The sequence below is a fragment of the Pantherophis guttatus genome, chromosome 3 (genome assembly GCF_059756535.1).
Source record: "Pantherophis guttatus breed Tessera chromosome 3, ASM5975653v1, whole genome shotgun sequence".
NCBI lineage: Eukaryota > Metazoa > Chordata > Lepidosauria > Squamata > Colubridae > Pantherophis > Pantherophis guttatus.
Window position 1 is genome coordinate 64,952,011 of NC_142065.1, and position 144,179 is coordinate 65,096,189.

Below are 144,179 nucleotides of genomic sequence, written 5' to 3' on the forward strand. Positions count from 1 at the left end.
AAGTCATGCATGCATGTGCCCACACCCATAATTCAATGCACCCCGCCCCCCATGCATGCGCACATGACCCCCCCACACTCCCCCCACTTTTGGCACACAATAGCATGGTAGGCCCGGTAGGCCCATTTTTTCACCCTCCCCAGGCTCCAGAGCCTTTCTAGGGGCCTGGGGAAGGCAAAAACAACCTTCCCCACCCCTCTGGAGGCCCTCCGGAGGCCGGAAAACAGCCGGTTTCCCGACCTCCAGCCCCACCGGAGCTGAGCTAGGGCAACACTCGCGTGCCCACCGATATGGTTTCACGTGCCACAGGTGGCACGCGTGCCATAGGTTCGCTATCACGGCTATAGTAGTTTCTTTCTGCTACAATATGAAAGCATTCTATTTTTTTTTTTCTCTTACTACCATAGTAGAAGCAACTGGCATTCTTCTTTTTGGAAGAGAAAGACAGGTCATAGAATTTCACTTTGTTCCCAAATTATTTGCTTTCCTCTTCTTCTGGCAAGGAGACCTATTGCTATTTGGAGCCCAGCACAACACTGCCTTCTGCTCAGGAAATGAGATTGGACTTGCCAGTCCATTAACTCTTCTTGCTCCACCAATATTGGTGACCCAGAATAAGCAATGGATATACACAGACTGCAGTCAAGGAGATTTTCACCTTTTTTCTTGCAAGATCCTGCATTCTGCTACACTTTATGCTGTGCATAAAATCTTCTCCATGGTGGAAATCTGGAACAGCTCATGAGAATACAGGATTCTGCCAACATCCTGGCTTACCAACGTGCCTTCAGTACAGAGTAAGTGCCAATGTTTTAGGGGGCATCAAGCCAAAGAAGGACTGAGTGAAATTGACCATGAGTGGCAAAGAAATTGGAAGGCAACCATTATTTGCTCCCTCCCCCATTTTACTTTCCATAATGATTTCAAATGAAAAGTAAGAGAAGATCCAAATTCTCCTTATATGTATGCCAATTGTATCCAACTATTCACAATGTCATAAGTAAGGCAAGATGGCTCAGTGGTTTAATAATGCTGGAGATGGTCTTTGATCCAGCGATTCAAGTCTGGGTGGGGTGAGCTCTGTCACTTTCCTCAGCTTCTGCCCACCTAGCAGTCTGTTATTTATATGCGAATAGATAAATAGGTACCATTTAGGTGGGAAAACGAGCTGGTGCTTCGTGTTGATGGTTAGAATCCTGCCAGTGCTGGACCTTCCCGGTTGTGATGCCTGTTTGAGTGGCAGCTTCGGTGGAAGGAAAGTGCCCCAGATACTGCTGCAGGATGGTGTTCATCCTTATTTCTGATGCATAGCTAGGTCATCTCCTGTCACACCTTGGAAAATATATGAGCATGAACTGAACAGGGCAAGCAGTGTTAGGCAGCCAAACTACTACTCTGTATTAGCACTGTAGTCTCCCGGCTAATGTAATATCACCATATTACATTAACAAATAAACAAACAAACAAATAAAATTAAGCAGGTTGTTTGAGCTCTAGAAGAATCATGACAGGAAAAACCATTATGCATCCTACCTGGTTCTGTTCTATGTGATGGCTCCCATATCCCATCCAGTTTTGTAATTTCTTTTTTAATAATAATTTTATTAAAGATTATAATTAAAACAGTTAAAAACTAATAAAAACTAAAAAGAGAGAAAGGAAAAAGAGAAATGGGAAAAAATAAGAATGTAGTACGGAAAAGATGTATTTGAAGAAGTTACTTCCTACCTTCATCACAAATGTACACAATTTTTGTAAATTTTTCACCTTTATGGATGAGAGATGGGATATGATCCCCATATCCCATCTATAAACAAATCCCTAAAGTCTTGTCATTCAGTCTTGGTCAGCAAAAGTCCATTAAGGATTCAGCAAAGATAATGTATCTATTTTAATCTTGATCAAATAAGCCAACTTTATATTCCTTCCTTCTATCTATAATAATATTGAACTTTTAATTCTTCCAAACAATGTCCTAGAACTTTTCATTTTTTCTTTGTTCCTTGTCACAAATTTTACCAAGCTTCTTTTGTAAATACAATATAGGAAAGTTATTAAGGGCACTCTTTTAGTTTATTATTTATATATCTATTTTAATTATTAAGGTATTAGCCGGATTCATTTGTATATCCAATTTATCATCTTTTTCCATGCTATTCTTATAGCCTGTCATTTTAAAATCCAAGTTGAGATGAATTTCAGTTTTGTCCAGTAAAACCTGTTCTTCCATAACATTTTTAAATAGTCGATCTATAGAGGCAGACCCCCTCAAAATTAACCTCTGAGTCCATTGTTCAAAAATATCCTTCAATATGTCGAGTTAAGGTATTTTGTTTCATTCTGTATGACCTTCAAAACCATGGTTCTCCAACAAGATTCATTATTTCAAAATCTGGAGCAGCAATTTGGGAGTATTTTGGTTCTTTCATAAACTGTTGTGTTACATGATTCTCACAGTTCTAGTGGTCATCCTTTCCCTCCTACATCAGTGCTGTGAACATTTACCAAATCTCTTATTTTTCTTTTCCTTCTTCTCTTTTCATTTCAGAAAGATATGTTGCCTTGTCCTTCCTGCTTGGAACAAATCACACAGGATCAGCTTTAAGAAGTTCTTGGTATCCAACTCCAAAGCAGTGATCCATAAAACCTAAAATTAAAGGATGCAGAACATGTGAGTGTTTTGTTTAAAGTGGCTGAGCTGAATTAAGTACTGAACTTCAAACATTCCAAGAAGACCACAGAACAGATTTTCCAACCAAAGCTTTCCACTTAGTTCCTGCCTTTGGACTTTATTTCCTGCCAATTTTCTCTAGCACTACAAAATACTTGTCCAGAATTTCATTGCTGTCCTGGATATAATGAAATAGCATAAGGGGGAAAAAAAACCCCTTTATTGTTTATGGTCACTCTCTTTCTAGTATTTAAGTAATAGGCATTGATCTTTCTTTGCTGTCCTTCCTGCCATATGCTCTGAGATTCGAAACTTCAAAAGTGCTTCCATTGATAGTGTTAGGACTCAAGTGGTGCAACTCATCAAGTCTTGAGGCTTCTTTCATAACTTTTCAGGACTCAAAACTGGGCCCAGAAATTACCCGAAAGACCAGCTGGATAAGAACACTAAAATATGATTCTAACATTTGGTTAGAATCAAATTATTTGACATTTATTTTATGATAAAGCAGGATACCTTTAATTAAATGTAACCTGATTAAATGTAACCTCATAAAAAAACCATCAGTAATTTATTTTAGTGTGTAAAGTATCTAATATTAATTAAATTTAAATCCCTTTTAAAATATAAATTGGGCTTCATTTTGGGTACATTAATCTTAGCTCAAATTCTCAATGAGCCAAGTCTTAAAGCCATTGATTTATATCTACTAAAATCAGTTAGCTGCATACTTTTTTGCATGTCTTACGTCAGTCTTGACTCCTGCTAATGGGTATGTCCATCAGTTTTCTAGTCAACATTTTTGGAAGTGATGTGCCATTGCCTTCTTCCTAGGGCTGAGAAAGTGATTAGCCCAAAATAAGGCAGGCCTTGAACTTAGGTTTTCTGTTCTTAGTCCAATGCCCTAACAATGCACCAAGAGAAATTCCTTGTGTGTTCAATCACACTTGGCCAATAAAGAATTCTATTCTATTCTATTCTATTCTATTCTATTCTATTCTATTCTATTCTATTCTATTCTATTCTATTCTATTCTATTCTAACCACTAGACTAATCTGCCTCTCTACATTAAGAAATATTTACTTCATCATATTTTGATATAGTTTGAGAAATATATATAAATCCATATATCTTACGGAGTCTATGCAAATTGTAAAGCGCAGTTTCTTAGTTAAAATTCCTGCAACATCATGCTAATCTGACAGATTGCTGGAGTTTTAGACCTATTTTGCCAAACCACAACAGTAATAGTTCCAGGCCCAAATTATCTACCTAACGTTCTGGTGAAGTGAAAAGCTTTCACACCCATGCATACCATCTGCTCTGAGGTTAGAGTCAACCAGTAGAGTGATTCCAAGTAATCTGGATTAAACCTAAATTGGTTTTCAAAAGCAATCCAAGCCCAGCATCAACTGAACATCAGGGATGTTAGAGAAATAAGAGCAATACAGAATCTGCGTATTGGTGACAAGACCTTCCAAATATCCAAATGACCTAATGTGAGTGGGTTGATATATTTATTAAGTAGGATAGGAGATAAGATGGAGTGATGTGGCAATGTAATACCACAGAGTGGAGCAACCAGCCTACTCTCTGAAAATGTTAATTCAAGAATTGAATCGACCCTTAACTCTAACAATCTGTTCCAGAAAGGCACTAAGGCTGGTGGAATCAATAGTGGACAAAACATTACATACAGAATCAGCAAGGTTGCATCCAAATACTGTTATCTTCTCTCTCAAAAGCGATAATTCCACCATAAGTAACCTAAAATCTAAGTAGAAGCCAATTGGTTCCCAAGAGAACCTAGATTTTGTCACTTATGGATTATGAAAGAATAACATTCCAAGATATGCCTTCCTTCCTCCTCTTTCATCTTAATTTATAATTGGTTTCTACTTGTTCTCAAAGTGGAAAACACTATTTAATAATAAATGCATCACAACCTGTAAGACAAGTTTCGAATTAGCTTTTGACTTGTTTTCCATTTCATTTACTATTTCTTTATTTAATATATTTGTTATTGCATTTATTCCACCCTTTCTCTTGAGAGTCCAAGGCTCTCATGTCAACCCATAATGAACCTTATGATATAAAATAAGCCGAGATCATCCATTGCACCTTGTGGTTTAGTGCAAATTTGAACCTGGATCTTTTCAGTGCAAATCCAACAACACATTACTGGCACACCATACTGACTTTAACATTACACTGGTAGTTGGTTTGAGCAAATGATGGTTTTAAAAAAAAGATTAAAAACCCCTTTTAAGTCAGTCAGTCAGAATAGAGCTGAAATGGACCTCGGAGGTCTTCTAGTCCAACCCTCTGCTCAAGCAGTTGATCCTATCACTTCAGGCAAGCAGGGGTGGGTTCTAAATTTTTTTACTACCGGTTCTGTGAGCGTGGCTTATTTTATGGGCATGGCTCGGTGGGAGTTAATGTGACTGGGTGGGCGTGGCCAACTTTTAAAAACTTTTTTTTAAAAAGCATTTTTTCTACAACCTTAAGAAGTTGCAGAAAAAAATGCTTTTAGAAGCCTCTGATGATCAGGCAACTCAGCTGGGATCGCCAGAGGCTTTTAAAGGCGTTTTTTTCCCTACAACCTCTTCGGCTGAAGAGGATGCAGAAAAAAATGCTTTTAGAAGCCTCTGGCGATCAGGCAATTCGGCTGGGATCGCCAGAGGCTTTTAAAGGCATTTTTTTCCCTTTTCCCAGTTGAAGAGGTTGTAGAAAAAATGCTTTTAAAAGTTTTTTTTTAAAAAAAAGCCTCTGATGAGGTAGGCGGGGTAAGTGAGTGGCGACCGGGCCAGGAACTGGTTCGGGGGTGTGGCCAGTCAATGTTATTACTGGTTCTCCGAACTGCTACAAATTTTTACTACTGGTTCTCGCGAACTGGTGTGAACCCACCACTGCAGGCAAGTGACTGTCCAGTCTGTTCTTAAAAACCTCCAGTGATAATCCAGTTAGTTTAACTAATGGGGATGAGTGTTGTTAGAAGTTATATAAGCTGAAATATGCCTAGCAGTGTTATGGGGATATTTTGTGTACCCTAGGAAGTCACTTATTAGTTTATCCTCTTTTATAGATGCCATTTAAAGGATCCCATTTAAAGCTGTGTAGATTTGAGCTATCCACATCAAATTTAGATGGGAACATTTAGGCCACTGAGTTCAACTCCTTGTTTAATATAGGAATTCAAAGGGAAGTATATTTCGGTCATGAATTACAAAGTTAAAATAGTGCCCTGCAAAAGAGCTCAGGAATAAGGCTTTGTTACCTGCACAAAGTTCTCAGCCCAGTTCCTGGTTGGACAACGCAAAAAGAAAAAAGAAAAAAGAAAAAAAGAAAAAAGAAAAGAAAAGAAAAGAAAGAAAAAAGAAAAAAAGATATCTGGTCCAGAAGCCGGAATCACTTGCTGCTCGTCATCTGTAAAACTGACGGACCTCAACTTTGACTGAGGGTCAAATATTTACTTAACGCAAGGGTGACTTTTAATCTCGGTGCCGAGTTTAACAACAAGTTGTAAGGTTCACAAAAATGCGATGTCTGTTGGAAGCATACAAAACGCTCCCAAGGACTTTCTGCAGAAGAGGCAGCTTTTTTCCTCCTTTGCTTCCAGGCATAATTTTCTACTCGTGTTCAGGCATAGAAATACGGGCATTTGTCTGATTGGGGAATTTAAAATAAATAAATAAATAAATAAAAACATCCCTGTAATACGACGCCAGGAAAAAAAAAAGAAAAGAAAAGAAGGGGGCAGAAACTTGAGGAAAAACTCCAATTAATGTTTAACAAGGTAGGATGGTCCGATGGGAAAACGGTGGCGTGATCCGGCACATCCCCGCCCCAAAGATTTAGAGGAGCACACGAACATCTGGGCCGGTGGGGAGGGAAAGCAAAAGCAAGCGGAGTTGCTGCGGGTGTGAGTGTGCGCACTCGCTCGGATGGTCACTTAGCGTTTGCTACTTCCGAGCGACGCGCAGCGCGAAGGGCAGTTTATAAACCCAAGTCGGTAGCGCGCAGTTCAGGTCCATAAAGAGGCGCGCCTCGAGGCCAAGGCGCCCTGGCTGTGCTGACGTCCTTTTTTCCCGGCTACTCTCTAGGCCGGCGTTGCGGGTTTCCCGCGCTCTAAGGCTCGCTTTTTTGCAAAGCGCGCCGCGATGGGCAGCCGCGGCTTTTGGCGCGCTTCGCGGTTGCTGCTGCTGCTGCTGCTCGTCGGCGCGCTCGTTTGGTCAGCTCCAGCGGCCGCCGCTCACTACGAGGCGGACGAAGGCGAAGACCTGATGCGCTCCTTGGCTTTCGAGGAGGAGAACCTGGCCGAATTCGCCAGGCACCGAAGCTCCCCGGCAGCTTTCTATCGGAGCAGTAAGGTGAGGCGGGTGGAGAGGCGAAAAGGCGGCGGCGAAGGGAAGGGGGACTGAGACGCGCCTGGAGCTCCCCACTTCGGGGCTGGGTCTCTTTCCCCTTTGCCGCTCCAGAGGCGAGTCGGAGGTTGCATGTTCCCGGTGCCCGGGTGAACTCCTGCTGACGGTTTGGAAAGAAGCGGTGCTGTTACCGGTTGCGATTGGTGTAGCGATGGCATCGCTCGCTCGCCTGCCCGGGAAAGGCAGCTTAAGCGCAGCGTTTGCTGCGGGCGGGCGCGAGTAGCCTCGATGGGCTGGTTTGGACCATAGTGTTATCCGCGGTTTACACCGTCAGGTAGCCGAGTCCAGACCTCGACGCCACAATCGTGACGGTGAAGCCAGTACAGGACGTTGCCTAAGGAGGAATTGCATCTGCCTGGTGCAACGACCTGATGGCCTCAGGCTGCCCCGTTATGACCGCTTCCCTCGGAATACGCCCAGTGAATGTACAGGGTCTTCTAGGGAGGCAGGCTGTAGGTGAAGTGGGTTAGCATTGTGGGATGGATTGTATGAATTTGACCTCCTTAAATGGCATAAAAGAAGAAAAAAGGGAAAGGAGATGTGGGGCAGTTGTTAATATTCCATATTAATATCCCCTCTGAAATCTCCTGATTCTGCTGATTTGGGATTTCTTTACGGTAGTGGCCAAAATTGTGGAAACCTTTTGGGAAAAGTATTTTCTAAAGCTAGCTAATAACACCACTTCCTTTTTGGAGTACTACCATAAAATTATATATCAATGAAAAGATAATTTAATCAAGAATGTAATGCAATAACTTTTATGAAGGAGTTGCTATTAGAATAGCAGTTACAGTATAAAGAAGAAAAGTGAAACACGTAGAAAAAATGAGATATACAAAAATTATCACCATAGAAAAAACGAGATACACAAAAATTATCACCATCTCAGTTAATAGTTGGGTAACCTTTAGCATGAATTACGGCTTTACAACGTCTTCTCATGGAGTGAACCAAGTCTTTTAGTTCTGCAGTTGTTATAATGTGAAACCAAGATTGAATGATTGCTCCTATTAACTGTGTTTTATTGGTGGGTTGCTTCTGATTAACAAGTTTCTTTAGTTGGCTCCATAGATTTTCAATTGGGTTAAGGTCTGGGCTATTCCCATATTCCCAGTGGAATATGATTCTCTTGAAACCCCCCCCCCCCCAAATAGTGGTGTTATTAGCCATCAAACCTCAAAAATACACTTTTCCCAAAAGGTTTCCACAATTTTGGCCACTACTATATGTACAGCTGTCAATTCCAAAAGAGATGTATTGGAAGCTCTGTTTCTTTGCCTTGAAACTCCCCACTATAAATGCAAGGTGGGCCTGGATTTATCTAGTCAAGAAACATTACTGTGGGCAATCTTTTACTACAGTCTGCTTAGTTTGCTCCAGAACAAGGATCTGGTGTTTTAAACAGCCTCCCAGGAAGGGTCATTAAGACAATACTAACAACAGTACCATGGCAGGTGTCCTCTGTCTATTTTTCCGTCTGTCTATTTTTCCGTCGGTTTGAACTTTGGGTTTCCTCATATGGACTTGGGGTTCTCCCTTGCCTGGGGCATTCTGCCATATTCAGACCTCTGATGGAAGGCATGATGAGAATTGAAGTGATGGGGTGGATGAGTCAGAAGGCACACACTCTTGTGGCCTGCCAGTGGCCAGCAGAGCTGGCAGCAGATTCGGACAGTGAGGAGGTTGGGGAGGAACGTGGGCCAGTCCTGGAGTCTGGGGAAGGTTCAGATGAGAGCTCTGCATCAGAGGCAGAGAGGGGGCCAGGGCCATTTGGTATTTAAGTGCTTCCTCCAGAGCCTACGGAATCTGACATCAGCAAGGCAGAAGAACAGTGTGAGCCTGTTCCCAGTGTGCGCATATGCAGAGCTGCCAGAATGCAAGAACAATTAAGAAAAAAAAGGGCGACTAGGGAGTAAGGCTTGGGGATGATTGGCCCCTCCCATAAGACATAAAAGAGGAGCAAAGGGACGTGAGCCTTTGCAGAAAGCAATTAGTTCATATAGTCAATTCAAGCTCTGAGAAACTTTGACTCTGTGCTCCGTTTGGCCTTGCAAAACTAATTGACAATTAGGTCTCTTGCAGCCTTTCAAGGGAGATAAAGTTGGGTGCTTATCAACATTACCCTGAAAGACTGTGTCAACTCAAGCACACATCTGTTGGAATCTTCACAGACTGTTTGTGAATCAATAAGGGCTGTGAATGGCCATAATTCACAGCTGTCTTAATAAAAGAGGTTTTTTGGGATTAAGATTGTGATTTATGCTTTCTCAGGAAGCCTAGGTCAGGACACACACTCTCTCCATTGCGATTTTACTAATCACTTATAATGGGCAGTAGGAATAACCTTGAGAAACAGGAGGAAAAGAAACACAATCCAGGTACTCTCAGACAAAAGAATCTGAGTTCAGAGCAGAAATATAATCTGAGTAAGCATCTCAGGCATGACCTTAGTTCTCATGAAGATAAAGGAAGAGGGAGATTCACATTCAAACTTACAGGATTCTGTTACTATAACCTTGTAATAAAGTAGTATTACCATTCATAACTCTGTTGTCCTTGTCTGATCTGCCTTGAAAGGCTTGCACTATGAGGGAAATGACAAGAAGGACTTGATGTAGACATGATGAAGGCCCTAAATTATGGGAAAATGTAGAAGTAACAGAACAAGGCTGTGCAATAAGGCAGAAATGCTATGAAGATGCACAACAAACCTATGATGGGATGGAGAAAGGCTCTGTCTGAATAGAAAGGTAGGAATACATTCAGAAACAAAATAATAATAATAATAATAATAACTTTATTGTCATTGTACGTGTATACACAGTATACCCATACAACGAAATTCACTTAACACCCAAAGACCAGGTCCAACACACATAACAATCCCCAAACACACTCCCACCCTCCACAATTCCTCACCCCTAAACCACCCAAACATCCACACAACAGACCAAGTAATTCTGTCCAACAGCTCACTGATGGTGGCCCTTTAGTTCCTTGTTGAGTCCAATTATAGCTCTGGGATAAAAACTATTCAGAAAACTATCTTAATTAATTAATCCATGAGGATCATGTATGCCATATACAGGAAGCTTAATTTGAAGACTTTCCGATATAAAATTATAATAAACTACTTTTTAAAAATCTGAAATTTTGAGAGGCTCCTTCAGACTTCCTGATCCCAAGTGTAGCTTATGCTTAAATCTAGCAATGCTGGGAGAGTGTGACACAAGATCATTTTATTTTTTCTATAAAAAAATTGCTTGGATATGTTGTAACTATAATTGGTGACTCACCAGTGATTTACAGCATCTTCTTAACCCCATTCAGCTCAATTCTGACATAGAAAAGGTGGGATGAGCATACTAATAAGTAGCAGGTGAAGAAATAATATAAACTATGTTGCCATTATGCTTAATGAAACAATAAAGCTCCCTTGGAGGGATTTTTAGAATAAAGCACAACAGTACTGTAATGTAATGTTCTGTGCAGCAAGAAAAACTTTCATTTTAGAAAATTGGCCAGACATCAATCATTTTGACTCTCTGTGACCTAAGGCAGCTCTCCCCAGTTGATGTGATGTGGTAATATTCCCATAACCTTTCCTTGCCGAGAATTGTGGGCAAGGGTTGGAGAGTGAGTAACTATTACTTCCTGGTGGTTTTCCAACAAGTGTATGCTTGTAGCATCCTGCTTAAAGAACCCAAAACTTCTGAAAAAGTCCCTGTGTTGTTTTAAGAATTCTTGGGCAATTCTTAATTAAAAAGGAACTCATGCGGGTTAAGCTGTTCGATCCAGGAAGTACAGTCATTTGAGCAGAGGAACAAGTATCAACCACACAGGATTATATTCGCTTGATTTGTCTTAAGGCACCTCTGAACCTTCCTTGTTTGGTTGGAATGTATTTATTCTGAATTATTTGATTCCTATGCACTGGTTGCACCAGGCAGGCAGAGAAGGGCTGTAAAATAACGATGTGTGATGGAGACTAAGTTGCTTAATTGCTGCAAGACACACCAAAGAAATTTTAGCTGATGCTTTACAGGGTCCTAGAGTTCTAGTTCACTATTGGATCAGGGATATTAACTGAAAAGGGCAGGCAAGCAAGTGACAATGGGGTTTCTAGACTCACAGGTATTTTATCTCTTTGAGATGGAGGGCATTTTCTCTTTTGCACCAAACAATGGCACAAATACACCTGGCAGTGACTTTTTTTCTGTCTTCATCTTGCCTCATGAGGCTTAAGCTGTCCTTTGTGATGGGGCATTAAAGTATTTTCCCCTTATTCCAACACTAAAGAAACCATAAAGTGTGCAAAATCTCCCAGATTATTCAAACATTATTTCAAAGGAAATTCAGGGGATTGTAGGGCCATTCTTGTTTTGGCTGTAAGAGAGTCATATTTTTAGGTGGGCTCCCTCTCTGTATCTGCCAGGTCTCTTGAGCTGAGTCCTGCCTTTGAGACCAGAATCAGTTTGAACAGCATCTAATCAACTGTCCTAGGGTGGAGTTGTGAGGTGAGGTGGAAGAGAGAGCTGTCTCTTTGATGCTCCCTGGCACAGTTGTTATTTGTTAGTTGTTGCTTGAACTGCTTTTAAGCATGACTTTAGAGCTCTTCTAGAATAGCATGTAACTCCTGTTTTGCTCCTTTTGAATAGAGATTCAGTGATCTTTTGCAAGAGCGCTAAGCTGGATCTAAAACTTTCCCAATTATCAGCTGATGGGCAAGTCTACATGAAAAACACTTGTACAAAAACAGAATGAGTTTTGATTGATGGCTACAGTCTAGTCAAGCCAGTCTAAAAGGTAAAGGTAAAGGTTCCCCTTCCACATATGTGCTAGTCGTTCCTGACTCTAGGGGGCGGTGCTCATCTCCATTTCAAAACTGAAGAACCAGCGCTGTCCAAAGATGTGGTCATGTGACCGACATGACTAAACGCCAAAGGCGCATGGAACGCTGTTACCTTCCCACCAAAGGTGGCCCCTATTTTTTTACTTGCATTTTTTACGTGCTTTCGAACTGATAGGTTGGCAGAAGCTAGGACAAGTAACAGGAGCTCACCCCGTTACGTGGCACTAGGGATTCCTAACTGCTGAACTGCCGACCTTTCGATTGACAAGCTCAGTGTCTTGGCCACTAAATCACCATGTCCCTCAAGCCAGTCTAGTCAAGAGTAAAAACCTATCTCTACCCCAGCTTCATCCAAGACTTGTCTCTTCAATTGACATAGGTAGAGTGATTTGAAAATTGCCAAATACTTGTTTCTTCTCCCATTAGCAGTGCCAAAGCAGTGTTGTTTGATTTCTCTCCCTTGAGTTTCTTCCAAGGTTTGCAACAACCCTATTTTCATAAACAAAACCAATTAAAGTATATAATTAGACTGAAGGAATGTTAAACCAGGATAGCAGTTGATGAATGTGTTATTTGAAGGCAATAAGAAATTGATGCATTCCTTAAATGAATTAGTAGAGAATTATACAATATCCAGGGCATAATTAGGGATAGTGTGGGATTTGAAATACTAATCTTGATTCAGCTACAGTTTTATGGATATGAAATCCCGTGTTTCTTCTTTACCAACCTTTGATAAAAATGAGTATGGAGTGCAATAGTGTTGATGAGTAAGATTACATTGCATAGAAATTCAGGAAAAGAAACAGTTTCTCTAGAACAGTGGCCCCCAACCTCTTGGGCACCAGGGACTGGTTCCTTGGAGAGAGGTTTTTCCGTGCACCGGGTGTGCATGTGGTTTCATGTGCTGCCTTTATCCCGCAGATGGGACTTCACTTGTTTGCGTGGCCTGGTTTCTGGCAGGCCACGGACCGGTGCTGGTCCACAGAGCGGGGGTTGGGACCCCTGCTCTAGAATGACTTTTTTGGCTATTTCATTCATTCAGGAGTGGAACTGACCCAGACCATGTAATTTAGCACCAGTAATTTTGTTCACAAACAGAGGTAGTAAACTGTCACTTTTCTTTATAAATTTCTAGTTATAACCGGCACAACTGAAGTGTACTTCAACTTCCATAATCCTTCCCGTAAAATGACCAACCAAGGGATTATGGGACTTAAAGGTCAATCGATTTGGAAGAGCATTTTTAAATCAATGCACCCCACTTGATTACTGCATTTTATCAAAAGAGATTTTTGTTTCACCCGAGCTTGATTTCCCCTCTGACCCTTCTCTTCTTCTTGTCTAAACCCAGGAGTCATGGCGCTTATCTGGACATTATATTGTGGTGCTCAAGGAAGAAACCCTTAAACCCCAAGCCCTACAAACTGTCAAGCATTTGCAAGCCAGAGCAGCCAAGCATGGCTACATGACCAAAATCCTACATATCTTTGAGGAGCTAATCCAGGGCTTCGTTGTCAAGATGAGCAGCGATGTGCTGCATATGGTAAGTTCAGTTCTAACTTGATTGTCCACATGCTAATATGCCAGTTAAGCATGAGAGTCTGCACATAAAAAACGGGTGGTGTACATAAACGTAATCCTCACTTAATGACTGGTCACTTAGTAACCATTTGAATTTATGACACTTTAAAAAAAATTATTTAAACCCAGATTTCAAGTTCCAAAGGAAACCCACTCTCTGCAGTCATGTGATTGTATTTTGGGTGCTAAGCAACTCCAAACAACACTTATGGCTATTTGCAATGGGATTTATGATTTTGTTAGCTGGAAACTGATATTGTGCTGCCCCGCTTTCCCCCCACTGCATGTATGGTAAGAGTTCTTTAGGTGTTTATTCAAACCCTTCAAACAGCTCCTTGAAAAGCAACCAACTCCAATGGACACACACAAAGTCCAGGAAAGCAGGCCAGGAGTCAAACATGCCAGGAGACAAGGCACAAGCACACGAGGCACATAACTGGACGTGCTGCTCCAACAACGCTCAAATCCTCAGGGCAGGGTTAAGTAGGCAACACCGGTGCAGCCCCTTCATGAGAGGCAAGGTTGTCTCCTTATGAGTAGTCTGGTTCACCGCGTTGACGCCTGTCTCCTCTTTGTTCTACGTGTCCCTGGACCCGGAGGAAGTGTGGACTGCACCTCCTCCTCATTGTTAAGGGGCAGCAGCTGCTTCCGGTCCTCACGTGGAGCCTCCTGGACAACTTGCTGCAGCTCGCCTCCTACAGCCTCAGCCTATAACTGGCCCAATGGACCCAGCTGAGGCTGCTCCATCAGGCAGACCTGATGGATGTTTGGCTCTACACTTTCCTCTGCAGACTCTCGCAGAAATCTCCTATTGTAGGCAATGGATTTGCTTAGCGACAGTGGTGTTCATTTTTAGGACTGCCATAAAAAGTGTCATAAGATCAGGTCAGCCATGTGTTGACCTGATTAATAACTGGCATGATTTATGACTAACTCCAGGCTCAATTATGGACATTCATTGAGGACTACCTATATACAGTGGGCAGGGCTTTGATCAAGCTATCATGGCAGCCATCTTGACTTTTATGACCATACCCTGCAGACACTCCTACTATCAACTATGTCATCCTAGTTATTAACACAACTGTCTCAATAGCAACTGAACCTATAAACAACAAACCTGGCAATATTCCCAGTAACCCATTTAGTGGGAATGTTTGCTATAAATTAAAAATATGTTACCTCTGTTATTTAATAAAAATAATATTATTCTACATGGGAGAAATATCTTTCTATTAGTTCCTGATTAGATTCCAAATCAGAATTTGTTCATCATTTGGGGTGGTCTAGTGCAAGTCTTCATTGCAAAGAATTCATTTTACTATATTTATAGAAGACTTCCATGTCTGTCTGTCTGTTTGTCTCTCTCTCTCTGTATCTGTCATCTATCTATGCACGTGTGTTTGTGTGCTTGTCGATGATTGCTGGCTTGAGATAATGTTGAATACATGTGGAAAGCATCACTATGGATGCATGTCATAAACAGGCTTTATTTATATTAAATTCATCCTCATCAATGAAAACAATCAACCTGTGCTAATCTTAACTAAAGATTCTCTTGAAGTGACTTCGAGTGATTATACAAACAAGCCCACATCATTTTCTTGGCAATAATAATTGTTATCTTCTTCCTAATCATGGTATTTCTTAGTAGTCTCCCATTCAAGTACTTACCATAAGTTAGTAAAGGTTGGCTAGGTGTTGCCACTTGCCATGGGAGATAACCACCTCTGAATTATTTTTATTTTCAGGAGTGACAAAATTCAGTATTTTATTCAGCAAAAAAATCAACATATTGCAGTTACTGAATATAGCATTCCAGCCGATTTAAAATCTTACTTGGAAGCGAGTTGTATTTTGGCAAATTGCTTAAGCTATGACTTTGCTTTAAGAACCAGAACACACTCTGAGTTGGGATTGTTGACATACTAATTTTAGAATTCTCAAAGACTGCCATGAGATTATTCTTATCTACTATCACACACAGGGCATGTAAACACATACTTTACACAGACAGTTCACTGAGAAAATTGGCTACAAATTTGCATGTCACCATCTTGAATGGTATAGTGTCCAGTCTGTTTCCTTATATTAGTAATTGATTTTTGATTATTTTCTTTGCATTTCTCGAAAGGGTTTTTTCCTATAGAAAAACATTGTAAAGTAGATATTTTTCAGGTTGTACACCTGTATGCTTTAGTAAATTGTTTTGTATAATGATAATGAGACTCATTTTCTGAATCTTCACAGACCCATGATGGATAAAAGAAAGATGTCAATAGTTACCATATCTTTGTGGTTTCAACCATGTTTGCAAAAATGGCAGTATATGTGTAAAATATGCTTTTATTTAAAGGTTAAAGGTAAAGGTTCCCCTCGCACATATGTGCTAGTCATTTCCAACTAGGGGGCGGTGCTCATCTCTGTTTCAAAGCCGAAGAGCCAGTGCTGTCTGAAGATGTCTCCGTGGTCATGTGGCTGGCATGACTAAATGCCAAAGGCGCACGGAACGCAGTTACCTTCCCACCAATGGTGGTCCCTATTTTTCTACTTACATTTTTTACGTGCTTTCGAACTGCTAGGTTGGCAGAAGCTGGGACAAGTAACGGAAGCTCACCCCGTTACACGGCACTAGGGATTCGAACTGTTGAACTGCCGACCTTTCGATCGACAAGCTTAGTGTCTTAGCCACTGAGCCACCGCGTCCCTCATTTAAAGGTTAGGGACAGGTAATCTGCATAGTTGACCTCTCTTTGGTTGTGGCAAATTTTGCTGGATTACCCTATCATGAGGCTGTATCCAGATTTGTTGAGAGGGCTTTTTTTAAAGAGTGACTTGCTTGCCTAATGATAGACATACTTCCACTCAGGCCACATAATTCCTGCCAGCATCCATATCCTGTGTAGCTACTTCGCAATCTCGGTTGTGAATCATTCCTGTTCCCATTTATTCCCACAGAAATGGGTAGGGGAGGCATTTTGCAAGACCTTTGCTCTTTGGTTTTTCAGCTTGAAAACCAGGGAGCTTTTTAAGCAATTGCTGATTCTGTGCAAACATTTCAAAAATTTCAGATAATGGTGCAAGACCCAGCAAGCAGGATGAGGAGGGGTGTTTGGTTAATGCTTCCCTGATGCCAAATGGGTGCCAGGTTGCTTAGTACACAAACGTGATCGGAAGACTTGTGCAACAGCACAATGGCCTAAAGTGGATGCACTCGTGTATCATTTGAGGATGGCCTTTCCTAACTTGGCCTCATTGGCTGGGAATTTTGAGAATTGAAATCCAGTCCACTCGGAGGCACCGTCTTGGGGAAAACCTTTTAAGTGAAATAAATGATTATTGGGGAAGGCATGTTTTTCTGAGATTTTCTATTCTTGGATGAAAGTCTCTTCAAAGCAAATTTCTCCACGTGGAGGTAATGATATAGATAGAGCAGTGATGGCTAACCTTTTTGCCATCACGTGCCAGGAGCGAGGGGTGGGTTGCGCGTGTGCGTGCCCACAACCATAATTCTATGCGCCCTGCCTCCGCGTATGTGTGTGCGACACCCCCCCCACTCCTGGCACCTGTTGGCACGGTAGGCCCGTTTTTTGCTCTCCCCAGCCTCCAGAGTCTTTCTAGGAGTCTGGGGAGGGCAAAAACGGCCTCCCCACCTCCCCGGTGGCCCTCTGGAGGCCAGAAACGGCCCGTTTGCCAACTTCCCGTGGGACCTGAGCTGAGCTTGCGTGCCCACCGATATGGCTAGGTGGTACGCATGCCATAGGTTCACCATCACGGGTATAGAGCCAAACCTTAACCTTTGGGATTACAACTCCCATCACTTGAAGCAGATATTTTCTCATTTTTTAAGATTTTTAAGATCTTCAAGGCGTTTAATTCAATGCAGAAAAGATGAGAAAGGGGAAAAGGGATGTTGGAAGTTAAGATTATGCAGAAAGGGAAAGGGAAGGGCCATTGGAGGTGTGTGGCCAATATTTTTAAACCAATCAATCTATAAAATAATAATTAAGTGACCCTCAGAGAGTGTTGTGGATCCTTTTGGGTAGATTACCTCTAAAACCAGACAAGAACCTGGACAAAACAATTTGACTACAAAAAAAATACTTCAAAATAAAAAATTTCTATAATACAAAGAATTTGGTGTTGTTTGTTTGTTTTATTCCCAGGAATTACTGGGAATATTCTACTTTTGCTGTATTCTAACTATCCATTCTACTCAATTTAGCATTCTACCCTCAATTTTTAGATTTTTTTTGCTTCTGCATTCTAAAGACAAAACATTGAAAATATTCTGTTCTTTACAGTGCACTATGCTTGTGGCCAGATACCTGTCTGCATGTTGTCTCTCTCTGTCTCTCTCTCTGTCTGTGTGTGTGTAAGTAACTAAGGTATATGGCCCTCCAGGGGGTCGGGGAGGCACATGACCCACATTGTGAACCTCCAGTATAGAGTATAAAACATAAAGCATATTTATAGGTATGTATTATATAGATTGGATCAGGGCTGGGCAACTATGACCCCTTTATCACCTGTGTACTTCAACTCCCAGAATTCCTGAGCCCGCATGGGTTGGGTGAATGAAGGCTCAATGCTCAGATTCGTCCTTTACATTCTTGTTTGGCTCTTGTAATGTCAAACAGTTTTACATGCTGGGTTGAAACATATATTGCAAAATGTGTAGCAAAATAACCTGCCATTTACTGGTACTGTATTTGCGATGGCTCTCCATAGAGTCAACCTATCTGGGACAAGCTGTTTTATAGTGTAGTAAAACAGATGCAAATATAAGATGCTTCTTTTGCATAATTTATGTAATTTTTGCAAAAAGAATACGGTGGCCCTGTTACCTGTGCTGCAATACTTTCCTCTGGTTCTTTTGTGCAGGCTTTGAAACTCCCACATGTGGATTACATAGAAGAGGACTCTTACGTGTTTGCTCAAAGCATTCCTTGGAATCTTGGCCGGATTGTCCCAGAACAGTACATGCTGAATGAGTATAATCCCCCCAGTAAGATACCCCTTTCATCTTTTCCACATTTTTTTCAGAAGCAGGCAGGGACCCTCTTATCAAAAGCAATGGACATTTATTCCAACAAAAATTGAAGGAATGGGATACAAATTCAAATTCTGTCATGGAACATGGGTCAAGTTGAGTTTATTCTTCATTAGGGATTACAGCACTACAGTAATCCTAATCCTCTTGTTTCTATCAGAGTAAATGAACAATAGGAGGTCCAAGAGAAGAGACAGTTGTTTCTGTTCAGAGGCAACTTCTGATGCTCTTCTAGTTCAAAGTCATTGATGCATTGGAGTCTCTTCCATGGTATATATTTAAGAAACACTTAAAAAAAGTAAACAAAAACCTTATTTGGAGCGAGAGTATTTCAGCCTAAACAGAATAGCACCTACATGAGACTGGAGACCTTCTGATTCTATTTTGGATATCTAAAAAGAGCTTTTGGAGGTTGGGTTGGGTTGGATTGGGAATATATTATGAGAAGACAGCAGGAAGACTCATCTGTTACTATTGCTATAGTTTTTATTAGGATTGCATTTTCCTTCCCTGTTCCTAATATTCATGGTTGGAGACAAACTCATTTTGATGTTAATGGGGATCTTACACCAATTGCCAGTAGAAGTGTGTTGGAGACAAGAGTCAAAATAATTCATGCTGTAGCCTCAGCCACACCTTCTCATTCCCAGCTATTTTTTTTTAAGATAAACTTCAGAATGACTTACTGTGTTGCAATTACTATGTCCATATATTCACAACAGTCCACAGTTCATCTTCTAGCACCCAGATTTTTAAGTCTGACTTTCTGACACAGAATCACAATATTTTACTCTTTTCCTTCCCTTGCTAAAGCACCAGAGAAGTTAAAATTAAGACCACCCTTGCAATGTTGTAATATTTGACTGAATAATTTGGAATTTATGGAATTTATTTGGAATTCATTATTATGGAATTTGCCATAATCAGGATTGATCTTCCTGAATATTCACAAACAAAATAAGGAATGCATTTTAACTATTTCAATAAGTATCGTGGACACATCCTTCTGGTATCATTGATTCTCTCTGTAGACGCTGGTGAACTGGTTGAGGTTTATCTGCTAGATACCGGTGTCCAGAGCACCCATCGAGAAATAGAAGGCAAAATATTTGTGACTGAGTTTGAGAATGTCCCTGAAGAAGATGGCACTCGCTTTCACCGCCAGGTAGATACTTTTCTTTCTGGGGATAAGAGATTCTGGAAATGGTAATTTCAGTACACTTGTGTCAGGCCCAAAACCAAGAATAACACATGGCAATTCTTCCAGGCTGAGTTCTTTATTGCTTCACATCTTTAGACAAAACCTTGCCAGACTGAGAACTCTACTATCTTGTCTTGCTTCTACAGTATAGTCTGAACTATTAGGGAAGGGCTGTCCTCACCCTCTTTCCCTCACACATAACATCTGGACCAGTGGTGAAATCCAATTTTTTTTACTATCGGTTCTGTAGCTGTGGCTTGATGGGCGTGGTGAGGCTTGGTGGGCGTGGCTTGGATACTGCAAAATCTCCATTCCCTCCCCACTCCAGGGGAAGGATACTGCAAAATCCCCATTCCTTCCTCACTCCTGGGGGAAAGATATTGCAAAATCTTCATTCCCACCCCACTCTGGGGCCAGCCAGAGGTGGTATTTGCCGGTTCTCCGAACTACTCAAAATTTCCGCTACTGGTTCTCCAGAACCTGCTGGATTTCACCCCTGATCTGGACTGAGTTACTTACTTCTTACTTTTCTGGAATGTCCCCCTCCCTCCTGGAGATCCCTCTCCTCACTATATTCCATCAGATTCTGGAACATCTAGTTTATAGGGGTTATGTGGTCACCTTTGATCACAACCAAAGTCAGTGGGGAAGCCAGATTCAATTAAGAACTGTGTCACTAACTTAATAAGAAAGAGTCTTGGTAGTACAGAGGTTTAAGGCACCCTGTTATTAAGCTTATTAAGACCAGCTGCCTGCAATTACTGCAGGGTTTGAATCTCGCCAAGGCTCAAGGTTGACTCAGCCTTCCATCCTTTCTAAGGTAGGTGAAATGAGGACCCAGTTTGTGGGGGCAATAAGCTGACTTTGTATAAATATACAAAAGGATGAAGGCTATTGCTGAGCACATTGTAAGCCGCCCTGAGTCTTCGGAGAAGGGCGGCATATAAATCAAATTAAAAAAAAAAATAACGAGTGATTCACTTAAACAACTGTGTAAAGAAACATTGTAAAATGGGACACAGCTCACTTAACAAATGTTTCACTTAATAACAAAAATCTTGGGCTCAGTTGTGACTGTAAGTTGAGGGCTACCTGTAGCTGTCTCTCTTCCTGCCCAAGACTTTGAAATCTTCTGTGGTTTGCCTCTTCTCTTTCTCCATCAAGAATGTAGAAGAGCTTGTTCCTCTTGGAGACTGACGCATTGGGTGAGAATGCCCAATTGATGAGTCTTAAAATCTTTTTCATGACTACCAATAATTAAAGCTCTGGTTTGCTTTTAATTTTTCAAATTGCACGTTGCCTTGAGCGCTATTTGGTGTATACATATTATTATTATTACTACATGCGTTTGGACTTGCAATAAGTGCAAAACTTTGTTGTTATGCTCCATGGAAGGCCAGTAAGTGTGACAGCCATGGGACCCACATGGCAGGTGTAGTGAATGGAAGAGATGCTGGAGTTGCCAAAGGGGCCAATGTCCGCAGTCTGCGGGTGCTCAACTGCCAAGGAAAAGGCACCGTAAGCGGCACACTGATTGGTGAGTAGCAAGTGCGGGTTCAATCATTTCTAAAACTAAATTCATTCTCTCATTTTTATATGGATTTGCAAGTTTGTCATAGGTTGTTATGAGCATTTCTCTCAATTTTATTTGCTATGTATTTTTGGAAAGAATGCTACACAATACGTTTCTAAATATTTTTCTTAATATACAGTTTGTCTGAATATTGGCTTAATATAAATGTATATATTTATATATTACATATATATATATATACACACACACCGTATTTTTTGGAGTATAAGACGCTCCGGACTATAAGACGCACTTACCTTTTTTGGTGAGGAAAACAAGAAAAAGAAATCTGCCTCTACCTCTCAGCAATTTTGCCTCATTGCAGCAAATAGCAAATAGCCTGCTTTACTTTCATTTTCGTTTTCAGCATAGCTTGATTAGCACAAGAAAAAAAAAATCTGCTCCCAGCAATTTACCTCCTTGCAGCAAGCAGCAGAGGCCCATGCAAAACAGCTGAGAGTAAAAGAGCTGAAAGTCGGGAGCCCGATCCAATCAACTTGTGCTAATTAGGCTGTGCTGAAGGTGAAACGAGCTGTTTCTTCTTGCTGCTTGCTGCAAGGAGGTAAACTGTTGGGAGGCAGAGGCCAAAGGGTGGGGACCAGTGGGTGGGCGGGGCTACATTCGGTGTATAATACACACCTAAATTTCCACCCCCTTTTAGGGAGGAAAAAGGTGCGTCTTATACTCCGAAAAATACGGTGTGTATGTATGTATGTGTGTATGTATGTGTGTTTGTGTGTATGTATATGTATATATATGTATGTTTTTGTTGTGACATCCTGAGTCCTGCGCTGCAACATCCTGGGTAGTTGGCTGTGTTATGGCATCCTGAGCTTTGATGTTGTAACATCCTGAGTTCTGTGATGTATTGTCTTGAGCAGATGGCTGTGATGCAACATCCCAGGCTTTGGTTTGGCTCCGAGTCTGAGGTCTTGTCATGTGCTCATGGCGTGTGTTAGTTTGCTTTGTGTGGGGATCGGGTGGGGGCGCAGCAGCTGGCGATGTCACCCCCACCCAATCCCTACACAAAGCAAACTAACACACACCATGAGCACATGACAAGACCTCAGACTCGGAGCCAAACCAAAGCCCGGGATATGGCATCACAGCCATCTGCTCAAGACAATATATCACAGAACTCAGGATGTTACAACATCAAAGCTCAGGATGTCACAACACAGCCAACTACCCAGGATGTTGCAGCGCAGAACTCAGGATGTCACAACAATAGAGCTCAGGATGCTACCACACAACTCATTACCCAGGTCGTTAAAACACAAAAGACTAATGGGCACACAGCTAGGACCTCGCCCACACAGGATGTTATGAAACAGCCGACTAATCTGCAAACATCAACTCCATCAACTAGTCAAGATGTAACAACACAGCCAACCAACCCGCCTATAGCAACAGAGTCAGCACTTCACACCTCCCCACCAGTATTTATAGAGAGAAATTTAGGCTGACATTTCCTCACTCCATATGATAGTTTATAGCTTTGGCCTATACAAAGGAAAAAACCTATGGTTATCCAGAGGGGGCCAGTATTGCGTTTCTTAAGAGGTGAAAATTACAGGCCAAAATATTATGTGAAATACTTTGTTTATTTATTGCAAACATTATAAATACTTTGACAGTATTTGGAAAAAGACCCCAAAAAGAAAGCAATGCAATCTACTTCTGTATTGTGTCCCTTTAAAAACTGCATGCATTTATCCATGTGGTCACTAGGGATCATGTTCAGTTAGAAAGGGTAATGCCTTTAATACTTTCGTTGAGACAAGCAAGGTTTTAAAACATTTTAAGATTTTGAGTTTATCAAAATTCTTTGCTGGGCATTGTGGTTAAAGGTCAGAGAAGGAAAAAGGGGAAAATACTTTGGACTGATATTAGAATTATTAAATTCTGAACACAATTGAGTCCAAAATTAAATTGTGCTTATTCTTTATATTTTCATAAATCAATGCATATGTCTGGTTAGGGTTTAAGATACAAAGAGTTCAATTTATTTTTACTGATTTAAAAGATGGAAAAATGAATTGTTTTCAGTTTTACACAGTTTCTTTGAGGCTTTCTGTTTTTCCCCTGCATCTCATTCCCAAAAAACACTTTTTAAAAAAAGCTAGAATGTTCTTCCTGTTTGTGTCTTTAAAATGTGGAGCTTCCATTGGATAAAAGAAATGCGATGGCGCTAATCCTTTGCCCTTTACCCTTTGCCCTATAGGACTAGAATTCATTGCAAAGACCCTGGCTGTCCAGCCCTACAGTCCCCTGGTTGTTTTGCTCCCCTTGGCTGGCGCCTATAGCCGCATCCTGAATGCCGCTTGTCGTTGGATGGTGCAGATGGGAGTAGTTATGATAGCTGCAGCAGGCAACTACAAAGACGATGCTTGTCTATACTCCCCAGCATCAGAACCAGAGGTAAGCGGACAACGAGGTTTTCCTTTCAGCCCCAAACCCATGGAAAAATGGCCCAGAAATGGTTTGTAATCCCTTTAACACACGGGTGGGCAACTGTGACAACTTTACGACTGTGGACTTCAACTCCCAGAATTCCTGAGCCAGGAATTCTGAGAGTTGAAGTCCACAGGTTATAAAGTTGCCATAGTTGCCCACCTCTGCTCTAATAAAACTCCAGCTCATCAAGATCTGCCAGTTACCTCACTGCCTGAAATGCAGTGTTTTTCAGTTGTCGCAATGATGTACCAACTCATTTAGAATATGGGAAATTGAGAAGCTTCACCCATGCCATCCTCTCAACTGTTCAGATGGTGTGGATCAAAACCTGTATGCTTGTGGAGTGCCAGAATGTCAGTAAAATACTGGCTTATCCAAGGTCTCCCACATAGCCCATTCTCTAGCTATCTAAATACCCTGATGGTGTGATTCTGTTGTGGGTTTGGTGGTGATACATGCAATTATGTTATATAGACACACAATAAAGAACAGAGCTAGCCTATTTGGTCCCACAGTCTCTTTTGAACTTTCTTTTAATGTGGTATGGTCGTTTTTTATTGACTGTTCCTCCAATATGCCATAAACCACAATATGTCAAAACCACAGGTCTTGATTTCATTGAGGGCTGCATCAGGGTTGTATTTGACCTCGGGGCTGGGGAGCTGGGGTGGGTGTGGCCAGCTTCACGTCACTTGTGTCGGGGGTGGCCTGAGTGTTCTGCCAGCGGAAACAGGCTCCCAAGCTCCATTTTCAGCCACAACGGCCTCTTGCAGCCCTCTGCCAGCAAAAATGGAGCTGGGGTGGGGTGGGGGGCTGCGTGCAGCTTTTCTAGGCCCCATTATCGGCTGCAATGGCCTCCTGCAGCCCTCTGCCTGAAATAATAATTGCACAATATTTTTGGTATTTCCGTGTAACATTTTCCTGTGTCACAAAACACCTCTGATCTTCTCAATCAAGAAAATCAATTACTTAGGAAAATTTGGAGGGAGGGTGTCTCTCAGTGGAGAAACAGGGACTAAAGAATCGTTTGCAAAGGATTTTAATTTTTTTAATTTATTGCATTGAATAGAGTTAGGCTAAATGGCCAGCAAACCTTCCTCTAAATATAGAGTGAGAATAATCTTCTATGTTGGAGCTAGAGGGAGCGGACAAGGAAGTCATCTTTGTGAATCCTCCTTCCTTCAACATTTCTTGAACAAAATGCTTTAAAAGACTTTGAGAAGCTACTGGAGCAGTATGAAGAATGACAAAAGGAAGAAGAACTGGTGAAGAACATCTTGTCATCGCTTTCCTCAAAAGTACTTCTCTGCTGGATCCAGACACAGAACAGGAGAAACTTGTTTGTTCATTGATCCACCTCTGATTTTGAGATTCTGTTTCTCCTGTTTGCTCCTGACTGACAAGATGCTGTCTTATCATAGGTTATTACAGTTGGAGCAACCAATGCCCAAGACCAGCCTGCATCTATGGGGACTTTGGGAACCAACTTTGGACGTTGCATAGACGTGTTTGCTCCTGGAGATGATATCATTGGTGCCTCTAGTGACTGCAGCACCTGCTTCACATCGCAGAGTGGGACATCCCAAGCAGCTGCCCATGTCGCAGGTAATATTGTAGGACAGAAATATGAAGAGTCCAGCAAGTTGCTTAGTTCTTGTTTATAATGAGGTTTTCTCAAGATAACTATCAATCATGCATGATTAAGTGACTTTGAGGCAAGCATGACAAGATTTTCAATAATGAAAAAAATAAGCCTTTAAGAAAAATCATTCCAAATATACTCTCAGATTTGTAAAATTCAAATCTATAAAACAGTGCATGGTGGTAATGTATTGATATCAGTGGGAAAAAACGGGCAGAAATTTTTTATTTGCATGTGGGATTAAGGAAGGGAAAATTGAAGTATTAAGCCTATCAGGTCTTGAAGACACTATTTTTAGTATTTAAATGAACAAAGGATGACACAGTGGTTTGTATCAGCTTGATACAGATCAGCTTTGTCGCTCCAGGGGCTACAAAAACAAAGCAACTAGCTTTGCAAAACCCACCAGTGGTACAAATTAAACTGGTACAATATGGACATTTTCATTGCATCTATGTTTTATGGCTCCAGTGGATTGCTTAAAGAAGTGGTAGACTTTTGACTGCATTTCCCCTTGTCTTGTTCTAGAAGAGGCAGCTAAATAATTTTGTGTGTATTCCATTATCAAGATAGGCAAGTTTAGTCCTTTTTAGATTTCACTGGTTTCCAGAAGACATGTTTAAATTTCTGATGAAACTGATTTATGAGAAACTGAATTGATATTTAGTATTTAGAGTAACTTTTAATTGAGTATGGAACAGGGACTTTTTGTTGATGGATAGGCTCCTTTCTCTCTGTAAATCTAATACCATATTCACTTTTCCAATCACATTCAGAAACAGGAAAGAAAATTATTTGACTGAAAGTTCCCAGTGTTTTAAATCAAACGGGCATTTATTTTTCCATTCATTTGCTTTAATCACGAAGCAGAAATGCAGGGGCAAAATGGGACAAAACCATGAAAACCAAAGACATTCACATATGTAACCTTTTAAGCCATTAAGATTGGTATAACTTTGAAGTACATGTTTACTGGGGCATTAATTCAGATTAGAATTTGAAGAGCATAGTTGGTTCATGTTTATATTATTCATTTGCACACACATATAGAAATCTTCCCTGATTCAGGCAGGAGGATTTGAGCATAATTTTCTTGAAGGGAAACTGCGAGAGAAAGTCTGCATTTGTATTAAGTTGCCTCAGATTTTCCAAGCAAATAATCAGTATCAATTGGACTTCCTGTTAAAAACCCATGCAAGCATAAAGCATTTTGATGTAATTATACAAATATAAAATGTAGAACTTCTCCAAAGCATCTGAAGGCAAGACAAGAAGCAATGGATGGAAACTAATTAAGGAGAGAAGGAACCTAGAATTAAGGATAAATTTCCTGATAGAACAATGAATCAGTGGAACAACTTGCTTCCAGAAGTTGTGAATGCTCCAACACTGGAAGTTTTTAAGAAGAGATTGGACAATCATTTCCTGCCAGGGTTTCCTGCCTGAGCAGGGTGTTGAATTAGAAGGCCTCCAAGGGCCCTTCCAACTCTGCTATTCTGTTCTGTTAAATACATAACCTAATCCATCTTCACGTGTGTTTTTGGAGGGATAAATACAGGGCTTGATTGTTTTCCTAGGTATTGCAGCCATGATCTTGAATGCCAATCCTGCCCTGTCCATCTCCGAGCTGAGGCAGAAACTGATCCACTTTTCTGTCAAAAACCTTATGAACGAGGCTTGGTTTCCAGAAGACCAGAGGCTGTTAACACCAAACAGAGTGGCTGGGCTTCCCTCCAAAATTTTAGCAGGTGAGAGTCTTGTTGATATTTTCTTCATGGGTGCAGGCCCGAACCATTTCAGATCCTGTATGTTCAAGCCAGTTGTGACTCCTAGCAACTCCCTAGACATGTCTATGAAGTTTTATTAGCAATATTTTTGGTGGTGGTTTGCATTGCTTCCTTGCAGGGGCTAAGGAAGAGTGACTGACCCCAAATTACCAAAATGTCTCATGCCTAAACAGGACTAGAACTCACGGTCTCCTGGTTCTAGCTTGGTGATTTTACCAAACTACACCAAACTAGCTATTTGAACTTCAACCAAATCATAACTGAATGTGAACTTTAAAATTGGAGTAATTTTTTTACTGTCTTGATCAAGCATACTCCTCAAGAAGCTGAAGACTATACCATGACTTTGAAGTGGCTTATAAAACTATTGCCCCAATGAATTTTTTTATAGCCAAATAAAGCTTATTTTTAGTGACTTCTAGTGACGGCTCGTTATTCTTATTCCACTAATCATGTGTCATAGCACCTTGTTCATGATTTGAAGTCTGCCAAAGAACTTGGATATGGTAAAGGTAATGTCTGTGTATGAGATATATTATTGGTTGTGTTTGGTCTGTTGTAAATTCTAAATTTAGATAATCCAATAAATGATACCATTGTTAACTTGTTCCAAATTTTTGCAATCTACATTTGCAGATCTCAGCATTTTTTCTGATTTCTTGTCTTCAAAGTTACAGCACCACGGAATTATTACATAAATAAAATAAAAATGATTCTTTACAAAGATACTAATGGGGTGTGCGTTATGTTCAAAGAGTTGATCAGTCTGAATTTTAAATACTTAATTTTTTTGCCCTGCGACTTTCAGTGATATCTGTAATTTTATGTTTCTAGCAATTCTTAATTGAAGGTGAATTTGTACTCTCAACCAAAATGCCAGTGATATCTTCCCAATTCAACTATGCCTTTTTTGTAATTAGCTTCAGCATCCAGTTATTATATGGTCAGTGGTTTCTTCCTTGGCACAACCAGCATTTACTATCTAAACTGATCTTTTCTACTTTTGTTTTGATAACATTTGTACTTAATGCTTGTTCTTGAGCAATAAAAAGCACTCCTAGAATACGCCCTTTTTAAAATACTTCACTCTTAAGCCATTTTCATGTTTTACTGTTGTCTAATTTTCCTTCAATATCTTTCAAGGAAGATATTGCTTTGCTTTTCCAATTTTCTAACCTCATTTCAAGCTGTTGCTTTTTATAGTCACTGAAATTCCATTTCCCCAAATAGCCTTTCTTTCTGAGATTAATTCAATAAAGCTTTGTTATTGTCTTGATGTAATCGTTAAGCTTTATTTTCGTTCTTTATTTTACCTTTAATCAGTGCTAGCCCACCAGTCTTTCTTGGGGGGTGGGCAATCTGTCAATAACAATATGAGAATATAGGACATTATTTATAGGCATCAATTTTCTGATTTGCTGGTCAAGATGAACAAGGTTCAAAATTCCTGTAATAGATCTAATTACTGATATTGCACATAAATTGTTTGATTCCACCAATTAGGTGAGATTTTAGGATTTTAACCATTTGTATTAATTTGAGTTTATAGTATTTTTCTCTTTGTTGTACAAACTATCTGATGTTTCCAAAATTTCCAGATATTTATAAACTTACTTAGGTGCTAGACCTTTGATGCTTGTTTTACGTAAGAGTTGAATACCTTGTAAGTTAATTAATTTACTTTCTTTACTGCAATGATCGCATATTTATTAAGTCCAAATTGTGTTGCACTATATATATTTGGCCCTACTCTTTCTCTTTAGAAAATCAACATATTAAGTGACATCTCTTTCACTAGTTTTTTAAACTATTAATCTTTTTTTATCTATTTTACTCTTAAATTGAATTAGCATTTGTAACTTAAGCAAATTGATAACCAAAATGTAAGCATATTTGCTAGATAGGCAGATAATCTAATCTAATCTAATCTAATCTAATCTAATCTAATCTAATCTAATCTAATCCCTCCAAATAGCCAATTTTGTTTTATCCATGAACTGCACTCAACTTTAATGTGGTTTGTTTAATATTGGCCTTAAGTGTTATGTGAACCCAACCTTTGCAATGTATAATTCTTGTTTTATGGCAAGAATGACTAATCTTTTCAACTTTTGCCATCAGTCCCTCCTTGGAGATCACTGGGGACATGTTTGTGGTATAGTGATGTCACCAGGTACACTAAACTATGAAACAGACACCAGGCAGTTGTAAGCTACTTTTATTACAACAGCTTTAGCAAAAGGATCTTGCAAATCTGCATGTGTGCCATCCTCCCTCCCTTTTCTCCCTTCATGAGAATGGCGGTGGGGTGAGAAACTCAAGTGTTTTCAAATTATTTCCTTGGCTTGGACTCAAGCTTCATTTATCTAATTGTTAGCTTGGCTGTGGATGTTCTCTATCTGTTCTCCAAAGCCATTCTCTCTACCTGCTCTACAAGATGAAGTGAAAACTTGACTCTCTTTAGTGTTTGGAAAATATAACCGGGAGAGGGGAGGAGTACTTAGCCCGCTAATTCCTGTCTTTATTTTGGGGTTTTCAAGGTTAAAATAATGCAAGCACAAACAAGACATTTTTCAAACTTCAGCACCTGGTTTATGGCCAATTGTGGCTTATTTAGTTAACTATGTGCATTAGCGCAATGTGTTTTCCAAAGATAGGATTTTTCCAAGTAGAACTACAGCCTGGAGCTAGTCCTAAACAAATGGGATTCTGCTATTCCTTAGTGGTGACCATTAGCCACTCTCTTTCAGAGGAACAACTGTACTGTCGCTCTGTGTGGTCTTCCTTGTCTGACTCAACCAGTGCAGCAACAGCTGTTGCCCGATGCAACAGCGATGAAGACATGTTCAGCTGCTCAAGTTTATCAAAGAATGGCAAGCGGCGAGGGGAGCACATTGAGGTAATGTTCAAAGGCAAGATGGTGTAGTTTGCTATTTGATTTTAATTAGTTGTATACGCAGATCTGCATCTGGGCCAGATACGGAAATCAGATTTGATGCCATTCTTGGTATCTTATTCTCACTTCTTTCCCTCCCCCAAATACTAGGATATTGGAGGCAAGAAGGAGTGTGTGGCTCACAACAGATTTCGAGGCCAAGGTGTCTATGCCATAGCCAGGTGTTGCATTTGGCCCAAGGCTGACTGCCAGGTTAATAGCCATTCACAGACCACAGAGGGCACAGCTATGAAAAGTGTTAGCTGCATCAAAGATAGCCATGTTTTGACAGGTATGCAATGACAGCTCTCTTGATAGTAACTAAACAAGCAACATTTTTGATGTAGATGTAGATATCATTATGTGTAAGTTGTAGCAAATAGGATCTGTGCTAAAATAGGTCTTCTATGCATAAGATACTAACGTCACATAAGATTGGGTGACTAATGGTATGTTACTAGAAGAGACCAGCTTTAGCAGCACAACAGAAGAAAAGAGATACAATTCCTGCTTCTCACCATTTTCTAGCATTTGCCATCTTAAGTGACTACCTAAAACTGTTGAATGATACAGCTGATCTGGATTCCATTTTGTTCTTGTGCTATAATGCCTGTCATTTCACATCTGGTCCACTGTGAAAATGTTAGGATATTCTTTGAGCACTTTGGAAAAAATTGTAAACCAAAGTTGGTAGCTCTATTTCCCCTTTCCTAAGGATTTTTTTTTTTTTGCATGTGAGAATACAAAGACTGAGGGAAGACTGCCATTTATTTTCTAATCTTGTGCACACACACAAAAAACCCAGTACTGTTAGCTAACAGTGATAGCCATGTATATACTTCAGGTGAATCTTTTACAAAATGCCACTGAACAAAATGCCCTAATATGATCTACACTGGCAGGCTGCAGCATCCATTCTCTGGCTGGAGATCTCAATGGCGGCATCAAAGCTGTACACCAGGCAGACAGTAGCCGGGCCCACTGTGTAGGCCAAGGAGAAGCAACAGTGCATGCTTCCTGCTGCCATGCACCCAGCCTTGAGTGCAGAGTTCAGGGACATCCTCCCTTGGAATACTCAACTAAGGTATGTGCATATCATTCTTGATGGCATCTCTCGGTCTAACTATGGTAACTTGGTTCCTAAGAAGTGCAAGCTCCCATGAATTGAAGAAGAAAATGATTCTGTGCAATCCCTTGCACGGCCACTGAGTAGGCAGGGAAAGGCTGTTACAGATTGTTCCATGAATTAATCAAATGGGTTGGGCTTCTGTAAAATGTTAGCTTCCGGCAGCCAAAATCAAAACTAATCAACATTAGCATTAATTAAAGTTAAGACTTGTGCACATGGAGTTTCTTGTTCCTTACCTGACCTGGTTTATGAGTTTTGTGGATTCTGTCACAGATTGTCCAACAAGGATTTGCTGTGATTCTGCTATAAAAGGAAGTTCTGCAGAGAAGGAACAACTACTGTGTTTTCCCGAAAATAAGACCCTGTCTTATATTTTTTTGAACCCCGAAACAAGCGCTTGGCCTTATTTTGGGGGAGGTCTTATTTTGGGGCGCATGGAGCAAGACGGGGCTCCTCTTGCTGTCTTGTCTGATTTCCAGTTCTGTCTTCCTAACCCTAACCAGAGGAAATGGTGGGAACCAGCTGCGCACATGTTTAAATATTTTTGGGGAGGGCTTATTTTCGGGGGAGGGCTTAGTGCATGCACTCAAAAGCCCGATTGGGCTTATTATCCGGGGAGGTCTTTCTTATTTTTGGGGAAACACGGTAATGCCTCATTCTTGTTCAATATGTAGGAAGTCATCTAATAGTCATAGCAGACAGTTTTGTTTCAGTTAACTGTTGCTTCACTTCTGAAAATTTCCTATGAAAAAATGTATTATTAAATTAGAAATGACAGATTCTCCGTGCAGCATTTTGTAGAGCTTCATTAGCAGGAGAGAGAGGAAAAAATACTTCTATGCTTCAGCAGCTCAGAATAATAATTTTCAAAAGGAAAAAAATCAACAGAGGAAGAAAAGTCAGTAAGACGTGAGAATTTTAGCAGTATGTTGATTAAAAGAATCTCCAATTCCTTTTTCTTAGGTGATGGAGACCTGTGATGATGGCTGGACTCTAACTGGATGTAATGCCCAGTCACATAGCTTCAACACTCTTGGGGCATATTCAATGGACAACACCTGTGTTGTAATCGGCCGACCAGGAAGCAAAGGAGCAACCGCAGTTGCCATCTGCTGCAGAAAGAGACTCTTAGAGGATGAGAAGCAAAGTTCCAGTAACAAATGACAATTCTACCTTTCTCCCCCTCCAGCTATCCAAAGGTCTCACAAATTTTGACAATTGCCATATAGGGTCACACTGGCAAACACGGTAGTCCCTAGAGCAGGACTCCAATACAGTTTGGGATTACTTGTGATAGCCTTAGCACAACTATTTCAGATACTGCAATTGTGCAAAACGTTGTCCCTCTAGCAACATTCCCATTGTTGTTATCAAGAGATGGGTGTCGTTGATGTCTCAGTAATATCAATTAAGCTACATTTGTAAAATATCTTTGATCAATCATTGTACATGATTGTTCAACAACTTTTTAGTTGCAATCAGTGACTTCCAGGCTTTTTAGAATATCTATTTTGTCAACCATCCATTAGTTCAATGCATTATGCTTATAGCTGCGTAGAAGGCTAGGGGAGGAGCAGGCAGAAGAATGAAGAAGGTAAAAGTTTGTGTAATTCTTTAGCTTGGTCACAACCTTTCATTGGTTGAACTATAACCAGAAACGTCCGTGTATATATGAGTGATGCTTAAAAGTGTAAAAGGTGAAAGTATGAATACTCTAAATCTGCCCAGGATAGCAGATTAATTGCAGAGCATACTAATTAACATTATATCCTCTTTAAAATATTTTTATATAGTAAGTTGTATGGTAATATTTTGCAGCAAACATAGGCAAACCATGGGCTGTATTAACCCTTCCTTCTAAAGGCCCCATGCAATAAATAGAGTATTCTTTGTAGTTAAACTGTTACATAACAATTTAACTGTTTAATGCTTTAAAAGGAAACAGGCATACCTGGGAAATATTGCCGGTTCCTTTCCAGATCAGCAAATATTGCAATAAAGTGAGTCACACAATTTTTTTTGGAGGGGGAGGGGGAGGGTTTCTGACTGCATATAAAAGTTATGTTTGCACTCTATGTGTATATTACTATGTCTAAAAAAACAGTGTACATACCTTAATGAAGGTTCTTTATTTGTTCGACGAAGGGTTGCCATAAGCCTTCAATTTACTAAAAAAATGCAGTATGTGCAAATTTGAATAAAGCAAAACAATAAAATAAGGTATGCCAGTATTCAAATACAATTTGATAAGAGTTGGGAAGCGTTTCTCCTGCTTCTGCTCACTTCTTGAAATTCTATGGTTGTTGCTGCTCTCAACTTGAAAGAGCCTGGTCATCTAGGGTCTAGATCAGGGGTGGTTGCATTGTGTGCTGGCCATGACCACCCCCGGTTTAGCAAAGGGGGAAAAAGTTGAGATATGTCACTTGACGTGTCGTCGTAAATTTGACAACCCTGATCTAGATTGTACACATTACTGTTTTCTGTCATCATTCTCCAATGCTATTATACAAAACTGCTTAACAATGGGTTGTAACCGGTCTGAAATAGGATTTTATCCTATTGTATACTTATACTAACTTTTGAGAAGCAGAAATTTCTCCTCTTTCATTTCACACAGGAAACAATTACTTTAATTGTATTACTTAACATATTAAAATTATTGTAAATGAACTGTGTTAGTTTCTGTAGCCATGAATGGAGGAAGCTCTGCAAAAATGCGAGCAGTTTTCTCTAAGGAGACTGGATCAATGTAGAGAATTACTAGTCTCCTAGATATCACTGAAGCATAACTCTCAGCTCCATCCTTTTATGATGAGGATTCTGAAAAATACTGGAACTGTAGCTGAAAAAAAATTATCATTGGGCCCCAGGAAAAGTACTGGATCAATGAAAAATAGTTTTATACAAACAAACCTGAAGCTTTTAAAAGCGCTGAAGATTTAGGACTCCTGCATGAGTGGCCTTAAGGCAACCATGAAACAAAGTACACGCTGAGTAACTCGCACCAAACAGTGTAGTTTCCTAACAAAATGTTTGGTAGCAACCATTTAAATTGGCTTTTTAAAGTAAGCTATTACTATCATCTAAATATCTTTCCCTCTTACCAAATGTTTAATTGCCTATGTAATTGAATCTTTAACCATGTGTATGTCAAATTACTAGGTAAAATTATTTTTAACTAAGGGACCATATACATATTTTCTTAAATGTAAGTTTAGTTCAAAGTAAATGTATATTGGAGCCTGTTGCATTTCTGCTTTAGAAAGGGCAAAAAACACCGAATCGTGAATAGAATAAACTGCATGTGATTCTTTATATGTTGTTTTGAAGTTAATACTCAAATTTATTATCTACTGTAATTGCTTGAGAAGGTTTCTTTGTGCTGTGGATTTTACATTTTTATCTGGAATATATTTATTCTGTTTTATATAACATTTTATAAAGCAATTTCTTTTTGAAATAAAGTTTCATACAATTTTAATGTGGCTGCATTTATGAAGCTGTACTTAAACCCCTCCTCTGCATTTTTCTACAATTATATTTAAGGAAAGAAGAAAGGAAAAAAAATCTAACTTTTATCACATCTTGGGTTTTTTCATTAAGTGATTCAAAGTCATATGTGATACCCATTATAAACTGTGTGGCAAAACAAAGAACTTTAGGAGATATATAAATTACCAGATTATATAGAAGATAGGTATGAAAAATATCCTTAAATACCCTCACATCTTTTAGTATAAAATAGCATACTGATATTGTTCTGGTGGCACAGTGATTAGAAGGCAGTATTGCAGGCTAATTCTGCCCATAGCCAGGACTTGGATTCTGATGAGCTCAAGGTTGATTCAGTCTTCCATCCTTCCGAGGTTGATAACATGAGGATCCAGATAGTTGAGGGCAATATGCTGACATAAACTGCTCAGAAGGTGCTGTAAAACACTGACACCTATGTGGAATTTGCAGCAGATATTTTCTCTTTGCACCCAGAGAAGAAAATCTACCTAGGATCAAACTCACAGCTTCCTAATTGTGAGGTGAGACCTAGACCTCTAGGCCACCACACTGCTGTTTTTTAACTTAATAATCAGGCATCTTTTTCTTTTTTTGGTGAGAGGGATAACCTTTATTCCATTGACCAGGATTTTTTTTCCCCTCAGAGAAACTGCCTCTCCTTTCCATTTTTCACTGCCTTGGGAACTAATTAAATACAATTGTACACAATGAGAAGAGACAACAGAATTGTAATTGCCCCAATCCTAGAGAATGTTATGTGTAAAATGCATTTTTCATCCAAAAGGACTAGCAGTAAAAGAGATAGCAACATAAAACGTGTGACAATTTGCATGGCAAATTAGTTTCTTTAAAAAAAAAAGTCTTCAGCCGATTGAAGTGATAACAGCTGGAAGCCAAATAATTGACCAAGTATTATATTTGAAACCATAGCCATTAACTCTCTACAAGCTAGGAGTGAAGCAGAAAACAGTTTGCCGTGGTTTTAGAAAGTATAGTGGTGAAACAGATCATCCTGTGATTCTGAAAAAAATGCCCTGCTTCAACTTGGGATGAGACCCCCTTTTCCATAGGAAACGATGCAAATTTAAATGATTTTGGACCGATGCTTTCCTCTTCAAATCAGCTCTCTAACTTACTTTCATTTAAATTAAACGGAAGATAGGGTGACACAGGATGGGATAGGAACAACATTTATTCTAAATTTTTAAACATTGTATTAAAATGTTTGAAGGCTTAATAAAATATCTGAGTTCTGCTAACTTCACTGAAAGTACTACCTTCAGAGAAGACATTCAGCTGAAAAGTCATTTTTAACAGTACTTCTCTGACTCACCCGTATGGCAGAGAATTTCAACCGGAAGATGTGCAGCTGTTTCCAGCAACAGTGAAATGACCTGTTATATTCACAACTAGTGCACAGCAGTGAAGTAATTTATGTGCCAGTTCAGTTTTTGTAACAGTAATAAAAGAAAAAAAAAAGAGGCACTTTTTGGCTGCTTGTGCCTTTGATTTGGCAAATTGTCCAGGCACTCTGAGCATTTCCCCCCAGTTCATGTGCATGGTATATTTTGTATAAATTAAGGCAAAAATCCTTGAACAAAAGCAAAAGGAAAAGCAAATGAAGAAAAAGCTGAAAAAAAACACCTGGGATTCAACATTGGTGTGGAAAAAAGTGTTGAGAGTAGTTTAAGAGATTAACTGCATTTCACGTGGTGAACAAAAGCTTACTCATATTAAGTTCAATTTGTTTCCAGTTATGAAAGAATTACATTTGTATTTCAAGTGCTGCCTAGCTAAGCAAAGCAGCTTGCAATCCTTTGCCTGTGTTAATTTTTTTAAAAAATTGAAATGTCCCTACTTTACCCAAGTAATCATGGAAAGCCAATTTCTACTTATTCAATTTAAAAGTATAAGCAAATGATTGCAGATCACATTATTAACACAACGGTTTATTCAATATGTCTCCAAGTAGTAGAAGGATGATTTAAGGAGGCAAACAGCAATAAAATTCTGTCTTAAAGTGCTTTTTTTGTTAAACTTACTCATCATTTTCTACAAAGTTCTACTGATGCCATAATTGTATTCTTGGAATAAACAAAGCTCTTTTATTGCTCTTACCCTTTAAGCACACAGCATCAGGAAAAAAGGTTACCGATTCCAGACTAACTTGTACCAAAACCATTCCATAAGGAATAATCATCCTTACATAAAAGGCTCTCTTAAAAACAACCCTTTATGTAAAGCACTATACAAATTACCTAGAGACATATTAAATACAAAAGTCCTTGTGTAAATTTATTCTTAACTAATATTTTACAATGCCAAGTGAAAATCACACATTTTTTACATAAATTTGAATATTCCTATTCAATATTTTAAAAAAAAAAGATTAAAAATTTGCCATTTATATGTAAAGGCAATCTGATTTTTTCTTCTGTATAAAAACCCAAGTCTTTTTTTTTTCTTTTTTTCTTTTGTTTTGCAGCATCACAGAAAAGCAAAAGTTTTACATTCACTCATTAAATTTTCACATAAAAGTTTCAATTACTTGATAACTGTTCTTAAATGGGTGGAATCTTGACAGGGTTTTGTTTTGTTTTGACTCATGCCTAAACTAGCATCTATAAGAACCATAGCAGATGTCGGGAGACTTTCATAGCCTAATGCTGGAACTTCTCAACTGAAGAATACTTTTAACTCATTACAAAGTACCTATTGATCTTTTGAAAGCATTTACTTCAGATTCCTCTAAAAGTGAAAACAAAAGGATTCCAGCCATATCACGAAAGTGCTGGGTATTCTCCACTTCAGAGGAGCTTTTCTCCTTCAGCTTGCAGCCATCAATTAAGTATCCACATCTTCAAGGTCACTTTTAGGTTCACCAATCATCATGGGAGATACTGAGCCCTTTTAAAAAATACAAAAGAATTAGAAAGGTTATGCTGTTGTTTAAACTGAACAAATAGTTATTGCTGGAAGGTATCATAAATGATGCCTTGTGCATCATTTAGCAACGGCCTTTTGGAAACCAGAAATTAACCCTACATTTTTCACGAAAAGAACAGATGGACTGAATGTGAAATATAGATAGTCCTCGGTTAATAACTGCCCTGTTTAGCAATTGTTCAACCTTATAGCACAATGGCTGCAGCGTCCCTGTGGTCATGGGATAGTGATTTGGGTGCCTGGCCACTGGCTTGCATTTACAATGGTCAGAGTGTTCTGTAGTCACATGATCACCTTTGCGACTTTCACAGCCATCTTCAGACCGACAAAGTTCATGAAGAAACCAGCACGAAGTCATTAAGCCTCCGGCATGTGCTTAACAACTATGGGCGATATGCTTAATGACCAAAGTGGAACTGATGTTGTAAATCAGGTATGGTCACATGAAGTTTCACTGAATGATCTTGACACATAGCAACAGGGTTGCCGGTTCCAATTGCAGTTGTTAAACGAGGACTACCTATATCAGACTAGGATAACACACCATGATTAGGAGCACTAAAACGGAAGTATGTATGGAATTTGCTATATTAAAAAGCAATGTCCCTCAACATATGGTACTTAAAACAAATTCATGGAAGACAAAGCTATCAATGGCTCCATGGCATGATGATTTTAGAACTTATCTAGAATCAGAGATAACTCTCTTTTAATATCGGTTGGTGGTGAAAATGAGCAGGAGAACGCAAATGTACACAAGTCTTCCTGTTACTGGGAACAGAAACTATATTTTCATATGTTGTTTAACAAACTAAATAGAGCTTTTATTTGAATATTTTAAGGTTTGAATTGTTAATTTCATCTAAGGAAATACTTTCAAAACTTTGACAACATCAAAGGTTAGTTTAGAAATAAATGCAATATAAATTAGATCAGCACTACCATGAACTATCAGAGGACAGATGAAATATAAATACAGTGTAATGTAATAATATAATCTTGCTATGACTCTATTGTGACATTTTACCTGCTACATAATGTTTGAATATTGCCCATGTTCACCATTTCCTTTAGCGCTGGCCTGCCACTGAAGGCAATAGGGCCTTAAAAACAAAGCACATCACATAAGCTATTATTAGGACTATGTGAAGCTTCAGATGAATGAATTAATTCAAAGTTTGATTTCAATCATCCCTTCAAACAGAATCTGTGCATTAATTGAAGGTATTACACTGAATCAAGATCCCTGGAACAGCTTCAGAGAAATTTGAGAATCGTTAAAGGTTGTGATTGACATCTTGTATTCTATTAGTATATGTTTAGTTTATTTGGAGAGGGAAACTGAAATTTGTTTTGTTTCTTCTTTTTGTTCTTGCAGAGTCCTCTTTTGTTTTCCTAAATTCATGAGGTTTTATCCTATTATTCCAGTTTGTGTCTGATGTACTTACAGTTCTCCAGTTTTTCGATCTTTTTATTTCTCCCTCCACTTCTACTGATTGTCGTTTTTGTTTCTGGCCAGAGACTATTCCTGTCTTGTGTTGGTTGAGGTGACTTAAGTCTTTTTTTATGAAGTGGGTGAGTAGATCTATAGAGGTATGTTTAGTATTATAACTATTGTATATATGCAAACTCTTTCTTTGTATTATAGTATATTACGGATGCAGTAGTGATCATATACACATTTCTCAGTCTCAACACATAATATGTAATTCCTATAAGAGGCTAATTTTTAGAAGTTGGAATAAGATATTTCCCATGTCGTCTTCTCTACGGTTCTTTGCTAGACGTTTGACAGGCTGCTTGATTTTGTCAATATGTCATATATTTCATTGATTAAACAAAACCACTTTATGTACCTGTTGTAGATGTCTGCCTCCATTCTCATTGGCTGGACTGGTCTCAGATCCATTACTGCTTCCTGATTGATCTTTTTCATTCAGCAAGGCTGTGGCATACGCTAGTGTGTCCTAAAAGAAGAATATGAGAATTAAAAGCTAAGGTACTGTGTTTAGATGCAATTGGAAGTCACCGGGGAAACAAAGATGTGTAGTAGTTGGAAATGAATTCAAATTACATACCCATCTTTCCTTTCAACCCAAAAATCAATAGAACTATTCCACTTATAATATTCCCACATAGTAGCCATAATATCTATTTATCACTATACATGTTCAGACAATGGTTTAGAGTATATGCTTCAAAAGCAAGAGCAAACCCAGCGCCTTTTTCCAGTCTTCTCTGAGTTTCCCTCCCCATCTCAAGAGACAGAGGTAAATGCTTTAATGATTCTTGTTAAAGAAGCAGCTGCTTTAAAATACTCTAAACTTTAAAAGTACTTTAAAGTACTAAAGTACTTGTCTCTTCCTGCCTTCTGAAACAGTTCCTTCAAATTATTTTCTATGCATGCATAACTCTAAAAATATCAAAATATAACTAGTATGCTAAATTCTATAAAGAACATAGCAAATATAGCAAAATTCTACATAGCAAAATCCTTTTGTTTCATCTGGGTATTTAAAAAAAAGCAACTGTCACTCTTAAAGTAAAAGCAACGAAAATGCAATAAACTTACAACCAGTTTTACTGACCTGTGCAGAAATAGTACGCTGAAAGGTTTTGGCAGTTGAGGTTTCATTGGATATATTACTTTGTGGAGCCCAGTAGTGTTCAGACATCTAGAAAAATGTGAAAACGTGAAAGCAACAATTAATGAAAACTGCACAGCAAATTGTTACTGGACTGAATTTCAAAAGGAAATCAGTTCCAAGAACAAAAATTTCCTGCTCCCTCTTCCTTACCATTGACTCATTGAAGGAACTTCTGAACCATGGTGAATAGGACTTACTGATTTACATTATACCTATATATATTTATTTTTGTAATAATAAGTATTACCTTTATTTGAAGCCACTGAACAGCCCAACTCCAATGATGAGAATTCTCCTTAAAGTAATCTTTAGCAGCAGGGCATCTTTAAGAAAGAGAAATTATGAAAATTATGTATCTGAAATATTAAAGGATTATGTTCCCTCTTTAAATTATTCCAATTTACAAGAGGTTCCCTTTCTGGTCATATAGAAATAATTCTTGACATCGACTTTGTAGCCAATACAAAGCAGGAAGGATAAAATATTTCAAAAGAATATTAGTAGTAGTTGTACTACACATGGTTATTTACAACCTTATTTTTTAGTAAAGGTGTCCTCTCTGTGAGCCTTCCTATGAGAATATTTTTCAACAATTCTTTTTAATGGTTTGTTAATATTGTCTCTTTCACCAATATTTCTATATGTTGGCTAGTCAGCAGCAGTCACTCTGGCAATGCTAATATTTTCACTGCCTTGATTACAGAGGAATGGGAGTGAAGTACTAGTCCCACGTTCCCATTGTGTTCTATGGCCAGAACACTCCAACCTTTGAATCTGGCTTTGAGTTTGATACAAAAGGTATTTAAAATGTCATCCACATCCTAGTATATTAAGAGCATATACCTGAAATGATTAGCACCTCTTCTTCACTTTTACTACATACTTACTTTTGAGCAAGCGTGACTAAGAATTTGACACACTGATAGCAACGACTACTGTCCACATGGTTACTGTGATGCATCAGAGCTGTTAAGAGAGGGTATGAAAACAATAATAATTTATAAAAGTAGTCACCATCTTGAGCAAACAGATTATAAACACAGTCTCAATGCTGATATGTCAAGCACAGTTTACAGCTCTTTTACACCTTCCATTTTACTTCAACTTATCTTTGTATGTCCACAGTTAAACTCCATTTCATGGTGCATTAACTGCTGCAGATCATGACATTTGCTATGATTTTACATTTAGATATCATGCCAAACCAAGCTGCTTTTTAATCAGCTTGGCAATGTCTGAATTTAGGCTATGGCTCATTATCTTTTACTCACAAAGGAACTCTTTTTACAGATTAATATACAGAAAAATAAGCTTTAGCAAGTAAATTGCAGATATTTTAAATCTGCAACACAGCCTGAATTTATAATCTTTTATTTCTCCAATATCATCTACTTAAGTTGCAGTACTCAAAATGCCCAAAAATACTGCATATGAATCAAGTTGCTATCATGAGAGAAATAGCTCTTAAGGAGTTTATTTACTTTATGCATAATTCATACTTATATGGATGCCCATCTCACAGAACATTCTTGAATTACCATATTTTTTGGAGTATATGACGCACCTTATTTTTGGGGGAGGAAAATAAGAAAAAAAAATTGAGAGGTTCTGTTTGGGAGGCTGCAAATGCAGCCTCCAAAAGGGTGGGGGCTGGTGGGTGGGCAGGGCTATATTCAGTGTATAAGACACATCCAAATTTTCACCCTCTTTTATGGAGGGAAAAGTGTGTCTTATACTCTGAAAAATATGGTATGTATATTATTTCTAAATTCTTCTTCTGAATACCCAAAAAAAAAAAAAATCTTCTATGAATACAGAGACTTGCAAAACATTTCTTCATTTCAAAGTGATTTCCCAAGTAATTAAACATCAGGAGTCTGGTGCACTTTTTCCAACTAACAAATGTTATTAAAATTTTATAAAATAATTAGAAAAGCTGCTGCCAGTCTTCTGTTTTTTACCCATCTCAAAGAATAGCATGGCTTTCCTCTTACAATGCCTACAACCAGAAGCACTCATATAACTAAAGTCTCGCAGTATTTGAAAATACCGTTATCTTGTTGGGATTCATTGCATGATTCTCTGAAACACAGTTACTAATTCTATGCAGTGGTACTAACCCAGCAATCCATTTTCAGTCTCAAATGCAAATTTGACCCGCTCTATTTGTAAAGGATCTTCAATAATCTGTGAAACAACAGAGAAGGTTAGACTAAGCTACACTGAATCTAAATCCAACATTTCAAGTCTACTTAAACAAGAGGTATGATCAAATAAAAAAGTTTATCACTTTTAATCAGTTACACTGAGGCAGGGGTGAAACGTAAAATTTGTTACTACTGATTCTGTGGGCATGGCTTGGTTGGGGGTGGGATAATGTGACTGGGTGGATGTGGCCAACTTTTTTTTTTTTTAACTTTTCAAAGCATTTTTTCTAATGCTTTGAAAAGCCTCTGCCGATCAGGCAACTCAGCTGGGATCGTCAGAGACTTTTCAAAGCATTTTTTAACCACCTCTTCGGCCAAGAGGTTGCAGAAAAAAATGCTCTGAAAAGCCTCTGATGATCCGAGCTGAACCGTGCGATCATCAGAGGCTTTTTTTTTTTACATTTAAAAGCATTTTTTCATCAGAAGAGGTTATAGAAAAAATGCTTTTAAAAGTAAAAATAAAAAAAGCCTCTGATGATCGTGCAGCTCAGCTGGGCATGGGGGGGGGAGGGGTGCAGGGATTTTTGCTACCGGTTCTCCGAACCACCCGCCGCCATTGCTACTGGATTGGGTGATCCGGTCCGAACTGGGAGCATTTTACCCCTGCACAGAGGCTTGTGGTGCACAGCTTCTACTGAAAGCAATTAGAATAGAATAGAAACTTAGCAGACATAGCAGAATGCTATGTCAAGCCAGATAATGAAAAATAGGCAAAATTTTAACATTAGTCACAGCTACATATCTACCAAAGTATAATTTAAAAGTCACTAAAACATATGGCATTTACAAATTAGGTCTAATATGTAGAGATATTAATTTTGGGGGGCATTTTTATGAATATTTTAAAGTGCTGAGAATAAAGTCAAAAGCTTTAGTACTAAGTTCAATAGCATACCCATTCAGTACCATTTCTAAGAACAACAGAGACAAGCTTGATATGAGGGAGATTTTATTTTTTATCTTACTACTTACCAATAACTCATGTAAGAGATGGAAAATATTCTTCAGCTCATGAGGTGGAGCTGTCTCCAGTTGATTCTGCAAGCGAAAAATATAAATTCAGGCAAGCAGAAGGTACACAGGTAAACTATTTATTTGTATTTTAGAAACATTCATTGTAAAAGATTGTACAATGTAAAAGGTTCATAAATATTTTTGTTAGAAAATAGTTAGAAAGTAATGCTGTACTTTTCAATAAGACTTTACAACTCATTTTGACAGAATTTTTTAGCTCATGGAATTTTTCCTGAAAAACATTTATGTGGGATACTAAAGGATAGATAATAAGAGTGGTTTATGCAAAATGGAAATTTTGAGAAAAAACATTTTCAAGCATACAAGTTATGGATATATACTGTATACTGGTGGAATATATGGGGAATAAGAAATCATAGACATTTTGTAACTCCTTAAAGTAATAGCATTGAAAACTAAAGTGTGTTTCAGTCCTTAAAATTCAGAAGGATCACACAATGGAAACCAAAATTTCCATTTGGTTTCAGATCATGGAAACCAAAATTCCAAAGCAGAATGCATATTCTTAAATCAGTGCTACAGGCGCTGGGTTTCAGTTCCAGAACAATTCATGTCTTGAAAATTTATTAAGAAAATTTACCTTGATGAAATGCAACATGGTAAGGGAAAAGTGCTCATTGCAAAAGCAGCAGTAGATCACCATCTCAATAAGGATCGAGAGTGATCCAGTTAGCTCCCTTAAAGCGTGCATCACCTTTGAGAAAAGAGCAGAGGATTATCATTATTATTTTAAAAAACAGTACACTGTATAAGTTGGTATGCATTACATACTTGCATTACATACTTATTTGGTATCTCTTCACTACTTGGGTTGTACAGTAGCATTGTAGTTGCAGTAACATAATTTCTAAACAGTGTTGCGAGATTGGATTCTAGACCAACGATTAAAGTCTTAGTTCTGTATTATATTTAACTCATCATAAAATAGATGTAAAATAGCTGCTTACCTCCATTAAATAAGGCTTCCCCTCAGATAGGAATATCAAAGCTTCCACTTCTTCATGAAGGGCCAAAAGTGGCCCTGAAGTAGTAATGCTAAGGGGTGAATGCAGGGCAAACAAACCAGGAGCTGTAAAAGAAGTACAAATATAAAACTACACTTGGTCCTGAAAAACAACTGATAATAAATAATAATTTAAAAATGATCAGGGGTGGCAAACATACTGCAGCTATAACATCTAGCTGAGGTCATCGAGAAAAATTGAGAAGACTTACCTACATTCCTCTGTGAGGAGACATCTGAATTCAAGACAAGCAATGCCACAGTATTATGGAGGAAGCCAAATTCCCGGGCTTGTGCGGAACTCCATCTGCGATTCTGTTTTGTTAAGTATATACCAAACATTGTATAAGCACTCATAGTTCATTTAATGTATCTTTTCATGCATAAAGGCATGAAGCCTGATTCAGCCAGACTGAATGGCAACAGCATGCTTTCAGAGTGATTTGATGAAAACGTTACCACAGCCAAAATAGGTAGATGTTGTTGTCTATTCAAGAAGAGCATAAGCTACACCATCCTGAACTTCCAAGTAGCTCCAAAAGAATGGGCAAGCTGGAGGGCAGATAGATTAGACTTTCTAGCACAGCCAGCATCTAAGCTATGTATTCCCTTAAACTGTCAATACCCGATTGAAAATCCCATTAATGAGCATACAGGGTACTTCAAGTAGTAGAAACTCAGAGTTATTCAATCTGAATCACATTTATCTGACAGTCCCATAATTGGCAGATACAGGTAATTTAGGCCAAACAGCTGTCATACTTTCCTACTTTAGGGGCTACTTCCAAATGAACAGAAGCTGTAATTGCAGGGGACGTTGCCCGTTCTTGGGGAAAAACAATATGATTGCATTTCTTGCAATCTTCCTGCATTCAAAAGCAGCAGTGATTGTGCCAAAGCCTGCAGAGTGAAGGGGTCTTCTCAAAGTCCCAACAATTAGGTTTACTACTAAGTTTCTGAACTAGACTAAAGCACATACTCTGCTCAGAGACTGAAATGTTATCCCTACGCTCATACCTGGTTATTCTGCCGGTTGGGACCAAGAAGGAAATTGATCATATGACTCAAGGCACTATGCCTGAGGAGGAGGTCACAGGCTCTTATACCCTGCTGTAGAAGACAGGAAAAACATAGGGTTATGTTCTAGAAAACATGGAGAAACCACAAAAACAAGTTAAATATTTGAAATATTTAATTATAATTGATCAAGCATTTACTCCGAAATGCTTCTTAAATCTTATGTGATTACATTCAACTACCGGTATATTGATCTACAGACTTTAAATGGCTCTGTGACACCAAACTACCTGGGCATTTTTACTTTGCTTTTTTCCTTTGGGTTTTTTTCCCCTATTAGCTCAATAATAAGATGTGATTGATCTGCTAAAACTATAACATAACAATTAAGAGGTAATTATAGTATAATATCTATAACTAAAATCTACTTAGTATACTGTTCTGTGAACTACTATGCAAAGAATAGCAAAGGGTGGCATTTGAAGCAGCATCAGCAGTACAAGATGAGGTTAATGACTATACATCTTCAGACTATTTAAAGTTCTTAGGCTTAGAAAGAAATCTGCTTCCTTTTCAACACCAACTGGAACTGGCCCTGCAGAAAGGAGGAGAACCATTGTAACATGGTACCTCCCACTCCAATCCCCTGAGCCATCCCAAAAGAATATCATGGTTTATAGTATAGAAAGCCTCAGAAAGATCAAGGAGGGCCAGGATGCACTACCCCTATCCCACCAGATGTCATCAACAACAAGCACAGCCAATGTTGTCTCAGTACTATAACTAGGCCTGAATCCTGATTGAAAAGACTCAAGATATTTCACTTCTGCAGGCTCCAATCTGGTTTGGTCTCAGCTTTCAGACTTGTCCTGGAGCCCATCCTCAGGGAACTTGAATTACCATCAGCTGATTTACCACTATCTTATCAAGTAATTAAGAGGGAGGGTTTGGCAGCACAAGGAAACAACAGCCAACAACTTAATAGCCAGCCTTCAACACCCCAATCAGTATCTAAAAAGTCACACACAACAGGCACCATATAAATACCACACAGAATAGCTCAAAGCACACATACTGCTAGAGAGAAGTTCCCTGAGAACGGGTTCCAACACGAGTCCAAAAGCTTGTAAGACTAAACCTCTGGTCCCACTGACTGAACCAGATTGGAGCCTGCATCTTGGGACACATATATTCGCCTTCATTCGTGATAATCCACTTCTTCCAGAGCCTTTTGGTGCTTCCTCAAAAACCTTTCCTAAGAGAACTATGAACTTCAGTTTACTTTTCTTATGGAATAGCAAGTTGAAACTATGACTTTGCATGCTATAGAGAGCTTCCACTTGGCAAAGGACAGATTTTTTTTCCTATGCGATACTGGAAATTTTTTGTAATATAGCTTCATTCTTTTATCTAATTACAGCAATCTGAAAAGTAGAATAGTTTTTTTTTTACCTTTTGTACAAAATTGTTGAACAAGAAGAAGTACTGGGCACAATTTTTACAGTTCTCGGGGACATCTTTGTCCAATAGACTCAGCAACACTTCTATTAGCTGATGCAAGCTTTTTAGCTGTCAAAAAAGTAAAAGTAAGAAGGCCCTTATTTGAAATTATCAATTTAATAATTCAAGCTTACAATGAATATAAAATATTACAGATGAAAGCAAAAAATATTTTTCCAAAGCTTGCAATAAAGCTGACACTTTCTTAAAGTCTTAAAAGTCAGACAGATTTGAAACAAGCTTTTAAAAGAATCATAGCAGATGTTTTCATAAAAAAAATCTGCTGAGTGTAAACATTATATTCATAACAATTAGAAATCATATGATTCTTGTCAACTAACAAATTTTAGAAATTTACTAATATGCAATGAATAAAAGAGCAGTGTGGTTTTTACATTACTGACCTTTTCTTGATGAAACAAGGCACTGTCTAAGGTTTTTTCAAGAATTGTGGCTACAGCAACTCTCACTTCTCTTACACTGCATTCCAGCAAAAATGTTCTGAAAAATACCCCATCATTGAGAAATGAAGCCAAGCTGAATTCTTTTATGCTCTTATTTAAATTATATTTGCTTTTTTATTTTCCTACTGGGAAACCTAATATTCACAGGTGTAGAGAGACTAGATAAGATAATTGCCTCTAGGGTTATCTACAAACCAAAGGTTATTGTGGGCCTGCTGATATCTCTGCACATTGTTTTTTCACAACTACATAAACAGGGGCTATATAAGTAGGGGAAGACTTGAACTGGAAAGAAGGATACAATATCATGGAATCTTATCAAACAGATTGACCAACTATGTTAGTACTTACTTAATAAGTTCTCGTCCTTCAGCTTCAACTAAATATTCAACTAACCACTGACAAGCATCAAAACTTTTAGAAACTAAAGCATCAATGGTTGCAATCCATTCTTCTGTATCAATCCTTAAAGGAAGCAAAGAGAGAAATATTGGTACGACCAGAAAAGAATGAGTGTATGTGTATTCTTCAGAAAAAAGAACTTTTCCAAAAAGTCACCTGAGTTTTTTCTTCGTTCGCAGATATGTTTGAAAGAGAAATTGGACTGCTAGTTGTAGACTCACTCTTGCCATAGATGGGTAATGCGTATGCTTCAACTTTGTCTAGATAGAGACATTAGGTTATATAAGACTGCATTTTAGTTTAGTTCCTTAAACATAATTCTTAGAACTATAAATTGTAAAAGCCACTTTTAACAAGAAACTGGAAAATAAAGGTTTCTTTCAGAGCTACCATTCAATGAAATAAATGGCTACTAAGTCAACCTCTTTCTCCCCATAACCAGTGACTTAAACTATTCATTACTAAACAGTACTTGAACTCTCTAATTCTTGCATTGGTTCACAAAAATATGATATTCAATAGCACCAAAAGCTATTATGGAATCCAGCAGGTCCAGGAATGGCACAATCTATTTGTTTAGCTCCTAATAAAAATTGACCAATATGAATCCCAATTAAATAAATATCTAGATAATCCATTTCCTCTAATATGCTTAACAGTTGATCCCCTCCATTCTCTCACCAATCATCCCTACAAAAGGAAGTATTTAGGATTGGGCAAGAATTATGCAGAATAACTAGAACCATGCAGCACGTCTTTCAAGCCTGTTGGCACAATCTTTGCAAAATATTGATAACCTATGAGATCTGGTGACCATAGCTCTCCAGATCTCTGAAGGAGCTTGGAAGAGCCTGCTGAGATAATTCTAGGAACTAGCCTGTCCATTTTGTTTGAGTTCACAGGTTAGCATATCCGATATAGCATGGACTTAATAACTGAAATATTAAATTCACTACTCACAGCATTTAATGAAGCTAATGACAGAACAAAACTAAAATAGTCACTGCAGTAGACATCCCTGTTCTTCATAAATTTCAGGTTTTCATCTCTCACCATCTGAAAAGCAACATTTAATAAATCAGTATCAAGGAATGTAAAAATATGATACTGTATGAGCAATAAAAATATTATGGTAGGAGTACAGGTTATTCAGAAGCTATATATACATATATTAGAAATCTCACTAAAAACTTTTTTATAGTGCTTCATACATGCCTAACAAGCATACCATTTCCTTTCACAATAAACTGGATTATGCAAGATACTAAAAAGGAATGTAAATAAGTCTATGCCTTCCTTCTTTTATCATATGCACCCACACTAACTTTTGTTTTATCCGTTCATACTTCTGACATATATTTTGGGCTTTTCAGTCCTAATTAAACTAGACCTTCATTTTCCTGCATGTAGTTCACTGGTTTCACTCCATTAAGATGTTTTGCAAGGGCAGAAAGTTATGGAATGGTACTGTTGGTGTAAACAAGATTTTGTTTATACTAAATAAAGCTTCTGATCTTAACTATTCTTTCAATTTTACTTCAGGTATTCTTTATGAGTAGCTACCAATATATATATATACTGGTCATTCTCCTTGTCTTCTACATCTTTTCCTTTCTTATTAACACAAGATTTTTGCTTTTGTTAAATGCTTGTGATGGTAAATGCTTTGGACTGCTAAAGGATTGTAGCAATGTCATTATAAACACGCATGGATTCTTCAAACAGCAGCTTAAAGCATGTGCTTTAAATTAACTGAAGCAAGCTAGTAAGATCAATTTTTGATAATGAGCAAAATGTAAATTTCCAGTATTATTAGTGGTTTGTTTCAGAACTGAAACTACTATATATTTATACTTCAGCAAATGAACATGAAAACCTAACTTTTTAACAACGTATCCAGCTGCTGTAATTATGGCTTACCTGATATATTCGAACTGGCATCTTCTCCACAAATAAGCCTTTTTTCTCTCCTTTTTTGACCAATTTAGTCAAAATGGACAGACGGTCACTACTAGGTCTGTGGGGTCGTGGAGATGATTGTGGTGAAATATCTGGAGAAGATGGAGCAGACCTGAAGAAAATATTACAAACATAATTGTCCATCAGTTTCCATACTTCAAGTTTAGCATTCATCCTGCATTGTACACCTGATTGCACAGCTTGTAAGGGAACTCAGTCCTGTCCTATATTAAATACGTATAGATTATACAACAATCCTCCATATCAGAGGAACTCTCACCTCTTTGCACATTTTTGTGAATTTGTGAGGTTTATCACTCCATAAATAAATCTGGTGATTCGTTTGAGGTTAGTATAGGACAAGAAATACATATTTTAAAAGGACAGAAATCTAAAGGAATGGATAAAAACACTGCATCGCTAACGTGGTCAACCACATTTACAGCCAAGGGAAAAACTGTTAATATAACTAAGTGTCACGGTCGGAATCACTAGCTGGCAGGAAGCCATCTGTCAAATTAAAATATTGCTGTGATTGGCTGAGGATTCTGATGGCTAGACCCATGGGTTTAGATAGCACTCAAAACTTGTTTGCTTCCTCACGAAGAAAAAAAAAACTATATAGATAAGGAGAAGTTTGAGTATTATAAATTAGGAAACCCTTTTCTTTTCTTCAGTATCTATTTTCAAACTTCTCTTGGCTTTCTCCATGCTCTAAACATGTTGCAACTTGTCCTGGGATTATGTGTAGTCAGACACAGGCTCAAGGATACCCTTCTAAATAGGTTTTGTCCTATATGGACATGATAACCTTAATTTTGGAGTCAGAAGTACTGAAATTCTGCACATGAATCAAATGCTGGAATTTAAGGATAAGGAAGCTTACAAGGTGAGATCCTCAGCTTCTTGGCGCACAACACTGACTCGACTTTTCTTTGGCAAGACTGGGGAGTTCTGTTCAGAGACTCGTTGATAGAAGAGCATGTAGGCATTCCAGTAGCGACGGCGAACATCAGGATATGGGTTTGCTGAAGAAGAAATGAAAGAGGGAAGGAAGGAAATATTCAGATTGGGAGATCTGGTTTCCTTAGTAAGAGTACACATTAAGTACATTTTCATGAAGTAGTTTCTCATGGTAATGATAATGGTGGCTGTAGTAAAAACACTCTAATAACTGTGTGTCCCATCTAGAGAGGACTAAACAGAAATCTGCCTTCCCCAGTTTATTCCTGAAGTCCCATTAATTTTGGCACAACCAACGCTAATGATGTATCGTACTTATTAAGATTTCTGGGGGTAGAAAGATAGCATAGCAGGTTACATTGCTCATCTGGCTATACAGTTTATTACATTTTTAACCCCTAATCAACTGCTATTTTTTTGTACTTATTTTTTTGTTATCTATTCGATAAAATGAATTTGTAACCTAATTAAAGTATATATAATAGCCACAGTTGTCAGTTTCAAGACTTGATTAAAGTTTTTTTCAAATGACTGTTCCTAATAAGGAGATTAAAATATGCTAAATATATTTGTAAGAGATAATTAAAATGTAGACTTATACTTACACTGATCATAAACCTTTGGTCTATACTCTCCTCCAAAACATTCATACTCCAAAGTTTCATCATTAAGATCAAATTCTTCAACAACAGTGTCATTAAATTTATACCATTTTCCTTTTCCACTTCCCCTGTGGTTATGGGGGGGGGGGGAAAGAGAGAGACTACATTAATTTTTGAACAGGGTGCTTTCAATGTTTCAGGTGATACATTAAAAGAAAACTTTACCATAACTTATATTTTAAATGCTATTTTTCTGGTTTTCAGTCCCATTCACTCCCTCATCATCAGATTTATTAAGTCTTTGTGGATTCTGAAGATTACTTTTATTGTTTGTTGCATTTCTGGGGTTTCTAGAAATCTAGTGGTATCTTCGAGGCTGTCAATAGCTCTTTTGTATAGCTATGTTACTTTGCATACATAACATTGGCACTCTGAAAAAGAGTGTTATATAATCTATCTTCTGTCAAGCCAAGTTTGCAAAACATAAATGTTTATGAACATACAAATATTCTAGTTTACCAACATACACTGAATTTCACACCTGTCTTTACATCTATAGCTTCATGAACAGCCCTAGGCAATCAGTTAATAGGAAAATATTAATCTAATCTGGTGGCATTAGTTCAGGGAGGATGTTTCTAATGCTTGGTGTGCTACATAAAAATTACTGCCAAAAAAGATTTATAATTCAACACCTGATGACCTCACTGCTTTTAATCTAGCAAATGACCATCTGACTACTATGCATGTGAACAGAGTTATTTCCAATTACCTCCTATCTTTTATAAAAGAATAGTAGTGGCCTGCATGGGCTTGACCGCTGTGCACAATTACACCAACCAGTTCATAGTTTTCTGAAGGAGCCACTTTCTTCTGTGGAGACCCTTTACATCCCTGATCTAGATTTCGTCCATTGTCACCAACTTCTGAAGAAGAATCTTGGCGAGCCATTCCTGAAACTGTATAGGGTTCCATATTCAGCATCCAAGGGAACTGTTTAAAATGAAACAGATTAAACTTAAACCTGAAGTAGGTTGCATGTTAATAAACATTCTTCAATTATGCAAAATGTATAAAACCAAGTTGAAGATAGAATAAAATAAATTACTTTATTGGTTGGAGAAATTCATACCATTTTCAGTTTCTCCAAACTCTGCCTAGCTTTTTCAAAATGACCCTTAGAGGCAAACTAAGAACTTTAATTTAAAAATAAAGCCACAACCAATTATTTTATATCTATAGAAAAAAGTTATTGCATTTTTTAAAATCATCATCACCACCACCACATATCTTTAGGCAGAAGGTTTTTTTAATCTTTAACATTACTAGTCCATGCACGTATTCTAATATAGACAGGATATGCGTATATTTGATATAGAAGAGATCATAAAAATAAAGACCATATTACCCCTAAATATGTAATTAGACAAATATAAACACGATAAGCTTACCTTGATCTGTTCATCATATTTTATGGAACGTCCACTTTCCCAGTCAAATCCAAATCTCATGAGGTGTATTACCAATACACTGGGTAGAGCTTTAATGCAGGTCCGTTTCACAGTAGTTCTCTTAAAAAATAAACCAAAGTTTCGGTGAAATATTTATTTTGGTCCACTGTTTGTCTATAGGAATTTTATTATTTTACCCATATAGATTTTAAATTTGTTCCACATTTGTGTTAATTTCCTTTCTTTTTGCAGCATTTTTAAAGAAATAGTTCTTAAATTCAATGAATCCGTTGAAGTCTACTGAAAATGTATAAATAAAATAATTATTTTCATCTGGCAGGAAACCAAAATTAATTCCCAAATATAAAAATAAAATGAAAAATCGAAGATTTTTAGTAATCATGGCAAGAAAGTTAAAAGTGTTGATTTCTACAAATTTTCAGTGATTAGAAATATATATATAAATACAGGATTGAAAACAAAGGACATAAACAGGAAGCTATAGGTTGGAAATGGTCTTATGACAATGTTTCATATTCTTTTTCAGCCTGAAAATCAAAAGGAAATCTTAAAGATTCACTACTATTCAAGGTAATTGTAAGGAAAAAAAATAAGGGACCTCTCTACGCATGTCATCTTAACCCTGAAGAAAAGTTGAATAAAGATTTTATTTTTTAGATAAGGTAGAAGTATTACCTTTTCTTTACATTTTTCACAGTAGTATGCATTACTTCCTTCCAGGATCTCTCCTCTAACAAACTGATCCAGTGAAATTTCTAGACTTTGACATGAAGTGACCCCTAAATTGAGAGCTACAAAGGCTTCCTCTCGTTCATACCTACAATATAAAACAAAAAAAGAATATTAAGACATTTAAACAAAAACAAAGCATTCACAATTGTATCCTATATGTCAACAATGCTGTAAGATTTTATCTATTTCAGTAATCACCTTTATTATTTATTAAAAGTATGGCAAACCGCTGAATTGTACCACTTGTATGTGGCATGCTTTTTCTTTTCTCCTTTTTCTCTAGTTTTTCCTTTTTCCATATTAAAATACCTAAAAAGGAAGTATGCCATTCCAGGATCTGTATACATATCCTCCCCACACCTCCACCTTAATTCTAGAAAGTCAAGAAATGCAACAGCTTTGAATCGGTGTATCCAAAGATTTCATTTGGTACCAATGGCAGAGTGATAAAAATAGTGATTTTTGTGTTTGCCATGCATAAGTTTACAATAGTGGATCTCTTTCTTCACCTATAGATTTTCAGTATGCGGAGACTGAGATTTGTTCTATCTTGTGACACCTGATCTTCACTTACCTGTGAGGACAATCCTTACAGATTTTCTGATCAGAATATATGCCCTGAAAGGTGTTTTTAAAGATCTGGTCTCTTCCTATTTTCTGTAAGAGATTGAAAGGCCAATAGCAGATTAAGTATACATTCATTGAAACAATGACACTGAATTACTATACCAATGTACCAAAAGTGTAATTCACCTTAAGGTATTCATCCATTTGATCTATAAGGCTGGTGAAGAATTCATAAGCATCTTGCTGTTCACGAACATAAAGCTCCTTGTTCCACATCTTAAAGATCTATAAAATATAGATGTTATCCACTCAGTTAAATGCTTCAAGATCTGTAAATGTCACTAGAATGCACTAAGCAAGCCAATCGAAACAGGAAGAGAAAGGTGCCTTCTTATCTTTACCCAACTCTTTTTATGAGAAAATATACCTTCTCCTGAGAATGCTACTTTGGATTCTCCTTGTGAGAATTATACTAAAGAAAAGAATACTACTTGAGTCTATTTGCAGGTGGGAGGCTAATAAATTTAAGTAAACGAGTAAACAAACACAAACAAACATTAGGATTCTGTATCACTGAGAGATTATAAGGGCTAACTAAAATTAAATGTGAATCCTTCACAACATTACTGTTTTTTCAAAATGCTGTGATCTGAATTATCATTTTAAATCATGATGAGAAAAAAAGAAAGGGAAAAAAAAAAGATTCATACTTAAAAAACAGTAATACCTTCCAGAAGTTTTCCGGTATATAATATTGCAGCTTGCTTTCCATTAAATGACCAAAGAGGGACTGAACTTGATAGAATACATTATCATCAGGATTGTCCATGTTATCATCAATTGAAAGCAATGCCTTTAGAAATAAATTTAATAGTGTTTATTGAAAATGCAACAATATTTATTTCTAAGTTAGTATACATTATTTGTATTCATTATGCCACTGAAGCAATTAATTATAATGTTCCGGTACAAACCCTTGGATCCACTGATAATCATGAGCTTTGTTCATATTGTTATCAGAAAATCATAGGTTAGCATTAACATTAACATCTTGGTGACAGAAAGAACCTTTGTTTTAAGTAACATGGCTCTGTCTCATTGTCATCTGTTTCTCATCCTGAACAGTTATGTCATAATCTGTTAAAACAGTGATGGCTAACCTTTTCCAGACCGAGTGCCCAAAGCATGCGCAAACCCCCAAAATGCAATGCATGCTGCATTCCCACCCGCCCCTCGTGCCCGCAGACAGCCCCCGCATGTGTCCCCCCATGCGTGGCAGACCTGAAAACCAGCTGGTCAGTGGGAGGTGCGTGCGTATGTGCAGCAGAGCTGAACTGGGGTGAGGACTAGCATGCCCACAGAGAGGGCACTGCATGCCACCTCTGGCACGTGTGCCATAGGTTCGTCATCAGCCAGCTATCTTGGACTAGTGGTTTTTTTTGTGAAAAACTAAATCCATGCCTCACATCTCTACTGCAACCCTTGACAATCAGCTCAGGAAGGAATATCATCATTCTTTATGAATGCCCCTTATTTTTGCACAAAATTCTCCCAATTTGGCATTTATTTTCTACCACAGGAGGCCACTAAATCCAACAGGCATTTAAAATTGAAATGTTTAAAAGAGCCTACTTAAAAACTCTCCGATTCTTATTTCAATCCTGCAGATTCCTTACTAAATTCATTTTATAGTATTAAAACACAAAATAAAATAAAATAAAAAGATAGCTGTTTGCCCTGTATTCATATTAAACAACTGGAGAATCAAATTTAATTTTTCTTCCTTACCTCAGCACTCAATCATGTTTGACTATCCCAGGACAGACCTAGTCTGTTAACCAGTTGTTAACATGGGTCAATTTCAAGTTGCTGCTTATCATCATAGTTTTATATAACTCTCTTTCCTTCCTGAGAAACGTCTATGTATATAGTTAACAGGCTTGCTAAAAGCATTTTTCACAAGACTGTGAATAAGAAATATTACCTCAGGTAGACCTGGTTGCATATACAGTTGTTGGAAAACTGCATTCATATAACAGGTAGCTCCACCATTCTTTAGCCCCACAAATCCAAAAATGGATCGACCATCTACAGGTGGGAGATACTGAGGGTAGAGGCAAGTAAGAAGAAAAAATTGTAACATAGAAGAATAGATGTAATTTACAAAGAACTAATGTTGCTGATTGAAATATTTGTTTTAAGTATGGAACTTCTCCATATTGATTTTATTGAATATATTTTTATGTAAATCTCTGATAAGTATTACTGTTTGCACTAAAAAAGTCACTTTACTTACATCAAATTCCTTGGAAAGAGCTGGATCAAGCTGGTGATGCATAGAAAGCAATTCTTTCGTAATAAGCTGAAGATTTGAGGGTGAACTATCAGCCAACATTACCAGAACTTCATATGCTGCCAAGCGACTATTCACCGTACTGCACCTAAAACAAAGGAATCGATTATTCATAGTCAATATTCAGCTGTTAATACTTGTAAAATATCATAATCTGTTTCCAAAGAGAATCAATTGAGGTTTAGTGCCTTTCTGTTCAAAGCAATTCTAAAATCATAAATTTAATTTCCTGGATGAGTTAAAGCTGCTATACTGTACATGCAGACCAAGGAGATAGTTATTATTGATTCCACTTTATAAAGTAATATCTGGTGGAGGATGTAATTAAGGGTGGACAACTTTTATTGGGTCATGGGCCACAGTTACCATTTGATTCTGCACATTTGATCTCAGAAATGGGGAGGAATTGAATTTCATACCAATATTAATACGGTAACATTAACTGATGACTTGGTAGCCTTTTTTCAGTATGAACTGCTTGAGTGATTTGTCTAAATCAAACTTGATGGAAATTATCAAGATGTCAAAAACATTACCCTATGAACAGTTTCCAGGGTGCTCTGGAAGCTGTACTTTATACTGTAAGAAATCTAGAAATATACATGATAATTAAAAATCATCAAATTGGAGTAAAATAAATTACTATTTAGAAATAGCAATAGATTTGGATAAATGAAGTGATATAAAATTGAGAATATGGAATAAAACAAATCTTTAAAGGTTATTTCTCTACACATCCAGAAAATACTATTTATTTAGCATATTTTTAATTTATTCAATCCTAAATATTTTAGGTGGATTACAAGAACAAGAGAATTACAAAAATTAAAAGCACAATGAAATTTAACATCCATTCCACATTCTATCTACACGAACCATTGAATATTTTTGCTTGGTTCCGAAGAATAGCGAGGCACAAGCAGGCTATCATAGCTAAGGGAGCTCTCTCTTCTGACAACCAGCTTAACTTCATTCAGCAAAGGTATTTATTAAAGTAGGTAAATATTAACAAATGACCTAGGACTGATTTATAATGACGATATCATGAAACTCCTTAGTAACCTTTTTGAGGACATTTATTTTAGTTAGTGATTTCAGAATGAAGATAATGGAGTGAATGATAAGAAATGCAAAAATTTAAAAATGAAAATGCCCCATTTTGATTTACATATGGACATAGCTGATTGAACAAGTAACATAATACACCCCATACCCTACACTATTCTTTACTACCATCAATACACTAATATATGCTTTACTTTGGGTGAAAATCTTGTTGAGTAACAGCAATGCTGCCAGCGGGAGAATGACTATTCAGGATAATCCTAGATGCTCGGAAGAGGAAGTCATCTAATAATGGTTTGATCAAAGATGAACCTATGTAAAAAAAAAGCAAAACTATTATTACCAGCTAAGCATTAACATATTTGCAGAAAGCATTTATAGAACAGACTGGTATATGGCTAGATACACCGGTAATCAAAGAACATGTATTTCTCATAGTTTTCCAGGTTCAAATCTGGCTTCCCCATTAACTTCGCTTGTCTGAAAGACACAAAAGAGGATCACATGATTCCAGGATACTGCAATTGCCATAAATATGAGTCAGTTGCCAAGCATCTGAATTTTGATCACATGACCAGAGGGATGCTGCAAGTGTGAAAAACGGTCATACATCACTTTTTTCAGTGATGTTGTAACTTCAAATGGCCAGTAAACAAACCATTGTAATTCGAGGACTACCTGTATTTATCCTATATCATATTAAAATGTTCCATTAAAGTTAGAAAAACTGTTAAGTATTGGCAATGTTTGAATTTCAGTTCAACCACCCACCCATCCAAACAGGCACAATAGGAGGGAATACTAGCTCTTGATCAAATGTAGAACTCGTCAGCATTTTAAGTATAGCAGATTATCTACCTTGGGGATGGAGGACTTTTCAAATGTTCAGAGGCAGGAAGTATGCAGGGGATGCCTCTGTCAGAAGTCTTCCATTAACTTTGAAGGAGGAACTTTGATATTTTTCTAGTGGGACTTGGAATGCTATTCTAAAGGCCACCCCTTTTTATTCTCTAGGTATCTATCCTGGAAATAATATTTTAATCACATTTGCATAGATTTCTTACAAAATATTTATTGTGTTTATATCTTTATGTATCTAAATTATATACATACACACAGACACAAACACAGATACAAACATAGAAATAACTGAATAGAAATAAACTTGTTTATATTTGATTTAGTGCACTGTATGATCGTAGTATCTTACACACCATGCTGAAAAAGTAAAATTCCCATACAGCAGCACTCCCTGGTTTTGTAAATAAAGATTTACCTGAAGCTTCCACATAATAAGTCAAAAATGATACTGATAGTAGCAGAATGTCATAATTTTTAACCAAAGTTGTATTTACATTCAACTGTGCAAAAGAGTAAATAATTCAATTGTATTGAATTACAATGCAATTAAAACATGAATAGTTACCTAACATTTCCTTTTCTGCTCCACAAAGTGAGAGAAGAGTCTTAATAAGTCTTAAATGTCCTGCCAATAACACATTGTCAGCTTCACTGGTTTCACACTCAGCTGCACGGGTAGGTTCAAAATTATCCAACCAAGTGATTTCATCCTCCAACATGGCAGCTGGACTAATTTTTAATTGTTCCATTTCTGAAGCTATGTGATAGAAATCAAACAAAGGAAAGGGAGAAGGAAAATAGTAAGCACACCACTATACTTGAATAGTAGCCCAAACAGAAACATAATTGAAATCAACAGTAATGCTAATTTAAGGCATGTGACATAAAGCAAGCATTTAGTTTAAAAATTAATGTAGTTCCACTCCTTAAAAATGACATGACTGAGATCTTTCAGGTAGTACAACCTGTGGTTCTGTTACCAGAATCAAATATTACAATTTACATTATTACAATAATTTCACATCTTAAAAATCATTTTAGAAATAGTTATTGAAAAGATATAGTTTTTCCTTTACTCATATAGTTTATATAACTATATAACTGTATGTATGTATGTATGTATGTATGTATGTATGTATGTATGTATGTATAATATCTTATGTATACTTAGTTTAAAGAATCTCAGAATTATTCTGGTTACTTATTAAAGCTCTATAAAGATGTTATTTCTATCAACAAGATAGAAGAGTTTATTTCCTTAGCCTTAAAAGTGGGATTAACAAATACTGTTATTCTTCTGTTTATTCAGGATAAATATAAACTGTGGATTTTGAACTAAATGACAGAGCGTTTAAGACAAAGTTCACAAGGAAAAATTGTAAGAATAAAATAGTTTTAGTTGGCTTTTTCAGAATAAAAGATTTTGGTTGTTGTGTACCTAGAATTCTATTTTTTTTTTTTATAAAGAACATTTTCTTTTGCTATTTAAAGCAGTTTTAGTTTCCACTACTTACATGTAAGATCGTCCAATAATTGGCATCTAAGATCAAAGTACTCTGTACATTGGGACAAGTGTCTAAAAATGAATTCAAGCAATTAATATTATGATTCTTATAAGCATATGGCATAATTTGTAGAAATCGTTATTTATACATACATTGTTTTCTCATATAAAGTTTAGAACAGCAAAAGATAAGAATCTATTTACAATAATATTAATATACTAAACCATGGATAAGTTGGGCTGAGAGATAATTATCTTAAAGTTACCTAGTGACTTTTTACAGGTGAAGGTGGACCTGAAACTAGGTCCCCTTTTTTCTAGTTCAACTTAAATTATGCAGATAGTCCTTACTTAACAACCACTCATTCAATGATTCTTATATTATACCAAAGGATAATAATGGTCTAGCTGTTCAACAATCCTTCCACAGCACCCCATTCTGGGCAGAGCTTGACAAGGACACAACAACCATAGTAAATCAACCTTGTAGGACATCATGCCTGATAGTACTGAAAATCATAAATGGCTATAACATCACTTATTTACCAAAGCTAAAGCTACTGTATAATCTTTGTACCATATCCCTGTCTTCCCATCTGAAATGGGTAGAGATAATATTCCGCAAATGTGAAATCAGTTTGAAGTCCGTCTTCTGTCTGTTTTCCATGGCAATTATTTTTTGCTGATATTGTTTTGACTTCAAGATTTAATATCTTATTTTGTATTTAAATTATTTTACCACACTAAATGGAAGCTATTTAGAATAAAGGGAAGGAATCTAATTCAAAATTATTAGCTTGACCTATTTTGTTTGTGCATATTATACAATCACATAGTTAAGAATACATTAACTTGGCAAAAGGCTATCACAAATTACTTTCTTCAACTCTCCATTTAAAAAGATCTTACATGAAGAAATGGGTATATTAGGGCCCAACAATTTCTATATGATGGCATCGTTTCCACAGGAGATTGAACACATTCAGTTCACTTCTAGCACTTAGGTATTTTGCTTCTCTGGCCGAGTTATTTTCATTTAAGTATAGATTTCAGACAAATGCTTATGTTTAACTCTGTTTAACTCATGTCTCCAGCTTACCTCTGGTTGATTCCTCTCATGATGCTGGTAGGTGACCAAAGGGGCAGCTGGGCTGTAAGAATGACACTCAAGAGAAATTGGTTGGGTTTCTGAACCTCAGGATGAGCCAATGTATCTGTCTGACTAAGGGTATATAATTGATCACAGGCAACACGACGAATCTGGAAAAAATAAAAGCAAATATCTGGTCACAAACCTTTTGAAACAGAAGTGCTTTAGGAATCTGGAAAACCAACTTCACATTTTGCTCACTGCACATTAAGCTAAACTTTTTAGCATGGATTCATTTGAAATGCCTTTTATGGCTCTTTTCTTTTACTGTACTATCTTTTTGTTACGCTACCCCCACTAAGCTCCTTTTTTGTTTTGAAATTCTGATTGGCAGTTCTACTACCCAATCATTACAGTCTCCCTTGCTAATGGTCTGCAAACCAGAAATCAATTGATAACTTTAAAAACAAACAAACGAACAAACTATACTACTATGCTAACAGTAAAATTAAATAGAACTATTTTATTTTATTTAATAACTGTGTTAGAACATTTCTAACTGGATAATTTTCTCTATACAGGAAATGCTGTCACTCTGCATGAAGCAAATATAATTTTGATTTTAAACTTGTATACATGCATTAATAATCTTTAAAATATTTTAACGTATGTGTGTCCTCGCCCAAGTGCACCTCTCTTATCCTAGGAGTTATATGCAGCATGTATCAATCATGTAAAAGTAGCTTGTCAGTAGCAAATATTTATCGCTTGTCCCTGATACAGATCTGTCCATGTAAAAGATGTTTATGTTCCTAATGTCCTGGAAAAAAATATCTTTGAAACAGAAATGCAAACTACTCACCTCAGCACTTGGTGAACCAAGTAGTATGTCTATGATAAAATCAGCAACACAAGGGAGATTGTAGAAAGATCCTAAGATAAAAACATCCTATGTTTTCAAAGTGTTTTATTAAAATATGTTGCATAATTTTATACTATTAGCATTCATATGTCAGAAAATATGCACACAGATGGTCCTCGACTTACAACCATTTGTTTAATGACCATTTGAAGTTATAGTGGCACTGAAAAAAGTGACTTATGACTGTTTTTCACACGTATGACTAGTGCAACATCCCCTTGGTCACATGATCAAAACTTGAATGCTTGGCAACTGGCATGTATTTATGACAGTTGCCGTGTCCCAATGTCATATGTTTATCTTTTGCAATCTTTTGACAAGCAGTCAATGGGGAAGCCAGATTCACTTAACAACTCTGTTATACTAACTTAACAACTTCAGTGATTCCCTTAACAACTTGGCCAGAAAGCTTGTAAAATGGGACAAAGCTCACTTAACAACTGTCTTGCTTAGCAACAGAAATTTGGGGCTCAACTGTGGTTGTAAGTCGAGGATTTATCTGTATGTAGCATTTATATCATATAAGTTATGTGCTGACCAACTTCCAAGACTTTGAACAGGTACTTGTTCTTACAGCATAAGGCAAGCACTGATAGAAATAAGGAAAGGATGAAAGCAAAATTTGGGAAGGTTGGATTGAATCTTCACAACATAATAGGACCCACTTTATGTAGCACAATTATTAATGGAACTGACATTAAATATAAAAGTGTAACAGGTTCCCACAAGCTTACCTAGTTGTTGGCTACGAAGTTGTAGACATGTAACCAAGAGAGATAAAGCCTCTCCAGCAATCAGTGCATCTTTGGTGGATACTGAGTGCTGCCTCACACAGATTCCAGCATGTAGAGTGGTTGGTTCCCCTTCACTTCCTGAACTGCAATTGCTTCCTGCAATAGATTGAAAAGAGAGATCATATAAAAGCATCTTCCTTTTCAGTCTTACATTTCTCTCAGGTTTGGATTGAATTAGCTACTGGTAGAATCAAATGTCTTACCGAGAACGAACTCTCTGCTTTTTCAATTAAATTAAGCTAACACAGTACCTGAGCTGCTAAGCCGATTACGAATCCCAACAGGAAACAAGGTGTTGCTTTCTTTTATTGGCTGGCTGCTCCCCACCAGATCAAGGCGTCCTGCAGCCGCGGCCCATGAGAGTCGCATGAAACAAGCAACTGTAGATGTGAAGTCACTCGCATCCATGGTCTGTGAAGAAAAAGGAAATTCTTGCTTGCTTGAGATAAAAAGGCAAGGTGACACTTCAAGTAACCACAAATCAGAGGGCTGTTGTGATCAGTCTATTAACATTCTACACAAAAAATATGTAACCTTTTATTTTAGTAGAGCTGTTGCTATTACTTACTTGTATTGCGACTCGTGCGGCAGGAATTATCTCCTCTACTCTAATGGAGGACCTGTCTGAAACAGACAGTTGCCGATATGAAGACTTCTCTGGAGTTCCACAAATGGACATCTGCCTGGTAGTTTGCCGAGTCACGTTACGGAAAGGGCGTGAAGAAAGTGTTTCCACTCCACATTTAGCTACATCTTCATCTAATAAACTTGGCATTGTTTGCCCAACAAGCAAAAACCTAAACAAAAAAATGTGCCGTTTGAACTATGAAGAGCACTGGCTACATTAAGATCAAACTATTCAGCATGTTACAAATTTCTCAACAAATCAAGCACATACCTTGCTAGCTGCAAACAGATGGAATATACTCCCTGTCTGGTTTCATAGTCTACTTCTGAGGGGATGGAATCTCTCTGCATGACATTCACTACCAAACTAGAAAACAAAACCATTAGCTTTCTTTAAATAATAGAATTAAAGGTGTAGAAAACTAGTAATGAGACAGATCTTTTTTACAATAAAGTATCAAAACTGAGCATTGCTTGTTTAACTGCATGAAAAATTCTTACAAACGGAAGTCTGCTAAATGATTTACGTCAGGGGTGTCAAACTCAATTTCACTGAGGGCCGCATCAGGGTTGTGTTTGACCTCGGGGTTGGGGATGGGGAGGCGTGGCAAGCTCAATGTCATTCGTGTTGGGGGCACCTGTGTTGGCCTGAGCACTCTGTCAGTGAAAACAGAGCTTGGGAGGGCTGCCCTCCCGAGCTCCATTTTCACTGGCAGAGGCACCATGGGCCGGTCCTTCGCTGTTTCCAGGGTGGTCTGCGGGCCAGATCTAAGCACCCCACGGGCCTGAGTTGGACACCCCTGATTTACGTGATCACTACACTACTTTGGCAGAATTAACTTTATGTTCCTTTGCCATTTGGGACAGTAACATAAAGTTAAATGTTCTACTTCCAATGATGTAAAATTCTAGTTTTTGGTATACACAAACTAATACTCCTTCCTTCCTCTCCTTTCCCTGAACAATGGCTGATTCACTGGTACTTCAGTTGCTAAGCTGTGTAGGAGATGAATTAGTTAACATTTTTGGAACATCCCTGTCTAATGTCTGAAAGTTGACTCATGGCAACTGGACTTCTTTTCTTTTTGGTTTGAAATGTTTCACTGTTTATCCAAGTAGTTTCTTCAGTCTACTTGGATAAGCAGTGAAATGTTTCAAACCAAGAAGAAAAGAAGTCCAGTTGCAGAACTCAACTTCCAGATAACTCTATCTGGATGATTGAGAATCTTCATCTTCTTCCCTGCCTAATCCTTATAGTTTTACAAGCCAAAACACTGGTCAATTGCCAAATATATACAGAAATATGTTCAATGTTAGTATGGTTTCCTTAGTGATCTTGATATCTATGATAGCTTCACATTTCAGCAAAACTATTTTTTGGAAAACAAGTTCCATTTATCACACAATTCTTTAAATAACAGCTTCATTTTCTTTCTTACAATAGGACTTGTTTTCTGAAATCAACCCAATAAGAGTTATGCAGAGGTTAGGACTAAATTAAAGACTGAGAGTCAGTTGTAGTTGGTACCCCTATAGTCAGCTTATTTACAGAAGACCTATAAGTGAAAGGAGAGGACAAATACTTTCAGTAAAATTGACCACTACCATGTATGTAAGTTTGAAAGCTACTTAGAAAGTAAGAATTGTGTATAAACAAATGAATTAGTAAGACAAAGTAACTTATCTTCCTATAATATTCGGAACAGTTGCCCAAAAATTAAGTTACAACATTTAATTTCAACTGACTTGTAAACATTCAACAATTTGACCTTAGGTAACCCTTCAGCTGATTGAAATATTTAAAAACCAACCTCAAGCCTCCTGCTCTAAGGAAGTTTTCACAAAACGATTTGGCACAATTTCTTGCCATTTCATCATCTGCTGTAGGCATTAGCTTGGAACTCAATACCTAAAAATATTCATAATTTCAGAAACTTGCAATTAAACCCATTTCACCAAATAGTTTGCATGATTTCCTACTTGGCAACAGGCAGCAATATCTACTTTTGAATACTATTCAGAATATTATGCAATTAAAAAAAATTATCTGAATTCAAAGGGTCCTTTTGATGCACTTCCCACTCACCGGTTATAATGGTGAGTGGGAAATGAATCAATACGAGTAATAATATAGCTTCCTGAACATTAACAAAGCTTTTTAATGTGTTAAGTTTAATTCAGTACCAAACACTCATTTCAAGGAGCAAATTAGGAGACATTTTGATACTTATAGTACATAAATATAATGGAAAAACAGAATTATAAAATGATGAGTGATATGTATGATCAATGCAAGGCAAACAATAAAGAGTTATTTGCTTGCAGAATCTCTGAGGAGACTGTAAAAAAAGATAATCTAAACCAAGAACATGGCACTAATATAAAATAGGCAAATTGGGGCCTTTTCAAAATGGAGGACTTAAATTCTTATTCATTTCAGGCAGCTGGACCAGAGATAAGGTATTGTAAAAATTATAGTTCAAAGCAGTAGACTAAGTTACATTAAGTTGTTTATTCCTGATTTATGAAAAGTTTCATTTTAAAATGATTGATTGATCTATACTGCATTACAGGAACCAGACTTATTATAAATACCTTAATTATTATAAATAATAAGAATAATTGAAAATTTACCAAATTTTGCTATAGCGATCATAGCAAGCATTGAATAAATGTATTATTTTATGCTATTAAGAAGTCTCCTAGCAAATAAGCATTGGTTAACTCAGTACCTTTTCTATTGACTGACAGTTTCCCACAGTTTTTCTTTTAAGACAGAAAACTGTTCTAGCCTTACATGAAGATAATGGGAACTGTACAGCTAGGCAAAACATGTGTTATATGTCTGACTTTGGCTTTTCTCTAGCCACAATTTCATTCTTACCTCAAGATTATAAAGCACTCTAAAGGTAGACATTCCTGGAGCAAAAGACCTGAAAAGACTTTCAAGAATTGAAGCTGCACTAGGTTGGTGTTGGTGCTTTGCAGACAGAGAAGGAGATTTTGAAGACTGAGCATTTGTTTCAGAGAGCAGTGTTTTCTAAGAGAAAAAGAAGCACAGAAAAAATGAGTAGAAGGGTATTCTTACATGGTCTGTGAAATTATTATAAATAACTCTCAGTGTTTAAAACAATCTTACATACCGCATTTATAAGCCCTAACGAAGTTTCAAAAACACTCATTACATTTTAAGCAAAATATACTGCTTTTTCAGAGCCCCCAAACTAATTATCTGTAAATAGATTATCCTGTAATCTGCTTTTTCCCCCCAAAGTAAGCTTTGCCTAAGAATAATTTTCCTATCTTAGATTATATATGGAATATATTTAGGATTCAGTGCCTGTTGGCTGCTGGCTTGTGAAGGCAGTTCAGCCAGGAGTATTAAGATTATATTAAATGAGCCTGTAACTTAAACAGACATACATTAAAGATAATAAATTCTGCTGTACTTTTAGGGGAGGCTTGCCAGCTAATGCAGAGCTATGCCAACACTGCACTATTTTCCAGTCCCAGTGGCAGTAAACACATTAGACACACTGTATGAATCTCTAGAAATGAAGTACTCATACTGAGCAAATAGGGAGTACCCACTTTACAAAATCAATATTCCATTTTATCCAAACTATCAGAAACCATTTTAATGTAGCCAGTGACAATTTACATTTTATCCTATAAGAACTAATAGGTTGCTTCAAGCTAAATCATTACAATTAATATCATTCTAGTTCTCTTTTCACTCATTTCGGTATGAAAAGTTAAGAAGGAAATAAAACTTTAATATTATTAGTTTTTATCATTCTGGTTGGCAACTGGTACCTTTCGTCCGAGTGAATCTAATTGATCAAGAGCTTCCTGAATAGCTGGATCAGTAGGAATCAATAAAAGAAGCCTCCGAACTCTCAAAGTAATCCTGAAGAATTTAAAAAATACACGATGTACTTAGATTTCTGCTGGAGGACAGTCTGTGTGTATTTGCACATGCTTTTAAAGAATCTGGCTCTTTAAACTCTGCAGCCACAGCATTTCCATACTACATTAACAACACTTAACTTACCTTGGCTCTTCCAGGTTAGCAAGCTGGTAAAGCATATCAAATACATTGTATACAAGGGCCATTACTACACCAGGAAGGGATTTTTCCTGAGGATTAAAAAATAAATTATGAGTTCTTTCATCTCTTTTAAACAATCTTATTTGCAAGCACAGCAGCATAAATTTAAAACTTTATTTAAAGACATAGTTTTCCTTCCTTTTCTAGCATAAAACTTTTTACACCAACTTCCAGCTATCTCCACAAATTAAACACTTAATATGAATCTGCAAAGAAATCAGGACAACTATTCTGGTTTTGTTTTGTGTGAAAACAACAGAATTAGCAGATTACATTTCTGAGATCTGAATTATCTGAGTTCTGGGATGAAATTTTTCTCTTTGAACTATTTTAGGGACAGCTCTTACTTTAGCACTTGTTATTTATAGCTGGCATTATTTCAAACAATTTGGATGCACTCGTTTCTGAAATTCTAGTAAGACTCTGTTTAAGTCTTAAACAGGTTTTCCATTTTAAGTTCGTCTCACTTTCAGAACATCAGCTTTCACCACCTTTCTAGGTAATTTTTAAACTTCATGAGCAATTTGGGATTTTCCAGGAAACAAATGACTAAGATGCCCAAATGCATGTACTATGAAAGGATTATTATAATCAATTAATCAATATACTTTATATCTGGATAAAGGGGACAATATTAGAGAGCAAATCATGGGTGAGCAGAATTCATTTTAGAAAACCAATTTAATAAAAATTGGGTATCTGCAAAAAAAAAATTGCTAGAAAAGGAGAGATAGAAGATGTAATCTCTTCATTTAGAACATAACTCTATCCCAAAGGTGCTTTCAAAAAGGAAACTTTTTATTTATTTATTTGTCAAGCATATATAAGATAACAGGTAAAAGTATAAACATAATTTGAATACATGAAAAGAGTAAGAGTAAAAGGAATATTAGGACAGGGACGGTAGGCACGCTGGTGCAGTTATGCATGCATACCCCTTACAGACCTCTTAGGAATGGGGTGAGGTCAACAGTAGACAGCTTAAGGTTAAAGTTTTGGGGGTTTGGGGAACTGGACTTCCTTGACTTTTCCTGAAGACACTTCACTTCTCCATGGATTCCCCACCAGTTAATTAGAACTGAAGAAGCTAGTTGGACGACAAATGAGAAGTCTTCAAGAAAAATCAAGAAAGTACAGTTACCTTTTTCAAAGCACCTTTGGGACAAGTCTTCCATGACTTGGAAGACTGATAACCACTATAGACATAAACCTAACTCTGACAGACAGTACCCTGACACTTAATGAAAAATATGAAATACACATTTCAGTCTTTCATGCTTTACCTGTTCCATTGCGTATGATGAACTGAACACATTGCTACTGCTGCTGGATGAATCGGCAGAACTTGCTGATGGAGTTCCACTTCCCAATGTTTTTACGGTAAGTGATTGTTCATCAGAGAAGCCTAGCTGATGAAGCAGCTTCTGATCTTTATTCACTGTTAACTGAAATATTTAAAAAAAATTCTTAGATTTAGCAGACATTACAACTTGAAATATACTTATAAGCAATTAACATACCAAACTATCGTTGGCAAAGATCTGAATATTGTCCACAGGGGCATTCAATAATTTTGCTATTTTCCATCTGACACTTCCAATGATTTCATTGCTATGAGCCTGTAAAAGTAAAGATAATTTTGTCATTCATACTCTCTTTCTTTCTGCGCCAAGCTCAAACTGCCCAAGGAGCTGCTGATACATTTCTACAGAGGAATTATTGAGTCTGTCATCTGCACCTCTATAACTGTCTGGTTTGGTTCTGCAACCCAACAAGACAGACACAGACTTCAGTGGATAATTAGAACTGCCGAAAAAACAATTACTACCAACCTGCCTTCCATTGAGGACCTGTATACTGCACGAGTCAAAAAGAGGGCTGTTAAAGTATTTATAGCCCCCACACATCCTGGACATAAACTGTTTCAACTCTTACCCTCAAAACGACACTATAGAGCACTGCACACCAGAACAACTAGACACAAGAACAGTTTTTCCCTGAACGCCATCACTCTGCTAAACAAATAATTCCCTCAACATTGTCAAACTATTCACATTAGGCTGCATTACTGTTGCTATTGGTCTTCTCATTGTTCTCATTGTCTCCCATCTCCTCCCACTTGTGACTGCATGATTGTAACTTTGTTGCTTGTATCCTGGCGATTTATATTGATTGTTTCCTAGTATGATTTGATTGCTTATTGTACCGTATGACTGTCACTGGGTGTTGTGCCTTGTGATTCTTGACGAGTGCATCTTGTTTTTTTATGTACACTGAGAGCATATGCACCAAAGACAAATTTCTTGTGTGTCCAATCACACTTGGCCAATAAAGAATTCTATTCTATTCTATTCTATTCTATTCTATTCTATTCTATTCTATTCTATTCTATTCTATTCTATTCTATTCTTTCTATTTCTATTCTACAATCATATGTCATCACCATATGAAAAGTATAAGTGCTCCATGCTGTCTGTCAAGTTCTAGTGTTTTTCAACATATTACATATTATCCCTTATATCAATTTCTTTTTCTTTTTTACTAGGAAATTCTGCAATCCTAGAAGTATTACCACACTATAAAATTACATACCTCTACTGTAAATGTATCTTTGGTAGACTCATATGTGACATTGAGAGTTAAAAGATGACCATGAAAGGAGGCACCATGAGGTAGAATAGTACGAGGAACAGAGTAAAGATCCTATAGAGGGAAGGAAATATATATATAAAGTGCTTTCTGAAAGAGAATCCAATTAAATAATATATACTTTTGGATCATTTTCCTCAATAAATAAATGAATATGTTTTGACTCAGTTGCTTAATTGGTTTCTTTTTATCTAGTTATGCTACTTATATAGAGAACAGATCACATCATAGGTCATATTTAGGCAAAATAATAAAAATTAAAAAGGATTCACAAATTTTTAAGCACCACTGCATATTATTCAAATTACTTCAGCAGCATGCAGGATCTACAATCAACTGGCCTCATTTATGACAACATGCAGTTACAAAGGAAACATCCTACTTCACTCCAGAACATACAACAAATCAACTCTTTAGAACCAGGCTCTCCATTATAATTGCATTAATATTGACACGATAGGCAGCGATACTCAACTGGCAAAAATAAATCAGGCTAAACTATCCACACAATGAGATCAGTGTGTAGATCAACACAGACCAATTCCCAGGGAAGAGCCTATTAAATTACTAGCTACAAAGGCAAAACAACAGAATATGCTGGGTTGTTATTCACAACTACTCAAACACACCAATAATAATCAGCAACCAGTACTGGATGTTACACTTTCATAGGTTTTGGTGGCAAGCCCATATTTGCATATCCAACCTGAAGAAGATTCTTACAAGCACCAGGATAAAAAACACGGGAACCATACCTTGCAGCAAGACCAACTGTCTACTTTATCCCACATCTACACAAATGTTTCCCTTTCACACAAAGCTTTACACACAAAGTTAGAATTGCTTTCACATGTCTTCTTCTAATGTGCCATCATCTGTCAGCAATGCTCTCTGGATTCTACATACAAGAAAAACAGGCCAGACCTTGCACAAAAGAATTAATGGACACTAGCTTGTCATCCGGACTCAAAATAAACTCAAGTTGACAGCAGTATTTTAAACTTCGAAGACATTCCACCATAGAGCTCAAAGGGGAGTTTGGAACAAAGAAACTTTTCTAGAACAACTGAGTTGGAAACATAGCAAGATACATGTATACATTAAGAGATTTTAAGCTATTTTAGAACAATATACACAATAGGTTCTTAATACATTCCCATTACTGATAGGAACTTGTATTCTGCTTCCTAAGAAATGTCTATTAGCATAGCCACCCTGTCTCCCCCTCCCTTCCCTTCATCATCCCAATATATTTAAACACCACATTAGTCAAGTCATTCCATGTATTTGATGAAGCGAGCTTCAGCTCATGAAAATTTATGTCTTAAATAAAATGGTTTACAAGCAACCAATATGACACTCTTACAACTGTGACAAAGGATAATTGAAAGCTATTATTGATAATTCCAGGAGTCAGTTGTCTTAATTTTCTTGACAGGCATTTTCTGCCCACAGAAATATATATAGAATCTGCAGCTATTAAAAAGCTGTTTTCTAATCACACTTGTCCTTGTCCGTCCCCCCAATCCCCACTCTCTGCATATTCTCACTGCAAGATTTCTTACAGTTGGACTGAGTTATACTTATTTGAATTAAGCTGCAGAATGAATCCAATTATAGAAAAAGAAATTAAATAATTGATTTCCAGATACAAACTAAGCATTCAGTAAATCAAATATTTGTACAAAAGTATGTTTCTTTTACCTCTATTGTGATAACATAGCGTTCTGCCAGAAGTAGCAGTCTCTCAATGATTACAAGTTTTGTTGACCTAGAGTAGCAGAGATTTAAAGTAGCAGAGATTTAGATAACTTTCAAACAATATTTGAACTGATTTTGAATTGGGTAATCATTATTAAAAATGTATATTTGAATGACCTTTGAATAAATAACAGAGATTTGAATAAGCTTCTGAAGAATATTTTCATTTTCAGAGAAGTGGCATTAACTTGGAGTTGTTTTCTGATATATGATATAAGTACATGTCTTACCATGAAATAGTATTAAGTCATACATGTATACATACGTGTGTTCAAGTCCAAGGTAGCAATTAAATAGGGAGCTGATTATTACTATTTCTAAAAAGCAGTAGTCTAACTATATTTTAAAAGAAAAATAAGTGCTACTATTGAGTAGAAAAGCCCTCCCATCTCAAGTGACATACAGAAAGCATGAAGCAATTATTTTAATATACTAGACTATTTCAATCAGTGAAATATATCACACATGAAGATTCAATTACAATATTTATCTCTTCCTTTATGTACAGTCTGTCCAATGGCTCACAGCAAAAGAAGAAGAAAAAAGAAAAGAAAAGAGTACAAGTTTTCCATATTTTTTGTATTTGGTATGAGTTTTTATTTCAGAATAATATTGTAAACAAATATGTTACATTAGTAAGTTAGAAATATGATGCAGGACATCCACATTAATAGAATAAAAATATGTATCAAGAAGGAATACGCTCATAAGCTTGAGAACATGTTAATACTGCAGGTGGCAAATAATTAAATATGTGTTTGCCTGTTTCAACAAAATTAATAGGACAGTGCATTAAGAAAAACTCTGAATTTAGCCATGTGCCCAATTTAGCCATTTTAATTATTTTAAAAAGCTACACAGCAAACAATAAAAAAACTGGTAAGGACTCTTTTGTGGCTTCTGCTTTCAAAAACTGCCCCAGAACAGAATATAGCAATGAAGCACGGTCTAAACAATTCATTTTATTTTATTTTGTGAATAAAATAACATTAACAATAGCAGAAATATACTTTAATGGCTTTTGGCTTGATATTTTTTTCCCTAGTGCTCAAACATACAGATATTTGAACATTAGGAAGAAACTTCAAGCCAAAAGCCATATTTCTGCTATTGTTAAAGTTATTTTATTCACAGAATCTATTTGCCATATATATGCAAATAGCAATAGTTTAAACAGATCTTTGAGTTTATGTTGATGTGAAAATTGAACACTATTCCTTCCTTAACGTTATTGCGGTCATTAACCAGCATACAATGCTATTAGTCACAGTTCTGCACTCCACTCATATAGTTATCATTCTGGCATTTCACTACCTGACTGCAAAAGAAAACACAGACAGAAATGATTACATTATTTGTAATTGTTATATTTCTGTAACAAAGAAAACAGTGTCCATTTTCTCTGCCCCACAATATTATTAAACTTTCATCATGTATGCAACGGTCCCCTCCAAGGACACCTCGCCCCTCAACTAATTCTAGAAGCATGACTGGAATCTATGCCTTCTATGGATTGCTAAGTGTCTACTTCTTGGAATTCTTTAGAAAACAAAATCCACCATTCACGTAAGGCAGCAGCCCTGGGGTAAAATGCTACCGGTTTGGGCGAACCAATAGTGATCAAAACTACCGGCTCGGGCGAACCAGTAGTAAAAAAAAGCTATCTGTTTGGGCGAACCGGTAGTTTAAAAAAGCTACCGGTTCCTCTGAACTGGTATTTCCGATGAGCAGCTGTGCTGCTGGGTTTAGCGTTTGCTTTCTAGCAAAGCTAAATCGCACAGCACAGCTGATCTCCCCACTTGCTGCTCTACTTACTTTCCCAAGCCTCCTTTTGGTGCACTCTGCACATGCGCGCATAGACAGCACATGTTTGGTGCGCATTGTACATGCGCATGCAGCACGCATTTGACATGCAGCGTGCATGCGCAGCCAGCAAATCGGGAACAAACCGATTCGGATTTCATCACTGAGCAGCCCCCAACCTTTTGAGCACCAGGGACTGGTTCTGTGGAGAGAGGTTTTTCCACAGACCAAAGGGGATGTAGTTTCGCATGCTGCCTGCATCCCTCGAATGGTGCTTTGCTTGTTTGTGCAGACTGGTTGCTGACATGCCAGCATCGGTCCACGGACTGGGGGTTTGGGGACCCCTGAGCTTCAGGCATCTTTTGCACACCCACAAGTCATTTCTAAATATTTTGTATGCAAGTCCTGAGAATTGAGAAGGAAGATGGATAAAGTCTACGTACTGTGGAAGTGTAAGCTTACCTGTATGGAGATTGTACCGATGTTGCCACAGTTGGCATTGCAGTTGCTGTCAGCATTTTGGTAGCTCTGGTAACAGCATGGGTCAGCGTTGGACCACCAAGAGCTGAACTGGCTGCCTACAATGGAAAACATTATTGCTGAACTAGTCAAGGCTATTCAGATGACAGCAACCACTGAGGCCACATTGGGAAAATAAAAAGGAGATATAAGCCGATAGTTAAACTTTGGTGTCAATGAAGCAAATATTTCATTGATGCTGTAGTTAACGGGCAGAGCAATTTTGTCCAGAATTATTGATATTCAAGAACTTTATGGAACATTTGATTATGACATGAGAATTGTACAAGAACAAAATAAAACAAGAAATAAAGAAGAGATATTTATTTTAGAAAGTGAACTCTTACTTCTAATCTTGAATAACAATCAGCAATGAATTTCTTATGGAGTGACACAGAATCCTAAAATAATAAAGAACAAATCAGTTAAGTATATATAGAAAACACAGCATTATTTAAAACATAAATTGCTTAATGTAAACATGAGTAAGATTGAGAAAAATAATGGCTTAATACACTTGTCTTTTTAAATTTTGTGTAATTCAAACCATCCTAATCTAATAATTTGCTAGCATAACAATGAGCAACAATTTTCAGACTTTTTTCTTTCTTCTTGTCCCACTTCTAGGATGTGACAACTAATAGTTTATTGTATTTCATTGTGTTTACGGAGCATATCAGATTGCTAAATGCCTGTTAATATGTATTTTGCTTTTACTAGAAATCTTGGTTCAAATTTTCTATTTTGTTCCAAAAATGGCATCCAAAGTAAATTTCTAAATATCAAAAAATTGTAAATGTTAACAACTAGCCATTGTCTTTTGGGGCATATTTACGCAATGTAACAATATAAACAATAGGACATATTTCTCTGTTATTCCTGCTAACTCTTTCTATGAATTCAGCAAACATGCTATGGATGACTCCATCAACAATATGTTTAGCATATTTTCCAAGCTATGATTTGGATGACATGCTAAAGAAGACAAAACCATCTGGAGTTTGTCAGCTCACAGGAAGAGTTAGTGAAAATGATCAAAGCAGCATGGACCAGCACTTGCTCCCAAGCCAAATTCCCTCACAAAACAAACAAAAAAGAAAACAGAAAAAAGGTAAACTCTGGCCTCATATATATGTATCATACAGCTCTACCCATTGTACATGAAATAAATTCAGAATTATTACCTTTTTCAATCGTGGATTTAAATTAATGTAACTATAGTTTATTATTAACTGGATAGCTTCATTAGCTATTTCTTCATCTGGTGACTCCATTGCAATTTTCCAAATAAAATCCATTCCTATTAATTCCAGTTTTTCTACTTGCTGCAGAAACAAAAGTCAGTACTTGGAGCAGATAATATGTTACAGATAACATCAAAATAATCAAATTTACAAGACTTTTAAACATAGTAACTGACACCTTAAATATGCTGTGGGTTCATGGGTCACACTAAAGCAGTTGAACAAATTAAAAATAACACAAACTCAATCTCAATCTCATAAATGAACAACATTAATATACTTGCAACCCATGTTTGTTTGACCAATCTCTTTTTCTTTTAATTTATTTCTTAACTATTCTTCCCTTGTATTTCCAAAGACCAAGTTAGAGGCTTTGGAAGGAGATAAAAACCTAACTAGAAAACAAAAAAAAACCACAAACCCACCATGCATTCCTGTAGTATATCGTCAAAAAACACAGTTATCTTTATAAACCAATTTACAACAATGGCTTAGCACACAGTTTTATGAAAGTAAATGGTACAGACTGCAATTTATTCTTTGATACTTATGTTGAGTTTATTCCAAGAGAAAACCAGACTACATTATAGTTTAATGTGCTATATTAACATAGCAAAGCTATTTTTTATTATTTTAAAATAGTTTCTGAGTATAAGTCAACTGCACTCTTGCAACATATACAAATTAAATACCAAGTTGAGTGACAGAATTGATAAAATTCAAGTGAATTGACATAAAACTAAACCAGTAATGGATTAAGGGTTTAGATTTGCCCTATTGTTTAATTTTAGATTTAAATTTAGGGCAAATCTAAACTCCTAATCCTAAAAGAACGAACATCTAACCATCATTTTTTTTTCCATTTAAATTATTTTGCCTGTGAAATGTGAATGGTATACAGTATATGATTATAGAAAGGTGCTTACCAATTGAGTTCCTTGTCGTTTTAATCGATGATCACAAAGATTCACATTTTCAAAAAAGGTCTTAAACAAACCAAAACCTGTTTTTAAAAATGAACGGTGTAAAGGAATCCCACTATTTTTATTTAAGTACACAGCACAAATATTGGCTATATGAAACAGCTGCTTTCAGGCAAACTGACAATAGGTCAATATTGTTTAGATTTAATCCCCCCCTCCCCCGCCCTCCCCTCAAAAACCATTCACTAGATTGAATTCAGAGAACTACAAAGACAAAAAGGGCTAGGTAGTGGAGATTAGTTTCCCACCTCTTCTCCTGAGTTACAGGGCCTGGAAATGAAATGTAAGTACATTCCACTAGAGAAGGTATCTCTGGCCAATTTGGATGTCTCCTTTTCTGAGTCTCCAGTGCTGTATCTGACATTATCCATGCCCGGATCTCAGAATGATTATTTAGAGAGTGATTGGCAGATAGAGGAGCAACAGGAAAGTACTTCCTACCTACTTGACTCCCTAAGGATTTCTCTGAACCTAACACGATTTACAATATCAGAAAATTCACTAGTTTTATCCCAAAGTGTCTGACAGACATTCAGGATTATTCTGAAATCCCAAAAGGCAAAAATACTTACATACCATTCATAGTGATTTCATAGGACTCCAATTTAAGAATTTTTTCTTTAAAAAGCTGCTGCTGCACGTCACCTTCAAGGTCATGCTGTCCTTTTGTAAACCATTCAAAGCACATCTGTGAAAGAAACACATAATTTCATAACTTTTCTTACTTTAATAGGCAAATACATTGTTGCTTATTTCATGAGCCAAAATTTAGTTAGTAAATGCCTATTATTCAAAGTAAGTTTTCTGTATGCATAAACATCCAGTAAGGTATATTGATATTTATTCTGCCTAGCTTTATGTTTATCTTATATTTCCTTTTTAAAAAAATACTGTTTCAATTTCGTAACTTGAATCAGCTCAGCAGGGTATCTATATAATTGAGCTTACAAATGAATAAAAATTGGATGCCGTAATATGGGTAAACAAGAGTAGCTACTATAGGAACTATTCCGAACCACCTTGCATTGCTTGCCTACCATTTGCGGGATCTCACCTCTCGATCTAGCTCACAAACATCTTGGCCCGTTACAAGGCATTCCCAGATTTCCCGAGCACGATTCCATCCTAAATAGAGGGTGGCTTCTTGAAGAAAAAATGCCAGAAATTTGAGGTGTGCCTCTAAATACTAGAAAGAGAAAAATAATATATTTGAGTTGCACTGAATATTTTTTAAAGAGATTCCTTTACATTATTTAGGTGCTTGTATTTCTCATATGTATTTAAGTCTTTTCTCAATGGTTTCAGCTTTTATAAACCATTGTTTGCTTACCTCCCGATAGGTGTACCGGCCATCCACCAATGTTGCTCCTGACAGGCCTCCAGCGCCTGCTACTGAGGCAGCCAATCTGTGGCAAGCTATTAAGCTTCCTGTTACCAGTTTCACTATCTCAAAGTTTTTCTTCAAGTCTTGAATAATGCTCTTGACAAAAATATTAAAAAAAACCTTTTGTTAAATAAGGTGTTATAGTATATACAATAAGGTTTTAAATAAGTGGAAGTTTCCTGTATGCATCTCTGACCACAAATGCTATAGAGGCATAAGATTATACAGTTTCTATCCCCTTCATGCTCCTGGAATAAACTACCAAGTATTTAGAATATATGTTGAACATTTTCATGTTTCTTAACTGTGAACAAAATACTTCCCTTCATTTCTAAAATAAACATAATTTATTCATTAAATTTTAGTATTAACATAGAGAATCTTGCTTAATTTAATACTTCAATTTATTGTGACACTAGCACAAATTATTCATAAAAACATAGTCACAAGTTATGTATTTATTTACAATATAAATAATTAGTAAAGCATTCTTTCCTCTTATACGGTTTCACTGCTAGGTGAACTTTTCTTGGTTTATCTTTTTTTAATGTTTAATCTTGCTTTAAACTGGATGTTATTTGATATTTTCATAAACACAAGCCCATAATTTAATTTTTTCTTTAATCTTTTAGATTTTTAGCTTTTAATTGCTTGTGTTGTTTGCTAAGTAGGTTGTATAATGTCTCTCCAGAAAGATAATATGTACATTCAAATATTACATACAAATTATTTCTAATCCTGATTTCGTTGCCAAGGTCCAACTACCATTTATCAAGATATGATAATATGTAATATGTAACTTGATAAACATGTACAGTAACTGTTTAAGGTTTCCCATTTTTATTTTTCCACTTCCACTTCCTTTCTGTACATGTGTGCATGAAAAATATACAGTACTCACCTTATCTTGCTTTTGGTAGGTTTGTTTAATAAATGAGCGCGTGATCTCATGGAGTTGGCGTAAAGCTGGTACCACCCACACAAACTGTGGATTATTGTGCTGGGATGACTAATAAAAGATATCAACAAGTTAGATACTTAAAATTTATGGATACATAGCATAGATTTTCTTAGCTCTGTTTCCTATTTTAGACTACTTTTATGATTTATACTTACTTTTCCTAGATTTAACAGATTATTTTTTTTCAAGTTATCTTTTAGAAATCTGTATATGACACTGATGAGATAGCCATAGATACTGAAACTGAGTTGTGGATCTGGATGAATCTGAAGTGGATTCAGAACAGATGTACCCAGTGGATGTCTTTAACATATTCTGCCTCAGTTTGAAACCCTCTGCAAAATTCTGATCCTGGTCTGCTGTTCTAGTATACTATAGATAGCAATTCAGTTACTATACCAAAAATAAAAAGTTTGCACACTGCTGTAGGATGACAGATGAGAAGCACGGGATTCAGGGATCAATACAGGCTATTCAAGTTATTTTTATAATCAGATTTAAGTAGTACTTGAATTATAGCTAGTCATTTAGTGATCACTCAAAGTTACAATGGACCCTCCAAAAGGTACTTGTGACCATGATTCAAAGTTCTGATGGCCCCCTCCCCCCATATGGCCGATTGCAGTATCCCACAGTCATGTGACAATTTATCAAGTTTTTTTGACAGAACCCAATATTTATTTCTGGTTTCTGACAAAAAGCAGCCATTGCAGGCAATGGCTAGTTTAATGGCCATGGTGTTCACTTAATGAATGCCACAAAAGTTTAAAATGAGGTCAGTCACATGATGATCCACTTAATGACTGGCATGACTTACGACTTACGTATGACTCAATTACAGTTTTGTAAATAAATAAATAAATAAATTCATTATCCCAATCATTTTTTTTGTGTGTGTGCCCAGCAAAACCATGGGAACAAGGCCTTTTGTGCACTGATCAGACAATGCAAGAATAATCAAAGAGCTCATGGTCATAAATACAAATGCTAAATTTCATTGGGAATTTGGGGAATGATGAAGAACAGCAAGATATTGATAAAAGCAGAGGAAATTTTAAAAAAAGAGTATGAGGTGCCAATCAGGCTTTATATCATATTCAGACAAAGGGTTGCAATCCGTGATTTTAAAAAAAATCAAGGTTACAGTCATCAGAAAGGAAAGCAGTTTAAAAGAGGATATTATGACATATCCTTAAAGATTAAAATAAATAATAGGACGAGTACTGACACTGGGAAAGGAAGTCAATTTTTCTGAGGCTGAGTTGAAACAAACGAAGAGTAACAGCAACAAAGAGCAAACTGGTACTTGTACAGCCTTGTATCTGAAATAATTTGCATTGCTTCTGTAATGCAAGATGATACTTTTATTATGGTGTTTCAAAGCTAGTTATGCATTGACTAAAGTCATCAAACTATGTTTTTTATTTAGTGAAACATTTCTAGATTATATTAAACCTTACGGTTATTGTAAACATTACTGAATTAGTGCAGAAACTGGCCAGAATGGCAAAGAAACTAAAGATGCTGGAATATGACCTGGGAGACCTAAGATCAAATCCCAACCCTAACTCCAGTGAAACTCACAAGGTGACTTTTAGTTAGCCACTAACTTTTCACTCAAGTTGAGAAATATTGAGGATGGAATAAAGAAAAACCTCTGTGTGACACACCTTGAGCTCCCAAAGGATAGCTGAGATATAAATGTATAAAATAATCATAATTATACTCCCACTAAAAAAAACAGCAACAACAGACATCAGATAGATTACATTATATAAAGAATTAAACTGGCATATTTTGGACTAACATACTTCACCCGGCATTATATTTTTCTTCTGAATACTTCTTAATTTATATTTAATGTATAATACTATTTTCTTTCTTTTTTATACAGAAAAAGCACTCAAAATAATTAAAATTAATTTATATCAGAAAAAAAACTAACGTTCTTTGAATTTATAAACAATCTCTAAAACTTTCCAAAATTGTCTAAACTTGATCTTTAAAAGTCTTTCACTATAATATCTAAATTGTTTAAGTATCAAAAGTTTAAATTTGCTTAATTCCTGGATTTAGCTGAAAATTTCTTTGCTATAATCCAATAATTGAACCTTTGACAAATAAAACAAAAACATAAACTTGAAACAAAAGAATGAGATTTACCTCACCTTGATTCTCTACTGCCTTCAAAAGGTACTAACTAGAATTAGTTACAGGATAACTAATTCTTGTAGTTTGTATGTTGAACTAAAAAATGCTAGAACTCGTGATAATAGAAAGAAAATGTATCTTAAAAATATGAATTCTGAAGCCAATTCTAAAGACAAACCAACCTTCTTAATATCTTCTATACATTTGATGATATAGCTTCTTTTGATTGCTTCCTTCACTGCATATGCATCACTAAGGATTGTCAAATGCTCCTCCAAAGCCTGCTGAATCAAGCTGCTAGGTAATGTTGGAAGATGAGCCAAGTCCCAGAGAACTTCAAGAACCTAGAAGAATACACATATCACTGTCTGTTACAGAAATATTTCTTTAATTTAAATGCTGTCCATCTTGCCTAGAGGTGACTTTAAGCGGCTTATAACCACATAAGCCATATGCATTCTGTTAAAAAATGGTTCCACGTGCCTTTCCAGTGGTTGCCTCCACACGTGCTTCCCGTCCAATACGTCCTATCAAGCTTAAGAGTTTCTGTCGTACTCTATCACTCTCACACTCCCAACTCTAAAAAGCAAAAAAAGGAAAAAATAGATAAACACAAAACCAACTAAAAACATATTCTAACATTTTTCAATACTTAATTTAACCAAATACAAATCTGAGAATGTATAAAGAAACTGGAAACGAAACGAATGCTTAATTTAATTCCACCCATACAAATCTCAATTTTAAAAACACATAAGAAATTTGAGAAGGTCTGTAGCTGAGCACACTTAACAGCCAAATGTATTTGACCTAAAGAAGAGTATAATATGAACTACTAAAAGCAGTAGGCTACTTTGAATTGGAAATTTAGAAAAAGGGTTTTCATTTACATTGAAAATTGTATTCAAAAGCCAATTTATAATTAAGTAATTAATAACGCTGTAGTCTTCTTCTAACAAATTCAATTTAAGAAAAACTTGTCAGACATACAAGTAACTTGGTAAATATATTATGATTGCTAAAAAGTAAAACTAGGCTAGGCTTGATTTGACCTCTCATCTGGTCTTTTCTATACGATTGTCAGGTTTCATGTTTTTAACTGTAATAACAGAGTTAAACTAAAACAAAGCTTACCTTCTGAATAAGGATAAAAAGATGACTTAGCTGATCTGAGCTGAACTTCACAGCGGCTGCTGCAATAATAGTGTGGATGTTCTCTATCACAGTTGATGGTTGTCCTGACTTCAAAGGAATTGGGATTAGAGGAAGAAGGGAGAAAAAGGGCACATCAAGTTAAAGAGACCTGGCTACTGCAAATTAGAAGACATCCTTCTTTCAATGGACAGGGTGTATAGACTTTTTATAACCACTGTAGGTTCCCCCTTTGGGGGCCAGGAAGAATATCAGCAGCTGGATTCACAAAGGAGATAACCTTTTTTTTTTTTTGGTAGAATATGTTATCCAGAAGAAGGTGCTCAGTACAGCTTCTGATAAAGAGGTTGTCTCTAGAGTTAGTATATTGGACAATTTCTATCTCCTTCCAAGGTACGAAAATTGGAGCCATCCAGCACCAAAACCCTTGGAAATTCCAACATCAGCCATGAAATGGTGTCTAAGAGTTCATTAATGTCTGCTGTCAAGCTGCTTGACATTTGATACACTCCCAGCAATCCTAAATTGTCTTTGTGCTAATTCTATGCATTGGATTTACAATCAGTTTCCTCCTGTTTCCAATCTTTGTGAGAGTATTGCATGCAATCATGGCCACCCTTCCTCTTTGCTCTCTGTTGCAGCCTAGTCTGAAATTTGTAAAGGGCAATTTCCATGGTGCTACATCCCTAATGTTGCTCAACAAAGTTTACATAATAATATACCAGTTCTATTTACTCATCTCTTGCCATATCAGTTCATGTCATCTGCAGAAATAAAATCCTTAAACTCCATGGATAATTATAATTGAATGAATCAGTATTTCTAGTTGACGGCTTAGTGAATTTCTGAGGTTTTTATATATTGCCACTGACACACATGTTAATATAAGACAAGTATTCAAATCTTTTAAATTCTATATTTACCTATATTTACTGGTAAATGCAATATCATTGTAGTTTCCCCTAATGTACTGTAGATTTGTGTTGTAAAATATTCAGTTTTTTAAAATTCTTTTTCTCACAGAAGTTTTTAAAAACAAACCACATTTCCTGATGTGCAACTATTCCTGAAAACACAGATGTGAACATTCTTTCTAAGCTTTTCAAGAACAGGATGTAACTTAAAAATAACAGCTAAAAATCCTCACCTGTATTCGCCAAATTTTGGTCAATTCGTCTAGAGACAGCTTGCTGCCCAATAGCTCAATAATTCCCTTGATACGATCACAATATTGTGCTTGATCTATGTTACCTAGAAACAGAAATACAATTTAGACAACAGATGCAATAAAACAGCATTAGCTTCCTAGCATTTTTTTCCTATCTTACTCAATGCATAACCACCATAGTAAATGAACATTTGGTACGAATTCTGTTAAACTCATATTTGGGGATACAGAACTGCCATCTTCAATTGTCCCATGTTTGTTTTTTAATAGAAAGCATTGAAAGTATATATAAGAAGCCTCTGTGGGGCTTCACACACCTATTTCCTATCAATTCTTTTACATAAAAGGACAAAACATTCAGCTCTGTCCCTCACTGATGGCATCATTATCTGACTATCACATGCTCTGAGGTCCTTGGAAGATGAAAGAAAAAAATAAAAGGGAAACAAAACCTCACATACAGAAAACAGCAACTGAAAAGAAAGCGTATTCCCTTCTGACTGCTTTTGCCTTAAAATAACATGATTTCTTTTCAGAAATGTAACTAGAAGTTGTCAAAATTTGAACTTCAAACAAGAGTAATCTTGAAACACTACTTCTTAAATATAATTGGCTCAAGTGTAATGCATCATAAGAACAAACTACAGTGAGCTGTGCGCTCATTGATTTATTTTCCTTGTACAATTTAAAAGAAAGTTTGGAAATAACTTTCATTTGAGATTTGCCTCTCTCTTTTGTGCAAGTCCGAGCCAAGTAAACAGTGATTAATCTTTATTGTGAATAATGGAAACAATTCAACTTTAATATATTAGCTTGCTTGAATTAACTATGGTTAAGTTTAAGATTAACCATAGTTCATATAATTCAATAAATTGTAGTAAATCTGAGCAAAATTTTTAAATACTATTTGCATGTCTATAGAAATTCTTAATCATCTAGGTCATGGATGTCCCAAAGGTGATTTTCCAAAAGGCAACTGGACTTTCTTGGTTTTTTTTCTTGAAAAATATTTCACTTCTCATCCAAGAAGCTTCTTCAGTTCAGATTTCAGCTTCTTCTCATCCAGGCTTCTTGGATGAGAAGTGAAATGTTGCCTTTTGGGAAAAGCACTTTTGGGACTACTATTTGTATGATTACCCTAAAAGAGAGAGAAATGAAAAGCACCTGAACCTTATGCTCTCAGAAGTTATTTTTCAATTCCAAACATGATTAAACCTTCTAACTGAACACAGTCAGAATGTCAGCGAAGTTCAGAAGACATTTGTATACATACCTTCTAATGCAATGGACAGGACAGAGTTTTCTACCAGCCAGTTTAGTAAACGATCTGTATCTATTGCATTTTTTACCGATTTAGATAAAGTGCTATCTTCAATAAGTTTTGTTACCTAAAAATAAGGACAGATAAAGCTATAAAATATTTATAGTAAAAATTGCCCTAGCAATAAAAGTTATGCAAAGCCTGAAAACAGTATCTTCTTGCCCATAGCAGAAAGAAAATATTTTAGAAGAATTAACTAAACTCCCCCCCCCCCCAGTTTATTACTATGGAAAGAAGAAAAGTGTCGGAAGATTAAAAAGCCTTAACTAGACACATTATTATTATAGCGATCAAACAGGTGTCAGTGCAAAGTCCACATGAGATTCAATCGTGTTTTGTCTTCTATGTTTCTCAACTCCCTTCTGTTCTTTTTTTAACACTTTCTCCCCTAAATTAAATATCTCTAAATAGTATAACATTTTTAATAAAAGAATTGCTTTGTCCTCTTGACATATCGATTGCCTTGGGGTTTTTTGGGAGGGTTTTTTTTTTTTGGATCCTCTCCAGATCACCCTATCCTTTTTACAGCCAGAAGTATGCATGGCTTTAAAGTGTAATCACATGACAAATCTGAATCAAGACATTATAATGGCAGCTTTATTTTAAGTTCCTATCATAACCATTCCCAAATGGGTTTTGCTTTTTTCACTGCAGGTACCCTATCATGTACAGGGCATATTCTAAACTCAATCACCCTTTTCAGCGGACACAATAAATATATGGAGAGGAATACTCAGCTATTTGAAAAACTGATTCCCAGATAACGCACCAGTCTTGAAACATCTGAATACTTATTCACCTAAAAGCAGCAGACCTTGCACATTAAACAAATATCTAAATTGCACAATGATAGAACAACTCCATAAATTATAGTCCTTGTGCCCAAAATATAAAAGACCACTGGCCCTTCAATGTTATAAAAGGAAGAAGCTTACGGCTACAATCATTGACTGAATAAACATTGGCAGGGAAACAGGTAGGATGACAGACAGCACCTTATGCTGTCTGCAAAAAAAAAAAAAACCAAAACCAAAAACCCTCCACTTGATTTAAAGTGCCCATGAAGCTACAGCCACCTAAAATATTTGTTCCTGGGGGTTCAGGTTTCAACAGAAGTGGACTTTCAATATACTTTTTGCAATCTGCAAGGAAGAGCTTTCTTCAGGAACAAGGAGTTTCCTTTTACATTCAGAGGAATGTGAAAGGGCGAGAAATGGTGGCTGCTCTAATTTCTTATTCAGTTATTCACTGGGTAATGAAATGTTTGTATATCTGCTTTAAAAAAGACAAACAAAGAAAAAAGTGCTTGAAAGTTGTTTTTTTAAGAAAATTAATACTGGTTAATACAGTATTTGGATTGAATACTATCGGAGAATACCAGGGCTGTAGACCTATATTGGGAAGTTGAAAAACATTCCAGAAAAAGGAACAAACCATTTTCATACACTCAATAATAAAACTACACAGACATGTACTGAGAATCATCAGGAATAGGGAATCTACTTTTTATAATAATATTTAACTGCCACTTATTCTATCACTGTGCTTCAAACATAGTAATACAGAGGGTTAGAAAGAAGACTTAATTTCTTCTCAGCCTAGGAATCAATTTACTATCTGAAAAGTATCTGAAAACGCTAACACTGTAACTAAAACCAATAACCCAAATTACGCTTTTATGTTCTACAAAAACATAGCAGCTGCCTTGAGTTGAACTCTACTTTCTATGGCTTGAGATGTTAATATTATATGTTTTTCCCAATAATTATGGAACCTATTTTCCATTAATTTATTGTTTCATCTTCCCAGTCCTGGTAATCCCCCATTGAAATACTAACTAAATCTAATTCAGTTTATCTTTTTTAAAAAAACATCAGCCAAATTTAGTTAGCTGCTACCAACTGCTATTGCTTTTCTTTAAATACTGAGTGAACGAAAAATCTCTAGTACTTTAGTACTAGAATACTCTAATATCACAGTACTCTATACTAACCCAGTTATGATCAATTTTAAGATTTTAGCCTAATAAACTTACTTCTTTTAGAGAGTTCATTTTTGCACTGAAATGAGGTGATTTTAACATACGCAATAGGATATCTAGCCGCAGATCATCTACTACTGTTACTAAATCAGGCTGAAATCGCATACAGAGGAGCTTGATGGCAGACAAGAGTTCAGGAATACTGACTAGCTTCTGTGAAGGAGAAAAGTTATGAGTAGTATATACATTTCACAGAATACATTTTGTCAACAGAGATTATATCATTTAATTTGAAGAGTGGAAATTTGCAACACCAGGAAACATTAATTAAAAAAATACAACAAGGATATAGTATCTGATATATAGTATATACCAGATACAGTGCAACTGACCTCATTTAGGCAAAAATCAGCAGAGAATTTTCAGGATAAGCTTGAATAACCTAGGCGCAGCAGTTATTCAGTTAACATTACAATGACAATTCTGGATTATATTTAGGAAATCCAGGGCTACCTTGTCTTTCAGGTCTTTCTCTTCAATGTTTTGAACGTATTTAATCATATTATGAATGACTGGATCCAACATGGGCTGTAAAATGAAAGAATACTAATTTAGGGTCTTAGAAATAAAAATATACTTGTAAGTCTTCATACTGCAATATTTCCATCCTTTTAAAATGGGAAAATTGGCTGGGAGTCAGCATAGTGCAAACTGCAGCAAGTCAGTAAATTATAATTCTGATCTGTGAGTATAAGTGGTTGCTATTTATTTAAGAGACAGCCCATTCCTCTTATCCTCATTTTGGCTATCATTATAAACATATCTATGTCAATATTGGACGAAGTACCTGAAATCATCTCTATGCAGATCTAAATTTATCCCCACACAACTGTAATAACCCTATTACTATTAAGAAGAAAATCTAAACTCTATTTGCTGCATCATTATTAAAAATTAATTACCTGTACCACTGAAGAATTTAGATACTCGGCACAAACTCCCAAAGGCTGAACCAATGAAGAGACTGCCTAGAAGAAGAAATATTTAAAAACAAACAGAGAATACTCCCTACATAAATGCTTCACAAATAGACACATGATAAACATGTTAAACACATATAAACATGACTAAAATGAACTAATAAATAACTAGGACCAATGTCGTATCTGATAAAATAACAAATACAATTCACTGATAATGCAACCATAGAGTTTTACACCAGAGTTGAACATATAGTAAAAATCCACAGAAATTATATTTGCCTAATCCAACACTGGTATTCCTTTATTTCTACAACACCAGAAAGTTCAGAGACATTAGCTACAATAAACTACAATTAGTTTAACCAAATAACATTTAACTTACCCCAAGTTCAATGTCTTCTGAATGAAGTTTAGACTGAATTGCAGAAAATCCTCCTAATTCTGCAAACTAAGCAAAATCCAAATTGGCAGAAAGTAGAAAAAAAACTTAAGTACATAGACATGCCCAAATATATATACTAATTTAAATGAACTTTCAATCACCAAATAAATAATCATGAAATTAGTACAAATAAACCCCCGAATGAAATGTCTCAAAAAGGTAGAATACTGTAACATTTATTTCATGCTATTGTTCCCTGGAAGGAAAACAGTAGGGCTTCCTGGATCACTTCAACAAGATAGGGGAAAACTAAGACAACTCATACTCACATTTCATAAGAAATGAAAACCAATATTAGCGCTGCTTCGGTAAATGTCTTTCTTCCTGAAAACTCTATTATCTCACTTCAATATCACATTAAGGTATCTCAGATACAAATTCATACTAAAAGATGATTTTTGGCACATAACTACAAATTTCTTTCCATATATCCTGGATAAAAGTTAGAACAACTTTTTTCTATTCTGAACTATATGCTCTTTAGAGCAAGAATTTGTTATTTTAAAAAAAATATTAAAGTTTTATAAAGATACACATGATATAGAGTGAACAGTATTTTTATTTACTTACCCTATTCACTAAGTCTACTAGCCATCCATGTGGTTCCTGTATGATTGAGAATACATTTTAATGTTGGAATTTTAATTGTTTTTGTTTTCTGAATCTAAATTACTTCTTATATTAGCAATCTCTGCAAATGCAAAACATGATTCTTAGCAAGAATCATCTGAAAAAGGCACCTAAAGAGCTGAATGTTGTCGTTTTCTCAAAATAAATCATTGGCTAGGGCAACATTTGATAATAGATTTGTTATCTAAAAAATAACAATAACTCCCCATGAAGCACCATGTTAAAAACTATTACTTTTAAATCTGGAAACACTATTTGATATAAACAAATCCAAAGCTAAATCCAAAAGTTCCATTCTGGAAGCATGATATAATGATATTAAAAATAAAAGAAAACTATAGTTTTTTTCAACTCATATTTTAAAAAAATATGATAACGGATTGCATTGGTGTAGTAGACTGTCATTACAGCTACTCTTCAACTTACAATAACAATTGAGACCAAAATTTCTGTTGCTAAGTGAGATATTTGTTAAGTGAATTATGCCCCATTTTATGACTTTTGTCACAATTGTTAAGTAAATCACTGCAATTGTTAACTTAGTGACATGGTTGTAATGTGGCTTCTCCATTGACGAAGGTCACAAAAAGTGATCACATGATCCAAGGACACTGCAATCTGTCATAAATAGAAGCCAGTTGCCAAACATCTGAATTTTGATCATGTGACAATGTGGATGCCACAAAGGTCATGTGAAAAATGATCATAAGTCAATTTTTTCAGTGCCATTGTAACTTTGAATGATCACTAAACAAACTGTTGTAAGTCGAGGACTACCTGTATTAAATATAACTTAAGGAGATACTTCATGAATATTGTCTATTTTGTTGAAAAATGTAAGCTAGGAAAGACTACAAAAATCTGCTGCATTGTTAAAATATAAAATGTTGCTATACATATCTCAAACAATATGCATGTAACGCTGTCCGTTAAATAACCATACATTTTATATTTACCTTTTGGAAAGCAGTAATAGGAGAAACAGCATATAGATTCCCTTCCCCAAATATCTCTGTCCAGTTCCTTTGGCACATTTTCATTCGGTTTTTGAAATGATACTCATTGTCAGGATTAAAAGCCTTAATAAATTAAAAGAATATGATGAAAAACAAAATCCCAAGCAACATAGTGAATTAATATTAAAGTGAATTAACAGAATACGTGTTTTAAGATCTCAAAGTTTTAATGCATTTTACAACAATTTGTTAAGATCTTTTTATCATACTCTATTTGTATTATTTTTATGTTTAACTTTTTAATAGTAAAATCTTGAATATATTGAATATAGAGAAGCATATAGGAAAATATTTTATACCAGCATACATTATTTGTCAATATAAGTACTGTTAGCACCAGTTCTACACAAATGTATTTTTTTCATTCATTCCTAACTTTAAAAAAAAATTGGAAAGATTAAACATGGGGCTGTATGGCACTAAGCATGTGCTGCAACACTGTTGGCAAATAACTATGCTAATTTAGTTAAATAACAAACTGAACATTTATATTCAGCTACCAGTATATATCTGTACTCTGAGATATACAAACTGTATGGTGAACAAAGACTGCCTCAGTGAATGTGAGTAAGAAAACTACACCCCCACCAAACTTTGAAGCCTGGGGTAAACTAAAATTATCCTGTAGGAAGGAAGGAAGTGGAATTGGACACATCCCTGTGTCTTTCCGGCATAAGAAAGATAAATTAGAAGGAAAGACTTCTGTATCTGTTACTCAAGAGAGGGAAAATGTAGGGCTGGATAATCTAAAACTAAGTAGTTTTAGTAATTTAGTAGAAACAGTCTTGTTATAGGAATCATAAAGATTTCCCTCTTACCTTTCCAATAAGAAACTTGTCTGCCTGCCTGCCTCTCTCTCTCTCTCTCCCTCCCTCCCTCCCTCCCTCTCTCTCCACCCTCCCTCCCTCTCTCTGGGGTGTGTGTGTGTTTCTTAATAAAGACATTTGTCTCCATTTTATTGATAGGACAAATGGATCCGTTGACCACTCATTTAAAAAAAAAACAAGAATTTGGCAAGAACTGAAAAATCTACATGCTGGTATTGCTCTGTTAATCAAGTCTTAAATTTTATTAGTAAACAGTATTGTGAAATAAAATTAATCTTTATATTTTTAATGTAAAGAAAAATGTGTATGCTGAGGCTTTGGGACATAATCACACAATCAAGAAAAACAATGGTGTAAAATGTTAATCTTTTGGGGGAAGTGGAGATGGTTCAAGATGAAAATAATGACCTTACATTGCATGGTTTTAAAAATCAAAATAGCAAATAACAAAAATAACCCCTTTTGCCACCAAATTTGTATAGCTTTCTATAGCAGAGAGGTGTTCTGGGACTCAAAACGGGAGCTATGGGCTTTATTTTTGCTGTATATAACTATGTAAATTAAATCCTATTCATCTCAAATGTTGAAATAGTATGCATAGAAATTTGAGTGTTATTATTAAACTTTTATGTAATATTTCCCTTTAAAATTAAAGTTCTTTATCTAAGCAAATCTTACAGTAGCACTGCAGAAAAGGTAAGTATAATTATTTTTGAAAAATTATCTAAAAATAGCACATTAGCATAAATTTGTCCTTTTTCAAAACAGTAATAATCACCATCATAGTATATCTGCAAAGAAGTCTCAGAAGCAACAAATATCTATTAATGTACAGTATCACAATAGTCTATATCTGTGAATCTGTCCACTACAACTTGAAAGCAGTCGAATGTATTTGAATACCAATTTTAAAAATCTAATATTCAGCATACTATACTGTATTTTTTAATGCTGTGACTTCATTTTGGACTATAAACAAAACAAAGAAATAATCCAATATGTAGGAGAAATGTCAGTGCATTGATCTGGACATCTTGCTGAGCAATCAATTATCCTGACTACCATTCAGAAAGCAAGAGTGCAGTCTTGGAAGTGGACAAGACAGAATCAGGGGTGTCAATTTAGAGATCATGGCATACCAGTTACTATAAGTCAAAGTAACAGGTTTAGCACTTGAAACCATTATTTCTGATTATATCATTTTGATTGATCAAATCTGTTAATTTAGAAATCACATTAAACCACAGTTAAAAGCTAACTTTACCACAATTTCATATGATGTCTCATTGGGCCCTTAACGTAAAGCACTAATATTTGCAGGCTGAGCAGTCTCAGAGAGATGTAGTAGTTACAATACCATTGTAAGTACAGATAGAAGTCCAACGGGAATAGGATCTTGTTTCACTCTCTCTGCAGCCAGATCTACTAATAACATCAACATATTGTAGATTCCCTCATGGATTTCAGTACCCCATTTATGAACTGCACTTGATGTCAGCAGCTGGAAAGAAGCAGAGTCTTTGTTAACACATCTTTCTGTATACTACCAAAATCCTCGCTGCAGTGACCTTTAACTGGGTGAAACCATGGATCATAGTTCAATAATTTTTCAACCAAGGTATCTCAAATGGGCTAAATTACAGAATATGTCCAAAATCTATGATCCATGACTCCAGAGGAAATGAAATTTGGGAAGCTGTAACTGCTTCAGTACTACTGCTGTGCTCATGTGATCATTTGCAATGTTCCCTGATACTTCCCAGCTATATGTGCAATCCCCCTCTTCCTCTCCCACCTAGCAGCTGCCTGCTGGGAAGGGAGGGAAGGAAGGGAGGGAGGGAAATGCAGGGAGGGAGACAGGGTTAGGGATGGACAGCAAACAAATTTAATAAATGAAATAAAAAAGACAAGGTGGCAGGAATAGGGAGCGGAGGGGGAGGGAGGGATGGAGGGAGGGAGGAAGGAAGGATTTCCAATGGTCACTGCCAGTTCCCCACAAGGAAATTCTATGGGGAAGCTGACAGGAAGTCAAAAGCAGGGCTATTTTCATGTAACTATCAGCAACTGAGCTCAATTTGAAGATACTAGAGGAAGAGAATTTGAAAGTGATTTTACTACCTTTGACATTTAAATTGCATTTTTCCGGTCTTAAAAAAGCTTATTTTCACTTAGCAGGTTAAGTGAAAATAAAATCTTAAATAAATCCTCAAACTAGAAAAGTCATGGGTGTTTTTTTCATCCAACACTGTTGCCAGAATGAATGTCAACTTGCAAAGCTTTCAAGTTGCCATGAGCAGGAGGGAGGGAGAACTGAAGTGAATTCCATACATTTTTCTGATCGCAGTCAGAAGGAGGGTGTTAGGTTTCATAGCCAGCCAAAGTGGTTAATTGGAGAATGTGATTTATGACATGGCCAGGGGGGAAGGGAGAGACAGGGTCATAGGGGAATGTAAATCTACGTGAGGTCAGTCCTGACTGCATCCAAGTATTGCCGGAATGGTGCTTCAAATAAATCACTATATTTCTTTTGAAGTTTGGATCATGGCTCATGAATTAATTAGGGCATCTTTCGGAAACTTGACAATGAAAGCAATTCAGTTTTGACTATCTCCAATTCCAGCTATAGCAATTCAAATTTGATTTTTATTTTTGCACTTACCTTTTTAAAAGCTTCAGGCATACATCTCTCCATAAATCTCCTGCAATTTTCATCAGAATCAGAAAGTCCTTATTTAAAAAAGAAAAAAAATAAGAAGTTAGAATTCAAACTATTCTATACTAAGAAATATAAGAACAAAAAATAACTAAAAAGTTATAATAATTTAATAAAGAAATATAGAAGAAATAAATATGCTATATTCTAGAACATAGCAGAGCGCTGATGCTTTTAAAATCTTAATATATTTGGTGCTAGTTGAGTTGTTACAGACATATTCCAAATCTGAATGAATGTAAATTGTTGCTCAGTTCATTTATTTCAATTTCAAAGCACTGAAATAGAAAATAAGATGGTATAACGAAGAGATTTAAAAGAGAACCTAGATCAAAATATTTGGAATTTTGAATCACTGAGGTAATTTATGTATTTTATTGGTATTTTATTTTATAGTTAAACCCCAGGATAATGATATACCACATTTACTAAAAGAGAGAAAAGTTTAGATAATGATATACCATAAGACAATGAATATATTTACCTAAATTTAAGATGATTCCTTTAAGGAAGAGTAGATAGAAAAAAAACAACAAAACACAAACACACAGAACCCAGTGCATGCCCAGTTTCTTCTGCACAGTTCTGCCCCTCCCAATATATGTGTGCATATATCATTACATGTGTATAGATAGCAACACCTGCCTATCTACATGATAAAAAATAAGTGAATTAGTTATGTTTGCAAAATTAATTATCCACTTATAAATAATTCCCTATCTCATTTACAAAAATTATCTCTGTCATATACATACCACACTCAGAAATCAATATTATTCAGACGTACAAATATTTGTCTCATGAGAGGGGGAGAGTGTAGGGAAAGAGAGATGTAAAGTAAAGAGAAATGGAGAGGTTGAGACTTTGGAAAAAGTTAGGGTTTTTATTAATATGAAGAGTGGTTGCAAGAATTGGGTATGGCCAGTCTAGAGAAAAAGACTGGGGTGACACGATAGCAGTATTCCAGTATCTGAGGGGCTGCCACAAAAAGGGGGGTCAACTTATTTTCCAAAGTACCAGAGGGCAAGACAAGAAACAATGGATGGAAACTAATCAGAGAGAGAAGCAACCTGGAATTAAGGAGAAACTTCCTAACAGTGAGGACAATGGAACAGTCCTAACCAGTGGAACAGCTTGCCTTCAGAAGCTGTAGGTTATTCACCACTGGAGGTTTTTAAGAAAAGACTGGACAGCCACCTATCTGAAATGGTATAGGGTCTCCTGCTTGAGCAAGGGATTGGACTAGAAGACCTCCAAGGTCACTTCCAGTTCTATTCTGATTGACTGATTGATGAAACAAGAGGAAGTAATTGGACAAAGAAATTGAAAAGAGATAGAGGAAAAAATGCTGTTGAAAAAATGGTTAAAGTCTAATCTTTGGAATAACTTTAAAATGTATCCCATATCCACTACTTTTTTACATCCAGTTGCATCTTTGCCTATTGACATTATTTCCTCCATCCCTCCAATTCAGACAAATATTATAGTAATTTCTGAACAAACTACATACAGTATTCAGTATTCACCATGCTGTCAAATACATACAAATAAGTAAAACTGTTCTTTGAAATTTGAGTTCTGCAGTGTCATATATCATCCAGTAATTACTATATACTAGTATATGTTAAGTTTCAGTGGTACAGAACTTATGTTCACAGAACTTGGTTTAGCAGTTGAACACAACTATAGTAGTACTATTTTTAAACAAAATATGGTCACTCAGCATCCACAAGAACTACTGTATTCTTAAGTGGCAACTTAGCACACATCTCCAGGTTCAATGATTTCCACGGCTTGTAAAATCCAGATCCTACCTGTATAGTATTTTACCCGTAATAGCAACTTAGATTGCTGTATGATGATATATGCTGACATTTTGTTCAGTTTCCCATGGGAGACAAATACTACCCAAACGAGAGATTGTTGCATCATATTTCAGAAAGACATGATATGGCTGTCAGTTTTAAAAGCTAGGTTTTGTTCTTGGTTTAATAATTCAAAAGACGAACCAACAAAGAATACTAGTTGATTCATACTGCTAAACAAACCAGAGCCATGCTTGATGATTTAGCCACTCCCGATGACAGAAGAAGCCAAACAGAAGCCTCATCATGAACTCTATGCTTACTTGGAATCTGGATAAGCAAATTCTCAAAAACTCAGGTTTATTGTTATGTGAACATAATCAATAACAGATAGGTAAAGCTGTGTTGGATGTGAATACTTATTTGCATGTAGCATGTCACAGTCTATGCCAGAAGGATGGGCTAAATGGCAAATATGCTGCTTCATACCTGCTAGGTCTATCCATTAGCAGGTGGAGCTACTAAAGCACAACAGGTGGTTGGTTAGTCAATTTTAGCACAACAGGATTCTAACTTCTGCCTAGAATATGAGTTCATTCTCTGATTTATTCTAAGCAAAAAAACCAGAATTGTTTCCATACTTCATATTATGTTTGACTACATAACTACATCTTGTAAGTATATTTACCATCACACCAACTTTATGAAGTTTATATATGAACATATATGAATTGGCCCACTGCATCTGTTTGACTCTCTTTCTATATATCATGCTCAAATAACTAGGAAATAGTTTTAGCTACTTCATAATTTCAGAATTGGCCTTTCATAATTAAAAAAACAGCAAAGTCCATTGATAACCAATGCTGCACTCTTTATCTTCCCAACCAGCACAAAATCATTACCTCTGGATATATACAAAAGAGTGCAAAATATGCTTCCATTGTGGCTAGCCAGTGTTTATGTCACATATTGTAGTCTGCATATTTCAAGCATGTTCATGTCAAATATTACTGTTAAATTAGTTAATAATAAAAATCATTTAATTAAAAAGTTTCTATGTTAAAAAGATAAAAAACATAAAATTAAAATGGCCAGCACTATATAAAATGTTATGCTTATTTCTACTCATAAAGTATTTTGTTTAAAAGGTTAATAACACATAAATGGAACACAAGAAGTTAACAGTGATTTTTGTGGGTTTTTTTCCTTTTTATTATGTTGTTATAAATCATGATAGATTGCATTGTTTCAATAGAGATGTTTATATAATGCAATTAAATATTATTAATCTTCTATTATTTAAATAGCTTAGAACAGGGTTGTCAAACTTGATTTCATTGAGGGCCGCATCAAGGTTGTGTTTGACCTTGAGGGGCCAGGGTGGGCATGGCCAGGGTGGGCGTGGCCAATTCAACATCACCTGTGGTGCCCCAAGTGCTCTGCCAGCAAAAATTGGCTACTGAGCTCCGTTTTTGGCTGCTACAGCCTCCTGCAACCTGCTTATGGCCATCCCGAGCTCCATTTTTGCTGGCAGAGGCACCGCGGGCCAGTCCTTTGCTGTTTCCAGGGCTGCCCGGCGGGCCGGATCTGGCCCCAGGGCCTTCAGTTTGACACCTCTGGCTTAGAGTATATGGGTATTCTACCAAATTGATTACAATTTTGTATGTCAATATTTCAAGCATAAATTTGGCATTTTCAAGTTGAGTATAACATTAAAGAAAAATATTATGACACACATCAAATTATATTACACAAAGAGCTTAACATGATTACTTATTATTAAAGTCTCTTTTGTATTATTTAGTATACATGTGTATGTATGCATTTTACACGCACACACACACACAGGGGAATTGTTAGAGAAATGTTAATAAAAGGGAAAAAAAGAGATAAAAAGATATTTTAACAAGAATTGAAATACCCCAAAGTAGAAAAAATGAAAAAGGAATAAGGAAAGAAAATTAACTGTGATTTTAAAATACTAAAGATTTATTTTTTACCAGCAATACAGCAATTGAATATTATTTTTATTAATATTAGTAGAAAATGAAGTATTTTAAAGTTTTTTTTAAAAAAAGAAAATGGTAACTTACCTAGCCTTACAAGATACGTTGATGCAATTAAACATTTGCCAAGAGACTCTTCCCGCTTATATGGTATGGACCAGTGATCTGTTAATACTCTGCTCTCCAATTCATAAAGATTTGTTGTAGGAAACTCTATACCTTCTCCAGAGCAGTTACCATTTTCATCGTTCTTCTGCTGAGAAAAAAGCCATACGTGAGTTCTAGCTAAGAAAAGATATAAAAGGCAACATGCCAACTCTGTACTGAAAAAATTAATATACTAATTACTACAAAGCTTTCATTATAAGCAGAAACCTGAATTCACTTGCTCTGTCTACTTGCTATTTCTAGACGCAGTAAGAAAATCAAAATGCACCCCAAATTGGGAGAACTGTTATTGAACCTAATATGTGCATACTGTAGTATAGATGAACCATATTGTTTTTCAAAAATATATATATATATATTTGTATATGTTAGAAATTACAAATAATTTCTATACATATTTTTTTCCTCAAAATAATAAAAGCAAAACAAAACAAACCTTAAAGAGAATATGGGGAACATTAATTCAATTAATATAGAATACTTAAAGAGAACATGTACAAAAGTAATGTATAATTGTTACACTGATAATTTATAAAACCAGATGATCATGCTTCACAAATCAGGAGCCAATGTACAGCCACTGTTTTGCAAATAAAAATAAAATAAAATAAATAACAAATAAATAAAAAGCAAAAAGGATTATCCATTCAGAGATACTCTTTTCATGTGGTCTCAAGCACCTTCCCTATCATGCAATTTCTCCTACTGTATCCCAGTTTTGCTTATAAGCAAGGGTGGATAATCAGGCAGTTACCATAATGGCCTTGTAAGAGATATAAATTGCTCTTGGCAATTGGGACTGGAATTTCCATTGCTTAGTGACATGGTCATAAAATGTGCTGTCGCGTAATGTGCTGCTTAGTGGCGACAGTTCCGACATTTCTGGTTGCCATCGTTAAGTGAATCTTGCAATGTCATTGTGACATCACATGATTGCCGTTTGTGACCTCTTGGCAGCTTCTTGGTTGACTCTGTGTGAAGCCAGCAACGAAGATCACAAATGGCAATCATGTGACCGCGGAATGCTGCATCATCATAATGAGCCAGTTGTCTGAATCGCAGCCATTTGACTGTGCGGACTTTAAAGATCTGTTTATAGGTAAAAGATGATATATGGGAAGAAGATACTTGTTGTATTTTCAAAGAAAGTGATATTACTGTGCTAAAGTAAAGGGAAGGCACATGAAGGTTTATGTTAAAATATATGTTACCGATATTTCTGAGAACACTTAATGGACTTTTGCTACCCTGGCTAAATTTATTTATAGATAAATAAGATGTAGGAAGAAGAGATTTTTTTAAATTGTATTTTCAGAGGAAGTGGTAAATTACTGATATTGTATGATATTTCAACTGATTACTAAATTTGTTTGTATTTGCTGTGATGAAGTTGGAAGACACTTTATATATTTTTCTTTTTCTTTAGTATATTCTTATTTTTTCTTTCTTTTTCATTTTTTTACTTTCTGCATCTTTTCTTTTAACTTGTTTATTCTTTATTAGTTTTTTAATCTTTGTGATTGTAAAGTTTAATGTAAATATATTTGAAGGGTTACTGTACAAGTGGTCCTTACGGTGAAAACCACCTGTGTTTTTCCAACTTTCTTGACATTTCCTCTAAAGACAGAGGTTTTACAGATGCTAAACCAGTCAAAACTATAATATAAAATCTATATTTTTAGATTTTGGGGGTTTTAATATAAATTATATACGTACATTATGTATTTTATATTTTTAACTGGTTGTTTTATTGTTGTGAGCTGCCCTGAGTCCTCGGAGATAGGGTGGCATATAAATTTTATTAAATAAATAAATACACACACACAAACACACACAAACACACACACACACACACACACACACACACACCCTAGAGGTTTCTGCGAGTTACACCTGTATCTTTCTATTATACTATATATGCCGTTATGTTATATGCCGTTCATTCACACACCTTTTTGATAGATATTCTTTACTAAAAGTAAAAGGAAACTATTCAAGCTGGGAGAAAAAAGCAAGCAGAAAAGGAATGCAACACTAAAGTAGAAAGAAGCAAGATATATTATTTCTGCCCAGAAGCAAGTGTCTTTAATGTAGCTGCATGTTGACACAAATGAGATAAACAAATCCAGTCTAAGTGAACTTAGTATTCAATAACATCTATCAGACTCTAACTTTATTTGCTGGAAAATTAAGTACGTAGATTATCTATAATTAAAATATATTGTAAATAATCATTGTAATTAATTTTTCCAATAAAGAATGAACTGAAAAAAAGGTTGACTTAATTTATTATGTAACCTTTAGCAAAGCATTTAAAGCTCTGTAGTAAAAAAGTTGCTGCTGCTGCATCTCAATTAATTTATAAATCATTCATATAAAACACAAAGTTGAAATTGGAGAAGATCTTCAGTAAGACTAACTCAAAAACCATGTGAACTTTTCCCTTCTTCCAGTTTAATAGAATGCCCTTCCATACACATTGGGCTATATGTCTCTTAATCCATGATGGAAGTTTAAATTAAAACTGCTTGGCATTAAGATGTATACAAAGCAATGAATGGGAAAAGAAGCAGAGGAATCCAACCATCAGGCCAGGTTTTCTAGCCACAAGTCTTATTGCTAGTCTCAAAATGGAGATCATAGTATCAAAGACATTAATAATTAGGAACTGCTACAAATATAAAATGGATCCTTACATTCCACATTGGAAAAGTAAAGGCAGACTCTCCATTCTGATAACATAAAGGAGGCCTATTTCTGTATCAGGTGCAGCCCCAGGAATTACAGACATCAAGGATAAGCAACAATTTGTTATAAAAACAAAACTTCCTAAATTTGTTTTCAACTAATGTAGCCTATGGGAATTGCATATTTTTTCCACTTCTTTTTTCTGCTGTCCAACTAACTCATTAGAGGCAGTCCTCGACTTACAACAATTTATTTAGTGACCATTCAAAAGTTACAATGGCCACTGAAAAAAGCAACTTAGGACTGTTTCTCACACTTTTGCAGCATCCCCACAGTAACACGATCAAAATTCAGACGCTTTGTAACTGACTCGTATTTATGACAATTACAGTGTCGAAAGGTCGTGTGATCACCTTTTGCCACCTTCTGACAAGCAAAGGCAATAGGGAAGTCAAACTCATTTAACAACCATGTTACTAATTTAACAATCACAGTGATTCACTTGACAATTGTGGCAAGAAAGGTCATAAAATGGGGCAAAATTCACTTAACAAATATCTCACCTAACAACAGAAAAGTTGGCCTCAGTTGTGGTTGTAAGTTGAGGATTACCTGTACAAAGTAGTGCCAAATATCAGTTTAACAATAGAGCAATAAAGCTCCAATAAAACCTCAAGTATCTGAAAAAGATAAAACAAAATGGGACTCATTGCACACTGGCTACTCACTGAACAGGCTATTTTAAATCACTGTGTACTCGGACAAGTTTCAAAACCTGTGACTGCTAGTCATAGGTTTTCTTTCCAGAGCCAGGTCACCGTGTCATTTATAGCCTTTGTACTTTTCGCTAATGGTTCCTGTTTCTAAAATACACATCAAGAAGTATAGAGCAGGAAACTAGGAAAACATAACAAGGAAATGACAGAGGGAGTATTAAGTAATGCAATATTCATATTGCACTTCAGTAGCACGAAAGAACACATTGCAGTTAGAGAATTGCCTCCAAAAGCACCCACAGGGCAATGTGAGCAGCACAGATAAGGACAGAACATCTTAAGATGCAGCAAAAATCTAAACTCTTGCTTGTTTTTCTTCAAAATATATTGGGGGGGGGAGTGTCGTTTCTAATGTCAATTAATGCCTCAACTAAAGTAGGTCTTGCTCTACTTTTCTGTATATTGTGGTTGATCTAAGATAATGGCTAAAAGCAGAGTATATTTCTACCGTGCTTCATATGTTTCTTACAGTCAAATCTAGGGCTATATGCACTTTGAAAATGATTCATTAAAAGTATTAGACCTCACACAACCAAAGTATCTTTTTAGTGTTCGTTAAAGGAGTCTGTGCAAGCCTGAAAAAACTCTGATTACAAACTTTTAAAGAAAAGCCTGAATAAAGAGGGGCTGCTTTAATAAAGAGCAGAGAAGTGCTGGGTTCATGTGAGTTTTGACACACTTGCTCAATTCATTTTTGGAGCATGCATTGTCCTATTAAATACAATGTGTGTGTGTGTGTGTGTGTGTGTGTGTGTGTATATATATATATATATCTATCATCTGTATATAGGCTATTATAGCAATAGAGCATTTTTGTAGGAAGTTTTAATTTGGAATTTCTCTAATTACTGTTAAATAATTGGGAGCTCCTCAAGGAAAACAATACTGTTTGCAATGAAATGGCTGTTATCCGAAGAACAGTTGCTAAATAAAATACAGTGGCAACCAGTGTAGCTCTCAGATTAAAGATGTTATGTGGGTATCTTGAAGTGCATCCATCACTACATTCTGGATCTGTTGCAACTTATATATGCTTTACAAGGGCAGACCCACAGGTAGATACACTGCACAATAGTCCAATCCAGGTGACCAAATCATAAGTGATATGCCTACCATTCCAGGAGAGGTTGTAACTGGTATACAAGATGAAAGTCTGCAAAAACATTTGTGGCCACAACTAGTTATAGGAAAAGAACATCAAACTTTGATATGTAAAAGTAGTGACAGTAGTGAAAATTACAGTAAGAGCAATGTGGTGAATGAAAGTGAAGTAATGAGTGAAAGTATTAATTAGAAGTGACAATATGGTCAGACCAAAATCACAAGCAAGAATCTCATTGATGATGTCAGTACTGATAAAAGAGGCCTCATTTTACAAGGCTCCTAACAATTGCAAGGTGGAATATGAGAAGCATTGACAATGCTTGCTTCTGATACTCAAAACTTGAACCTGACAAATAGAAATTAAGGAAATTAAAATTGATATTTTAGGAATAAATAAACTTTGGTGAGGTCAGATGATTACATGCACTATTCAGGGTCTGACCACATAAAGAAATGTATTAGCAATGACATTCAAAACTAACCTTGCTAAATATATGCAATGATGGAGATACTTAAATATTCTATGACAAATTACAAGAAGAGATACTGTAATATTCGTAACATGTAATAGGTGATTAGAACGGAGGAATTAAAATTTCTGGAAAAATTACACTAGGCAAATCAAATCATACAGGATGTAGGTAACAGAATTTTGCAAAGAAAATTATTTTATTACTTACACCTGCTTCAAGTGACACCGACTCTACACTTGGATATCACTACAGGGACAACATTTGAACAAACTGATTACATAACAGAAAAGAGCAAATGGGGAGGTGCAATCAAATGAGACAGCACACTTCCAGGTGCGAACATTGTTCAGTATGGAACAGTAAATTAGGCTTCGAAAGCTAAAGAGAGTAAATGTAGCAGAAAAATTTGAGCTGGAAGACATGCAAATCAGAAGACAAAAGCATTGTAAGGAAATTACAGTTATTTGAAAGAAAACCCAGGGAGCCATGGGAAATAGTAAGAGACATTGTGAAAGCTGAAACAGACACACCCAAAATACAAAATTTCAAAGAGCAAAATATCCATATGTATTCAGAACAAGCTACCATGTTCACAAATAAATGAAATGAAACAAGGCAAAGTTAAGAGTCTTAGACAACAAGAAACGCTAACCATCACTGAACAGAGATTTCTAATCACAAGCAAAAAAGAAAAGATATTTTGATCAAGCCTATCAACAATAACATGAAAGTTTAATGAAATATGTTTTTAACACGATCAGAGAAATCACAGGAAAAATTACTGTAAAGTAGGACTATTTAAGAGTAACCATGGAAAGGAACTAATAGAGGGCAATATGGTTAACATGTAGGAAAATCACTTGGGGGAAGAATAACAGAAACATTTCTAGTCAGAGAATATAGTGGTAAGATGGAAGTTTAGAATTATACAACTATCCATATTCTTAAGAGACCATCACTTGACTCAATAGATTTATTTTATTTTAAGGTTCCAACCTTTCCTTTTCAGGGAAGGTTGCTGTCTTATAGTTCCAGAGGGTCTTGAAACAAGATTATCTGGACCCTTTTTAGTCAGGATCTGTCTATCTAGTAGGGGATGTGGTGATACAGAGGCTTAATGATGCTGAATGTGCTAAGCAATTGGTGGTTGCTCTGCTGGTTCGAGTCCAGTTCTGCAGGACAGGGTGAGCTCCTGTCTCTTGTTCCTAACTACTGCCCACCTAGCAGTTTGAAAGCATTGTTTGCGAGTAGCTAGATAGGTACCGCCATTTTGGTGGTGGGAAACTGCTGGCTGCATTCAATGTGGGGAGCTGGAACCAGCACCAGATTTGCCTGGACACGATTGGCTGAGGAAAGTCCCAGATGAGCCAACTTCCACTGAGAACAGTGCAGGCCAGTCGGCGTGAAGCTAGTTCGTCTTCTTATGGTATACCGGTGCAACAAATGGATTAGCAATCATTGGCTGCCTGGATTTTTACTGTGTGCATAACATTATAGTCTCCCTGGCCTTGTATGTCATGTGCTAAATAAGTAAATATCTAGTTGTGGGATATAAAAACACATGGCATACAATTAAGCAATTGATTTTATACAGGATTCAGGTCCAGTTATAGCACTGAGATGGCATGCTTATGGATTACCCTGGTGGATTTGGGATGGAGTTAATGTATCCATTCTAGACCTCCATGATCTCTTAGTGGCCTTGAAGCATGGTATTCTTCTGGCTCAGTCTAGGAGATTGAAGGCACCAAATTACAGTGATTCTCTTTTCTTCTTTCAAGGCCAGTTCTAGTTCAGTATTGATAACGGAAGAGGTCAAGCCAGAGGCCCTTGTTTGTGGGTTCTTTTCTCTCCCTGCTCCTATTTACTATCTACATGAAAACACTGGACAAGGTTATCTGTTGGCATAAGGTCCCAGTCAACATTGGGGGTTCTCCTGAACTCACAGCTCATTTCTGAACTGGAGGCCTTGTTCATGTTAACTCATGAATTACTCACCTTTTGTTTAGATTACTGTAATGTGCTCTATAGGAGTTGCTCTTAAAGAGCATTTGGAAGCTGTAGCTGGTCCAGAATGCAGCGGCATGGGCAGTTTTTGGCATTGTTACACTCATGTAACACCGCTGCCTCATGAGCTGCACTGGTTTCCTAGTAGTACTTTCTAGTACTATTTAATTTGCTGGTTGTTACCTATAAACTCCTACATGGCATAAGGCCAGGCAAATTGAGGGAACCACCTTTCTTTCATTGTTTTTGCTCATTCACCAGATCTAGCAGAGAGGGCATGCTCCAGGTTCCCTCCCATAAATGACGTCATTTTGTTGGATCCAGGAGCCACACCTTCTCTGTTAAGTGGCTGCATTGCAGAACAGAAGTCACCCAGAGATCTGAATGGTCCCGTCTCTGTTGGCCTTTCATAAAGCTCTGAAGCCCTGGCTGGTTCCCCCAGACATTTGGCCAGGAGATTCAGCACATTCTATTGAAGTGATTTTATGATTGGAATTTATTACAAATAGTCCTCATTTAATAATTTCAATTGGGACCAAGAATGTCATCACTAAGAATGCAGTTGTTGAAAGGTGCAACATCATGTGATTGCATCGAATTATGATGGCAATTCTGGCAGTCCCAATTCCATCCAGGCAGTATATGCAAGACAGCCAAAGCCTACCCTGAGTTAAAACAATTCTACAATTACTAAATTTAAAATTTCATATCCTTTTCTAATAGACAGTAGATATTGTAGGGTCAATGTGGTCAATAAACACATGACACAGTTGTGTGTGTTGTTTATTTAACCAGTATCTCTTTGTCTGTTAGTAAAATCACATACTCAGTTGTAGTATTCACATACTCAGTTGTAGTATTGCAAGTTATACAAAATTCTAGAGTTCACAAAATTTCTTGCAACATTGTATATTTAGGAACTCACTGGAATGTAAGATATGACAGACAATAGACCATCTGAAAAACTGGAAAAGATAAGACACATGGGCAATCCTCATTGATCTGCTTAAAATAACAGGAAAAAATAGTCAAAGAGCTAACAACTTTGTCTCAGAAAAAAGGAACAAGACAGCATAGCCTGGAAATGAAAAAAAAAAGATAAACGTATATATACTTAGATTGAGGGGAGATGCAAAAAATGTACATTAATAAACTGATGCACTGTTCATCAAGTTTTACATAAGAGTTTTCACAGATTATCATCATTCATTGGAACAGATATATTTGATAAATCGGCAGAGTGTTATACAAGATAGATGATGGAAGCAGCAAAAACATGTAAGAAAGGTATTTACCCTGCTTTTATTGACTAGAACAGGAGTGTCAAATTCGTATCATCACGTTGTCGGCACGTGACATATCGCGACTTTTTCACCCTTCACTAAAGCAGGGGTGGGCGTGGCCAGTCCATGATGCCTCTGGACTTGAACAATGTCTTTGGTCATGGAGCTCATAAGTAGAATATAGAACAGGGGTGTCAAACTGAAGGCCGAATCCGGCCCACAGGGTGCTTAGATCTGGCCCGTGGGACTGGCCCCTAGAAACAGCAAAGGACTGGCCCGTGGTGCATCTGCCAGTGAAAATAGCCATGTGCGGCCCTCGCGAGCTCCGTTTTCACTGGCAGAGGATTGCAGGAGGCTGTCGCAGCTGAGAACAGAGCTCAGGAGCCTGTTTTCTCTGCAGAGCGCTCAGGCCACCACAAGTGATGTCGAACTGGTCATGCCCACCCTGGCCACGCCTACACCCCCCCTCCCCGAGATCAAACACAACCCTGATGAGGCCCTCAATGAAATCGAGTTTGACACCCCTGATATAGAATATACTAAACCCATAACCTGTTGGGTCATTGTTCCAGAGAATTTACTTACCATATTCCTCAATGCTTCAAAAATGGCAGAGATTCTAATGCACTACCTTCACTAGAAAAGTTCTTAAAAATTCAGGGAAATATTCAGTGATGTATTTTCCTTGAAAATAGTCCATGTTGAACAATGGACTATCAGTCAAAAATCAGGAGTAACCACAGGAAATGTTCTATGATAATTTTTATCTATAAATGTTTCACATCATTTGCCAAATTTCAATTCTGCAGGATCCCGGATTTTGGATTCATTCTGTAAATTGGCCCATTTGAGGTACCTTGGTTCAAAAAGTGTTGCCCTATGATATACCATTTCGTCCAGTTAAAACATCAGGCCAACTAGGGTTTCGGTAGATAGATTAAAGCTAACAGGTGTAACAAGACACCTGATTGTTTTTCTGAGAAACAATTTATAATAAAGAAGCTACTATAAGATGTTTGAAGGAACAGAGTAGTTCAAAATAAGAAGAATCTATATTAACTGCAAATACATTTTAATAAATGTGCATAGCATATATCTTTTATAAAAAAGGTTGGATTGGAAGAGATAACAGCTGGAATCAAAATTGTGTCATGTGGATGATACTATTTTTTTTACATAAGAGTAAAGATGACTTAAAAAAATCATTATAACAAAAATGGATAGTGAAAAACCTGTGATAATACACATTGAAACAAAAAAGGTAATGTTAACTAACTTAACTCACAGTTGACTACATAGATGAAAGGGGCAGACAGTTCTGTTTTCTTGCATTCAAGAGCAGCTAAAGGCAAACAATGTGATAGATGAGCAACAGGGAACAAATTTTAGAGTAAGGTAATTACAACCTTAAACAAGATCATCAAGCTTAAGGATACTACTATGACAACAGAGAACAAAACAGTTAAAGCAATTATTTTTCCATTGGCAACTTATTTATAAACCACATTTATAAATAATACCGAATCATGATGACAAATAATGTACGTATGGGAAGCAATAATGTATGGCCGTGAAAGCCAGTCACTCAGTTAAAGTGAGAAAAAGAAGATAACTTTAAACTATGGATTTGGACAGTTATTTAGAGCATCATGATCTAAAAGAACAGCCGTGAATTGGTTCTAAATGAAACAGACGGAGTCCTTCCTTGAGGTGAAGAAAAACTCACATATTTTATGCATGTACTTTAGAATAAATTATGAAGGAAATTAGTATGCTTGGAAAGACATGAAAGAGGCAGAGAAGATCACAAAGAAAAGGGATAGATGGGATCTGGAATATCTCTGGAAGAACTTCAGATTATTGTTGGGGAAATGGTGAGAACTGTCCATAGTTGCCCATGGTTTAGGTCCGAATTGATGGCACCTTACTATTTTATGTTAAATTTTATTTTTACCGACAAAGAAATAAAGAGAGACTAGTATAGATTCTTTGTCGGTAAAAATAAAATTTAACATAAAAATAATTTGTTGCGAAAGCAACTGTCTGCGAAGGTTCCTGGATTGGGGCTGAAAGGTGAAAGCGGAAGCAGTATGCTCCATCCCATATTTGCATAGACCAGGTTGCCCTGATAAAAAACACCATTTTATGTTCCACTGTTTGTGGGGGGAAGATTACAGGTAGTCCAAGATTTATGACTAGTTGCTTAGTGGCCAGTTACAATGGACCAATCCCAAAAGCTACTTGCAACTTGGCTTCAAATTTACAATCACTGCAGCACCCCACAGTAATTCGCCCTTACAACTGATTACAAGTACACTGCAGAGCCCCCCCCCCATCTCCTTCCATCACACCCTACCCAGTTTGTTGCAGAACTTGGGCATCTTGTGCTTTGCTTACCCACCATACTGGGGAGAGTAAAGGTGGAGGCTGTTAAGTGAGACAATCATGTGGTCACCTCACTTAATGATTGTAATGATTTGGAACTGTAATATAAAAATCCAGAGTCATCTGAACTTTTTGGGACAAAATTATGTCCAAGACAACCAAGTAGTATTTTTTGGATGATGAGTCATTGAGAAGATGGAGACTGTAAACTAAACGAAACAGTAGGCTAGTAAATCCTGAAGGCATCAGATGATACATACTACCCTTAGGACAAAGCAGTAATGACTGACCATATATTTCTAAAAACATGAGAGAATCTGGCTTTTTCTAAACAAAATTCCAATAATTATAGTTAGACAAAAAAGAATGAAAAGAGAAATATGACATCAGGCCAAATAGTACATTTTTGTTTTTGCTGTTCTAAGATTCTAGGTATTTATTAAAGGCTAATTCACAAATTTATAATCTCATCTAAACATGTTTCTTGGTAAATTTGTGAACTGCCTTTAATAAATGGTTTCTTCCTCATATCCATATTTTTGTACCATCAGAGGTTCTTTCAGACAGAAATCTAAAACCTCACAAGCTCATTTTTGGCAGTTTTGCTGGTATTCATACAGACCTACAATTACAGGTGCCATAATATTTTTCTCACAGACCAGAATAATTCAGCTTGGTTTTTTTTTTATGAGCCCAGTATCATGCAATTTCTTCTGCCCTTATGTCCCGTTTGTAACACAAAAACCCAGCAACTTAAAAAAAAAAAAAAAGGGACAGTGAAATAAAAGTTATTGCTACAGCCTCAAAACAAAGCCATTGAAATTACTAACAGGTGTATTAGGATTGGAGAAAAGTGCCTTGGTTAAACAGCAGCAAAGAAAAACAACATACAATATCAGCATCTTTTTAGAAAAGAAAAGAAAAAACCTGAAACTACATTGCAGTCTGCACAGACCGGGTGACAAAGAGAAGTCACAACTCATCAACTTTCACTATTACAGCCCAAACAGGACTTTGCACGGAAGCCTCTTTTCCTAGGCTTGAGGCTACAAAGGCTTCCCTGCCAAACAAGGACAACATGCACAAGACTAGCAATCAAGCGGTTTAATGCTTCCTTTAGTCCTCTTGACAGGCCGCTTAGTTGCGACTGGGGGAATCGCGTCGGCAGGAATTGGGAAAAGGACCTCCCCCCCCACCCCCGGTTCCCCTGCCCATATGTGGTATTCAAAAAGATCCCAAAATTGGAATCTTTTTGAATCCCCACGAATGGCTGGGGGGAGAAAAACAAAACAAGGGGAACCCCCAGGGAGAAAAAGAGGTTTTTAAGGAAAAAAATGGGGGCAGCCACTTGTCTGAAATGGGGTTTAGGGTCTCCTGCTCGAGCAGGGGGTTGGACTAGAAGACCTCCAAGGTCCCTTCTGGCTCTATTCTGATGGAAAAACTGAGGGCTGTCAAGAAGGGATTCCCCAGCAATGCCTTATATGTGCCTCGTTTCCAGCCTTTCGATAAAAGCCGAGCGGCCGTTGTCTCACACAAGGCACCTAGGCGGGAGGGCCGTGCCTGGGCGCTCGTCACCGAATTGTTCCGGAATAGATCCGACCGAGTCCCCGGCTCGCTCCCCGTTTGCCTTCCACCCACCCCCAGCGACCCCTCTCCTTACCTCGTTTTCCACCACCTCATGGTAGGCTGGGGGTGGGTCGAAGCCGGTGGTGCCGCCCCCGCCGTTCCCACCACCACCACCGCCGCCGCTGCCGTCGCCGTCCCCTCCGCCGCGGGAACCGCCGCTTTGCTGAGGGCCTCCCGGTCCGCTGTTCTCGCCTCCGCCGCCACCGCCGCTGTCCATGGGCTCATAGTGCAGACCGGGCCGCTCATTGGTGAGCAGCGCTACGGCCTCGTTGATGTCGTTCTTGGCTAAGCGGAGGGCCCTTCGGATGGCGGCTGCATCCGAAAACCCCATGCAAAGCAGCGTGGTCATGTGCTGTTCTTCCTCGCTTTCCATGGCGTCTCTTTCAGCTCGGGTTCAAGCGCTACTCCCGGTCGCGTTACCGTTGCCGCCACCCGCTCTGCGCGCCGCCATGTTGAGGGGAACCTCCTTCTTTCCTCCTCCCTCTCTCCCCCCCCCCCGCCTCCCTTCCCCTTCAACGCCTCGGGGCCGGACGAGAGTAAGGCCCACGCCCACCCGGAAGCGCCGACTGAAGCCGGGAGACTGGTCACGTGACGAGGGAGGCTGAGCTGCGGCCTGAACTTGAATGGAACGTAGCGAGAGGGGTGAGAAAGGAATCCCGTTGTCATGGAAACCGCCGAGGCGGCCGGGGAATGGAATGTTACAAATAGGGATTTAGGTAGATTTATGACTCTTGCACTACGAGATGTTTAAAGAGAGAATAAGAAAGCCTTATTTAAAAAAAAGAGGATGGCTGCACGGCATACCGTTCATGCGACGACTCGTCTGTCCTCGGAGAAGTGGTTCATATTTACTGGGGGTTTTTCCCCCTTCTTTTTCTTTATAAAATATTAGCATTTCGATGTTGCAGCGTTCCTGCGGAAAGTCCTTTGAATCGGCGAATTTAATTGTCAAAAAATTGGAACTGCTACACCAAACTTACTTGGGAATAAATCCGACGGACTCAGTATTTTGAGCGGAGAGCATATAAGCAAGATTGAAGAGCTGGGGTCGGTTCAGAGTTGGGTGGTGACGAATCGAATGAAAGAATAAATAATTAAAATAAAATTTGGAACTGAAATTAGAAGGATAGGTTGAAAAGATTGGAATGAGCTGTTCAGTTTTCTTTCTGACATTCATTTACTAAATTTAAAAGCCACTTAACTCCCTGATGATTCTGGGCAGCTTAAAGAAAAATAATAATAATGGTGATTTCTGCTCCCTACTAGAATACTATTCTTAACGTCCCTCTTTAGAGATAACAAAGTTGTATTAATTTAAGCATTTTTAGTACTGCTTCTTGGATCAGGATTTATATCTCAACACAATATGCATATTCTTGAACATGGCCATAAACATCTGCTATAAATCCTGATAAAAAAGTAGTGTTATCATTTGCCTTATGGGTGTTTAGGAATATATCTGAGTAGCAGTAGTTAGCATTACTTCCTCAACTGTGTGTAATATGTGAAGAACCAGGCACTCTACCAAATATCTTGATTGCTGCATCGGTTGCAACTTTTGGATCCCATGTAAAACATGCCATAAATACATTAATGATGAACGTGAACTTCAATGTTTAGACCAAAATTTTCTAACCAGTTTTCCTTCAAATAAGTGGAAGTCTGCAAGTTGACTGCAATTCTAAGAACGCCAACCCCAAAGGTTGAGAAACAGTGACTTAGGGCAGGGGTCCCCAACCTTTTGGACTTCAGGGACCACTAAATTCATAATTTTAAATCCCACAGACCACTAATATGATCTGCCTAATGACCAGCTGGGTGGGCATGGCTAGATGGTCATGTGACTGGGTGGGCATGGTCAACTTGATGTCACTCACGTTGAAGGGTGTCTACTTGCTATTTGTCGCCTGCCCGCCCAAGCTCCTTAGGGCTTCAACAGGAAGCAGTTGCTGGAGCTAAGCAACCACTACAAGAAAGAGTTGGCAAAACAGCCGGCACAGTTCATATTGGATCTGACCGAGAAGGAGGCTCAGCAGAAGCACCTCACTGAGGACTAGGAGCATAGGCTTTCCAAGCAGAGGGAAGACCTGCGGGAGTGCGAGGCCAGGTACTGGTGCCTGGAGGCTCAGCAGGCTGAGATGGTCAGTCAGTTCCAGGCCATGAAGCAGTCCCACTGGAACAAGCCCCTCTGGCTCTTCACCACCAGCGGCACTTCCCTCCAGCCTTCACCCAAAGCCCCGCACCAGGAGGCTGGAGCAGACCCCAAGTCGGAATTTCTGCCCCCCTCCGACCCACACAAAAAGACTCTGAAGGGGGAGACTCTCTGCAGCAACACAAACTTTCATTGCATGTATCTGCCCCAGGGGCCGTCGTTTGAGGACCCCTGATTTAGTGCAATATAAAAAATGCAAATAAGTTTTCTGCGGACCACCAAAATTTTCTCGTGGACCACCAGTGGTCCACCGACCACCAGTTGGTGACTGCTGACTTAGGGTATCCCTATCTGTGAAAAGCACACATGGTAGTAGTTCCCATAGAGGCTAAGGCTACCTCACTGGGAATGCAAAAATCTGGATGACAACTAGATAGCAGCAAAACAGTACAACTTCCTGCTGCATCCAGTGACAATCCAAATTTTAATTTAATTTAATATTACCAGTTATTAATTCAGTCATTTTTGCTCATCTGTTTCCAACTGGGTCAGTCCAAATGATAATATCCTTGGATCCTGAGAATATTTCCCACAGAAGTCCTCTGGATGTATAAATGTTACAGGAACAGAAAGCTGGAAAGACATAGCTACGGTTCAAAGAGGTACTCTCAAATTCTGTGCTGCTACAAGCTCATCTTAATTTGGTATATTGTCTGATTACCTAGCAGCCAGGTAGGTAATAAAAATTGCACAAAATAATGCCTGTTTTTCCTTTTTATTATTGAAGCACTGCACCACATGGGAGAGAGCTATTTCCCATTGAACCAAATTCTTCAGCCAACCTAGAAGGTCTTTTAAAGAAATGTTGCCTTGACTTACTAGGATGAAATTAACAAGAATTATGCTAATTACTTCCTTGGGTACCAACATAATGTATTTTTCAGAGTATAAGACACACTTCCCCCCCACCACAAAAAAGGGTGAAAATTTGGGTGTGTTTTATACTGTGAATGTAGCCCCACCCAGCCTCCCAAACGGAGATTTCAGAGGCTGAAAGAAGCCTCTGAAAGAAGCTTCAGAAAAAAAAAAGCCTCAGAAGCTTTTATCTAAAATAATATGGCAAGCAACAAAAGAAGAATCAGTAAAGGTTCTAACCAAACTATGCTAACAAATCTGGAGAATGACACAATAACCAACAGATCGGAAGAGGTTAATCTACATACCAATACAAAAGAAAGGAGATTGAACAGAGTACAGATAGTCCTTCAGAATAAAAGCCTCTGAAAGAAGCTTCAGAAAAAAAGCCTCCAAACAGAGCTTCAGAAAAAAAAGCCTTTTTTTCTGAAACTCTGTTTCGGAGGCTTTTAGAGGCAGAAAAAAAGTTTTTCCTGAAACAGAGTTTCAGAAGTTTCAGAGGCAGAAAAAAAAGCAAGGCACAGAACTCACAACCAACAAACCTGTTGCTAAAATTCACCACTGGGAACAGCTGATTGGGGGTATTCCGAGAGGCAGATCCATCCACCCACCAATCAGCTTTTTTCTTATTTTCCTCCCCAAAATATACTCCGGTGCGTCTTATACTCCGAAAAATACGGTATTCAAAGCACCAGACTGCTTGGTTTTATTTTATTTACTTTTGATGTGCAATGAGAAGAGGATAAGTTTTGGTTATACCACTGGAGTGTAAACAGTAGTATATGGAAATGCCATTACAATTAATTCCAGTCTTTATGGCCTAGAAATTTAGAATTTGTTTAGAATTAATCAGCTCCTCTTTTTTATTTTAGTCACGGTGGTTGTTTACATCTATGTAATTTCACTCACCTTGGCAGTTCTCAAAGGGATTCTTAATATAGGAGAAATTACGATTTGTTAGCTATACAGCTTCATCCTGTTATAAAAACTCCATTATTATGTTTACTATTGTTGATAATGCTGTTATTTAATGATCAAGTGAATGCACACAACATATACTGAAAATCAGAGGTTAGAGAAATTGACCTGTTGAAATAACCTGAATTTAAGCAATTTTGAGATTAGAACATTTCTGATAAAATCGAATAGGCTATTCTGACATTGAAACACATTCTATAAAATTGAAATAATCTAGCATGGGATTGCAGTATTTTGATCATAAAATGTTTAGAACATCCTTACAGGAAGCATGTTAGCGTTAGAATTTATTTTATTTCTCTTCTGCAAAAAAGAAACATTTTTTTAAAATAAAAGTGTCATATTTGTAATTTATAGTATTCATTTTCAAAATATGGGGGAATGTATAGTGGAAGTATCCAGCAGTGGTTGTTTAGGAACCTTTGCAAAGCTTTGTGTATTAATATGGCCAATTCCCCCAAGCATTTTTGGCTCACTGATTTGTTTTAATAGTCTAGTCTGGTTGTCCTTCCTTTGGAAATATGTAATCTTATTCAACCCAGTTAGATGGTCACACCAAGCCAACCTCTTGAAAGGGGCTGCTTAGCTTATAGGATAGAAAACACCAGTTCTGCAGGCTAGGTTGGGAAGTCTAATATAGACCTAAATATAAAGAGCCATCATGGTGGAAATCTAACTACACTTACATAAATGTAATGGGCATGATAAAATATTTATTTGGAGTTATGTGTACATAAGGAAGAATGCCTGTATGCTCATTTAATTTTAGGCATGTTTGGGAACATGCTGGCTGACCATTTTTGGGTTCAGAAGCTAAGTGGAGTGGGAATGCCTAGTGCAATAGGTTCAATCAGTAGTTAAAAAAGCATCCCATACAATAATTCCATACCATTGCGAAGAAAACCACATGGTGGCCTCTATGAAGTCAATAGGAGCAGAACTTGGCTTGAAGTAGATCGCTTTTTTCTATTTAGCTGCAGGTACATCAAAATGCATTGGATTCAGTGGTGGGTTGCCCCCTGTTCACACCGGTTCTATAGAACTGATAGTAAAACCGGCGGGAAGCTCCGCCCACCGACCCCGATGTCATCACAATGCTTCTGCTCATGCGCAGAAAAGCGTGCGCGTGGCCCCACTGCGAACCGGTAGTAAAGGTAAGTAGAACCCACTCCTGATTGGATAGTTATTTTAAAAGTTATAGAGACTAGAAAACACTATTTGTTCCAAGAGAGAGAATGGATAGAAATTCAGTAAGGTGAACTTTTCTCATTGACATGTTGAATATGTGATATTAGATGAAGACTATGGAATTAGGAAAGAAAGAACAATCTAAGCAAGGTAAGTAAACATTTGTGGAATTTCTAGACATCAGAGATACTTCAGATTATCCAAGGAAAACTCTTAAGAACTTTTAGGATTCTGAAATTTCACCAGGCTAAAAATAGGTTTTAACTGAGTTGAACGTTAATGGTTTTGGCAAGGATTTGGTAAGTGTAAGTAATTAATTCTGAAACTAATTCAGCTAACATCTTCAGGCTAAACAATTGATTATTCTGGCACATTTTATTTAAGGAGACATTATGAAAACGTTTAATAATTGCTGCCCTCCTGATTACATTTTCAGCTTTTTATCTCGGAATAGCTAGCAGAAGTCAGCCAATGATGAAGAAGAGTAACATTTATTATATTTCAAGTGTTAGTACTAAATGCACATTGGTAGAAAGTCAGATTTTTACTCCATTTTTAACTGAAGTATATTCTTAAGCTTCAGCTCACAGTTTATTGGTTGTCATTAGTATTTCCCAAAAGCATTCTTCAAAGAACTGCTGAACTATGCACAGCCTCAGAACAAGGTCATTATTAACAATCTTTCTCGGCACAGGTTATTCAACTTTTTTATAGCTCTATTGTTATACAAGAGCAAAGCAACTGTTATGCAGTTGACTGGATGCCTTGAAAGCATATGAAATGAATATAATTTACATAATTGTCTCTTACAAACCACAATGATGCCCTGTGCATCATTGTGTCCTCACACAAAATGCATGAATTATGAAATATACATCAGATGTATCATTTGCTTCCTTTCACCCTGCAGAAAGTGAAGACTTTTTTTTACATGGGCACTGGTGAGATGACGATATTATGGCACAAATGACAAAACTTACATGCTTTTGCTAGAGGTCATGACATAATTACATACTTGTGCTATTTGCACCTTGATATGATTGACATTTAGATATTGCTGTTATAGATACAGGTATGTCTAGATTAGTGCTGATAATGAATCCCATGAAATGATAGCATTATTCAAATTTATATTATTAAAAATGATGAAATATAATATTTCGATGAAATATAAGGGAAATTTTGTAATTGATGAAAGTAGGAAATGAACATCTTAAAATATGTTTAAATGTTTATTAATAAAATATAACAGATTAAAAGAATATACTTACAACTTAAATTTATTTTTTAACAATGTCACAGCATAGTTATAGAAAACAAAATAAAACAAAATATTTCTAAATACCATTCCTATCCATTTTCTAGACAGATAGAGTTCATAAGTATTTAAAATAAATAAATCAAGTGAACAGAGGACAAGCTGGAGGATAAAACCATATCCAAAGCAAACCTAATTTTCTTGTATTTGGCTGTAGTTCTTTAAAATGAGGGTCTTCCACTTTGAGTTTTACTCAAATGGAATTTTTCTTTTCTTCATTTTGCATACACAATGAGTAATGTCTATAACCCAAACGACCTTTTTGTCATTGTGTGCCGAAAGTGCAAGCATGTGCGACAGCGCATGCACATGTGTGCCAGCACCCATACTGCAATGCATGTGTGATCTCCCTACGCTCCCCCTGACCCCCCCTGCGCATGCGCACGGTCCCTCAGTGCTTCCTCAGCCCCATACACATATACGTGCGACCCCCCCTGCGCCCTGTTTTGGGCCTAGCAGGCCTCCCTGCAGCCTCCTGGAACAAAAAATGGACCGCGGGGGTGTGTGCTGCACCCCCATGCTCCATGCACACTCCATGTGTGCTTGCATGACCCCTCCATGCATGCACACATGTCTCCCTCATGCGCCACCTCCACATGCGCAGCAGAGACCTGAAAATCAGCTGGCTGGTGGGAGACGCAAGCACATGCACGGCAAACTTGAGCTGGGGCGACAGCTCACGTGCCCGCAGAGAGGGCTCTGTGTGCCATCTGTGGCACTCGTGGCATAGGTTCGCCATCATGGCTATCACCCATCAACTGTGCAGGCACTAACCTTAACTACTCGTGCACTAGCCTCACTTTTTTTTTTTTAATTTAATTTATATGCCGCCCTTCTCTGGAGACCAGGGCGGCTTACAGTGCATTAAGCAATAGCCTTCATACTTTTGTATATTTATACAAAGTCAGCTTATTGCCCCCACAAACTGGGTCCTCAATTTACCTACCTTAGAAAGGATGGAAGGCTGAGTCAACCTTGAGCCTGGCGAGATTCGATCTTACTTTAATTGCAGACAGCTGGTGTTAAATTACAGTGCTCTGTCTGTTGAGCTATCCAGGCTCCTTAACATTAACTGAATTTTGGCTCACTTTGAATGTCACCTGGGTATCAAGCTGTAATTTGCCCAAAATCAAATATCATGCTATTTGAATTCACACTAATTGCAACCTATTTGTACTGTGATATTTGTTATGTACAGTCTATTTACACTTTCTAAAAGTTGATTATCTCAGATTTGCTTATTCTAAAACAATCTTATTTGTTTTAGTGACCTCAAGTCTAACTCTACTATCTAAATTAAATAAAGTAAATACATTCAAATTAAATAAATACATTCTAATTCTAAATAATAATTCTAATTTCATCTAATAAATTCATCAGAATTAATAAACCACATCCCAAAAGTTTCAAGGTGGGCAAAGCCAGCTCACCATTCAGCACAATAAAGCAACCACTTTGAGCATCAGACCAAGATGGGCTGGAAAATCGAGCCTGCTTCCAATCTGTCATTTTGCTTAGGCACACAGCTCTCAGGAGAAGAGAGCCATCCTCACTGGCTACCTTATGCATGTCATTCTGGGATCAGGGACAGTCAACACAGAGATACATTATGGCATGGCTTCACTGTGAGGTCCTTAAGGCTTGGTGATTTACTTGCAGAGATTTCATTACCAAACTAGATCATCATCATCATCAGTACTAACAATGGTCTCAGTATTGGACTGGATCCCCTCTAAGTGATGCCTACTGGGAAGCTGTCTAATTAGTTGACTAAAAGATGAGTGCTGTTTATGGTAGTGCCATCAGGGAAGCAATGTACAAGAAATAATACACAGAGAGGAGAATGTTAGAGCCTTCTTCCATGTCAAGTGTGGTTCCTCTTTCTTTGACAAGGATATGGTCACCTTTGGCAGTTGGATGGGATATTATTTGCACCTCTCAAGCAACACAACTATCTGCACTGGTATTGTTTATGAGCATGTGCCAGATTTTTGCCTAATCTAAATTTTTAAATGTGTATATTTTGCTTTTGGTTCTGTATTTGAGCAGGTCTGGCATCAATAAAGGATGGTACATATTTTAAAACATAAGCAAAGTAACTAATTGGGCAAATGTAAACATATTTCAAACAAGCACAATAGAAATGATGCTATAGTTGGCAAGACTTTGTTATAAAAGCAAACCAATCTGCTTTGGGGAAATATGCTGTAATAGCGAACTACAATAAGGGTGTGTAAGACTAACAATGAAACTGGTATCATTGCAATTCCTATTAAAGCTGCTTATTCTTATCCCAGGAAATTTTTGGTAAAGTAGTCATCCTAATTACAAATGTAGTTGTGTCATTTTGGTAGGCTGTATGATTATTAAAAATATTGAAAATTAAATTTTCAAGATGAGACAAAAATTTGTTTCTTGAAAATGTTGCTTTTTAATTGATATTTTTTTAAAAATTGGTGATTTTGATGGTGTGTATACTTTCCTCTGCTTTCAAGGGAGCGTAATCCCATTCAGAACCTCTCTGATTCTCCAAAGGATAGAATATAATTCCAATTATGTGCTTTGATGTACACTTGTCAGCCTAATGTGCAGTTCCTTAACATTAGAACTATAGCCATCATGTGACCTGGTTGAGCTCTCCAGATAATTCAGCAAGTCATTCTTGCAAGTCATGGGCCTACTGGGAGTCTGGAAACGGGCCTGCTTCTGGCCTCTGGAGGGCCTCCGGTGCCCAGGGGAGGCTGTTTTCACACTCCTGGAGGCTCCAGGAAAGCCTCGAGCCTGGGGAAGATGAAAAATGGGCCTACTAGAAGGACCTGAAGTCCAGAAATGGGTCCATTTCCAGGCTCCGGAGGGCCTCTGGTGCCTGGGGGAGGCCGTTTTTGCCCTCCTGGAGACTCAAGGAAAGCCGCTGGAGCCTGGGGAGGGCAAAAAGCCCCCCCCCTGCCTTGGTGCAGGAGACCGAGTAGGCCCGCCCCCATGGCCATGCCCACCCAGCAATCAGGCAGCGGACCGGTTGCTGAAATTTTTCAATCCCACCCCGATGAGATGTAAAATACAAGTGTAAAAAGTGAAGCTGCTGTTCGTACAAGAAGGAAGGATATAATATGGTTTCTAAAAGATTATTGGAAGAGTCATGCTTTCTTTTTAGGAACATTGCTGCCCTCTTCTGAATCTTGACAAACCTCTTGGATTGTCATGAAATTTAGGGAGTTACCAAACAAAGGATGCCTAATGATCCCTGCAAACAAACAAACAAAAACAATCCTTATGCAGCTTTTACTACTTCTTCCATTTAGCAAGTTCTGTCCACTAAAGAGAAAAGTTATAGAAAGATATAAGAAGGAAACAAATAGGAGACAAGTGAGAGGTATGTTGACTAAGGAATTTTGGGAGATGAAGTCCACATATCTTACAGTTGCTAAGCTTAAGAAATACTGGTCTAAAGATTAGGATAACAAAATAGGAACAGGGAAAATGTGCTGACTTGTTTTACGTTTGTCCTGATTTTTAACTGGAGTTGCCAACTCAATTACAATTATAAGTGGAAGACTACCTGGTACATATAATTACATTACCACAATCATGTCCTCAACTAAGACCTACTTTCATAGCAATATTCAAAGTAGTAATAACAAATATCCCTACATATGTTAAACCGAAGCTCCATGTGGATTATGACTAAACAATATGGTGACAAAAATGTTATCAGGTAACTGCATATGTTATATGGATTCATTAAATGCTGCTATACGTGCATGACTATTTATCTGACTCAATTTAATAAATATCCTGCTGTTAATTAACCTAAAATTGCAAGGTTTTTGTTTTCAGATTCTAACAAACGTTTTGTGAATGCTCACTATTTTTAAATAATTATCACTGTTTACAGTCCATGTTTGCGGTAAATCCAGATTTATATCTTATCTTGTGGTCAGGAAAAGACATTATCCTCTATTGTTCCTGCAATCTTTCTGAAAGCAATTTCCATGTTCTAAAATACATTTTCCCTCCATATGTTGGCTAGGATGCTCCTATCCATTTGAAATAGACCACTTCGCTGAAGCCTAACCTCAGGCAAGTTCCCTTTGCAGAGGAAGGACCAGCTCTTCAACCAAGCCAATGCTTACCATTAGCTCTCCATTCTTCTTGTAGTTCTAGTATCTTCTAAACCTCCACCTTATCCAGACATTTATCAGCCAGATTCTGCTTTTTAATCTAAGTGGTGCTGGTTTAAAATCCACATTTTGGGGGGTTAAAGGTAAAGGTTCCCCTCGCACATATGTGCTAGTCGTTCCTGATTCTAGGGGATGGCGCTCATCTCTGTTTCAAAGCTGAAGAGCCAGCGCTGTCTGAAGACATCTCCGTGGTCATGTGGCCAGCATGACTAAACGCCAAAGGCGCACGGAACGCTGTTACCTTTCACCAAAGGTGGTCCCTATTTTTCTACTTGCATTTTTTACATGCTTTCGAACTGCTAGGTTGGCAGAAGCTGGGAGCTCACCCCGTTATGCGGTACTAGGGATTCGAATAGCTGAACTGCCAACCTTTCAATCGAAAAGCTCAGCGTCTTAGCCACTGAGCCACCGTGTCCCCCTTTTTGGGGTTAATTATTGCTTTTCCTTCCAAGCTTCCCTGTCTTCAATTTTCTTCATTATTTATATTAATGCAGCCTCAACACCTCAGTGATTTTCCAGTCATTTGAGGTAAAAGCCTTCCACCCTCAGCTTTCAGCTTGTCCAAATAACCTATGGGGTGGGGTTTTTCTTTGGGGGCGGGGAATAGGACTGGAGTGAAAGATTTCTAGTCTTTGATGCTTTAACCTTGTAAATATAAATTTAATTGGCTAAGTATACATGTATGCATGTGTACACATTTGAGAAGATAAACACACATATAAAAGTATGTATGTATGAAGATCTACCTACCTACAAGAGTTTTAAAAAATGACCATTGCTTTCTTAATACAGAAAAGTGAGAGAGAAGCAGGAGAGTTGTCTAACAGGAGATTATGGTAACCTGCAAGCCAGACTGAGTGTCTTGCAAGCCGATGCCAATTCATAAAGAATTTTCTTAAACAAGATTAAAGTCAAGCCAGCAAGAGTAGCTTAAGCAGTAAATGTTGATATGCCTTTAATAATTCTCTCCCCACCACTGTTGTACACATATCTTCCTTTCTGTGGATAATATTTCATGCATTCACTAAGTGCATAGGGTCACTAATGAATGCTATCATGCATTTGTTAATATTTAATGCAAGTATTTCACTACTCTGTATTTTTGCCCTAACAGATTAATAAAGCCACTTCTCTTGGAAACTGCTAATTTATCTGGTAATGTTTCTTCTTTCCACCAGATGGCATTAATGGATAACATACAAAAAAGTTCTAACAGAAAATTAAGACAAATGTCTCCTGGGTTGTTGCTTTATAACAAACTATCTCCTCCTCTTTTGGCTTAAAAAGATTTAACGTCCTTGATATTCCTCACTGTGATAAACCTGCTGCCATTGAGTAGAATGCTGATGATTTCACTTTATATATCACCCAAGGTTATACTGGCCTCATTTTTTTACTTCCACTGGGTGGCACCTGATTTCTATGTAGCACATCACCCTTGGGCATTTCAAAGATCTCTCGCTGAAGCTCTTTGAAAGATCATTTGTGAGGAGAAGGTTTGCATTTAAACTAAGACTGAGGCTAAGGACTTTCTGTCCTTGCATCTAAGCCTGACTCAAATACGCCCTAGTAATGCCTTTTCCACAGAACATGGCCTTCATCTCATCTCTGGATTACGAGTTAGAGACACTTAGGCCATCCTTACGTGTTCTGATGTTCAAGTAGCATTTCATCTTCATTCCAAGGGCAGGATAAGATATCTTTAGCCTTTGTCGCCTGTCACCCAGAAAGAAAGACAGGTAAATTCCAATAAATTGAAACAGAGGCAGGATAGAAATTGGTAACGGAGAGAGCACATTTCATGTTTCTGTTCAACTGAGGAGAAGTTCTTCCTAGCATACACTCACACCTGAAAATAAACTCAAGGTAACACAGGATAGCTTATTCCAGAGCAAATAAGTACATGTGGTCCTTGACTCACAACCGTTCGTTTAGTGACTGTTCAAAGTTACAACGGCAATGAAAAAAGTGATTTATGACCATTTTCCACACGTATGACCATTGCAGCATTCTCATGATCATGTGATCAATATTTGGATGGTTGGCAACTGACTCATATTTCTGATGGTTGCAGTGTCCCAGGCCATGAGAGCAAAGTCAATGGGGAAGCCAGATTCACTTAACAACCATGTTACTAACTTAAGAACTGCAGTGATTCACTTAACAGCGGTGGCAAGAAAGCTCATAAAATAGGGCAAAACTGACTTAGCAATTGTCTCACTTAGCATAAAGCATGTTTCTGTTAGAGTCTTCCTTCATAGATATGCTGCTCAGGATAATCTGTAATATGTTTTTTTTTTTAAAAAAGGAGACCAAAACACAGATCCCTAAAAAGGATCTTAATTTGCCCATTTTTGACAGGGTTTTTCAAACTTGCAATCCTAAAATGTGTGGACTTCCAGAATTGCCCGGACAACATTCTGGAAGTTGAAGTCTACACATCTTAAAAGTTGCCAAATTTGAAAAACACTGATCTATCAGAACATCTTAAGATCCTTAAGATTTATATTGACTATTTTCCTATGACTATTGTTAAGTGTTGTACCTTATGATTCTTGACGAATGTATCTTTTCTTTTATGTACACCGAGAGCGTACGGACCAAGACAAATTCCTTGTCCAATCACACTTGGCCAATAAAGAATTCTATTCTATTCTATTATTCTATTCTATTCTATTCTATTCTATTCTATTCTATTCTATTCTATTCTATTCTATTCTATTCTATTCTATTCTATTCTATTCTATTCTATTCTATTCTATTCTAGCTAGCTCAGGGGTATCCAGCCTTGGCAACTTTAAAACTTGTGGACTTCACAACGAGCCGAAAAATGGGTGGGAGCAGGGCCAGCCAGGGGTGGGATTAGCCCAAACCAGTCCGAACCGGCTGAATCCCACCTCTGATAATCACCCGGAAATGTACAGAATGAGGAGATAAGATGGCAGAGGAAAGGGAAAGTCAACTGGAGAATATGTGGCAAACACTAATTATTGTGAGAGTTTCTAAACACAATGTCCACCTTCCACAAGACCTCAAATGGATGATTTTCATGATGTAATATTTCTGCTGCTGATGCAATGGCCAACGTCTGCACTCAATCGTCATTCATTCCTATTTCCTGGAACGGCCTCCAATTTCTGCTGTATGAAAGAAAAGGCTAATCAATTTGCAACCGCTACCTAATTAACTTCTCAATTTATACAGCAATGATGAACCTACTGCAAATAATTCAGGAAGAACATCAAACAATACAATTACTTTTTCCAATGACGTCCTTTAAGAAGGAAATCCTTCCAATAAGGAATAGATGGAATTCTTCTGTGATTATTCAACATCATTACAGGAGATATTTTTATGTCAGACCCCAACCAGCAAGCCAAATATGTTCAAATTTACTTCATGGATTCTCAAGAACAGCATAGAATTGGGGGGTGGGGGTGGGGGGGGAGGGAGGAAGGAAGGATTTCTGATGCTCCCTGACAGCTTCACAGAAGAAAACTCAATGGAGAAGTCCACAGGACTTTGGAAGTCACTCTTGCTCCCACTGCTTTTTTTTCACCCATGGTTAATCTGTTCTTCTATTTAGGTAAGGAAACATCTCTGAAATGATGATCCAATGGGGCATGGGTTGTCTAGTGAACAACTAAATCCTAAGCATGTTTTAGAGTCCTAATTTAGCACTAGCATTTTTTTATTTTGGAATGTTCGTACATACACACGCAAAATCCACAAACCTTACTCAAATTCCTGATCAAGCTATTCTAAGAAATCCTACTCTAGTTGCACATATTGTAAAATACAAGACAAGCTTATTCTAATTTAGGGATTCCTGTTACTCAAAGCACAGATTAGTCAGGTTTTTTAAGTCTCCCTCTTCTATCCAAATCAGAAATATTTCTACAAAGCCTTTGTTTTATTTGCAGTTAATCAAGTAGGTCTTGAAATCTTGGCCAAAGTTTTTGCAGGCTAGTAATAGGAGTCAAAGGGCACACTCCATATAAAAGCTTTGCACCAGTTTGAAATGAACTCCGGTATTGAGCAATTACACAAAGTTAGCTGCCTTCAAGAGCTGAGTTATTTTTTTCCCCCTACAGCTGAAAACAAAGCAAAGCTGGTGTTCCTGTTGCAATACTGCGGCTTCACTGAGCCTTTGCAGATTGTATTTACCAGTTTGGCCACAACTTTTCCTTCACTCCACCATGCTGATTCAAGCAACTATTGTGTTGTCTCTCTTGACTCTTAAGCTTTTATTAAATTTTGCTTGGTACGTGTTTGTTGGGCTTGTATAGAATTTTCTCTGTCTCTCATACAATCAAGGAACCTGGAGCGAAGGTTGCAGTGTGTGGAAAACATTTTCTTGCAAAATTAGCACCACACTATCATTTCATCATCAAAGATTGCAGAGATTTTGACAGCAGGAGGAAAAGCAGCTTTGCATCTGCAGATAGTCGGCTTACTGACAGTTCATCAGTAAGTTCAACAACCATTGAAGTTACAAATATTTCTTTGTTTGTTCAACAACCTTTCAAAGTCACAATGGTGTTGAAAAAGGAGACTTGCAACCGGTCCTCAAAGTCCCAGCACCCAACTATGGTCATGTGATTGCCATCTGGGAGGGTGTTTAGTAACTGGCTCATACTTGTGACAGTTGCAGCATTCAGTGCTCAGATGATCACCATTTGTGATCTTCTCTGTTGGTTTCCTAGAACAAAGTCAATAGAAAGGGAAGGTTGCATGTTGCTTCAGTAAGTTGCTTGTACCCTCCCCCACCTCACAACAACCACCCTTGGCTCTGTCATGCTTGTGCACTGGGATGTGCATTACCTGCCTGCTGGTGTGCTTGCAAGCTATCTGGGACTTGCTTAATGACCCACCATCCTTGCTTAGAAATTGTGACAGGAAGTACCTGGATTGCCCTTGCTAAGTGATGCAGTCATGTGATGTCATGCTTTACAACTGCATCCCTTAGTGATAGAAATTCCTATTCCAATTACCTTTGTCATCTGAGAACTACTTGTATCAATTTTCTCCTTATAACAGCTTCTCAGATGGATTGAATTATGTCCTATGCATTCTTTTGTTGCCTGGCGGCACTGAGTTAATATTTTGGTCTCCTGTGCTTTTATTTTTAAAAAAATGGCTGAATTCACACTAAATTTATCTTAATCATGATTTGTTGAGCAAGCTGACATAGTTTGGTTCTCACAAAAAGCTAAGCATGAACTACAGATTACAACCCAATAACTGGGTTCAGAGATTACATTAAACTCAAAACCACCTCTTGATACACTACAGTAATCTTGTCCAATAAATCTTGCCTGGCATTAATAGCCTACTCTTGTCTACAAACGAGCAAGAACTAGACATTTTTCTTCAATATCTTTATATATTATGATATTATAGTTTCCATAGCTGCCTAAGTCCTATATGAAGATCTGCAGAGGTAGATATACCTACAGGCATGGAGAATTCTGCAGAAGCCAAAAAGTTATACAGTGTATAAGGTATTAGGTAGAGAGTTAACCTAACATGTGATATTGAGGTAAAAGTATTCAGAAAGGTTCAGTCCTTCCTTGTATGCTGTTGTGCATTTTTTTAATTATGTTCATTAATATCCCACACAAAAAACAACCCATTATTTTAAAGTTGATCAAATAAACCAATTTTGTATTCTTTTCTCTTTCTCCAGTCTTTAAAATCCTCAAAGAAAGTTCTAGCATTTGCCTTCTCATTGCTCTCTTTTTCTCTCCTCTCAAAATCCTTTTCCATAATTATCAAGTCCCTTTGTATTTCAAACATAGCAACACCTGCAACCATACCAAATGATGCTAGTAAAGAGTCAAACATTTCTTCTAAAATAGTCATCTAGTGCCCTCTAGTGTATAAATGTCAATGTTTTTTTTTAATCAATTAAGAATATAAAAAGAGGATTTTCTCATGGGAGAGGATTCTTGCAATGAAGTTCAAAATCTTAAATCAAGTCCATCTGAACTCTTAATGTGTATGCAACTTTCTAAAGCCAACAATAATAATCCTCTTGCTGTATATTAAAAAAAAAAATCTAATCCTTAAATTTATACTGTACTTTTTGGGTCTTTTGTTTGAAAGATGGGTGAAATTTTTATTGAAATCCTAGTGATTTCAATAAAATCTGCCAGTCTGAGAGTTCTTAATCTTTAAATAAAACCAAAGGGGGAAAAATAAGGGCTAAAGAGATCAAAAGATGAGCCACTAAAGTGTAGAATCGATATAGGTGACACTAGTGGCTATAAGCATGATGGAATCCCACAATCCCCAGCTGATCACAAGGTAACCACAAAAACTATTTAGAACATAGAATGGAGGAACACATACAAGCCACCAAAGTATCAGCCGGATTGGAAGGGAAGAACAGAAACAAAACTGGAAAAAGAAACCTAGAATATCTCAGTTTTCAAGGAAATTTACTTGGCTCTCTTTTTCAAAAATCATTACACTTTGTGGAAAAGAAAAAAAAATAAGCAGAAGAGTTCATCACAACCCCATTTTGTAATTAAAAATAAAGGCCATTTGGTTTGGAAAAAATATTTTTGACAACTTATAGATGAAGTAACATTTAGCGTTACATTTGAATTAAATATGAAAAAGGGCTTCAACTGGGGGAAAAAATGTTTCAGTTTTAGAGTCTGCTTTCATGGGGTGTATGCAATCCAGATATTTTACCAGAGGTAGGTTTCAGCAGGTTCTGACCAGTCCTGGAGAACTGGTAGCGGAAATTTTGAGTTGTTCGGAGAATTGGTAGTAAAAATTCTGACTGGCCCCGCCCCCATCTATTCTCTGCCTCCTGAGTCCCAGCTGATCGGGAGGAAATGGGGATTTTACAGTATCCTTCCCCTGGAGAGGGGAGGGAATGGAGATTTTACAGTATCCTTCCCCTGCCACACCCTCCAAGCCATGCCCACCAAGCCATGCCACACCCACCAAGCCACACCCACAAAACTGGTAGTAAAAAAATTTGAAACCCATCACTGTATCTTACATACGAGGCTATAAAAAGTTGCTTATAAGCAGGGTAAGAGCTGATTTAAATATTCAAAAGAAATGAATGTTCTTCCTCAAGAGCCTGCAGGTGTGCTTTTGAATCCTTCTGGCTGAGTCTTGCCTACAAGAGATGTCCCCGTCACCAGTCACTGTTTAAAAAATAAATTATATGAATAGCTCACACTTCTAAGTCTTTGCATTTTCAAGATCAGATCTTATTTCACATTCAAATAATTTCCCCAGGGGGAAAAACCCCCCCAAAATAACATGAATTATTTAGGAATGTACTTGCTAGAACCATAATTGAACATAGTGCACTATTCAAAGGAACCTTAGCCATGCGTTTTAAAATGTGTATATTGATTTCAAATCTCCTTCCCTCTTGATTCAATCATAAGGCACCTCCCATATCAAAACAAAGTTTGGAATAAGTCAGGAGTTTATATTATGGCATATTTAAGAAACATTTTGAGTCGGAGGGGGGGGGGAAGGATTTGACAGAAGAACCAAGCTCAACAATTTTCATTTCCAGCACGATTTCACCTATGTGCGGATTTTATTTTTGAAAAGTACTAAGGCATTTACTAAAATGCTAACCAGAAAAGCTTGGCTTGTAGATTCCTAGCAAACAGTATAAAAACACTGTCAGAGAGAATCAACATCCTTAAGAAAGTGGCCTCTTAGTGGAGTGCTTATTAACTGGAACCACTTTAGGATGCATAATTGGTTTGGACACTCAAGCTGATCAGACCCTAGGTCTCCTCTCCTGCCGGCAAATCGCCCATGACAGTTTTGATCATTTAACATTTTAAAGTTCAAATCAATATATGCAAATTGTTGAGAGATGGAGTAGGAAAGAGAGAAAGACACTAATTTTTTTTAAAAAGGGTTGCCCTGGATCAAACTGTGAAATGGTAACCACATGAACTGGCCTACATGTATGTCAATTAGTAAAGAAGGCCGCTCTTGGGGTTAGCAAAATTCCTGACCCTCTGCCTTAGCCTTAATTAAAAAATGGAGGGAGGTCTGCCATATGAAATTGAAAATTTGGGGGAGGAGGCCACATGAAGCAGGACAAGGCTGGCATTATAAAACTGGCTTCTGGCGTTGCTGGTGCTCAGAACTAATTAACACACCTAATGTAGTGAGCTCATGCATCAGTTATTCTCCCAGTTCCTGAAAGCAACAGTGTTTCTCTCAGCACATTAGTGCTTTCGGTTTTAATTTAGACAGACTATGGAAGGATATATGAAATGTCAAAACGCATCTTTATTCAGCCAGATGATAGGTTCTGGCTGCTTTATTTGGTTCCAAATGCCATGCCAGTCATTCAAAAGGGAAGAAATTTAGCTTCGGTTTATGAAGAATGTAATCATTTCATATTGAGAAGTAGACTTTAAAATCCTGATTCAGAGCCCCTTTCAAGGCTTCAGGTATTCTCTTAGTAAAGTTTTTCTGACGGCAAACAATCCAGGAGCTCACTAGGTATTTTGGACAACAGCGCCAGAATAGTAGTGGTCCACTATGGGACTTCTTAGTCAAGATACATGGCTTTGAAAGCATATGTTTATCTCAGCTCATGTTAAGCAATATGTTTATACAAGGAATGAGCTTCTGTTTCTTGCAACAATGACAGAAGAGTAGAAGCTATAGTGTCAGGAAAGTAAATGTGTGTATGAGTGTGTGTGTGTAAGAAGGAGTTGCTGTGAGCCAGGAGACCTAGACTGGAAGGATCGAACTACATTTTCTATAGCTGTCGCGATCCACCCGACACCCCACCTCACCTCACTGCTTGCTCGAGGATCCAGCTCAACTGCTACGGAATAACAATGACCATGGGGGTAGCGACGGGGGCGACGGAGACTCTACTACACGGTGGTGGGGGGTGCTTGGTGTAGGCGGTCGGACACGGTGGTAGCCGGCCGGGGAGAGGGATCATTAATTACCTTTTTGCTTGAATGGGATGACAGTCCGGCGGCACATGCACGGTACAACCGGAGGGGCGGTGGTTTAATAGCGCGCTGTTTAAAAAGCGTTGGGAGGCAGCCGCTCCCAACGCCGACTTTGTGTATTCCCGATACCGTCAGCTGTGCTGTGCAGTGTGTGAAGGAGCGTGAGGAGGAATAAACCAGTTGCAGCAAGCTGTGGTTTCGTGTGCTCTTTTCTCCTTGCCACACGGAGACGCAACACATAGTTGACAGAAAGTCGGCGTTTCCCCCCTCGCTTTCGGCGGTGGCAGCGGCATGGCGGAGGGCGCAGCAGCTGAGGCCCCGGCGACTGAGGAGGAGTTGGACGCGGAAGCAGAGGGCTTATCGGAGCCAGAGGAACTGGACCTGACGGTCGTGCGTCCGAAGGAGGCCACGCCTCCGGCGGGGGTTGTTAGCCCCCATACAGACGAGCGTCCGTCCCGTGGGGAGGGGGACTCGCTAGGACAGTGGGTGTCCTCCCCCCCGGATCTGGGCGGCGCGTCGTTTCAGGGATGGCGAGAAAGGAGGTGGACAGAGGAGGACGAATGTGATGTGAGCTATTCCACAGGGCTGGGGGCGTCCACGCTGGATGTTCTACGGGAGAAGTTTGGAGAGGCCAGCTTCCGGGACGCCCCCTCCTGGCAGCCGTGGATACCGGAGGCCCGCTCCTGGCAGGGACAGAGAGCATCTCATAGCACCGCGGAGCCGCGGTTTCGTCTGGCAAGCCCAAAGCTGCGAATCGCGGAGGGGACGCCGCGGCTCGAGTATCGTGACCACGGAGTGGCTAGTCCTGCACAGGCTGTATCCCACGTGGGTCCGCGGGGGCCCGGCCGGACTGGGGATGATGGGGCGAGAGGTCCACGCTTGGGCCAGGGGTTGCAGGGACACAGTCGTCAACAGAGAGATGGCCACCGCAGGCATGGGGCTGGGGACGGCCAGGGGGTTAGACCGACAGCTCCGGGCCCTGGGTGGGCTCCTGGCCCGTGGCACGCTCAGCAACAGCTGTGGGGCCCTCCTCCCCTACAAGCCGCATTCGACGGTAGCCCAGATAGAATCTCCTTGTTCTTGAGTCAAATACTCAGCTATGTGGACTTATACGGTCACCTTTTCCCGTCGCAGTGGTCTCTGGTGGTGGCCATTACCACTGTTCTGTCAGGCGAAGCAGCAGATTGGGTCGCCGACTTACATAGCGACCACGCGAAGGAATTGGCTGATGTGGGACTTTTCCTGGAAGCATTGCGTTGCCGTTTTGAAGATCAGTCACGCACTCAATTATTGGAAGGCGAGCTGGTAGCGTTGAAACAAGGGGGCCGGCCGGCCAGGCAATATGTGAAGGAGTTCAGGGCCGTGGCGGGCCGCTTACGTGCGTGGCCTGAACGGCTACTTATCCATCAATTCCGCCTAGGTCTAGATCGGGAGTTGAGACAGGCGTGTGTGTACCGAGGACTACCGCCAAAACTCACCGAATGGTTTAAGGCTGCAGTAGACCTTGATGTGGGACTACGTGAGTTTAGACCCCGAGGGGTAGCCGGTTTCCCCACCTCCATCCGACACAGCACTGAGAGGCCTATGGGGGCCCGGGGTCCGGGATCATCCCCCCCTCGCTCCCTCCTCCCGGTTGGGAGGGGTGCAATTCGTTGTTTCAGGTGCAACCAACTAGGCCATCGTGCTGCTGATTGTCCTATACCTCCTGTGTCGGCTGCTGCCTCCAAGACACCGTCCTCTGCAGGGAAGGGTCGTGAACGCGTCCGCTCTTCGTCTGACTGGTCTAAAAAGGCCACCCCCACGCTGACATCGGTGGCTACCCGTGGGACGGCGTCAGAAACGAGATCCCTGCCACTCCAAGGGAGTACCCCTGTGGCCTCGGATAGCGGTGAGGAGGACGCCACCGAGGACCCCATGGTGAGTGGTCCGATACGACCTTTTGTGATACCCGTGGTGCTGAAACATTTACGTACTACAGAAAGGGTTAACCGGGACGCCCTTATCGATTCTGGGTGCACTAGATGTCTTCTGCAGAGGTCTGTAGCAATAGAACTGGGTCTACGAATGGTACCCTTACGGGTCCCCATACGGTTCGAACAGATGGATGGGTCGTTGTTAGGAGGCAAGCCAGCGACCCAAGTAACCGAACCGGTTCGTCTGGAGGTGGGGGAGCATTGGGAGAAAATCCGCTTTGTGGTCGTTGATGTTATGGTAGAACCCCTTATTCTCGGCCTCGCGTGGTTAGATAAGTGGAGGCCGACCATATGGTGGGAGGGTGGTTATCGGAAATTACGCCTCGGGTTGGGCCCTGATCCGCTCCCGGAGGACTCAAGTGGGAGAGCAGGGGAGGAGGACGTAGACAAACAGGCACCGAGTGGGTTCCCTGTGGAGTACAACGACCTGTCAGCCGTCTTTGACGAGGAGGAATGTGAGATTTTACCCCCGCATAGGCCAACAGATTGTGCCATTGAACTGAAACCAGGAGTCCGGCTGCCGAAACCCCGCATGTACGCCATGACGAAACTAGAGTTAGAGGAGCTAAGGCGTTATATTGACAAAAATCTGGCCAGAGGTTTCATTCAGTCCAGCAGGTCTCGCATGGCGGCACCCGTCTTATTCCGGGAAAAGAAAGATGGCGGGTTACGTTTATGTGTGGACTTTCGTGGCTTGAATGCTGTCTGTGTTGAACACCTGTATCCCCTGCCTCTTATGAAAGACCTTTTAGCTACTCTGTCAACTGGTAAAGTGTTTACGAAATTAGACCTGCGGGAAGCTTATTATAGAGTCCGGATTAGGCCTGGTGATGAATGGAAGACCACATTCAATTGTCCCCTGGGCAGTTATAAATTTAAGGTAATGCCGTTCGGTTTACAGGGGGCCCCGGCCGTCTTCATGCAGGTAATAAACGAAGTCCTGCATGAATTTCTTTATCGAGGTGTTCTAGTCTATCTGGACGATATATTAATTTATACCAACACTATGGATGAACACGTGGTCTTGGTACGACAGGTGCTTACGAAATTGTTACGAGCAAAATTATTCGTGAAACTATCGAAATGCGAATTTCACCGCAAAGAGTTGGACTATTTAGGTTATAGGATCTCTGGCGACGGAATTGAAATGGACCCCAAAAAGGTGCAGGCAGTGCTAGACTGGCAAGCACCGAAAACACGAAAACAATTACAAAGTTTTCTTGGTTTTGCAAACTTTTATCGCCAGTTCATACCAGCATTCGCACAAATAGCTCTACCGTTGACGAATTTGCTCCGCACGAAGGACACAGGCCAGAAGGTACGGCCAGGGCAAGCAGTAGCCTGGTCCCCGGCTTGCCAGCAAGCGTTCATTAGATTGAAAACCCTGTTTTCACAAGCTCCGGTCCTTAGGCACCCAGATCCCGCTTTACCGTTCGTGGTACAGGCTGATGCCAGCGATGTGGCTGTGGGGGCGGTCCTTCTGCAAAGAAGTGCAACAACCGGTTTAGTCCCTTGTGCATACACGTCCCGTAAGTTGACCCCTACAGAGAGACGTTGGGCCATTTGGGAAAAAGAGGCATTTGCTGTTAGATGGGCTTTACTCACTTGGCGGCATCTCCTGGAGGGCAGTGGGAAGAGGTTCGAAGTGTGGACGGACCATAAAAACCTTGAAGCATTGCAAGCTCCAAGACGCCTATCACCAAAACAAGTGCGATGGGCGCAGTACTTTCAACGCTTCGACTTTGAACTCAAGTATGTCCCAGGGGGTAGAAACTTTTTGGCAGATGCTTTATCGCGTCTCCCTCAGTATAACAGTAGCCTACGCAACACATAGTTGACAATAGCATTCAAGACCAGACAGATGACCAATATATTAATCTACATTTATTAGTCAGTTTAAGGCAGCAGTCAAGCTTCCCCTAGGTAGCAAAACGTAAGAAGCCAGAATCACATGGAATTCAAAAAGGCATTTTTAATGCTAGTCAAGGCTAAAACCATAATTTGAAAATGATAAAAGTAAAAATCTCTTTGAAACTTTCTGGGTTGTGTTCTCTCTTCTGTCACCCACAAAAGTCCCTCTTCTCTGCCTGATTCCTACAGGCTCTCACAACAGCCTACATAACAGTTCTTTCTCACAGATTCTCTGATGACAACAACCTTGTAAAGGAGGTTGGGATGAGAATGAAAGGCTGAACCATTCCATAAGCTTCTATAGTGGAGAGTGGGCTGGAAGCTGGGTCTCTCTGATGCTTTAACCCAGCCAGCTACACTGGGAATTGAAGTCCACAAGTCTTAAAGTTGCCAAATTTGGAGACCTCTGCTTTAACTCAGGGGTCTCCAACCTTGGCAACTTTAAGACTTGTGGACTTCAACTCCCAGGGTTCCTCAGACAGCTTTGCTGGCTGAGGAACTCTGGGAATTGAAGTCTACAAGTCTTAAAGTTGCCAAGGTTGGAGAACCCTGCTTTAACTTCTTTTCCACATTGTCTCTCAGGGACAATAGTATGGCTAGTATCACCAAATCATAAACTGAACAAACTAAAACAGTTTTTTTCTCGGGTTTTCAGACTTTCATAGCTGTGTATTAAGAGCAGATATCTCTTACAGGTTCTTAATTCATATAATTTCTCTTCAGGACTTCACTTGAATGTGTGAGAACTCCAGCCTGCATAAGTGTGCAAACTGGTTGCATCTTGCCCTTCTGTTTCTCAGGATTTGGTATGGTTAAATATAAATTCCAAGTATCAAGATTCTGTAGGGGGATGGGAAGCAGCAAATCAAAAACACAAAGTAATCCATAAGAAAATACTTCAACTTCTTTCTCTTTCTCAAAACTCTCCAGTTTAAACCTATGCTTGGATTGCGCATTAAACAGAAAAATTTTCTGAGCTGTGAGCAAGATACAAATCAGTCATACATGATACTCAAAGCTGCACATTAATCACAGTCACATTTCAATTTTGGAATGGAAACTGAATTTTGCCTAGATTTTGTTCACTACTTAATTCAAACAGTGATTTCCAACCTCTGGAAGTCAGCATTCTTCAGCTGCCCCAGGTAAAAGGAACGGAAAAAAAAGTATAATTAACTTAATGGTTTCATCACATTTCATCACTGAAGTAGATCTTTGTAAGATCTTTACTAATTTTAACATACTATGGATTTCTGACTAGTTCCTACTAGTTCTTGATAAACCCATGGTTTTGCAAAAAGGGCAGCAAAAACAATGACTAGTGTATATGAAGAACTGTTGGAGAGGATTTTTTTCAATAAATAAACCCATATAAATGGAAATGGTTTTTCCGATTCATGAAGAGAGAGAGTTTTAGTTGTTATTGTGACATGTAATGCAACTCTACTTCAATAATTTTGCTTCAGCCTAGAGTCAAAGAAATAATGGAAAGGTAGTTCTTGAATTACCACCACAATTGGCCCCCAAATTTCCATTGCTAAGCGAGATAGGTGTTAAGTCAGTTTTGCCTCATTTTATCACCCTTCTTGCCACAGTTGTTAAGTGAATCATTGTAGTTGGTAAATTAGTAATCCGGTTCTAAAGTAAATCTGGCTTCCCCAGTGACTTTGTCAGAAGGTCACAAAAGATGATCCCATGACCCCAGGGCACTGCAGTCATAAATATAAGCCAAGCATCTGATTTTTGATTCTATGAGCATGAGGATGCTGTAACAGACAAGTGTGAAAAACAGTCACTTTTTTCAGTTCCATGGTAACTTTGAACAGTCACTAAACCCATGGTTGTAAGTCAAGGACTACCTGTAAGTATCTACTTATTTAGTGTCCAGACAGCATACTTGCAATCTATCATTGGAGACTTAGGCTGGCATGTATTGTGTGAAGAGGGGGACCCAGCACAGATAAGATAGCTCCATGAGTTCCCTTGCCTCCTTTGCACAAAAGACACTCCCTATGATGGGGATCATTTACGATACTGTTATGTTCTGGGTGAAGAATGGAAGTGAGGCCTGAGTGATTTCTAACAGCTCTTTATTCAATACTGCCTGTGAGGCAATTGTTGCTCCCTGGCTGACACAGCTCCTTTTATAGGGAAGCTGATCAGCCCACAACCAATCAGGAGAGAGTATTTTCCCGCTCCAACAGAGGACCAGACTGAGAATTTGAACTGACAACTATATACAATACATAACAGATACCTTGGTGTTTTGTGCTGATAACTACATACATACATGTCTGCTAACAGATGCAATGTATGAGAAAGGTTCTGAACCTTTTTCTTTGCCCATTATGTAGCTGTGGGATATGTCTCCTTTTATCTGACTGTTCTGTAGGCAGCATCTCTTTGCCCTGTTTGTCTTGGTCTTTCTCACATACCATCACAGGGGAAATGGGAGAATACCTAACTTTTCTAGGTTAATTATATTGTGCATTATTTTTTTCAGATACTGAAAAAGCCCAATAGTGAGGAAAGGGAACCAACCTGGGTAAAAGAAATAAATGAATACAGTCTATATGAATTGTCATATGTCAGGCATATAAAACCTTTGCCAGACCTATACTTGAATACTGCTCACCTGCCTGGAACCCTCACTGTATTTCAGACATTAATACATTAGAGAGGAGGATCCAGAGATATTTTACTAGAAGAGTACTCAAATCTGCTCAAAATAAAATTTCCTATACCACCAGGCTTGACATTTTAGGTCTGGATAGCCTTGAACTACGGCGTCTATGTTCCGACCTATGCTTAGTTCATAAGATTATTTATCAAAATGTCCTACCTGTAAATGAGTACTTTAATTTCAACCGTAATTACATAAGGGCTATCAATAGATTCAAACTCAATGTAATTCCCTCTAATCTTGAATGTAGGAAATATGACTTCTGCAATAGAGTAGTAAATGTCTGGGATACTCTACCTGATCCTGTTGTTAGTCTCGCTAATCCCCATACCTTTTACCTTAAACTGTCTACTGTGGACCCTTCATGTTACTTAAGAGGTCCCTAAGAGGGCGTGCATAAGTACACCAACGTGCCTACCGTCCCTGTCTTACTGTCCCCATTTATATGTAATCATTCTATGTGTTTATGGCTAAGTTTTGCTTATTTATATCTTTTTATTTGTGCCAATTTTTTTCATGTGTCCATGTCCATGTCTATACTGTTACTTGTTTCCTTGTACTTGTTGATGAATGAATGAATGAATGAATGAATGATCCAGTAAGGTAATCCAGGGGAGGAATGGGCTGTGTCTTTGATATTTATTTATTTATTTATTTGTAAATTAATTTGTAATTTATTTGAAACTCGGGGCGGCTTACAATATTAAAAGATAAACCTATACAAAACCTAATAATATAAATGGAATACTATACTATCATACTATACACCAGTGGTGAAATCCAAATTTTTTTACTACCAGTTCTGTGGGTGTGGCTTGGTGGGCGTGGCTTGGTGGGCGTGGCAAGGGAAGGATACTGCAAAATCCCCATTCCCTCCCCACTCCTGGGGGAAGGATATTGCAAAATCTCCATTCCCACCCCACTCTGGGACCAGCCAGAGGTGGTATTTGCCGGTTCTCCGAACTACTCAAAATTTCCACTACTGGTTCTCCAGAACCTGTCAGAACCTGCTGGATTTCACCCCTGCTATACACATAATCTTAAAGCTTAAAGATGGGAAGGGAGGGAGTAGGATGAGAATGGAAGGGGTGGATCTGTTGTGAATCTATCCACCAGTATAAAGAATAGACCTCTCTCACTCCCTCTCTATAACCAGCATATGCCTGTTGAACATGCCCATTTCTAGGGTGCCTGCCAGTGTGCACAATGAAACTCCATGAAACTTATGAATTATTTTGCATGGAAAAGATTTTTTTCTTTGATCCAACTAACTCAACCCAGGAAGGCTGCTCAAAATTTAAGGGGAAAAAAACTGTTTTCAATTAAAGTAAATCAAAGAGTAATATTGACTGACCAAGAAATATTACTTAATGTAAAGTGCATGTTTTAATTCCCCTCCTCTAAACGTTCCAAACTGAGAGGTGGCAGGATTTGTGACTCACTTGGCTACTGGCCCACACACATTGTTCAGCAATGTTTCAGTTTTGTGCGGCCCCTCCTGTCCCTCCCTCCCTCTCCTCTAAAATGGCAAGCAGATCCAGGCAAATGCAAGCCATAAGGGCACATGATATTTCTCAGCTCTGCAGTTGACATTTTAATGGTTGGTTGATATTTAAAAGAAGTAGGGGAAGGATGGCCAACAATTTTAGGGGGAAGGTATTGCCAAATCCTTGCTTAATAAGCAAGACAGGAATGGCAAGAAATAATCATTTGCAGGATTACATGCAAGGATACTTGTTATTGTTAAATTCAAGGTAGCACAACTGATGTATGGTTCCTTGGTTTATTTTGTGTTTCAAAATCAGGAGGAATTTAAATAACTGGGAGAATGTAAGCCTGAAGCTTGTTTATTTGTCTGAAGCTTTATTTAATTGTAGATAGATCTCTCAAGCACCTCCTCTGATTTTCTGATTTCTATGTGCTTAAATAAGGTATCAGCTACAGTATGTCTCTGCAATGATAAAGGAAATTTAAAATCCCAAGGTTATCTATCAAAAAGTATTGTGTACGTATACCATCTTTCTTTGTAGATGTTTTGATGGAAGGAAACACCAGGAAGGAGGTAAAATAGGTAGACAGACCCAGGAGAAAATGAAAGAAAATATCACTGAGATTTCTTGCAAAGGTCTGCATTTGAGGCCGGGTAATGGTTGCATAGAAAACTTGTCAGGAAATATTTCTTATTTCTTAATTAACAAGTACTCATGTTTATATCTATCTTGACAGCCAATAATTCTGTCTTATGGTTATTCATTGTACATTAAATTCTTGAAGGAAAGGCAATTTTTCCTTCCTTCCTTCCTTCCTTCCTTCCTTCCTTCCTTCCATCCATCCATCCATCCATCCATCCATCCATCCATCCAAAGATATACTGAGACTTACCATGATACCTGAACTCAGAAGCCTCTGAAATGTAAAGGTTTTGGGTAGGTTAGTTTACCTTATCCACACTTTGCCATAACATCTGAACCAGAGGTGAAATGTAAAATTTGTTACTACTCGTTCTGTGGGCGTGGCTTGGTTTGGGGGGGTAATGTGACTAGGTGGGCGTGGCCAACTTTTTTCTTTTTTTTACTTTTAAAAGCATTTTTTCTACAACCTCTTCGGCCAAGAGGTTGCAGAAAAAAATGCTTTTAAAAGCTTCTGACGATCCCAGCTGAGCCGTGCAAGCATCAGAGGCTTTTTAAAAAAAAACTTTTAAAAGCATTTTCTTGGCTGAAGAGGTTGTAAAAGTAAAAATAGTAAAAAGAAGTAAAAATGCTTTTAAAAGTAAAAAAAAAAAGCCTCTGATGATCGCACAGGTCAGCTGGGCATGGGGGGTGGCGCAGGGATTTTTGCTACCGGTTCTCCGAACCACCCGCCGCCATCGCTACCGGATCGGGTGATCCAGTCCGAACTGGGAGCATTTCACCCCTGATCTGAACATAAAGAATTGCTGGCTAGTGAAATACAGCTGTCTACAACCAAGAAGACCCAGACTGACCTCCAATTTCAGCTCTGGAAACTCATTCTCTTGGTCCCATGTACCCAATAGGATTGCTGATAGAGGAATAAAATTAAGGGTAATTCTGAATTAAACAGCTTTGAACTTCTGAAAGAAACATAACAGAATAACAAAGTTGGAAGGGACCTTGGAAATCTTCTAGTTTAACCTCCTGCTCGAGCAGGAAACACTATACCATTTCAGACCAATGGTTGTCCAATTTCTTCTTAAAAATCTCCAGTGTTAGAATACCCACAATGTATAAATATAAATAATATTTTATACTTAAGGAGCCATTAGTCCTGGTGGAAATGATGAGGGTGCAGGAGTGGCCACATAATGGAAATGCTATGTATTAGCTATTTTATTATCTTTGGTTTTTTTGGATATGTGGCCCTATTTCTGCCTACAAAGACCTTGGTCTTCTAACCAAGACTGAGTCGCACAGAATTTTTGCATTTGTTATGAAAAAATAAAAGTAAACATAAAATCTAGGGAATATTGATCACAAAGAAGGTGAGCTGGCAAACTATGATTGGCCATAGTTTTTCAAGTCATCTGACATTAGTTAATGACGTACTTGGTTAACACTAATCCACATTTGGCATGCAATGGGCTGTTCAGAATCAGGTACAGTTCTGAAAAAGGTAATGGCTGTACCTTAAAAGAGAGAAGGTATGGCTTGAAGAAATGCAAGGTATTAGTGAAAATTTCTAAATAAAGTTATTTGAGGCTTTACTTGGTAGGATACAGTACAATTGAGACCAACTCCCTCTTGCTAGTTTTTAAACGGTAATAGGTTTTTTTTTTCTATTACAGCATTTGATTAACCTTAATGGGCTCCTCTCCATGTATTTTAATAGAGTTATTTATTTGCTGTAAAGGTTTGTGTGAAATGAGGAAATATGCCTATCTTTGGCAGATAATATTGGTGTTTGGGGATGTAAAGATTACTTGGTTCCTCTTCTAAGATCCTAGTTTGATTTCAAACACTTATAACAATTAATGTTTGCTGCATAGACCTGACTTTCCAAATAGCACTCCATTTTCAATAACATTGAAAGAACCGTTCATATTTTATTATGCTGTAATATGAAGAAGCCTGAGCTTTCTCTGTTATAATTTATTATTTTTCATGACCTTTTCTTCACAACCATTTGTTTCACATTTGTTCACAGTGCTAGTCAGCCTGATCATATATAATTATAAATACAAATTTAGAAACTACAAGAAAATTGCTTTTCTCTGGGACTGGAGGAGCAGCCAACAAAATACAGCATTGTTTGATGTTGCAAAGCCATCAGTTTACAAGCGAGTGTATGCCAAGCTTGTTTTGGCATCAAATGGAGTGACACCTGTTTTAGTTTTAGGCTGCTTGCTATGTATTTTCAAACAATGGATAATTTTCCTGGATCAAAAATGCAGGCTACAGTCCAAACCTGAAAATTCTCTTGTCCTTCCTATGATACCCTACTAATATTAGTGATCAAATGACAAAGACAAATTCTTTTTTTTTTATTCGATGGTGTCATGACGGCTGTGAATGATGGCTATTGTAAATTGGAGGCTCTAAGTATAAAAGTCTGCTCTAGGAGGTATCAGCTTGGGGTTCATTTTAACATCTCCAGGTAAATGAAGCATTGCTTTCTGGTTTTTGGTTTGAGTTCCTGCAAAGAAAAAAAAAACATTCACTATATAAAACCATCTAGGCAGATTTTGGTCATTGTTCCAACTATTTGCATAACTTCAAAGAGCTCTTTTAGTTGTTTCTCTGCTAAGCTTTTCTTATTCAACCAGAAAAGGGCAGGGATGATTTCTTTAACAATGTCTAAATATTCAAAGATGTGTTTATCCAGCATGTAGTAAGGTTGTGTCTCTTAGGCTTCAAACAATGAAGCTACTCTGTGTTTTTATATTACATTTGACTGTTAAGACCTTGAGAGCTTTTGGGAAGAAAGGGAGATGCAATTTAAAAGAATTTCTCTTACTAGTTCATTACATTGCTGGGTTTATATCCCGCCTTTCCATCAGGAGCTGAAGATAATGTACATAGCAATTTCCCCCCTCAACAATAACCTTGTGAAATCACTTGGGATGAGAAATTACAGTCATGTAATGGGCTTTCATGGTGGAGGATGGACTTGTGTTTGAATCCCTCTGCTATCAGTCCATTATCCTAACCGAATGTTTCTCATCCTTCACAACTTTAAGATAGCAATAGCACTTAGACTTATATATCATTCCACAGTGCTTTACAGCACTCTCTCAGAGATTTACAGAGTCAGCATATTCAGTGGTGAGAGTCAAGTAATTTAACAACCGGTTCTCTGCCCTAATGATTTCTTCCAACAACCACTTTGCCAAACTACTCAGAAAGTTAACAACCGGTTCTCCTGAAGTGGTGCGAAGTGGCTGAATCCCACCACTGAGCATATTGCCCCCAACAATCTGGATCCTCATTTTATGGCTTCCGAACGAGAGAAGGCTTGAGTCAGCCTTGAGCCAGTCAGGATCGAACCTGACTGTGGGCAGAGTTTGCCTGCAATACTGCATTCTAACCACATCCAAGATGGATGGACTTCAACTCCCAGAATTCCTCAGCCAGCACGAGGAATATTTTTCTCCTCCTACTAGAAATATTTTTCTTTTCCTACTAGAATTCATTTGATAACCTCCCTATTGCTTCAATATTGCTACTGATGCACTACATAGAACTGCTAACCTTTCCCTCAGTCTTTGCAATTTTATGACATGGGAGTAAATCAACTCATGGCTGGCAGGTCAATTTAGGAGTAAAACTGACTTTTTCTTCATCATTTCCTGGCTGTTTCTGTCTTACAGGATACTATTGGGCTTGCCACACAATGGAAGCCTGTTGTCAGTAGTTGCTATGAAGGACACTGTCCCATTATGATTGCTTCATGTGCCAAGTAAGGATCTGTCATCGGAATATCTGATATAGAAGTGTCCACAAGTAATAGTAAAAATGGCAATGCACAGTCCAGCTACATTAACAATTATTCATTTAGATGCTTATCAGACATTCAAGGGTGTCAGAATAACACAATAATAGAGATGGAAGGAACTTTGGAGGTCTTCTATTCAACTCCCTGCTCAAGCAGGAAACCCTATACCATTTCAGACAAATGGTTGTCCAATCTCTTCTTAAAAACCTCCAGGTTTTTAAGGGGGAGGGCCTTCTCTGTGGGGGCACCTACCCTCTGGAATCAATTGCCTCCAGAGATAAGGAGAATCCAAGACCTCGGTGCCTTCCGCCGTGCCCTTAAAACCTTCCTTTTCCAGCAAGCCGGGCTGGCCTAATTTTTTTAAGTGTTTTTAAGTGTTTTGTTTATTGTTTTTAATTAATGGGGCCAAATTTATATATGTATATTTTAACTGTATTTTAATATTTGTATTTGATGTTTTTACTTGGCTGTTCACTGCCCTGAGTCCTCAGGGAGAAGGGCGGTATACAAATTCAAAATAAAATAAAAAAAATAAATAAAATAAAATAAAGTGTTGGAGCACCCTCAACTTCTGAAGGCAAGTCATTCCACTGATTAATTGTTCTGTCAGGAAATTTCTTCTTAGTTCTAGGTTGGTTCTCTCCTTGATTAGTTTCCATCCATGGCTTCTTGTCCTACCTTCAGGTTGGCTCCCTCTTTTTTATAGCAGCCCCTTAGATATTGGGACACTGCTATCATGTTACCCCTAATCCTGCTTTTCATTAAGAATTTTAACTTCTGCATGGAGTTTAGGTCAGAAAAGTCAAGATGGTGGCCACAACTGAAGTTTGGCATTTAATACTGGAGAAAAGGAGGCGGGGCTTCAATCAGGCAACTGCAGTTGCCTATTCAGTTATTGTTTCTGGGGTAGGGAATGATTAGTTCACTAATCAAAGAGAAGGAAAGAAAATACCTTAGAAAATACTTCTTTTTTCTAGAAGCAAAATATTTTTAACAGGACTGGGTTTTAGATAATCCCATGTTTTCCTGAAAATAAGACCCTGTCTTATATTTTTTTGAACCCTGAAATAAGCGCTTGGCCTTATTTTCAGGGAGGTCTTATTATTTTGGGGCGTGTGGAGCAAGATGGGGCTCCTCTTGTCGTCTTACCTGATTTCCAGCTCTGTCTCCCTAACCCTAACCAGAAGAATTGGCGGGGACTGGCTGTGCATGTGGGTTAATATTTTTGGGGAGGGCTTATTTTCAGGGAAGGTCTTATTTTTTGGAAAACACCGTAGGGAAATGGGAACTGTTGGACATAAAGTTATGTGGAGACATTTGGTAATATCGTGTATGTCAGTAGGATTTCATTAAGCTCTATAGGAAGAAATATATATATATATGAATGCCATGACAGTGCGCTACAATACTGCTTAGTGTGAATATGTTGCATGATTGAATTAGTTTTAAGATCTTTACAAAGAATTGTCATGGAACAGGATCCATTTGTGTCAGTCAGTCTTCTGTCTCATTAATCTAAATGTTTAAAGAAAATAAATCATTATGTCTAACATTTCCAGACTGGTAGAGTGTATTTCAACAGAAATTCCATGCACAAGGTTACATATGGATATGAAGAAAGATCTGTTTAGATCTCATTGACCTCAGGTGGCCTAGTGTTAGGGATTTTGTGGTATAGGAGCATAGGAGCAAGACCTCTGATCCCTGCCCTCTGTATGCCAGAAGTATGCAGAGGGAAAAGTACAGTTCTTAAACTTTGAGCCTAATAGAATTTAATAAATACATTCATTTTACAATTTAATATGTTAAAAGAAAATAATAACTCAATATTTTATTGAGAATGCTAAATTGATCATCGTTATAAAAACCAGAACACTGCACAATCAAATTAACTATAAATAATTATCTGAAGTGCAGTTCACATACAACTTTATTAGTAAACTTGGTTTTGTACTACTATACTTCTAAAAACATTTTAGTAGAGATAAATTCTAGAAACTGAGAAGTCTGAGAAGAGGACTGACTTATATTGGGGAAAAAATATATGCTGAGTTGCTTTTTCTGGGAATATTGGAGAGAAAATGTTACCTTTAACCTGTTCCACCTAACAGGTTTTTCACAAATTTGGGGAAGGATTGCCCTTAACCTAATAATTTTTCTATGCTTCTACTGTATAAACATGTCCATCAGATCTTAATCATGGTAACTGGTCACAGAATTATATTAGCCTCCAATTCTGCATCAAAATATAAAGGTATAACTGCTCAAACGTAACTTGTAGTGG

The 144,179-nt window shown here is 37.7% G+C and overlaps 2 protein-coding genes and 2 long non-coding RNA genes across 6 annotated transcripts; 2 read left to right on the plus strand and 2 right to left on the minus strand.

Moving 5' to 3' along the window:
• Positions 1-1,687: 1,687 nt before the first annotated feature.
• LOC148114616 (uncharacterized) lies at positions 1,688-6,196 on the minus strand. The gene is made up of 2 exons (XR_015733108.1): positions 5,950-6,196; positions 1,688-2,647 (listed from the first exon to the last, which is right to left on the minus strand). It is a non-coding gene; the product is annotated as an uncharacterized LOC148114616 (long non-coding RNA).
• PCSK9 (proprotein convertase subtilisin/kexin type 9) lies at positions 6,087-34,790 on the plus strand. Its single transcript, XM_034415165.3, has 12 exons — positions 6,087-7,042; positions 13,303-13,494; positions 18,417-18,540; positions 19,617-19,750; positions 21,182-21,323; positions 23,584-23,780; positions 25,238-25,421; positions 27,036-27,206; positions 29,996-30,144; positions 30,292-30,472; positions 31,083-31,264; positions 32,273-34,790. The coding sequence occupies exons 1-12, from the start codon at positions 6,833-6,835 to the stop codon at positions 32,471-32,473; spliced, it is 2,067 nt and encodes a 688-aa protein (XP_034271056.1). The 5' UTR covers positions 6,087-6,832; the 3' UTR covers positions 32,474-34,790.
• Positions 34,791-35,996: 1,206 nt separating this feature from the next.
• Positions 35,997-114,036, minus strand: USP24 (ubiquitin specific peptidase 24). 3 transcript variants are annotated; one of them, XM_034415164.2, is made up of 68 exons: positions 109,713-114,036; positions 97,256-97,424; positions 93,301-93,368; positions 91,999-92,142; positions 89,755-89,877; positions 88,739-88,774; positions 88,109-88,174; positions 87,706-87,771; positions 87,257-87,331; positions 86,798-86,956; positions 84,715-84,829; positions 83,421-83,524; positions 82,256-82,363; positions 81,605-81,700; positions 81,304-81,465; positions 78,911-79,018; positions 77,956-78,105; positions 77,680-77,811; positions 77,202-77,313; positions 76,569-76,645; positions 75,583-75,723; positions 74,746-74,799; positions 74,342-74,457; positions 72,020-72,086; positions 70,259-70,369; positions 69,187-69,285; positions 68,950-69,111; positions 67,610-67,695; positions 67,372-67,465; positions 66,440-66,595; positions 65,367-65,464; positions 63,827-63,922; positions 63,497-63,725; positions 63,180-63,339; positions 62,869-63,024; positions 62,075-62,145; positions 61,222-61,382; positions 60,133-60,194; positions 59,184-59,375; positions 57,952-58,069; positions 56,636-56,780; positions 56,324-56,443; positions 55,067-55,192; positions 54,526-54,624; positions 54,347-54,429; positions 53,716-53,857; positions 53,020-53,139; positions 52,341-52,561; positions 51,572-51,696; positions 50,890-51,031; positions 49,965-50,115; positions 49,005-49,100; positions 48,201-48,304; positions 47,994-48,107; positions 47,583-47,679; positions 47,131-47,247; positions 45,679-45,771; positions 44,874-44,976; positions 44,606-44,727; positions 44,239-44,352; positions 43,596-43,661; positions 42,537-42,603; positions 41,304-41,382; positions 40,664-40,739; positions 40,357-40,443; positions 39,625-39,735; positions 38,796-38,871; positions 35,997-37,729 (listed from the first exon to the last, which is right to left on the minus strand). In XM_034415164.2, exons 1-67 carry the CDS (start codon positions 110,049-110,051, stop codon positions 38,839-38,841), a joined length of 7,791 nt encoding a protein of 2,596 aa, XP_034271055.1. In that variant the 5' UTR covers positions 110,052-114,036; the 3' UTR covers positions 35,997-37,729; positions 38,796-38,838. The 3 variants fall into 3 exon arrangements, with proteins under 3 accessions (XP_034271055.1, XP_034271054.1, XP_034271053.1); XM_034415163.2 differs by lacking the exon at positions 38,796-38,871 and having other exon boundaries at positions 97,256-97,421; XM_034415162.2 differs by lacking the exon at positions 38,796-38,871.
• Positions 114,037-114,697: 661 nt separating this feature from the next.
• Positions 114,698-121,547, plus strand: LOC148114617 (uncharacterized). Its single transcript, XR_015733109.1, has 2 exons — positions 114,698-114,877; positions 120,257-121,547. It is a non-coding gene; the product is annotated as an uncharacterized LOC148114617 (long non-coding RNA).
• The last annotated feature ends 22,632 nt before the right edge of the window (positions 121,548-144,179 follow it).

Excerpts from the sequence above, each read along its gene's own strand:
- PCSK9 (XM_034415165.3), top strand. The coding sequence starts at position 6,833 with ATGGGCAGCCGCGGCTTTTGGCGCGCTTCGCGGTTGCTGCTGCTGCTG. Across the intron at positions 7,043-13,302 it reads CTTTCTATCGGAGCAGTAAG|GAGTCATGGCGCTTATCTGG; the intron begins GTGAGGCGGGTG and ends GTCTAAACCCAG. Across the intron at positions 27,207-29,995 it reads TCCCTCCAAAATTTTAGCAG|AGGAACAACTGTACTGTCGC; the intron begins GTGAGAGTCTTG and ends ACTCTCTTTCAG.
- USP24 (XM_034415162.2), bottom strand. The coding sequence starts at position 110,051 with ATGGAAAGCGAGGAAGAACAGCACATGACCACGCTGCTTTGCATGGGG. Across the intron at positions 65,465-66,439 it reads GAGTGCTTTATAATCTTGAG|GTATTGAGTTCCAAGCTAAT; the intron begins GTAAGAATGAAA and ends GAATATTTTTAG. Across the intron at positions 59,376-60,132 it reads ATTATTGGACGATCTTACAT|CTTCAGAAATGGAACAATTA; the intron begins GTAAGTAGTGGA and ends TCTATCACATAG.